A 119901-nucleotide genomic window follows, 5' to 3' on the forward strand; every position below is an offset into this window, starting at 1 on the left:
CCTAATGAACCGTGGACGTATGCCCACCCCTGAACCAGTTGAACCAAATGGGGGACGTGGTGGCCACAACTGTGGCCATGGCCATGGGCATGGACATGGAGGGATATCCTTCCACCTGGAGAATACTCCGCCGCCTGAGGAGAACATTCCACCACCACCACCACCGAACCTAGCAGAAGTGATGGCACAACAGACCCAGCTTCTTGCAGCTCTTGTTGAAGGAGCGAACCATCGCCAGGGAGGTTAGTAGAATGACTTCCAAAGGAAGCTAGAAGGATTTCTGAAGCTAAGGCCACCTACCTATGATGGCACCGACCCTGACCCACTTGTAGCTAATGACTGGCTCAAGGAGATGGAGAAGAAGCTTGATCTCACTACTTTCACTGATGATGAGTGTGTTGGAGCAGCCACACACTAGCTCATGGGTGCAGCACGCGCCTGGTGGGACAGTTTTAGTGATTCCCATGAGGACCTTGCCTACATCTCGTGGGATGAGTTCGCTGAAGCATTCACTGAGTACCACATTCTCAAGGGTATCATGGAGGCCAAAGCTGAGGAGTTCCGCAACATCAAGATGGGAAAGGACAGGGTGACTGAGTACACTACCTATTTCACTAACCTTCTACGCTATGCGCCTCCCTATGTTGTGAACTCGGAGAAAGAGAAGTTGTACTATTACCACAAGGGACTTAACCTGCACATCAAGCTAAGTTTGGTGGTATTGAGAGTAACACATTGCGTGCTCTAGTGGATCGCTGCATCCAGATTGAGAAGGACCATGCTGAAGCTAGAGAAGAGTATAGGGAGAGGAAGCGTAAGCCTGAGGAGTCCTTCCATGGATGTGATCACAAGAGGTTCCGTAGAGATGCACCCTCCAGGGAGCACTCTCGCCACAACAGGGATGACAACCCTAGATCGAGTAGGGGTAGTGGAGGCTACAATGCCAAATACTCCCACCCTGCTCAGGATTGTTACACCCAGGACCGTTATACGTAGGACCGCAACACTCAGGACCATTTCAACCATCCTCACTTAGCGAATGAATGCCCAGCACAGAACTGCTCCGCACCAAGCATTGGAAACTGGAAGGCACCTGCACCAACCCCTACAGGTGGTACACCTTTCACCTGCTTTGCTTGTGGCCAACCAGGTCACAAAGCCGCTGAGTGCCCTCAGAACTCAACTGCTCAGAAGTCTCAACTCAAGGGATCTGCTACTCGTGGACGTCTCAACCATCTGGACACCGAGGAAGCACAAGCTGCCCCTGACATGGTGTACAGTATGTTTTTAGTTAATGGCAACACTGCATCAGTTCTATTTGACTCTAGAGCAACTTATTCATACATATCATCCAAGTTTGCATGAGAGCATGACCTGCCTGTAACCCTATGTGAAAAGCCTATCATCACCAGTTCACCGTTAGGAGACCTAAAATGCACCCACATCTGTAAGGGAGTGAGTCTTACCATTGAGGGTCTTATCTTTAAAGCCGACCCTAACCCTTTTACCTTCCACTAGCTTAGATGTCATCCTAGGTATGGATTGGTTAACCATTCACCAAGGTATCATATCATGTTCACCTAGATACGTCCAAGTGACCCACCCATCAGGCCAAGTCATTAGATGTGAACCCTAGTCTAGAAAGTCCACCTCTATCCTATGTGCCCTTAAAGCAAGTTCAGAATCACAAAAAGAGGAGAAGACAGTTCATGATGTGCCAGTAGTCAGAGACTATCCTGATGTATTCCCTAAAGAATTATTGGGTATGCCACCAGACCGTGATGTAGAGTTCATCATTGATCTATTGTCGGGAACGGGACCCATTGCCAAGAGACCCTATCGCATGTCAGTTGATGAACTAGCTGAGCTCAAGAAACAGCTTGATGAGCTCATCTTAAAGGGATATATCAGACCTAGTGCTTCACCCTGGGGATCCCCTGTTCTGTAAGAAGGACGGCTCAATGAGAATGTGCATTGATTACCGGAACTTAAACGCAGTCACCATCAAGAACAAGTACCCCCTACCAAGAATTGATGATCTGCTTGATCAGCTTCAAGGTGCCAAGTATTTCTCCAAGATTGATCTCAGATCTAGCTATCATCAGATGAAGATTCGAGAGAGTGACATCCCGAAGACAGCTTTTGTGACAAGGTATGGACAGTTTGAGTTCACTGTGGTATCCTTCGGACTCACGAATGCGCCCACATACTTCATGAACATGATGAATAAGGTTTTCATGGATGAACTGGATAAGTTTGTGGTGGTATTCATTAATGACATCCTTGTCTATTCACCCACCACTGAAGAACATGAACATCATATAAGAACTGTGCTTGAGAAATTAGCCCAACATCAGCTCTACGCAAAGTTCAGTAAATGTGAGTTTTGGCTATAGGAAGTTGCCTTCCTAGGCCATGTACTATCAGCTGAAGGTGTCGCAGTTGACCCAGCCAAGATTGAAGCTGTGAAAGAGTGGGATCAACCTCGTAATATGACAGAAGTCAGAAGTTTCTTAGGATTGGCTGGATATTATCGCCGATTCATCGAAAACTTCTCCAAAATAGCCCATCTAATGACCAATCTTTTGAAGAAGACTAAGGAGTTTGAATGGATGCCCAAGTGTGAACAAAGCTTCCAGGAATTGAAATAGAAGCTTACCACAACTCCTATGCTAGCATTGCCTGATATTGGCAAAAATTTCATAGTCTATTGTGATGCATCCCGTCAAGGACTTGGTTATGTATTGATGCAAGATGGAAGAGTGATAGCATACGTGTCTTGATAGTTGAAAGAACACGAGAACCGTTACCCTACTCATGATCTTAAGTTAGCAATAGTTGTGCATGCCCTGAAGATCTGGAGACACTACTTGATAGGCAACAAGTGTGATATCTATACGGATCACAAGAGCTTGAAGTACTTTTTCACTCAAGAAGATTTGAACATGAGGCAACGCTGTTAGCTAGAGTTGATCAAGGACTATGACCTAGAAATTCACTATCATTCGGGAAAAGCTAATGTAGTCGCAGATGCTCTTAGTCGCAAGACCTACTATCACACTTTGATCACTGAATCCGTACCACCTGAGCTTAAGGAAGAGATTGATGATTTCCAACTTGAGATACTACCGCATGACTTGTTGAATGAGCTTTGCATACAGTATGATCTCACAGAACGCATCCGTCAAGCTTAGAAAGATTATGAAGAAATCAAATATCTCTGTGGTCTGATGAAACTAGGCTATAAGACCAACCACCATGAAGATGAACAAGGAACCATCTGGTTCAAGAACATAATCTATGTTCCATCTGACCTAGTGCTACGAGAGGAAATTCTGTCAGAAGCTCATGATTCTAAGTACTGTATCCACCCTAGAGGTTCAAAAATGTATCAAGATTTGAAGAAACACTTTTGGTGGAAAGGCATGAAGACAGACATTGTAGGACATGTGGCACGATGTGACACCTGTAATAGGGTCAAGGCTGAACATCAAAGGCCTGTAGGTTTGCTAAAGCCTCTTGACGTTCCCGAGTGGAAATGGGAGAGCATATCCATAGATTTCATAGTTGGATTGCCCCGTTCACAGAAAGGCAATGATTCCATCTAGGTAATTGTTGATCGCTTGACCAAAGTTGCTCACTTTGTACCAGTTAAGACCAAGACCAATACCAAAAAACTAGAAGATCTATACATTGAACATATTCTCAGACTGCATGGAGCTCCCTCTAGTATTGTATCTGATTGTGGCCCTCAGTTTGTGTCTCGATTTTGGGAAGCCCTACACAAGTCCATTGGAACCAAACTTGACTTCAATACCGCTTATCATCCATAGACAGATGGATAGACTAAACCAGTAAATCAGATCTTAGAAGACATGCTTCACGCTAGTGTACTGAATTATGGCTCTGATTGGGAGAGATGCTTACCCTATGCAGAATTTTCTTACAACAACAGCTACCAAGCCAGTATCAAGATGTCGCTGTTTGAAGCTCTGTATGGCAGACCTTGTAAGACACCTTTGATGTGGTCCCAACTAGGAGAAAGATTGTTCTTTGACTCTGCTAAGATTCAAGATGCCGAAGAAGGAGTTGCTCAAGTAAGAGAGAATTTGAGAATTGCTCAAAGTCGATACAAGAGCTATGCTGGCAAAAGGAGAAGAGAACTTGAGTTTAATATGGGGGACTTCGTCTATCTCAAGGTATCCCTGCTATGTGGGACTGTCAGATTCCATGTGAAAGGAAAGCTTGCCCCTAGATTTGTTGGCCCATACAATATTTGCAAAAAGATTGGAAAGCTCACCTACAAACTCGAGCTACCTGAGGAATTGGTGGGTGTACATCCCATATTTCATGTCTCACAGCTACGCAAGTGTTTGAGGGTGCCCGATGAAGTAGTCCCAACTGATACACTTGACATTCAAGATACACTTGAGTATAGAGAACATCCTATCAGAATTCTAGATAGAGATACCAAAGAGATCCGAAGCAAGACTATTCCTATGTGCAAGATCCAATGGAGTAATCATACTGAGAGAGAAGCAACATGGGAGAAAGAGTCGGACCTTCGGCTACGATATCCTTACCTCTTTGAAGAGTATGTTACACTTTAATCTCGAGGACGAGATTCTGTTAAGGGGGTAGGACTGTAACAACCCAAAAATCCATACACCAAAAATACCAACTACAAAATTTTTTCTTGGAACTCCCATGTAGTGATAAGTGTCATGTATAGAAAGCCAACATGAGGGCTGCATTAGGCATAACCCCAACCCAAGTCATCACATAAGCATAGCATGACATTTGCTGATTATGTTATTTAATTTCTAACAAATAAAGGGTTGCATACATTGTTAACTCAAATTATGAGTTGGATCTTCATTTGTTTTATGTAATGCCTAACAACTCCTTTAAAAGTAATAAACCATCAAATCAAATCAAAGAATAAGGATTTGTTACACTTACTTTTGTTATACAAAATGGCTAAATAAATTCCTAATATATATATAAGAATGTTGTGGGTCACATATCTAAAACTCTAATGAATTTGGTGCACCAATTTTTGAATTCAAAAACCAAAACCAAATTTGAATTCAAACAAATGGAAGAGAACTGAAAATAGAAAAAAGAAAAGAAGAAGTGGGCCTCGCAGCCAGCACCATCGCGGCTACCCCCCCCCCCCCAGCGTGCGTGGCCCAGCAACGCCTGCGCGCTCCCCGCCTTTGCTCGCTGCCGCTGCTGCTGGACCCCGCATGTCAGCCCTACTGTGCTTCTTCTCCAAGCCCACGCTGATTCTCCCCTCTGATAGAACCCCGACAGCAATGGTAGGGTGGGCCAAGGGGTCACGCCCTAGGCATGGCCTTAGCCCCCCTTGCACCGCACCCATGCAACCACGCACGGCCGTCGGATGGGATGCACGCCTCTGATTCCCCTCAACCTCTAGCCGCCGAACGCCGGGCTCCATGGCCGAGCTTGGCTATAAAAGCCCTAGCCCCGGAGCCCTAGCGCTCGTCCCGTCGCCCCACCGCCACCTTGGTGGCCATCCACAGCCCACCCAAGCCAATAGGGAGAAGAGGAAGAAGAGGGGGAAACGCCGAAACCGCTGTGGGGGAGGAGACCGCTAGAGCCGAGAGCGACGCTGTCGTCTACATCACCGACATGGTTTGGCATGGCACTACATGGCTATCGGAGCTACACGGCCTTGAATCGACACGGCACCACCATCCATTCTTCCACGCCACCCACGGTGAGCCCCCCCCCTTCCGGTCTCTCTCTGCCACCGAACCTCACCGTCGTCCATGGCGCTCCACACCTAGAGCGCGTAGGCCAGCGCCTTGTCTCCAGCCACTAGGAACACACGCACCCACACACACCCCGTGACCATGCCATGACCACCCCGTGGGAGCCCCCTTGATCAACCGTGCGCATCGCAGTCGTCACCATGTCACCATGGCCGCTGGAGCCCCCACCAGCCATTGGGAAACCAAAACCCCGCCTCGAGCTCGGGACACCCTCGCCGCGTCCACACGAAGCCGTAGAAGCCTCATCTACCTAGCACTAGCCACTAGAGGGCCTACATGCACGGCCTTGCCACCGGCGAGCACTGCCGAGCCACCGGCCGCTGTGGCCAATGCACTGGAGGACCTCGACCACCACTTAGACCTTAGGATCATGATCGCCGTGGCCCAGGGAAGCTTTCCCCCTCCCCAATCGGACACCAGCACTGCCACGGAGGCTCACCGAGCACTTGCCGCAGATGGGAGCACCGCCACAGAAGAAAACAAGGGAACACCCCCTCGCCGGCCACCCATGCTTGAGCTCGGTGCACGTGAGCCGAGCCAAGGAGAAGAGACAGTGGACTTGATCCACCATGCGCCCTGCCGTAAGTCCATGGACCATGAGCGCTGGTCCACCATGAGCCACATGGTGTGAGCCATGCTGTGGATGAAGCCCAATAAGAGCCCACGGCCATGACGTGGCAGCGTCACAGCGTGCCACGTGTCTGGCCTGGCCCGGCCCAACCCGAAGCCCAACCGGCCTAGTTCGGACTCGGCCCGTATTGACCGTTGATTGGTCAATGTTGACCATTGACCTGGCCCCACAGGTCAGCGACACAGTGTTGCTGGACCCCCACGTCAGACAATGACGTCATGCTAGCGCCGTAATGACGTCACACGGGACCCACATGTCAGTAGTAACACAGCCGAGGTGACGTCATGCTGACATCAGCTGCTGACGTCAGCAGCCCTGGACCCACACATTAGTGACCCTAACTGTTGACCGAAGACCGTTGACCATTGACTCACCATTGACTTTGACCGGGCCCACCTGTCAGTGACCCAATGGTCTCTGGCCCCACCTATCGGTGTGGATGACGTTGATGACGTCATGCTGACGTCAGCTAGGCCCCACCTATCAGCTCGAAATCATGATGCCAACGTCATGCTGATGTCAGCAAGTCACGTGGACCAACCACAACATGACACGTGTCAGCCCAGGATTAATTCAGCCTTTTCCATTTTCAGAAATGATTTAAACTTCAGAAATTCATAACTAATTCATATGACCTCAGAAAAATATGAAACTAGGACCAAAATTCATCTAAAATCAAGCTCTATGCAATGAACCCATGTTTGAGTGCATTTGGCTCTTTTGAATTTTCATTGCTTCTATGTGCTATTCTATAGATGTCGCTAACGCGACTATAATACGATCATTTGCAGACTCGAAGGAGAACCTAACGGACAAGGATCGTGAGTACTGTGAGGAGTACGGAGACGACTACACTGAAGGTGCCACATCCCACCCAATCTCGTAGCACCTATTACGCATGGCTAATGTAGAACTGTTATTGCTTTACTTTACTATTATAATCATACTATGATAGGACTTGCATGGTAGTATGCTTTCTTAATGGCCTTTACCTTGACGCAACCTTACCCCTGCATACCCTGCTATTAGGTTAGACACACGCTTACTGCTATATTTTATTTGCTTATACTTCTACTACGCTTATACTACATTAATGCATGGTGTATTCTGGACTACGGGGAGAGTGCTACATGTGTGACTTGGGTGTGTGGAGGGTGAGGGTTGTGTCGACCAAGTTGGAGTATACGACGAGCCTGGGGCAAGTCATGTCGTGTGGTGCTACCTAGGCACCCTTAGAATGGATACCTATGGTGGGTAAATGGTATATGAGGTGGTCCTGGGTGTGAACCTGTGATTGGAGGAGCCCAGGATGGAGGTGCTGTGGTGGCACAATAAATGGAAACTCAGATGAAGACATTTTAGCTTGGTCACCCCTAAGGACTTACTAGTACTCAGAATCACCGGGAAGCCTTACGTACCACTCACCCTATATGGTGCGGGATGGCCGGACTACTTGGTAGGATATTGCCACCACTGCTAGGTTGATAGCGGACAATGTAAGGAGGTACGGGGCGCGGAGGATTTCCCCCACACCCTTCTGAGACTTCATGGAGACCTTGTGGACCTGGCTCATGACTCATAGTTTCAGCCACCCCAGATTAGACTTGGGGTGTACCAGGGCTGAATGGTAGAGTGGCATTATCCTAGGCTAGCAAGCAGCCGGAATCAGCCCAGTTGACGACGGTCAGCGAGGAAGGCGGATCTTGTGGTTATGTAAAACCTCTATAGAGTGTATGGTTGATCGATCGATACATGTGCCAACTTATCGGCTATGGACCTTTTCTGGGTTTCGCTTAAACTAGATAGTGAGATGAGTCCTTCTTTTCTCCCCCTATGAGTGAGTATTTGGTCGTAGCCAGGGGCTACGGGCCTTGAGACAGTGCCGAGAGGGAGTTGGCCTGTCGACTGAGCGATGGTATGATTATGGTATGGTGATGGTGTGGAGATGGTGGTATATCGATCCCAGGATCGAAACCTAGCTCTGGAATGGGAATGGGTGGAATAGGTGTGGGAATGGTGTTAAAACTTGACTATACTGTTATATACTTGATATGCTAAAATACATGAGAAACCCTAGCCTTATAGGTTCCTTTTGACTATATCCAACTTGCATCCAATCTCCACAAAGCAATGCTCATAGGGTTGGGAGTGGCCAGTACAAATCGTACTGATAAATTTTGGCATACAGGTTCTGCTGAGGAGTATAGCTCCGAGGAGTTTGATGGTTGAGGGGTTCGTGCCTACGCTCGAGTTTGGCGATCTTATCATCAAGCTGTTCTAAATGAATGCTACTTTTGATTCCGCCAATGCGGTGATGTAATAATTTATATAATTCCATGCTATTTGTACTCTGATATTATCATTGTATGGATGTGATATTCGACTGGAATTTGGGTAATATGATCTACCACGGTCTTATTACACTTCAACTCTATGGATTTCCCTTCGTAGAAATTAGGGTTGTTTCAACGACCGGACGCAGCAGCTCAAAGTGACCAGATGCTGAACCCTAGTGTCCGGTTATTTCCACTAAGCATCCAGAGATGACTTTTCACGACCGAATGCGTCCAGTCAAGCTCGACCGAACACACCCAGGGTCTGGTCACTCGGCGACTCCTCTGTCCACTGCCACGTTAGCAGGACCGGACGCACCTGGTCAGTGTCCGATCATTGAGTGACCCAGTGTCTGGTTATAGATCAATGCAGTGTGCCCTTAGCTGCCACTAACTGGACACGCCGGTCCAACCAAGACCAGCGTCTGGTCACTCACATTGACCTCCATCTTTTCTATATAGGGCACCAGTGGCACCGTCGGACTGTTTGCACTCTACGGGCGAACACTCTGTCGGTGAAGTTCCTAACCCTTGCTCAAATGTGCCAACCACCAAGTGTATCACCTTCTGCACATGTGTTAGTATATTTTCACAAACATTTTTCAAGGGTGTTAGCACTCCACTAGATCCTAAATGCATATGCAATGAGTTAGAGCATCTAGTGGCACTTTGATAACCGCATTTCGATACAAGTTTCACCCCTCTTAATAGTACGGCTATCGAACCTAAATGTGATCACACTCACTAAGTGTCTTGATCACCAAAACAAAATGGCTCCTACAATTTATACCTTTGCCTTGAGCCTTTTATTTTTCTCTTTCTTCTTTTCAAGTCCAAGCACTTGATCATCACCATGGCATTACCACCATTATGTCATGATCTTCATTTGCTTCATCACTTGGAGTGTGCTACCTATCTCATGATCACTTGATAAACTAGGTTGACACTTAGGGTTTCATCAATTCACCAAAACCAAACTAGAGCTTTCAATCTCCTCCTTTTTGGTAATTGATGACAACCCTTTCACAAAGATATGAGTTGAAATTCAATTGAATCCATGTTGCTTACCAAAGCATATTTACCATGTGTAAAAGGATATTGACAAGTTTCATTAACCCTAAATGGTTGCAATTGCTCCCCCTACATATGTGCTAAGAGTTTGGATTGTAGCTTGCATATATGCTTAGATAGGAAATATAGGAGACAATGTCTACCAAATGATGCTAAGGTATAAAAGATGGATCTTTGAAGCGTGATACCAATCGGAGTGCACCAATATACCATCCTTAGCACCATGGTTAGCTTGATACCACTTGAAAACACTTGGAAATGAAATCACTAGATAAACTTATGCATGCTAGATTTTCATTTCATCATTCAAACCTATAACTAGCATACACCACACAAGCATGAATATTAAAATTTAAAACTTATGCCATGCAAGCAAACATATGAAATGCACATTCAAATACATCATACAAGTTCATGATCTTGCTCCCCCTACTTGTGTGCTCAAAATTTTAATTGATCCCTTTCCTTTGTCATATCTCTTGCCATATGTCTCCCCCTATGTCAAGTTCTCCCCTATCACTTATATCTTTATTTCTTTCCTCCTTTGTTGTCTTTTCACCATCTTAGTACATTAATATCTTTGTTTTTCTCCCTATGTATGAATATCACTAATATCTTTATTTTTCTCCCCCTTTGTCATCAATGACCACAAAGGTTCAAAAAATAGATAGGTTGAGATTATCAATGTCAATCAATGGGGTGAGGATTATTTTCCAAATTTGGTCCAATCTAGATCATTTGCCAAAGATATTTAACTCGGTTTAATCTAAGGATAAGCTTCTTCATGCCTCCAAATAAGGGTTATCTTATACCATGTTGAGTTAAACACTTATAGCTCATCTTCTAGACTAAACACTAGGTTTACAAGCCCATGAACATGTCATATACTACCACTAGATCAAAATAAGCATAGAAGCAATAGTGATACCATATAATCATCAAATTCATTTGATTTTCATGAATGAGCCTATTAAATATGAAAGATGTCTAGATGCAGTAAATATGTTCTTAGTAAGGATGTATGTCATGCCAATCAACTTTTATCTTGGATTGCTCGAAGAAGAGGCATGTCATATGAGTGGGGGTGCATCAACACATATTTGAGAAATCCAATATGTTCAACTCATTCCTTAGCTTGCAAAACCTTTTCTCATCCAATGGCTCGGTGAATATACAGACAAGTTGATCTTCGGTACCTACACTCTCAATGCAAATGTCCCATTTTTGTTGGTGATCTCTTTTGAAATGGTGACGGACATCAATGTGCTTTGTTCTTACATGTTGAAACCGAATTGTTTATCAACTTGATTGCACTCTCATTGTCACATAGCAATGGCACTTTCTTGAACTTGATTCCAAAGTCACTCAAAGTGGCCTTCATCCAAAGTATTTGTGCACAACAACTACCAATGGATATATATTCGGCTTTGGCAAATGATAATGCAACACTATTTTGCTTCTTTGATGACCATGAAACAAGTGATCTTCCCAATAATTGACATATGCCTGAGGTGCTTTTTCTTTCAACTTTGCATCCCACATAATTCGAGTCGGAGTATCCAACTAGCTTAAACTTTGCTCCTTTGGGATACCACAAACCAATATTTTGTGTATGCTTCAAGTACCTAAATATTCTCTTTGTAGCCTTCAAATGACTTTCTCTTGGTGAGGCTTGAAATCTTGCACACATACATACACTAAACATGACATCTGGCCTTAATGCGGTCACATAGAGTAGGCTTCCAATCATAGACCAATATAATTTTTGATCCACCATATTCCCACTTACATCACTATCCAAGTTGCCATTTGTTCCCATTGGTGTTCTAATGGTTTTACTATCATTCATGCCAAACTTCTTGATCATATCCTTGATATACTTGTCTTGACTCACAAATATACCATTCTTCAATTGTTTGATTTGAAGACCAAGAAAGTAACTCAACTCTCCAATCATGGATATCTCAAACTCATTAGCCATCATCTTTCCAAACTCATCACAAAAGTCTTGATTTGTTGAAACAAATATAATGTCATCAATATAGATTTGCAACATAAATAAATCTTTTCCAATCTTCTTGATGAAAAGAGTGGTGTCAACCTTGCCCATCATGAACCCTTTAGAAAGTAGAAAGTCCCTCAATCTCTCATACCATGCTCTAGGTGCTTGCTTCAAGCCATACAATGCCTTCTTCCACTTGTACACATGGTTGGGCTTCTTGTCATCTTCAAAATCGGAAGGTTGCTCAACATATACTTCTTCATTGATGTAACCATTGAGAAATGCACTCTTAACATCCATTTGATAGAGCTTGATATTGTGGGCACAAGCATAGGCTAGCAAGATCCTAATTGCTTCCAATCTAGCAACCGGAGCATATATTTCTCCAAAGTCAAGACCTTCAACTTGTGTATAGCCTTGTGCTACCAATCTTACTTTATTCCTTACTACTATCCCATCTTGATCTTGCTTGTTTCTAAAGATCCATTTGGTTCCAATCACATTTTATCCTTTTGGTCTCTCTACTAATTCCCATACTTGATTTCTTGTGAAGTTATTCAATTCTTCATGCATAGCATTCACCCAATCAACATCCTTCAATGCTTCATCTATCTTCTTTGGTTCAATGGATGACATAAATGAGAAATGCTCATAAAATGAAGCCAATCTTGATCTAGTTTGCACACCTCTTGAAATATCACCAATGATAGTGTCCAATGGATGACCCCTTGCAATATTGGTTGGTTGGAGGATTGGAACTTGATTGCTTGCACTTGCTTGATCATTGGGTTGAGATGATGTACTAGCCACTTGATCTTATTCATTATCATGAGAGCTACTTGTACTAACTTGATTTGTATCATCTTACACATTTGAGTTAGAGAGCACTTACACTTGATCATCTTTATCATCATTCACTTGCCTAGACCTCAATTCACCAACATCCATGTTCTTCATGGCATTTGAAAGTTGAATGCCTCTAACATCTTCCAAGTTCTCATTCTCTACTTGTGAACCCTTGGTTTCATAAAATTCAACATTATGAACTTCCCCAAGAGTACCACTATCCAAATTCTAAACTCTATATGCTTTCCTTGTAGGGGAATAACCAAGTAGGAATCCTTTATCACATTTCTTGTCAAACTTACCCAATCTAGTGCCTTTCTTCAAGATATAGCATTTACAACCAAAGTCCTGAAAATATGCAATGTTGGGCTTTCTACCATTCAAGAGCTCATATGGTGTCTTCTCTTTCAATGGGTGACAATAGAGGCAGTTGCTACAATAGCAAGCTATGTTGATAGCTTTGGCCCAAAAAGATTGACTAACATTATACTCACTAAGCATAGACCTTGTCATATCAATGAGTGTTCTATTTTAGCTCTCAACAAGGCCATTTGATTGTGGAGTGTACTTGGACGAGAATTGATGTCTAATTCCAAATTCATCACACAACTCATTAATTCTAGTGTTCTTGAACTCACTATCATTGGTACTTCTAACTCTCTTGATGGTTGTTTTAAACTCATTGTGAATGCCCTTGATAAATGATTTGAATGTTGCAAACATATCACGTTTGTCCACTAGAAAGAATACCCATGTGTATCTAGTATAATCATCCACTATCACAAAACTATATTTGTTACCACCGATGCTAGTGTATTGTGTTGGCCCAAACAAATCCATGTGCAATAACTCAAATGCTTTACTAGTGCTCATCATACTTTTCTGAGGATGAGTGTTTCCAACTTGTTTTCCAGCTTGACAAGAGCTACAAAGTTTATCCTTTTTAAACACAACATCTTTTAAGCCTCTAACCAAATCATGCTTAACCAATTTATTCAATTGTTTCATTCCAACATGACCAAGCCTTCTATGCCATAACCAACCCATACTAGACTTAGTGAACAAGCATATAGATAATCTAGCTTCACTAGCATTGAAATCAACCAAGTATAGATTCTCATATCTAAAGCCTTTGAAGATCAAGTTAGATCCATCTACACTTATGATCTCTACATCATCTACCCCAAATATGCATTTGAATCTAAGATCACACAATTGAGACATGGATAGCAAATTGAAGTTTAAGCTCTCTACTAGCAACACATTGGATATGCTCATGTCATTGGATATTGCAATCTTACCAAGCCTTTTGACCTTGTCTTTACCATTATCACCAAATATAATACTATCATAACCATCATTGCCATTGGTGTTGATTGAGTTGAACATTCTTGCATCACCGGTCATGTGTTGAGTGCACCCGCTATCAAGAACCCAATGCCTTCCTCTGGCTTTGTAATTGACCTACAAAAGAAGATCAATTCTTTTTAGGTACCCAAACTTGCTTGGGTCCTTGAAGGTTAGTTACTAAGCTCTTTGGTACCCAAATGGCTTTCTTATTTGAGCCCATCCATGGTTTACCAATAAACTTAGCCTTCACACCATTTGTACCCTTAGTAAGCACATAGAAAGAATTAATCTTAATGGAGGATACATTAGTATTTTTGCTCTTGTTTTTGCATTCATGCTCTTTATGACCAACTTGCTTGTAATTAGTGCAAAACCGACCATTGTTCTTCACAAAACTAGTCTTGTGAGGAGCAAAAGCCGCCTTGCCTTTCTTAGGGGTATAGCCCAATCCCTCTTTATAGAGAGAAGCTCTTTAGCTACCCAAGCACATAAGCAAGATGTCCTCACCACCATAGGCCTTAGCCAAGGTGTGAGTGACCTTATTGACCTCCTTCTTGAGGTTATCATTCTCAACCGTTAGTGAGTCATCACAAGTGAGACCATCACTACTAGATGAGGTAGAAGTAGAAGTACTACAAGAAGGGTTAGTGGGAGCAATAATGATAGGCATAGATAATGATTCATCAATTATATCATAAGTTAAACCTACATCACAAGTCTCAACATGCTTCTTTTTATCTTACTCATTAAGCAAAGAGAAATGAGCCTTTTCAAGCTTTTTGTGAGCCTTGCCAAGCTTCTCATGGACTTCCTCTAGCCTCTCATGAGTTGCTTTGAGCTCATCAAGGGCTTGCTTAAGGGCTTTTACCTCCTTATTCAAGCTCTTGCATTCCCTTCTCTTAGTGCCAAAGTGTTCTTTGGCATCTTCTAGCATGTCAAATAATTCATCTTTAGTAGGTTCATCATCATCACTATCACTGTCATTTTTATTATCATGTTCATCATCACTTCCTCATCATCACAAGTTTATACCTTAGTAGCCTTAGCCATGAAGTATGATGGAGTGTTGAAGAGAGAAGGCTTCTCATTGATAGCAATGCTTGCAAGTGCCTTCTTCTTGGTGGTCTTGTCATCATCACTATTATCATCATCACTTGAGGAGGCATCACTATCCCAAGTGACTACATATGAACCACCCTTCTTCTTCTTGAAGGTCATCTTGTCCTTCTTCTCTTTCTTTTCCTTCTTGTCCTTCTTCTTGTTCTTCTTATTGTCATCACCATTGTCGCTATTGTATAGACATTGAGCAACAAGATGATCTTTGCTTCCACATTTGAAGCATCTTCTTGACTCTTCCTTGTTCTTGTATGAAGATTTCTTTCTTCTAGCATGGTACCCTTTCTTCATCATGAACTTGCCAAATTTCTTGATGAAGAGAGCCATCTTCTCATCATCGTCATCATCCCATGAGCCATCATCTTCACTTGATGTTTCTTGCTTAGCCTTGCCCTTGGATGATGTGGCCTTGAATGCCACACTCTTCTTCTTCTTATCTTTCATCTCATCTTTCTTCTCCTTCTTTTCTTCCTTCTCATCATCATCTCTATATGTATCATCGGTCATTATATCTCCCAACACTTGGTTTGGTATCATGGTGTCCAAACCACTTCTCATTAGAATAGTGACCAATGTGCCAAATCTTGAAGGTAAACATCTCAAGAACTTGTGGGAGAAGTCCTTGTCCTTCACCTCTTCTCCAAATGCTTTGAGATCATTGACAAGCACTTCAAGCCTATGGAACATCTCTGGCACACTCTCATCCACCTTCATCTTGAAGCTTGCAAACTGAGAATGTATGCCTTTGCACCCTTCACAGCTTGAGTGCCTTCAAATGATTCATCCAACTTCTTCCAAGCCTCATGAGCCATCTCAATATTCTTGATTTGCTCAAATATTCTCTCATCAATTGTATCATGAATGGCACTTAGAGCAATATCATTGTTTTGGAGAAGCACTTCTTCGGCTGTGGTGGGATTCTCCGGATCACCAATCTCAATTTTAGTTTCTACCACCTTCCATACTTTTCTATTTATTGACTTGATATATGTGGTCATCTTTGATTTCCAATATGGATAATGTGTGCCATTAAATTGGGGTGGCTTCTTTATGTTGTTGATTTGAGCTATTTTTACACCGAAGGTTGTTAAGCCTCAAATCACGGTGACCTCGGCTCTGATACCACTTGAAAGGTCCTAATGGCTAGAGGGGGTGAATAGCCTATTAAAAATTTCTACAACAACACTTAACAAACCGGTTAGACAATTATGAGGCGCATCAAGTGTTGCGCTAGTGAAAGGTCCTTGTTTGGTTTTGGTAATTGAGTGACAACTTAGGTGGACTAATTGTGTTTATGTGAGATACATAGGTGATTAGTCCATAGGTACATGTGTGTGAGCAACATATGTCATGAAGGTGAAAATGGCTTGGAAATGTTGCAAAGCTCACATATGTGATGATGAAGGAGCTTAAATGCACATGAGACATGACATTGAGTCATGTGATCAAGGTGGAGAAGATTAAGACAAGACTTGGCTTGATGGACTGGTTGCAAGCGTGAAGGGCAAGTCGAAGGCTTTGGAGTGATGGACCGCGTGGCGGTGAAGCTTGAGCAAGACTTAGCGCCGATGGACGATGGCAACGGTGAAGAGCAAGTAGAGTCAAGATCGATGAACCAATATGATCATGTGATGATATAAAGTGGATCATATCATTGTTGATCGTGTTGGTGCATGTGTTGCATCGACATTGAAGAAGATGGAATGGAATGCGCAAGGCAAAGGTATAACCTAGGGCATTTCATTTCACCGGTCATAGGTGTGTAGAGAAGTTTATGACCGGGTTTAGGATAGATGGCCGTACTATCAAGAGGGGCAAACTTGTTTGCATATCGGTCATCTAGTGCCACTCAAGTGATCTAACTTTGCATCATCGCTAGGATCGAGTGGCGTGGCAAGTTGAGTGGCTAACATCCTTTGGGAAATGATTGTGAAAATGCTAACACACATACAGATGGTGGTGTACACTTGGTGGTGTTGGCATATTTACAAAAGAGGTGGTGTTTGTAGGGATGAGATGGGTTTGGGTCCCTCTCGGCGCTTTCGGGAAAATGGAATGCCTATTTTCTATTACGCCGGATGCAAATTCTTGTGGTTGGCACATTGGAGCAAGGGTGAAGAAGTTAGAAGTGAAAATGAGTTGATCGCGAAGATGCTGGCGTCGGTCAACTGACCAGACACTGGATCTGAATGCACCGGACGCTAGCAGGCTACGTCCAGTCAGGCTGACGTACGATGACGCAGAAGCTAGAGTGTGACCGGACGCTGGCTGCATCCAATCAAGTGTGATCGAACACGTCTGGTCGAGGTCAGTACCTTACTGGAAATGACCGGACGCTGAGGGTTCAGCGTCCAGTCAGTTAAAGCTGCTACGTCCGGTCAGGACAAGTGACCGTTGGAGTTGGGACACATGGCCGTCTACGGGTGATCGGACGCTGAGGTCTAGCGTCCGGTCAACTCGACCGGAGCGTCCGGTCAGCCCGACTTTTGCCCAGTGAAGGGGTAACGGCTAGTTTAGCCCTTGGGGATATAAATAGAAGTGGCCTTCGGCCATGGCTGGAGCAGAGCACCTAAGGGGACTTAGGGGGTGTTTGGGACTGCTCCACAAACTCTGCTCCATAAACTCCACTGTGGAGCAGCTCCACAAAAAACTGGAGTTTGTGGAGTACCCCTTTAGGTGCTCTCACAACTCCACCATTTTTCCTGGAGCAGAGTACGTGGAGCTAAAACCGTTTGGCTAAAAAACGTGGAGCGGAGCTGAAAAACGTGGAGCGGAGCAGTCCCAAACACGCCCTTAGTGTCCATGCTTGTGAGTGCTTGGGACCCCTCCATCACACATATATTTGATAGTGATCATTCGATTGTGTGAGTGAGCGATTCTAGTACGATTGCATCGTAAGGTTGCATCGAGTGGCACTAGGTAATTGAGATGCAAGCCAGTGGTGCTTATTACTCTTGGAGGTTGCCACCTCCTAGACGGCTTGGTGGTGGTCTCCGTCGAAGCGCGCAAGAAGCTTGTGTGGCGCTCTAGAGAAGTGCTTGTGAGGGGCATTGTGCTCGCCCCGCGGGAGCCGCGAAGAGCAACTCTAGTAAAGCGTGTCATTGAGCTACCCTCACTCAAGGGGTAGGTTCTTGCGGCACCCAACGTGCGGGCTTAGCGGGTGATGCTAATTAGCCGCCGAACCACCAAGTGAGCGGTCGACACAACGGGGACTAGCGTGTTGGCAAACATGTGAACCTCGGGAGAAAAATCATTGTGTCAACCTTGTTCTTCCCGTTGGTTTGCATCCCCATTACACAAGCTTGCAATTACTTTTATACATATTAAGCTTGTGTAGTTGCTCTTGTAATTAGATAGCTTGTGTAGCTTGCTAATTACCTTCTTGCTTGTGTAGCATAGAAGTAGCTTCTTTGCGTGGCTAATTTGGTTTGTGTAACTTTGTTAGTCACATTACTTAGTTTGTGTAGCTAAGTATTTGCGCTCTCTAATTTGGCATTGGTTGCCTTGTTATTAAGTATTGCTAGTGAGCTTAGCTGGCTTTGTGCTTTTGCTTACTAGCATGTGTAGGAGCTCCCTTATTGCTTAAAGAACTAGTGGCATAGGTTTGTGTAACCGTGCCCCTAGAATTGTTTAGGAGAGCTCTAACTAGCCCGGCACCTTTGTTGCATAATTATTATCTTTGCAAGGTGCTAGTGAACATATATAGTGGGGTATAGTCTTGGCTAGACCGATAGTTTTAATTCCGTATTTGTATCGGTTAGCCGACACGTTTAAGTTTTAGAAAAAACTATTCACCCCTCCTCTAGTCGCCATCTCGACCCTTCAGCTAGCCTACTAAAAATACAAGCCACCTACCATAATTCTAATTTATATAGTTTCTATCCACACAATAGCTATGACACAACACTAAGTTAGTGTGCTCTCAAAAGCTAACTAAAGAGCCACACTAACCAAACTAACAAGCTCTCACAACTAGCTATACTAAAGAACTTGACAACTAGTTTACGGTAATGTAAAGAGAGTGAGCAATTTGTTTATACCACCATATCGAGGAAGGAGCCAATCAATCACAAGAATGAATACCAATGAAGACCAATCACCTCAGAATCAAATGATGAACATAATGATTTTTTATCGAGGTTCACTTGCTTGCCGGCAAACTACTCCTCGTTGTGGCGATTCACTCACTTGGAGGTTCACGAGCTAATTGGCATCACACACCAAACCCTCAATAGGGTGCCGCACAACCACCACAAGATGAGGATCACACAAGCCATGAGCAATCCACTACAGTACCTTTTGGCTCTCCGACGGGAAAAGGTCAAGAACCCCTCACAATCACCACGATCGAAGCCAGAGACAATCACCACCCTCTGCTCGACGATCATCGCTGCTCCAAGCCATCTAGGTGGCGGCAACCACCAAGAGTAACAAGCGAATCCCACAGCGAAACACGAAAACCAAGTACCTCTAGATGCAAACACTCAAGCAATGCACTTGGATTCTCTCCCAATCTCACAAAGATGATGAGTCAATGATGGAGATGAGTGGGAGGGCTTTGGCTAAGCTCATAAGGTTGCTATGTCAATGTAAATGGCCAAGAGAGTGAGCTTGAACTGGCTATGGGGCTTAAATAGAAGCTCCCTTAAAATAAAGTCGTTGTACCCCTTCACTAGGCACAACACGGGGTGACCGGATGCTCCGGTCATATCGACCAGACACTGGACCTCAGCGTTCGGTCACGCGATGCATGCCACATGTCCCCTCTCTTCAAATGTTGATCACCCGATCTCAACGGTCAAGTCATGACCGGATGCAGCAGCTCAAAGTGACCGGATGCTGAACCCTAGCGTCCGGTCGTTTCCACTAAGCATCCAGAGATGACTTTTTATGACCGGACGCATCCGGTCAAGCTCGACCGGACACACCCAGCGTTCAGGCACTCAGCGACTCCTCTGTCCACTACCACGTTAGTAGGACCGGACGCACCTAGTCAGCGTCCAGTCACTGAGTGACCCAGCATCTGGTCAGAGATCGACACAGCGCGCCCTCTGTTGCCACTGACTAGATGCGTCGGTCCAACCGAGACTAGCGTCTGGTCACTCACAGTGACCTCCATGTTTTCTGTATAGGGCGTCGATGGCACTATCGGACTGTTCGCACTCTATGGACGGATACTCCGCCGGTGAAGTTCCTAACCCTTGCTCAAATGTGCTAACCACCAAGTGTATCACCTTGTGCACATGTGTTAGCATATTTTCACAAACATTTTTTAAGGATGTTAGCACTCCACTAGATTCTAAATGCATATGCAATGAGTTAGAGCATCTAGTGGCACTTTGATAACCGTATTTCGATACGAGTTTTACCCCTCTTAATAGTATGGCTATCGATCCTAAATGTGATCACACTCACTAAGTGTCTCGATCACCAAAACAAAATGACTCCTACAATTTATACCTTTGCCTTGAGCTTTTTATTTTTCTCTTTTTTCTTTTCAAGTTCAAGCACTTGATCATCACCATGGCATTACCATCATCATGTCATGATCTTTATTTGCTTCACCACTTGGAGTGTGCTACCTATCTCATGATCACTTGATAAACTAGGTTAGCACTTAGGGTTTTATTAATTCACCAAAACCAAACTAGAGCTTTCACCCATGCCGCCTGCTCTCACCGCCCTTTAATAGACGTCATCATCACGCCAGGCCTGACGCCGATTGTTGATAATGCTGTGAGTGTCTCAGTTTGGCCTAAGTCATTCACGCATAGGTAGTCGGTGTGGAGTGGGCGCTGGGTCAGGCCGTGGTGTAGCTGCATCCTCCTGTTCCATGCCCAGTGACTGTAGTGGTGAGCAGATGGAGCGGTTTGACTGGTGTGCCCCCATTCCTCCAGTGGGGAGAGAGGCCGTGAGTCGGTGTCGCGACGCGGAGCTCTCCGCCTATTGAACGATGGTGGTTTCCACCAGTGCCCGAAGGTTTCGCTGGAGTTTCCCACACTCCCATCTTCGAGCCATCCCAGGCCTTCCTCTTCGAAAGCCAGGACTTCGTCGCCAACCGGTTCAGTAGTTTCCACTCCCAACAGGTGGGAGTGTGGGAAACTCCAGCGAGCTGAAGCAAGTCATGTCGCTTGAGCCTGTCATGCCAAAGATGGCGGAAAGGTGGGCCATCCAATGACCAAAAGCATGAATGTAAGGCGTCTTTCCCATGGACGGCGCCAACCGTCGGTGCGAAAAGTGACCAACAAGTAAATATTTATCATTTTACCGTACGTTGTGATCGGATGTGGCCTAGCACTCAATGACACAGCTACGTCTAGTTTGAGTTAGTCGATTACTTTATTCACGAGCCCAGGTGCTCGAAGTTTGCTGTGGGGTTACAAATAAGTGGTAATAAGATAGGGATGATAGAGGTCTGGTCGAACTCTAGACCGAAGGGCCGAGAGTGACGAGAGCTCCTACGTGCGCCAAGTACTGGGATGTACGCTCTGTGTAGCTTTAGAGTTCTAGAGCAGTGAAGTTGTTCTAGTGCTCAGAATGTCTACAGCTAGCAGAGAGAGAGTCAGAATTTAACCATTTTAATCGATCCTCCTTTTGGAAGAGAGCGCATCCCCTTTTATAGGTGAAGGGGATTGCCTTACAAGTGAGAGAGAGTGAGGGAAACAGAGTGTGTGTGCTATTTCGTCATGTTGCTCACGCCATTGGGTACAAGACGATTTGTCGGCGCCCACAATACTGTTGACACCCAGATGCATGTGGTAGGCTCAATCGTGCTCTTCTGGTATGGCAAATGTCGGCGCCTACCATACTGTAGGACAAATATCGGTGCTCACAACACTGTTCGTGTTCTGACATGTCTAGAAAGTTGTAGAGCACCCTTCTGACATGGTCTGGTGATACTGTCCTGCAGGTGTGTAGGATACGGTTCTCGGTATTACGGTTGACTTTAAGCGTCTTGCCGTATCTGCTCCACCTGATTCTTGGGTCCTTACCGAGCGGGTGTCCCCGTTCGGTCGTCCCCAGTCGGCTCCGACCGCGCCAGTCGGAGAAAGAGCTGTAAGCAGAGGTTCGGTGTACTTTCGGTCGGAGAAGCGGGTCGGAGTCGGAAGCGAACGTTGTCCCCTACTTGGCCAGGCCTTCTGGTCGGAGAAGCGGGTCGAAGTCGGAAGCGAGCGTCGTCTCCTCCTTGGCCAGGCCTTCCGACCGGAGAAGCCGGTCGGAGTTGGAGGCCTTCCGGTCGGAGACTGGATCACTCTTCCGGCCTGTTGTTAGGTATCTGGGCCGGTCCAGGAGTTGCGCATCGTCTATAATGCCGTATGCCGGGCCGAACGTTTGCTGGGAAGCAGGTCCATTAGAGACCCCGGGTTTATGAACCCGACAAGTACATTATAATCATCGCTCCATCAGATTCAGAATCAGGCACGACAATTTATTAATACCTGACTGGCATGCATGTGGATGACCTATCAAGAACAAAAAATTTAGAGTGAAAAAAAAATCCACTTTAGTTTTATGGATGGTGTAGCCTAGCCTATTATGTTTTTTCGATAGCCGGTTGGTTTCTAGGCTAATAAATCCAGCTAATAATGTTTTATTGTGAGAAAAAAATAATATACCATAGCTGATAAACCTTGACTAAAATTAACAAACAAATATAGTGTTTGTCTATAACTAGCAAATATGTCCGTACATCGTGAAGAAACATGTAACTTGTTGCATGGTTAACAGTGTGACTTGTGGCTCGAAGATTTTTATGCAATGATCGCGTCGTCCAGGTCCATCCATCAGCCGGGGCGGAGTGGGCGACGGTCCGGGGGGCCTCCAAATATTAATTAACAACTAGGTCGTGTTAATCCAACTCCAGAAACGCAGGCACGCAGCGCACGACAGGTTGAGGCTCAATAAAAAAATAGGTAGCTAACCCATCAAGTACATTTGCATGTGTCTGTCCATTCATCTTCTATTCAAATGATTGAAGTTAACTATTTTATGACCTTATTCTACATTTCGTCCAGGGGCCTCATATTCCTAGGGATAGCCTGGCGTTGTCTATTAGGCCACGTTTAGTTTTAAAAAGTTTTTCTAAAAAGTGTTACAGTAGCTATCACATCGAATCTTGCGATACGTGCATAGAGCATTAAATATAGACGAAAACAAACTAATTGCACAGTTTGGGTGGAAATCACGAGACGAACGTTTTGAGCCTAATTAGTTCATGATTGAATATTGATTGCTAAATAAAAACAAAAGTGCTACCGTAGCCAAATTTCTAAATTTTCGCGAACTAAACACGGCCTTAGACTCTGTGCTGTGGCTGAAGTGAGTTGATCCGACCCGTAAGAACATGAATCGTGACTTATCTGTTTCAATATGTCTTGGAGTCAAACTCTATAACTTGGCTACGAGCACGCTATTCTAATTCGTTCACGAGTGGTGAGTCTGTTGTCACGAAGTTCATGAGTCGTGAGTCTGTTGTCACGAAGTAGGCAGAGATGTGCTGGGGCATTGTGAATGAAAAGTAAAAATAAGATGGACAAAAGAAACCACTCTAACTTCAATATAGATAGATCTGTGGAAAATATCATGCACTGCATGCAACAGTTAAATATTTTCTTAAAGAAAATCATATGGCCATAAGGAGGTTGTCATGCACAATATATAAAACCACGGATGAACGATGGGCAGAGGCACGGAGAAAACCAGACACAGAGTCAGGGATGCAAGAGGTGGGACGGTTTGGGAATGGCTATTTTATTCCCTACCTTATGGCCTCACATTGTGTGGCAAGTGAAATAACTATAGCGCAATTCGACACATGGCCCATGTATAGACCACTTGGTCAACATACATTGCTCTTGCCCTTATGCAGGTGGCTTCGAATTTTCTTGCCACTTTTTGCACACTTTCATTGTCTAAAGTTAATTGTAGTGAATTATATCCGGGAACCGTACAACCCCTATAGCCCTATATATATTGTTCATATGTGTGGAAGTATCATAAATCTCTACCACCGATAATGTATCGGTTGTGAACTTTTCTAAAGCCAGTCATGAACTGTCCTAGGTACACATGAAAAAAAAACACCTAAAACCAGCCCACCTTTCAAACGAAAACGAATGGACGAGATCCGGTCTGACCTCTCGTTTCTCTCACTCACTCGTCGCTCGGACCAAACTTCATCGCTCATCCCACCCCGCGCCCACCTCCCTCCCCCGTCCGCCTCTCGCGTGACTCACTCTTTCCCTCGACGCCGCCTCTCCCACACGCGCGTAGTGGCCTAGATCCCCGACCCCTCCCCTTCTCATCCTCCTCCCCCGCCCGCCTGCCGACCACGACGGCTGTTCTCGCCGCCGCAGCCCGCCCGGCCGCGGTTCTCAGCGCGCAGGCCGGCTACGGCGCCCGGCTGCGGGCTCTTCACACTGCACCGGCAAGTCTCGGGCTCTTGTCGATCCGTGCCTGTAGCTAACCCTAACCGTGAGCATCGAGGGATTCGTGGTCGAGACGGAGAGGTGGAGGCCTGGAGGCGCAGATCGAGTGCCGGCACGGGCGTAGCATCAGCAACCGGCATCGGCATCACCGCGTCGAGGGGGAGGCACCACCAGGCACAGCCGTCGGGCACTAGGCGCGGCCACCGGCCACCAGGGCTAGGCGCTTCTTCCCCTCCTCCGTGTCTGGTGGCGCTTCTTCCCCTCCTCCATGAACGGCCGCCACAATCTGAAGTCGGCCCAACTCCCTCGCTCCCGCACGGGCAGTTTGGGTGTCGCTCCAAACCCTAGCAGCCGTCATATCCCCTCTGCCTTGATGTGTCTACACCAGATGAGGTCCTCTTCATATTTTTTCTGAATTTTATTTGAATGAACTCTGATCCGAATTTAGGGTATGTACGCATATGATTCATGAATCCTTAAGCAAGGCAACAATAATTTCTGCAGTTTTTATGGTAACAATACCAATTTTATTTAATTTCTATAGATTAGAGCCACCGACCCCGTGAGCTTCCCTTCCCGTGCCTCCTTGCTGACTGAGGCTTTTATCAGATTCATTGATAATCAAGGTGTCGCTCTAATTTGCGTTATGTGCCGCTCTTCTGCAGGTCTTGGTTGTGGCGAGCAATTACAGCGTGGTGAGTACCTGTTGCTTGTCCTCAATCACCTGGTATCAAGTCTGATGCCTCTCCTGCAGTAGGGCTCCTCTCTTCCTGGCTGTGAAGGTGAGTCACGTTCTCTCTTCTCACCGGACTGAAAATAGACTCTAATTTTTGTATACTGAAATAGACTAATTTCACTGTGTTAATTTTTTATGACGCTTTAATATTTGTGAACAGGTATACATGGCAATGGTGCAGGCACATGAAGGAAACAAGACCATGCCCATCTGCGGGAGCTTGGCCTCAAAGCCAATTGAGGTGACAATGCAAATATCGACCTAGGTTAATGCTAAATAAGATAGCCTTTCCTTGGCAGTCACTTGTCAGCTGTGATGGTTTTATTTCCTTTCTAGAAAATTTGCTTGCAACTGAGGGCTTGCTACCTAAAGAAAAGGTTGTAAGAATGCCTCTTCTTCTTGCTCTAAGTTCTCTCTTGCATGGTATGATTTTTACCATTACCTTATCAGCTTGTATCATTTTCAAGATCCCCACTATGAAATCTTGTCACAACTCTAGAATCAGTGTCCATTGCAAGTATTATCCATTTACTGTAGTAAATTTCAGGGGTTCTATTGAGATTTTTTGAGTATGTGAACCCTTATACAGTACATGGCTTATAAGTTCAAATATCAAGCGGGGTCCTCAGAGTTAAGAATTAATTTCAATTATTTTAGAGCCATTCTCATCTTTAGTGTTGTCCTACATTTCTTTTGCACTGACAGTCCTTCATACTTCTCTGCAAGTTCTTTTGATTTATGGTCGTAGTCAAGGGTAACAACTCTCTGTGGAAGCTATTCCTGCATTCCTGTCTAGAACTTCTGGAGTATTTCATTTTCTACTGCACTATTTTCTGTCTTGAACTATTTTATGTTATACTGCATCCTGTAGGCATATGCCTGTCTTGAAGCACACACACAGGACCAAGGGAAAATATATGTGAAGATATTGTCATTGTCAGGGAGAATCTTAACATATTCGGGATGTCTTCCTATGAGCCGCCATGATGGTGTTTCTGTCTTGCTGCTTCAGTAGCAAAGTTAGAAGAATGATATGGTAACATTGAACAAATGTAAGCATGCACTTTATTAATGAATCAGTAAGTTTGATCGACCCAAATGTTTGGGTGGTACATATTTCACAATTTCACAATATTACTTGGTGTTTAAGAATATCTGGTAGGGTGGGGAAGGCATTAAAATTAATTGCAGGGTTTACTTTTGTTAGAGAATCTTCCATAATATAAATTGCAATAACAGAACAACTTTTTCCCATATCCGAGAGCCTTGTATACTGATTTCATGCAAATATAGCCATATTTGTAGCCTTTTTCTTTTAAAGCGACCACCAGAGCTGGTAATTTAGAAAAGAATAATTATAAACCTATAAATGATTGGATGCTTCTTAGAATGTTTTATTAAGTTCTTGATTTGGAATAATTTAGGAAGAAGAGAGGATAAAGGATGAAGGTTGGCACTTGGCAAATCATCGGCAAGAAAAAGCACCATAGAAGACCACAAACTTAAGTGCAAGAGGCTTTAAGTGTTGTGATCTAATCATTTGTTTGTGCACGACATTTCCACATGGGAATTTCATTAAGCACAAATAATGCTTTGCAATAAATAGACTGAATTAAATTAATAATGAAGGTATTCTTGGTGGGGTTTTTATCATGGATTTTTCGGTACCATGGTAAGAATAATACAATATGCGATTAGATGAGTTTTTTGTTATGCTTTTTGTTAGCTGAGTTATTATGTTTCTTAGCTTCATCTCACTTTCAACAGTATGCTTATTATTTTGTTAACTAAGTTATTATGCTTTTTGTTGGTTCACTCACTTTCTAGTTAATACCGTAGCGTTAGCATGGGCAATATAGTAAGGCAAATATTTGACAGGAAAGACAGAGTGCTCATCTCGCCATTCTTCTGATGGGATACTCTGCCATGCTTGCCTGAAAATACGGTGAAGGTAAGCAGACTTGCTTAGTTGCTCAATGCAAAAATGGCTTTGTTCTTGGTGGATTTTATGGGCCTACTTACTAAACTTTGAGATATGGTAGCAGAGATGGAAGAGGTGAGGAAGAACAAGAACTGGCTGTGCCCTCACTGCCTTGAGGAGAAGGGTATCAAGAAATTCTGGATATGCAACAGGTGAGTGCTTTCTCAACCTCCCTCTCTATTTTTTTTTTCTTTCTAGCCGTTATTCAAGCAAAGAAGAATCTTTCACCAATTTCCAAGGGGAAGGTCAGCAATCTGGTTTGCACAACACCACAGGTTCTTTCTTGCATGTTGGGTAAATGCATAATTTCTTCACCTCCAGAGATAATGTAAAGGTTCACAGCAATTTTTGTAAGTAAGAAACACCCAAATTTAATTTCTATAGTTTCTTGGTTTAGTTTTGTCAAAACTCAATAAACTTAATTGTGTGATTTGAAAAAAAAAGTATTTTTCCTTTTTGTATGGCGTCATATTTCCCTTGAAACTCAATACATTTGTTGTGTTTGTCCTTTGAGTAGTGCATAGATTTATCAAATGGTTTTGCCTTGGTTCATTTATAAGTTTAGTGTGCAACGGTATGATTAGAGTTTAGGTCAAAACTTTTGACCAAGGATTTTTCCCTGAACCACCTTGTACAGGAAGGCTAGCATATACAATGGATCGCCCTTACCAATTACTTAAGTTCTCATGCTGCAAATCAGGTTTCTCATCAGGAAAAATAGGAATGCTCGCTATGGATGGTCAGCACCACAGATTCATTGTTTTGTATTTTTACTGAAAATGGAGGTTGTTCTGCTGCTGAGCAACTTGAGACAGTCTTCACTGCAAGGTTGTCATTATCAACACCTGTTCGGCTGGGGCTGAAACGATCGTATACGATCGCGGATTATTACTGCTGGCTGGTTTGGTGTGAGAGAAAATACTGTTCTGGCTGGAAATTTACGATCGTTTACGACCAAGCGAACAGGCTGCAAGTTTCATCAACAGTGGCAAGGCGCTCATGACATCTTCATTGTCAGATTCAGAATTGGAGGAAGCGTAGAGCTGTGCATATGATTATAATGTGTATATATAAAGTTTGAATTAATGTGTATAAATAAATTTCAAGTTTCATCAATAATGCCAAGCCTGACTTTTTGATTAATGTGTACATATACAATTCAAGTTTTTATGTGCATCCCTGAAATGACGTCGTGGTGTTAGCACGAACACCATACTAATATAATGGGTGCTTTAAATTTACGATTGAATTTACATTGCACTCGATCGATCTACTCTGAGCATCCGTATACTCTCTCTGTCCCAACGCTAAGGTATTCGTGCCGGTCAAGCTTTCTTTTTTAGAAAATACTAATAACATATGTATCTTCAAATAAGTTTATTATAAAAATAAATTTAATGATCTATCTAATGATATTAATTATGTATCTAATGATACTAATTATGTATTATAAATATTAATAGTTTCTTGTTCTATTTTATCAAAGTTTAAAAGTTTTGACTCCTCGAAAAACGAGAATAACACATACTCTCTCTGTCCATAAAAGAATGCAACTACGGGTTAAGTGTCAGCAAGAGTGGTTTATGACCAATTTTTAGTGAATACTGTTCACATTTATGGCTCTAAAATAAATTATTTTGAAAATACATTTCATAATTAATCTAATGATATTTATTTGATATTGTAAATATTGATTTTTTATCTATAATTGATCGAACTTAAGAGGTGTTTAAATCTAGGGGCTAAAGTTTAGGGGTGTCACATCGGATGTCACATTAGGGTGTCACATCGAGTGTTCGGATAGTAATAATAAAATAAATTACAAAAGTCCTCAGTAATCCACGTGACAAATTTGTTAAGCCTAATTAATCTGTCATTAGCACATGTTTACTGTAGCACCATATTGTCAAATCATAGACTAATTAGTCTTAAAAAAACTCATCTTGCAAATTAGTCTCAATCAGTGCATTTAGTTTCGTAATCAGTCTATATTTAATACAACATGCATGTGTCCAAACATTTGATGTGACACGGGCTAAAGTTTAGGGGTGAAAACAAACAGTCAGTTAGTATACTAAACCGTGAGACTGTTGTAGAATTGCATTCTTTCTTGAACGCAGGAAGTACTTCAGAATGGAGGGATGTATTTAGGCCAGTCTTAGTGGGAGGTTTCATTCACAGTTACCAATACTCCCTCCCGTCTTGAAAACAATGAGATGAAATCTTCCACTGAAACTAACCTTACCAGCACAGATGGGTACTGCTAAGTACTGTGGTTCATGCGACGCATGTAGATGTAGCTTTAGAGCGTAATTATGATGTCTGTTAGTGACGAAGACAACACTGTTTGGACCTGAGTCAGTTGTTAAATGACTCGTGTTTCATGCGCGCATGTAGGCGTCTTGCACTGTTAAACACCTATTAGCAAGCTTGATGGTGTTCGTCCTCGTCATGGTGTCTTTTCTCCATTTCTTTTAAGTTTATTAGAGGTGATGTGACGGTGTGTCGTGTACATTCATGCAAGTGGACTCAACTCAAATAGTCTTCAATTCAACTGTTTTTTTTTTTTTTCAGGCAGAACCGTGCACACAGAAACACGAAGAACTAGTGTTGGCTTGGGCTTGCAGGATTCATGCTGCTCTACTGCGCCGGCCCACGATGCTCTACGCGGCAAATGTACTTTCCAGCTGACATGTCGCCCCAACAAAAGGGAAGGCACATGATGCTGGACACCAATACAGCATTTTTAACCATTCTGCTACGCACAATGCATAACTTAAGCAATGCCACTCTGGAGTCACAAGTATCAACCGACAAAAAAACAGATCATAGTGTTCGGCTGATGGTTTATACGGTTGATAAGCCGGTTGAAGCTGATTTGTTGTGAGAAAAAAACACTCTACCATGGCTAATAAAACATGCTAATAAGAAGACCTGCAATGACACGGTTTACTGACAATGGTGGTTCAGTGCTAGCAGCAGATTTTGACAATGGATGGATGAAACTCAACACAACATCAACAGGTTCCCAACTACAGAAACTCTAGGTCTGATTCCTGATGTTCCAGGACGATCGTGGCCAGCGCTCGTCGGTACGCAGCCGATCTTGCATTCCTGACAAGGACGCAGATCTCCCGGCTCTGCAAGTTTTCATGCGCCCATTGCTGTCGCCTCGATACTGCCAGAAGCTTTGCCTCGCAGAATGCGACAGCGACCGCGTCTTGCCCATTACTGCGATAAGTGAAACAAAGTGTACTCCCAAGTTACTACTACTAGATGACAGTATGGTACCGCTCGACGTGTATAGATGGGAAGGGAGATGGAATAGCTAGTAGTACCTTCCGTGGATGAAACCACTGGTGACAAAGCCTATAGGCCACCTGAACGCCTCCCGTGCGGCAGCATCTGTAGGCAACTGAAGGCTGCTGGTGCTAGGATCATCAAACCAGGAGAAATAGGAACTAACATGGGACTGAGGGAGCTGGAGTTCCCATTTTTCTACGCATTCTTCCTCTTCTTCCTTTGATCTATTCCATGCATGAAATGAGATTATTAGTTTCTTCAAATATTTTTTGTTTCCTATTACCTCCTTGGAAAGTATACTGCAGGAAACAGATTACAGAAGGAGGTGTATTTTAACAAATGCTCAAAGCAAGCACGTGTTGTGTCAAAATACCAAGGTGTCCTCAAGATTACTAAGTACACATCAAACAGGAATAAAGTACATATTGTTTCTGTAATATACATGAACTAAAATAGCATGTATGCTCTCTTGATATCAACCAAGAAAAAAAGAATAGCATTCCTCAGACAATATACTGTACTAAAAGGACAGGTGGGATATTGACCTGATTTTCCAAGCTGAAAGATCTGAAGGAAATGGGGCACAAACGACAGCACCCTCTTCGAAAGAACCTACCTTGAAAGCTCGGATCAGAACCCTTGTAAGGCATAATTCACTCGAGAATCGTGCCATTTTGACAGTGTCATTATAAGCTAAGTTGGGTTGATCAGAATCCACTTTCATGTCAGATGATGAACTCAGATATTTCAAATCAAAATCTTCCACATATTGTCTCAACATTTGGGTGGTTCTTGGCACATGAAGTTGCAAGGATGCAACATTTGCTTGCGATGCTTCTGCATCTCCAGATTTGGAATGTACAGACGAGTTTTTAGGTGATGCCATATTAGCCCGCACTAAGTCGTCTACTTCGAGAACACCCAATATGCCATCATCTTTATGAAAACAAGTCATGATACAGTGCCATAAAGGAGGCACAGGAACGCTTGGAGGTCTCTTGGCAACAGGGCAGCGCTCAGCTACTTTATCAAAACCAGCAGCTTCTTTGGATGCATATGATGCATACGCTTTGCTGTCTGGATAATCATAAGGAAAGCATGGCATTCTGAACTGCATAATGGATATATCAGTGCATTAGTAGTGTTTAAGATAATAAAAAAAAAGGTGCTAGTAAACCTGCTGTGTGCTCCTTGATGGACAAATTTGACATTTACTGACTCTGCCAACAAAAGGTAAGATCTCACCACTGTTCATTCTCATTGTATTTCATATATGGATAGCTTTGTTGCTAAGTTGAACAATTGCAATAACAGTTTGATAAATTTAAGGCTTCATCAATAGTTGTCCATTCAAGAAAAAACCAGCAATAATTGGAAGGACGCTACTGGCTGATAATTAGCTTTTCGTTGTATTACACATGCAAATACCTTTGCTGCAATCCACCGTCTCTCTCTTAAGCCAATTGCATGGGCACCATGAGATACTAAAAAGAGCCAGAAAGGTTTCACCCAACTCAAAGGTAGAATGATGGACCACCTGTATATTCATTCAATGTGGACAATAAGACAAACTCATTAGCAGTCTTACATGATGATAATATATAGTATATAAATCACAACTTTTCATCATTTGAAAGGTTACCGCACCAACTCACTAGGGAAACCGTAATAGCACATTATATAGGAATTCAAGACATAAAATAGAGTTCAAAAATCAAAACTCATGATAACTGATCTAGATTATATTTCTCGACATGAGGGGGTATGACTGCCCCCACAGCATTCCAATAAGAAGACCTTCTCACCAGGCCGAGAAAAACCCCCGAACCCCCACGGGCCGCCCCAACCTTACACAGCGGAATCCGTTGCCCAAGTGAGAATTGGGCCGGGCCTTAGACCTATGCTTTGGTTTATAGGGAGGACGAGGGGATTTTTTTTACCTCAGCCTGAAATTCGCTCCCACGGGGAATCGAACCCAGGACCTGAGGTATGCTACTCAACATCCTAACCACTAGGCTAGGCGCCCTTTCGCATCTAGATTATATTTCTTCTAAGAAGCAAAACCAAAAATAACTTAAATCTGAAACGAACATGAGATACATAGACTCAGGTGTCATGATAGAAGGGGAAAACTCATAATTAGGAAGCAACATGGGGCAACCATGCAAATGCCCCTTTCCTTTATATAATGGGACAATATGTAGGATAGCATAGAAGTCAACAATTTCTTCATATGCTCTTGCAAGCAGGACATCTAATGAAGTATGTGACATCTTCAAGGACAAAAGATAGGCCTTACCCTAGAGCAGGCATTCCCTCTCCGGCATGTTTCAAAAGAATAACCGGGCAGGATCGAATGAAGTTATCCTTCTCTTGGGTTGTTCGCCCTTTATCATTTCCTGAATCCAAGCAGAAAAACTTCATACGTTCACAGTGCTTCTCCTTACAAAGAACCTCATCTGACACAGGAGGATTTATGCTTTGCCTGGAGTCCCACAGTTCCCTACAGTCAGAAAGGAATATATCATGCTTCCCAGGGTGCATCCACATCAATGGCAATATATTTGCAACCTCTGATGACGCCTCATTAGCATTTGGGGCTACATCTTCCTCCAAAACTTTGCTCTGCTTGTCAAGGGAGGCTAATTTAGAAGAATCTGTTCCCTTGACTGAAACTTCTCTGGGGTCATGAACTACCATGGATAGTATAGCACCAGGCTGAAGAATGTCAGCATTATCAATGACGGATGCTTTCGAAAGATGAGGGACGGTAAGGGAATCTAGGGGAGTATCAGTTGATGCAGAGATATCACTTGTATCTGATACCATGTTGATATTACTTGAACTGCATTGTTAATAAAAAAGACATAAATTAGCATGCCTTGGCACCTTTGTTTTCTCACTGGTAACAGTAACTTAGTTCCCAAAAAGAAGAAGAGACTTACTTGGTTGGATGCAAAATCTTCTTAAGAGATTGCATAGCCTTGCATCCATTGACTTCCAATCTTGCAATTTTTCCCTCTAATGAGCAACATTTGACAACACCAGCGGAATCTTGAATCTGTAGTACAGGGTAGGATATTATATGGTGAGATGAAAGCAGGAACCCTAGTATTACAAGGAGGAAACTTGCTTCTAGTAACTGTTACGCAGTAGTAAGGATTACATTGCACAAGGTAAATTATGCTCACCAAATAGCATCTTAATTCCTACATTCAGATCATAAAAGCAGCAATTTCTAAAGTGCTTACTGCTTAGGTACTGAGCAGGTGGATGTTTCTCATTAGGATATAAAAACTGGTGAATGATACCTTCAACCATGAAAATGATAAAATGACTAGTATTTTCTGGTCAACAGCTCAAAACACAACACTCAACTCATCTATTTGTTTAGCGAAGCTAACCAACAAAAAAAAAGGCACGGGGTTTTCTTTTTGGCATTCCTCCTATTAAACACAAATTGCGGTGCATCCTGTATTTTCTGTGAGTAGTTTGCACTTTAATCTGAATAGGAAGTGCAAATACAGTTTTACTTGGAGTCATGTATTTGTGCTGGTTAAAAATAAAAAAGAGTGACAAAAAAGTATTCTACATAACTTGCATCTCCCTTGCATATCCACACACTCACACTAAAAGTATAAGAAGTTCTCTACAAATCAGTGAAACTACCAATTCAAGGAGCGAACTACTTAAAAAACTATTTTCAAATTTTAGCGTACTGAAATAAGTTTCTCCTTTGCCCTCCAAACAAACCTGAAAACTGCAAGTTAAAGCCTTAGATAAGAAATTGAGGAAGCACCTGTCTCTCACATGCAAATCTTATTACACTAATCCCTTCATCGAGTGCAGCGGGATGAATCCATATCCACAACTGGCGTCGTGAGGAATTGCCGCTTTCGTTGTGAATGCTGTGAGAAGTGCATGGATCTCCTTCAATCTCAGATTTGTCATCTGCTCTTGAGAATGGACGCCACATATACGTTACTGGTCCAACAATTTGAGAATGCAGACTCCTAACATCCCAAAGCTGGAAAGAACAATTAAGTCAGAGTTGTCACTTTAAATACTTGTACCCCATACTGTCTGTGGTGAACATGTAAATACCATAGCATTCTCATAGCAAACACCTCGCATAACTTGATCTTGTAGATGCTTCAAATCGGGTGTGTTTTCTACAGGAGATGGGCGCAGAACCATTCTGAGAATGGATAACAGGGCGTCCTGGAGTGAGCGGCACACTCAGTAAGATTGTTGAACCATCAGAAGAGAAGCCACTCATAACAGCTAGGATGGGGAAAAATTACAAGCAAGCAAGGGAAAGAGAACAGGAGCGTGTACCTCTGGACCATCTAGCTCAATTGGAATGAAGTAGCCAGCATCATGGATAGTCGTGCCATTTTTCAGACGCTTGAGAACACACCTTGAGCCCCTCGCCCTGGAATGTATAATAACCATGTTAGGGCTACAAAGTTTCAATTACACCAGGAGCATCTACATATCACAGTATACAAATCAGGTAATAGTTGATCAGAAAGAATTCCCTCCTCTCCTATTAACAGATGCTGCAGACAAGGAAAGGCACCAGATTGGCCATCTTACAACATCTGCATTTCAGATTGGTCAAGCATCCTCTACCAGGACTGCCATTTGTATACTAGCTAAAGATTGAAGCCAGCATTAAAACAACAAAATACTCTTTCGTGGTGCGGTAGGGTTACAAAATAAATATCTTTTTTCCTGCACGGGCGGCACTACTGCCAATTTACTGAGGAGCAAACAACCTAAAAATACTGCTTTCTTTACGATCGTAGCCAACTGAAGCCGAAAAAAAAAACACCGCCGTTGCTCAACTGAAGCCTTAAAAAAAAACACGGCCATTGCTCACCTCCCCTGGGCGCCGTCGGGCAAGATGAATCCCCACCGCCTCTCCATGAAGAACCTTTTCGCATACCACAGGTGCGTGCGCAGCCGCCGCGCGCCGTCGCCGGCGACCGAGAACCCCTCCGCGGGGTTGCCAGCGAGCTCCCGCCGCCGCCTCACCGCCCTGGACTGTTTCCGCGCCGGGAGGCCGCCGTCGTCCCCGGGACCCACCTCTCCGGCTCCCCGGCGGCGGCGCGTGTTGGGGAGGTGCCCTGTGGTGCGGCGGCGCGCGGAACGGGGCTGTTGCGGGCCGCCGGCGTCGTCGAGTCTGGACGACACGGCTGCGTAGAGGGAGCGGAGCTCGCCGGCGCGGGCGGCCGCGAAGCGCCGCACTTCGAGCTGCCGCGGCGGCGGCGGCACACCGGCCATCGAGGGGGAGGGTTTTGCGGAGAAAATGGTGATTTTGCCATTAAGGTGGGCTTAGCTTCTTTGCCATTATTAAACCCAACACAGCCGCTAGAATGTCATTTAACTGATTTATTATCAAATTTAATTATTATTTTATTCTCTCCCTGCTTTAATTCTTGTTTTACCCCTCCTCCTTTCTTCCTCGTTCACGCAGAGAGACCGCCGCCCGTCGAAAAAAACCGCTGTCGTCGTTTCTTAGATGCCGCCGGACCACTGCTGATGCTACTCCAGGAGGACGGTGCGGCCGCCTCGACGTCCGACCGCCGTTGCGGCCGGCCGCGAAGCTTGGCTGGCAGCCGGCGATGATCGAGGAGGTGGGCTGCTGGCGACGGCCACGGCAGATGAGCCTTTCCCTCTCCTCACGTCCTGTCTCCGTCTCATCTCTCTCGTTCTTTTTTTCGACTTCTCATCTCTCTCGTTTGTGCTCTCCGTGAAACAAGGGACAAAAGAAAGGAAGGGCTTTCATGCTCTCGTCAGTGAGGAAGAAATGAAGGGATAAGAACAGGGGTAAATCGGGAACTAAAGGATTGAGAGAATAAAAGAATGATTAAATTTGGCAATAAATCAGTAAAAGGGCATTCTAACGGTTGTGTCCGGTTTGATAATGACAAAACAACGAATACTTTTACAGGATGATAAAACAGCGAAACCCACGTTTCATAACGGCGAAATCACCATTTTCTCGGTTTTGCGAGGGCTTCTTCTGCGACTTGTTTGGTCGACGGCGGCAACTCGATTTTTCTTTTTCTTTTTTTTCTTTTTTTTTTGTTCTTTTTTGAGCAGAGAAACTGATTTTTCTTTTTTTTAGTGATAGCGCGATTGGAGATGAGACGTTCTGATGAAGGCCCGGCCCAATGCATTCGGCTTCCTGCAATCCAGCTGGCTGCTGCTCTCCTCCGGCCCAGACCACTGCACGGCACACCTGATGTGTTTCTAGCTTGTCCAGATTCCAAACTAGAAACATATGTTTTTGGACAAAGGAGTATGATTTATGCCAGAAATGACGCTATATTATTATTAGTAGACGCAAATACACCCCATCAAAAGTTTAAAAATAGTGAACATAATCAAAATTCACTATGTATATACTCCCTCCGTCCAAGAAAAAATACAACTATGGGTTGCGTGACGATTAAAGTGATTCACATTTAACCAAGCTTATAGTGACTAGTATTCACATTTATGGCTCCAAATATATTTATTATGAAAAATACATTTTATAACTAATCTAATGATATGTATTTGATATCATAAGTATTGATATTTTTTTTTATAATTAGTCAACTTAAGATGCTAAAACATGACACTGTACTAGAATTCATTTTTTTCTTAGACAGGAGAGTACCTATATAGCACAAGTCTACACAACAAGGCAAGTGCCTTCCATATGATTTGCTTTAGGTCCGCTAGACTACTACTGAATTAAGCAATATGTACTAGACAATGTTAACTAGTTTAGTCCAAAGGGATATGTTATTGCCGATTATTTGTTGATTATATAATCACAAAATGCACTTTCGGAACGGAGGCAATATATTACAGATTATTATTCAGAATCTAGAGAGACTATAGTGCCCGTTTAGCTGACAGAATTTTGGTTGAAACTGGCTGAAAAACACTGTTCTGGCTGAATTATTGTGAGAGAAAAACACTGTTCCGACTAAAAAAAAAAGCCGAATGGGGCCTATAAATGTGGATTAATTATGGTAAATCACCATCCGAACATTTAATGCACTGCACTGCACTAGGTATATATTGAGATTATATTTTTTTTTTCAAAATATAAATTGGAGCAATTAGGAAATATAAAATGGTGCATATCAAACGGCCGGGCAGCTCGTCTTACCAAGCACGATAATTGATAATCGTCTGCAAGGTTAATGATACATCTAGTGCGCGTGCGATGATGATGGTCACGAGCTATATGGATCTCTCAAATCCGGGCATGGTGCTCCCTGATGAGCCGGCTTTTTTATGTACTAGTATTATTGATTGATCTATATATCCTATTCCTCGTCCTCCTCGTAGCCCTCGAGATTGAGTGTCTGCCCATGGTTGAGTCTGGAAACTGGATAAACTACTCTATTATCACCTCATACACAATTGACAATGTCTCCCCTAGGGTTACCTTAGCTGAGCCGCCGTGAACACCGCCCAAGTACCGCTTACTTCCTCCGTCCAAGAAAAAAAATGCAATTCTAGTATAATATCATGTTTTAGTATCTTATAAGTTTGATCAATTATAGATAAAAATGTATTAATATTTATGACATCAAATAAATATTATTAGATTAATTAAGAAATATATTCTCATATAATATATTAATCTGGAGCCATAAATGTGAATACTCATTTGTTAGAAACTTGGTCAGACGTGGACCGCTTTGATTGGCACACAACACATAGTTGTATTCTTCTTGGGTCGAAGGAAGTACTTTCATTAGCAACAGCAAGACACTTGAATCTGTGGGTAGAATCTTCTTTAATTCCATCCTCTCGCTCATAAAAAAAAGAAAATCTGTGGCTAAATAATAAAATCTGGATACACATTGCCAGATGGAGATGAACACCTTTGGACTTCATCAAACTTATTAGTAAACCACCCCCTCTCACTCTGTGTTTGGAATGGTGTAATCACTGGTCCTTAATTTTGGCTCGAGGTGCCATCTAGATTCTCAAACTATATCACAATGCACATCCAAGTTTTTAAACTTATTAAGCGTGTCATATGAAGTCTAACCGAGCTAATCGATCGGCCTAGCTCATACTCTCTCTAATCTAGCAACGAGACCATATGTGATATTTCTATGCCAAGTTGTGACTTGTTCTTTGGTTTCAAAATGAGGTTATCAGTATTTGGTAAGGCTCCACTCTCCATAGTCTTTGCCCTTTGTGGAAGTCAAGCGCAATGAGATCAGACTGACTCCAACAATGAGACTCAAATACAACACTTAATACTTGGTTTGGGTCCGGCACAGGGAAAAAAGTCACCATCCAAAAGCGAGTCTCTCCAACACACCGCAAACGCAAAAAGCCCCCAAATCCGCCGGCAAGCTCCTCCTCCTGGCCGCCGAGCCGGAGGTCGCCGCCTCCGCGTCCGCCACCTCGGCACGCACCAACCCCACGCCGCTCACCACCACCGTCGTCACCGTCCTCCGCCTCGGCCCGCACCAGATCCGCCGCCCCGTGGCCCTCTCCGCCGCCGAGCCGGAGGTCGCCGCCTCGTCCGTCCAAGACCACGCCAAGGACATCCTCGTCGTCGTCTCCGGCCTCCTCTTCGGCCTCGGCTGCGGAGCCCTCACTACCGCGTCCATGTACCTTGTCTGGTCGCTCCTCGCCTCCACGCGTGCTCCTCCTCCAACACCGGCGGCGCGCGCGGGAGAGCTCCGCCCCGGCGCGGAGGACCTCGGATCCCTGCTCCCCGACGACCGCGCCCCGCTCCCCGCCTCGCCGCGCGCTCCTCCTCCAACACCGGCGGCGGGCGTGGGCGAGCTCCGCCCCGTCGCGGGCGCGAACGAGCTCGGCCCCGGCCGCCGCGGGCGCGAGCGAGCTCGGCCCCGGCCGCCGCGGGCGCGCGCTGGCGAGCTTGGCCCCGGCCGGGCGCCGCGGGCGAGCTCGGCGATTTGCGTAGCGAGGAGAGAGGCGACGCTTTTTTGCCTAGCGTTTAGGCGAGCAGGCAAAATATGTCGGGTGTATGGGTCTGCTGTTGGACGATATTTTCGGGAAGACAAAGAACTGTACGGGACACAGAAATGGGTCTAGGTCTCCTTGGAGACGGTCTGAGGCAGCCATGAGCGCGTCCACTCCTTTTTACACACAACAATACTATATATTATATATACAAAAGCCAAATTCAAAGATGGATACACTGCTCAAGAATCGTGAATTTTTGGTCCAGTACTATCGTGCAGTTTCAAACGTAAATGCACTGTACGGATGAAGAGGGTAAAAAAATAGAGAATTTAGGGCGTGTTTAGTTTCTAAAATTTTTTGCCTACTACAATAAAAGAGTATGTTTGGACACATATATGAAGTACTAAATGTAGACGAAAAAAAACTAATTGCACGGTTCTCGACAAAATCACGAGACGGATCTTTTAAACCTAATTAGTCTATGAAAAGCCTTAAATGCTACCGTACCCACATGTGCTAATGGCCGGTTAATTAGTATCATTAGATTCGTCTCGCAGTTTCCTGATGGGTTCTGTAATTTGTTTTTTTATTAGTATCCAAAAATCCCTCCCGACATCCTTACGACACATCCGATGTGATACCCAAAAATTTTTACTTCCCCAACTAAACACACCCTTAGTACGTTCCCCAACTAAACACACCCTTAGTACGAGTGATCTACTAAAGGTTGCGACGGGAGTTGTGATTGGCAGGGAGCGTGTCTGCCAGCGAGCGTATGCTTCGCCATTTCTTTACTCGCCTTTTGCTAGTCTTTGCATGGAAAATAAAAGGAGAAAGAAAAGCAGCCTGAGGGCTGAGGGGCATGTGCAACCATGCAACACTGCACAAAAAACTGCGGTGGATACGATCCAAGAGCTGCTAATACTCTCTCAGTCCTAAAAATGAAAGCCATCTAGGATTTTTTAAGTTTATAAAAAAATATTAGCAATATTTATATCTCTAAATAAGGTTATTGTAAAAATGCATTCAATAATTAATTTAACTATACTTATTATGCACCATAAATATTAATAATCTCTTGTATATGTTGGTGAAAGTTGAAAATATTTGATTTCTCAAAAAATAAGAATGACACTGGTTGTGGAACAGATGAAGTATTATAATTAACTTAAAAAGTTTTTCGGTTCTTGTACATTAGTTGACCGTGTAGACTTACAACCAAGTTTTCTTCTCTCTCCTCCACCTCAGTATAAGTGTTCAGCCAGTAGCTTATTCCACTGTAGTTTGGTTGATTTTGGATGATTCAATAGTGTTCTGTGAGAGAGAATAAACTGAAACAAGCTAAAACAATCCAAGACCAGATCAGCCGAACACCCCCTATGGCCTTGCTGGTAGCTGATGTGGCAAAAACCAATGTTGGTAGCTGATGTGGCAAAAATCAATGTTCGAATAAAACCAATGTTGAGCCTTGAAGGGACAATAAAATATGACCATGCTGGTAGCTGATGTGGCAAAAACCAATGTTGAGCCTTGAAGGGACAATCGGCCTGTTCGCTGGTTGGTTTCTGGGTTGATTTAGGCTGACTGATGCTGATTTATTATGAGAGAAAAATACTATTAACTAACTGATTTAGGCTGAATAAATCCAAAGCGCATCGAAGCTGAAGGCTAATGAAGCCGCAGGTAGCTAATGGCTATAACAGCACACACGAGCGAGCATGGTACCTATAGTCATGTTGCATCATTGTACTGTCTCTATTTTTTTTTACAACATGCGAATGCATCATTGTACTATCTGAAATAGATAGAAAATGTAACTCTGGAGGGAGACCCCTACATACGGTACGCAGCTGAAAGACTCGAGCTAGCTTTCACAGAAGTTGGGGGGGGGAGGAGGAGAATGGTAGGCTTTATTCTTGGGCGCATGCATATGGCTTTGGCATCACATAAGTACGTTGATGAGCAGCAGGAGACACGAGCCCATGCCCATGCCCATGGATGCCTGCGGACCCTTGTTAAGCTTGGATTGTGTATTTCTTTGGAACAGAGGTACCTCGTAATATACGAGTAAAACCAAGCCAAACAAAAAATGTATGGTCACTACCAGCAATTCAACTTAATCCAGGCAGAAATTGCACTGCTGAGTGCTGACTAGCTAGGAGTGTATATATATAAAAGGTTGATGCTTCCAATTTGTTTCGGGGTCGACCAGATTTGGCTGTCCCCCTGATTATCGAGTGAGTGCTTAATTTAAACAAGTTGACAGCCAAGGAACGAAGGAACTGCCCTGCCCCTGTGACTGACACTGACTGCGAGTGACACCGAGACAGTGATGGCGTGCTGCCACCTGCGACTGCGACTGTCTCGGCCACCGGACCCCGATGCTTGCATTGCACAGCTGCTGGCTGGCACCTGGCAGCCTTGCAGTTGCCAGTTGCTGTGTGCTCTGGCTCCTACAGTAACGTTCACCATCATCATCATCATGCTGCTGTGCTGCTTTCATCTTTATCCAACTGCATTTCTAGCACTGTAGTACGTAGATTATTGGATCAAACACAAGCACGGCTACAGTAGTAGCAGCTAGCGATGGCATCATGCATGTGTTTTCGTTTGCTTTTGCAGCACGGACCTGAATAATAATAATAATAATAATGGCGTTGAGTATACGTACTCCTACAGTAGTAGTACTACTCGCAAACTGAGCTGCTGTAAGTAACATCGGCTAACTGCCTGTGGCCATGTTCCGCCGACAGTGTTTTACTCTCACGATCAATCAGCATAAACTAAATTCCAGCGAAACGCCGATTAGAGAGTGGTAGCAGCTGCTCATTGTCGTCATTGGCACCGTTAGACTTGTGCGTACCACCTATGGTGACCGCTCGCAATCGCATGCAGCAGCCCTGCATCTCGATCATGCTTCAAGCAAGCATGGGGCTGGCTGGTTGCTTCCACTTCCATCCGAGATGGATACACAAGTGTCAAGTGTGGGTGGCGCCATAAGGGCATAATAAGGCCACTGGCTTGGCCCAACCCAAAGGCCCAAGGGACAGGTCAATAATAGGAGTTACTGTACTCCGGCCATCTGCTGCTTCTCATCAAGCTAGGAGAGCCTTTGCCTTGTGCAGCTGTAGCTGCAGGTGCAGGTGCAGGTGCCACTGCATGCTCCAATATAAATCGCTACAGCAGCCTCCAGGACACGAGTACGTAGGAGAGCCTTTCCAATGGGCAATGGGCCACCCAAGTTTCGCTCTTCTCGTCGATCAAAAAAAAAAAAAGTTTCGCTCTTCTCTGAATTTGTCATTGTCGAGGGAGCGAGCCAGGCTTGGGTTGTGTTACATCGCGAAATTTAGAAATTTGGTTACTATAGTATTTTTGTTTTTATTTAGCAATTAGTGTTCAATCATGGACTAATTAGGTTTAAAACGTTCGTCTCGCGATTTCCAACCAAACTGTGCAATTAGTTTTTTTTCGTCTACATTTAATGCTCTATGCACGTATCGTAAGATTCGATGTAATGGCTACCGTAGCACTTTTTGAGAAACTTTTTGAAAACTAAACACAACCTTTCGAGAATTCGAGCAGGAGCAGCCCCAGCCAGGCAGCCTTGAGGTCTTGACAGGCACCAGCGGCCCTTCACTTCAGTGGGATCACGATCTTCTCGTACCATGTCCCACTCTGTCTCTCGCTTTCTTGCAAAATATCTGCACCAACACAGTTGTGTGAACCCATCACTCCATCAGTCCAACACAATGGTTACTATTTAATGTCCCTAACTAATAAAAATCAACTACTGGTATTAAGTTGTATGTTTTTCTGTTTTATTCATTTTATAATATAATATAGGCACAATTATAAAACTAAGCTATATATGTTGTCACTATCCGGTTGTGGTGATCTGTATGGAGTTTTATCTATATCCATAGTTTTTCTTTCACATGACACGCTTGTGTATCTTGATTATGCATTTGATCAGAAACATTAATTGGGTCAAACTATTGTAGCTTTTGTTGCGGCCCATAACTTATGTGGTCATGAATCTAAAATTTCAATTTCCAAATTTTTAATATTATAGATTTGATACAGATCTATAATTATATTTGTGATGATGATTAGCGTCTACAAAATTAAAGACCATATGTCTATGACAATTGCGAGAATTTCTAGGATTTATATCTTCCCCTAGCGAGTCTGTTGTGCCTAGGGATAACTTTGGTTGAAAGATGCAATGATTACCATCATTAGCAGATAAGCTTGGCCCCAAATTTTGCTTACAAGAGAGGATTAATCATCTTTCTTAGTGCATCTGTTTAGCCTCTCATTGGGCCAGCGCGGCAACTAGTACCATGTGTGATTCTTCACTCTAAAGGTGATGCTGTTTCATACAACGGGAACCGATGAATTAATAAATTCAGAAATCACAATAGATCTATGTATCTATCTACCTGTCGGTGTTTCGAGTTGCCATCGACTATTAAATTTCTAATATTACGCGTCTGGCTCGGATGGTGTGCTAAGATGACACGAGGTTTATATTGGTTCGGGCATAATGTTCCTACGTCCAGTTCGCTGCTGCTGCTCGTGTTACTAGCACTGAAAGTTTGTAGTAGGGGTTACAAACGGTCGAGAGAGGGACATGTTCTAAGTCTCTGGTGAGAGGAGCTAACGGGTGCCGAGAGCTCGGTCGCTTCTCGACTGTGTGCTTATGTGTTCTTGTCGGTTCGGGATTCGATGGATTCGAGTCCCAATTGATGCGAAGTGTTCCGATACCCCTTATGGGACGCTATGCTTTCCCTTTTATAGGCCAAGGGAAAGCACGGATTACAGTGGAGGGCAAAGAGAAGAAGGAGATGGAGAAGTCCTCCAGGATCGCCGGGTCCTTTTTCTTCACGCGGGTCCCGTCGACCCTATAGACTTCAACAAGGACAGCTCCACATCGTGGCCCTGTCCGTCATTGGCGCCATGCGCAGGCGTCGTCTCCTGGTCGGGGCGCTCCACTCCGTCTAGGCGGACGTCGTGGTGAACTGACGCGCCTGTTAGTGCTCGTACGAGGGTTAGGCAGAACAGCATCGGTACGCCCGACGATGTTCCTAATGTGAATCCCTAGGTATGGCCCGTCACTGCCACGGGTTATATCGGGGCGTACCGGTTACCTCCCTGGTGTCAGAGCTTTGACCCAGGCCTATTCGTTTGGACATGGAGTGGTTGGTGGCGGTATAGATCTTCGTCGGGCGAGACGGATCCCCCGGCCTCGGGATCGGTCGAGGCGGAGTCCCCCCCAGAGGCCGGGCGAGGCAGAGCCCGCCCCCAGAGGTCGGGCGAGGCGGAACCCGAGGCCTCGGTGTCGGGCGAGGCGGAGCCCGCCCTCAGAGATCGAGCGAGGCAGAGCCCACGACCTCGGTGTCGGGAGAGGCGGAGCCCGCCCCCACAGGCCGGGCGAGGCGGAGCTTGCGCACCTGGGGGTCGGTTGGAGCTGTAGTCGCGCTCTTCACTGCTCAGATGAACCAATGTTAATGGTTATTAGCTCATACTCTTCGGATACCCTAGTATTGGTTCCGACACTACCTATATATGCTGCCGGCGAAAAGGATACGGATATTCCGCGACTACATGTAATGACACCGAGGGAGCTCAGTCTGATGCTCCTTCATTATTATCACTTGTTAAGGGCCTTTTTTCCGTGATAATGTTGGAGACAGCACATTATTCAGTGTCATATATATTTCCGTTAGCATATTATATATAGATCTTTAGCCAGGTGTCTTATTTAAGTTATTTGCTAATGAAACATAAGGAATGTTCATGTTTGTGGTAGTGGTACAAATTTATTCCCTGTCGGGTCAATTTCATTGCTACTGCATAATCATGCATTGTCATGAAAATGCTCCTCCTCCTTTACATAAATGATACTAATCCCTTTTTGCTTATTTTTTCTTAGGGAATCCGGGCTGCTTCATTTTTTGGTCACAATATGCTATGCTATTCTATAATTGAAAGGCATAAAAGAGAAGAAAAAGGGCGGGGTGAGAAAAAGAAGATTCGGTAAACGAGCACATTTGATTTCTTGGTGGGGAAAAGGTAAAAAAAAAACCCGAGCTTTTCTTGCATCATGGCAGTTTTGACAGCGCCCATTCTGAGAGATGAAAAAGACAGGCATTAGAGAGTACGTGCCTGCTCCTTTGGCTGCAAGACTACAGGAGTAGTAGCATGGGACGTCAGCTCAATCGCAAGCATCCTTGACCCACAGGCCACACGAGCTCAGCATCACTGCGTCTGCCAGCAGCCTCCATCTGTTATCGGTGGCCGCCTTCTCTATCTCTGTCCAACCGCAAAAGCTGCTGGTTTCTAAAGACTAGCACTGTCCCTGAAGATCATGCGCCCTTCTGTTCATGGAACAAGGGCAAGTGGGAAATCTACCATGGTTTGACACTGCTTTTGGATTATTTTCTCTGGACCGATGAACCCAACGTGCCTATCCCTCTGGTTGCGTGTGTATGGATCCCATGCGATTGCCGAAGTCTCTTGATAAGTGTTCTAGCCCACTTGTAGCGAGCTACAACTCATCCTTCCATTATATGTGAGTGGAGACGTCCTATCACATTCATTTCATTTCATTGGTGATAGCCGGTAGATTTATGGCCGGGTGTTTGTTTCTTTAGTCGCTTCTAAAATTCATATCACATCGAATCTTTAGATATTAATAAAGAACATTAAATATAGATTAATTATAAAACCAATTACATAGATAGAGGCTAATTTGCGAGACGATTTTTAAGCCTAATTAATCTATCATTAGCACATGATTACTGTAGCACAACATTGTTAAATCATGGACTAATTAGATTTAAAATATTCGTCTCGCAAATTAGTCATAAGTTGTGTAATCAATTTTGTAATTAGTCTATATTTAATACTCCATACATGTGTCTAAACATTCAATGTGACAGGAATTTTAGGAGGACATGTAGAAACCAAACACCCCCTTAATTAATGTATACATTAGATCTATAATTGTTTTCCTCTGGATATTAGCCTCATACCTCCTTCATTTCACCATCTCAAAGAAACATGTCGACGAAATCTAGTCGGCAATCTACCGAGTGGTATACCCACGGTAGTAGATGATTGGTGGAGGTGCGCGTAATAGGAACATGATGGTGACACGGCGCATAGACAGCGATTTAGACAGGTTCAAGCCGTCTGATCGACGTAATAACCTACGTCATGTGTCTTTGGTGGATTGTATTAAATATGAGCTGCATTCGAGGGGGGTTCCTGCCCGCCTTATATAGTCTGGAAGGTAGGGTTACAGGTCGGTTTAGGTCTAGATCTATTTAGCTATATGATAAGTATTTACAAGGAATACAATATCTATCATATCCGAACAGATCTTTCTTCATCGCCAAGATATCTTCTGATGGCCTTGCGGTGCACGCCGACCAGAGCCGAGCACCATAGGCCTTGATCCTATAGGATGGACCTCCCCTGGTGGTGCGGCACATGTCCATTGCCGTGGGTACCTAGGGTTATACCCCCCACATCTAGTCCCCGAGCGCCTTGTGTCGGTGCAGAATATGACCAACTAATGAATATTTATAGTTTTATTGTACGTTGTGATCGAAGGTGGCCTAGCACTCAATGATACAGGATTTATACTGGTTCGGGCAACGTGCCCTACGTTCAGTCGGGGTCGGTCAGTGACTTTATTCCTGAGCCTAGGTGCTCAAAGTTTGCAGTGGGGTTACAAACGAGAAGGAGAAAGATGTGGTGTACAAGAGGTCCGATCAGCTCCGATCGGAAGGGCCGAGAGTGACAGGAACTTCGCTATGAGCTAAGTGTTCAAGCGGATGCTTGAGGCCCGAACCTAGCGGTTCTGTGGTTGAGAGCTATCGATCTAAGGAACTCTGATCAAACTAGAATCGGCCTCCCTTTGTTGGAGGAAGCGCACCCCCTTTTATAGATGAAGGGGACGACTTTACAAGTAAGAGGGAAAGGGTGCGTATGCTACCGAGCCTTATTGTCCATGCCTACCGAGCCTTGTTGCCCACACCGGCGGGTACAAGATAGTGGTAGGCACCTACAACACTGTTGTTGTCACTGTAGAATGTTAGATGCACACGGGAGGTCGTGCTGCATTTTTCAGGGATGGTGGACGTCGGTACCTGCAAATACTATTTGATGCTTAGAGTCATGTGAGGAGTCTCGCTATGTTCACCCGATACGGTAAATTCGGGTGCTCATACCGCTATTGATGTCCAGAGACACGCGGGGGCCTTACCGTATGGGAGTTTTAGCGGCCCCTACAATACTGTAGAGGGAGATGTCGACACCTATAATACTATTTGTGTCAGGTGGCTGTAGAGTACTATTCCGTGCAGGGTATAGTCCTTGGTATAGTAGTTTTGACTTGTGAGCCTTGCCTTGCCTTTCTTCGCACGTCTTCTAGTCCCTACCGAACGGGCATCCCCGATCGGATGGCTCTAGTCGGCTCTGAGTGCACCGATCGGAGAAGAGAGGTGAGCAGGGTTCCTATGAGCCCCGATCAAAGGGACGCGGGGTTGAAGTCGAAAGTAGCACTTTGGGCTAGGCCTTTCGATCGGAGAGGGTGTCTAGAGGCGGCTAGAGGCCGAAGCGAGTGCTTCGATCAGAGTGGTGGGCCCAAGGAATCGACAAGTGGGTGCCGGTCCTTTCGGTCTAGACCTTCTGGTCAGCGACTGGGCCATCCTTCCGCCCTGTTGTATTTAGACTTTTGGGCCGAGCCTTGGTGCGGAAGTCGGTCCCCGAGGGACCCTGGGTTTATGAACCCGACAGAAGCCCCTGAGCCCCTAGGCGATTTGGGTCGAATCGTTCGGGGGATTTTTGTCTTGCCGATAAGTGCACGCGAGCGCACCCGTGGGTGTAGCCCCCGAGCCTCCGGGCGGTTTGGGTAGAACCGTCTGGGGGTGTTGTTCTAGTGGGCGTGTGTGCGTGTTTTTAGTCTGAGATGGAATTTTGTCGCCCGAGGCATTGTTTGTGCAGCCGATGCAGTTTTTTAGTTTATTTTGAGAGATTGGGTGAGAGGGAGCTTGTGGATCCCAGCGTCGGTGCACGTCGTGGGATCGGGTGAGGGAGTTAGTCAAGGGTTTTGGACGAGATAGAGCTCACTGATCCTAGCGTCGATGCGCGCCGTGGGATTGGGTGAGGCAGTTAGTTTTGGACGAAACAGAGCTCACTGATTCTGACGTCGATGCGCGTCGTGGGATCGGGTGAGGCAGTTAGTTTTGGACGAGATAGAGCTCACTGATCCTAGCATCGATGCGCACTGTGGGATCAGGCGAGGCAGTTAGTTTCGGATAAGACAGAGCTCACTGGTCCTGGCATTGATGCACACCGTGGGATCGAGTGAGGGAGTTAGTTCGGCCGTGAGAGGGCTCACTGATCCTAGCGTCGATGCGCGCCATGGGATCGGGTGAGGGAGTTAGTTTGGATAAACCCTGGCGTCGATGCGTGCCATGAGATCGGGCTTGCTTGATTTGTTTACCAACCTTGCCTTGCTCACTTGGCCTCTCTTAGCCTTACAAAGCTAGGCAAGCTATTTTGGCTCTGCTGTGCTAGCAAGAAAAACCTTGTCCGCACAAGGCCGAGGAAATCTAGTTGGAGATCCAAAATGCCTTCGAACTCCTTGTCCTGAATGGACCATAGGAGCATTTTTAGCTTTGTATCCCTCCTTACCTACGATGGTTCTTGGCCCATCGACTGGGCAAATTGTCATTCGGTGTGTCTTTCGAGGGCACGGTCAGAGATAGCGTGGCACGATCTTCAGAGGGAGATGATGTGACATGGCATAGTGGGAGTGTGAACCTAGGCGGATAGTTCATCTTCTCGCCCCGCTCTGTCCTATAAATAGCGGCCTCCCTCTTCAAGTTTCTACACACCAAAACCATAGCCTTACCTTCTCCGTTTCTCCACCACTGCCGTTCGAATCTGCCATGCTTGCTAATCTGCCGTCGGAGCCCTAGATCTATAGCTTTAGCTTCTCTACCGACACCTCCATCCTCCATGGATTCGTGGTGCCGCTCTGATGTTACCCATACGTGCATGGAGGGCCTCGTCGAGCGTGGTCTTCTCCATGGGGCTGGCGGGCGCCGCGCCAGTGGTGAGCGTGAGTGGCGTTGGGGCAGACACAACGTCGATCGGGGAGGCACAGCTAATGGCTACATCCACGGGAGAGTAGGTAGAGGAGGGCACGTCCGGGGCACCCGTGGTGGGTGCAGCGCGGTCGGTCGTGTCCTCGACGTCGTAGACGAAGGCGACATGGCCAGAGCCGTCATCCGTGTAGGTGGCCATGTCCGTGGTGGGGTGGACGAAAAGGGGTGCACCCACCCCTCTATCGCTAGAGGAGCCGCTCTAGAGGAGCTACCATCGCAAGAGAGGTCGGTGCCGCTTGAGGTCGTCATGGGGATGTCCCGGTCTCTAGTCCGGGTGGCTGCCCTTGATGACACAGTAGAGGAGAGGGAATGGGGGAGCGTCCACACAGAGGTTGGGGACACGATTCGCACCCTGACCACCATGCTGAACTCGATGCGTGACATTGTCGCCCCGTTTGGCCAGGTATTATATGACCATACTTTTGCCCCTTATGTTCTCTTTCCGTGCCTCTAAGTCTTGTCTTCTTCATAGATCCTTATGGCCTATAGCCAGGAGAAGTCCTAGTTCCTTGCTGAGGAGATGCAGCAGAGTGAGGGGCTGGCCGCACAGCTCGCTGTCGCCCGTTAGGAGGTGGTTGAGCTTGCCCTACCTTTCGGGAGACATTAGTAGGACAAGGGAGGGTCAAACTTTGTGATCCTTTGTATGTGGAGTGGAATAGGTCACAAAATTTGACTCTCATATTACATAGACTAAGCTCCCCCTAAATATATGCATACAAATGATAGAGAATGTAGTTTATGCATAGTTGGTAAATTAATGCTCAAGGGAGTTTAATCTATATAATGCATGGAGAAAGCATATAAATGCCAAAGTGAAATCAATATGATGATATCAATTTAGAAATACCATATGTGAAAACCAATTTAATTTATATCACTTGCAATAGGTGGTGGATATTTGAAGTATGATGCTTAACTTCGGGGACTCCATTTTCCTTGCAATGAGACTACTACACTCATGATAAGCTTGAAAAAGTGTTAGTCTCAAAGCATCTAACTTGCAGAGTAACCTCTCCATAAATTTGTGCACACAAGTATAGAATACTTGTAGGAGACATGCACATTGATTTTAGAATAAAAAATACCACTTGAAAGATGACATCACATGAATGTGAGAATCATTTTCGAAAGTGATATTCAGGAGAAATTATCTACAATTTAGAGTTTGGCACATATTAGATGAACAATTGTAAAACAAGCTATATGTCGTGCTCTTAAACAATTTAAACCATGTAGGTTTGCTCCAATGGTTAAGAGTGAAATCGAGCAAGCCTACCATAAGATATACCTAGTGTATGCAAGACAAAAGATTAAACATGCAAATGCAAACATAGGTATGAAAAGAAACTAGATGCTAATTGAAATTATAAGAAATTAAATCTAGTTACCTAACATGGGAAGGGGAATTTTGGTCCATAGTATTCACTAACCCACTTGGCAATTACCTTGTCCATAATAATGCACCCCATGAAATGCACCCATACTTTGTCAAGTCTCAAAATTCCCCGAAGTCTATCAGACTTCTCACTTCCCTTTTAGGATCCAAACCTTCTTGGTGCTCTTCATATTGGAAATTATCTCCTTTGGCACCCAAATGTGTTTGGCCCCATTGTTGGCTTGCTTGTTCACCTTGATGGCCACCACCTTGTTATTTTTCTTCTTTTTCAAGAGATAAGGTGTGGAGGCCTTTTTGTCCACCTTGTTGGTGTAGGTGTTGGAGAGCTTGCTTGTTTCTTTTTTGTTTTTCTCTTCTTCTTAGCTCCTCCCCCATTCTTCACCTTGCACTCATAGGACTTATGGCCATACTTGTGGCACACGTAGCAAACCACGGTTTGTCCTTCATCAAGCTTCTTCACTCCCTTGACGATGTTATCTTGATGAAGTTGGACTTGTTCCATCTTGTCTTTCACTTGAGTCAAGTCCTTGGTGAGGCGAGCCACTTCTTACTTGAGTTGCTTATTCTCCATTACGACCACATGTGTGCATATTTCTATAACAACTTTCTCAACACAAACTTGGTTGTACAAAGGTGAGTCTGAACATAAATCATTGTAAGAAGTAGAAGCATAATTTTTAGGCATGTCAAAGATAGAACTTTTCTTTTTCAGTGCCTTGGTGAGGGTTTTACTGACGGCTTTAAGATTAGCAACTTTATTAGTTAGCTCATCATAATGTTTACGCGTGGTTTCCATTTTAGCAAGCAAACTTTTATAAGCATCTTGTGAGCTAGCTAACTTTTCTTTAATTTTTCATTTTTCTTTACAAGTTGCTCGTCATTGATTGTGCATGCATTTGTTGTTGCACTAGCCTTAAGTTGCTCAATTTTAGTAGATAGTTCAATATTGAGATTAGCAAATGTCTCATATTGTTCAAGCAATGTTTTATATGCTTCTTGTGAACTATCTAGCTTTTCTTACAATAATTTTAACTTTTTTTGTTGGCTAGTGCAAGTCTTAGCATATTTAAGATTTTCTTGCACAAGTTCATTAAGAGAAGGTATTTCATCATCACTATCACTCTCACTAGAGGATGAGCTTTTGTCAACTCGTGCCATAAGGCACACACGAGAAGAGCTTGATGATGAGTGCTTGTGGCCTCGCCTCTTATGATGGTCTTCTTCACTTGAAGAATCATCCTATGACCTTATTGATGTGAAGGCTTTGTCCTTGCATGCCTTCTTCTTTGTCTTGGGTGTTGGCTTGTTTGGACAAACTTCCACAAAGTGCCCTAACTCACCGCATCCATAGCATCCTTTCTTTTTTTGCTCATTTCTTTGATGGGTGAAGATGAAATCTTGAATTTAGATGGACACACCCTTGACATTGAGCCTTTAGATCATCTTCTCCACCTTGTTGATAAGTATGATTGATTCTTCATCAAGGTCGGAGGTGGAGGAGGAAGATTGATCATCATCATCATCATCATTCTCATCTTCTTCTTCATCTTCACTTGAGGAGCTTGAGCTTAAGCTTGTCTCAACTTGCTTGCTCTTCATCTTCTTTTTCTCACTACATGCGAGAGCTTTGACTTTGCTTGATGACGAGGCTTCTTCTTGACCCATCTTCTCTGACATTTCAAATGCCACTATCTTACCAATGACTATGGTCGGGGTCATGGTGCTAAAGTCCTCCATGTTGTGAATGATGGTGATGATGCTTGCGTATTTCTTTTATGGTAGCACAGAGATGATCTTTCTCACGATGTCCGCATCATCTAGCTTCATTAATCCTATCGAATGGAGCTCATTGATAATTAGATTCAAACGTGAATACAGATCACGAACAAGCTCATCATCATTTATTTTAAAGAATCATAATTTTGTTTAGCTAGATAATGTTTTTGCTCACGGACAATAGTTGTGTCATCATGGAGCTCTTGGAGTTTAAACTAAATTTCATGTGCCGTATTTAAAGTGAACACTTGGTTAAACATATCCATGCTAAAAGATTCAAACAAGTAATTTTTAGCTCTAGCATTGAAATGAATTTCTTTTTCTTCACTCTTTATGGGTTTATCGGGATTCTTAATGGATTTCATTCCATCACGAGTGACTCGCCAAACACCCAAATCTACCGTCTCAAGGTGACAAACCATTCTAGCTTTATAGTAGGGGAAGTTAGTGCCATCAAAGTGCAGAGGCCTAAAGGTATCCATCCCAACCACTCTAAATAGTGTCAACTCAACGGTTGTGAAGCCAAAGGTCCAAATTGAGCTAACTTGGCTCTGATACCACTTGTAAGGGACCGTGACGCCTAAGAGGGGGGGTGAATTAGGCAACTTAAAATTCTACTTCTAACTAGGGCTTCTAATTACACCTAGTCAAAACCTATGCAATAAAGTAATCTCTCTGAATATACAACTACGGTTTTGCTAATGTGTTGCTATCTCTACCATAAAAGGAGTTATGCAATCAATGTAAATGTGGAAGCTAAAGAGTAAGGTAGAGATATGCAAACTCTCGATAACTCTGGTATTTTTACCAAGGTATCGAGAAGCGCGCAAGCTTTCCCTAGTCCTCGTTGGAGCCTCTCGCAAGGAATCCCTCGCAAGGGCCAAGTTCTCGATTGGGTAACTTTGTGAATAGCCCCGGGCCATCCCCACACGCAAGTGGGTCTCTGGTGTGCCTTCCGACAAGCCTCTCCCGGACCGCTCCCCGTCATCTTCACTATCAAGCTTTCGGCCAAACCGTCGTGTGCCTTGTTCCCTTCGGTACACGGTGGCGGCCACACCACAAACACGGTTGGTGTGATGTTGTAAGACTACAAGCCCCTCTGATGTACAACAATGGTGCGCGTACGCACCGAGTGGCATGTTTTCTCAGCTCTCCACATCTCAAATGACCGGTTGGGGGTCTATTTATAAGCCCCATAGAGAAAGTAGCCGTTGGAGGCGAAACCCAGCTTTCTGCTACTGACCGGACGCTGCTTTCGTCCTGACCGGACGCGTTCAGTCGTCCCGCCCGTTGGAGCGCGCGTGTTGATCAAACTTTGGGCCGAGTCCGGTCACACTCGATCAGACACGTCCGATCACGCTGGCACTGCTCTAGAACCTCTCTAGACTCGATCAAACGCTGCACTTTGTGTGTCCGATCGTCCAGTGCCGTCGCGTCCGGTCATGCTAAAAACATTGCCGTGATGATGAACAGTATCATCGATGTGTCCGGTCATGTCTCTTCTTCAGTGTTCGGTCACCTGCTGACGTTTGCCGCTGTCTCGGACTACCCATTGGACACGTCCAATCCTTACGAAGGGCACGTCTGGTCACCTCTGCCAAGCGTGTTTCTTCGCGGTCTTGCGTCCGACTTGGTTCCCATCTTCGTGCTTAGACTTTGCTTTATATCTTGGGTCTTCTCTTGTGCTTCTAGGGTCTTGCTTATGGTGTTGATCGTTGGATTATCATGTCGCCTTCGTACAAGTCATGTCTTACACCCTATTAAACTATAAAACAATTACTTGTAAATTTATTAGTCCAATTTGGTTGTCTTGGTCATCAAACATCAAAATCAAAAGTAAATGACCCTAGGGTCCATTTTCCTTATAGGGGCAGAATTATCCTGCGTTGCCTCCATGATCTCTCTGTTGTCATCGGTGTTGATAATCCAGGTTATGGATCCAATCATGAACGACTTGCCTGGCTCAGGGAAGATCATGGATCTCGGGAATTTGACCATCTGGTTGGCCATGGAATCAGCACGCACACCCCTATCTAGCGCGCCACTATCGATAAAATCTAGTCGGTAGTCTATCGAGGGGTATACCCACGGTAGTAGAGATTGATGGAGGTGCGCGTAATAGGAACCGGATGGTGACACGGGCGCAGAGACAACGATCTAGACAGGTTCAGGCCATCTGATCGACGTAATACCCTACGTCATATGTCTTTGGTGGATTATATTGAATATGAGCTGCATTCGAGGGGGTCCCTACCCGCCTTATATAGTCTGGAGGGTAGGGTTATAGGTCGGTTTAGGTCTAGATCTATTCGACTATATGGTAAGTATTTACAAGGAATACGATATCTATCATATCTGAACAGATCTTTCTTCATCGCCAAGATGTCTTCTGATGGCCTTGCGGTGCATGTCGACTAGAGCCGAGCACCGTAGGCCTTGATCCTATGGCTGGACCTCCCCTGATGGTGCGGCCCATGTCCATTGTCGTGGGTACCTGGGGTTATACCCCCACAAAACCTCATGGCACTAATTGTGTATCGAGTTTTTTTTTCTAACCATATACTTGAACATTCACTATAGTTTTCTTAGAGCCCGTTTGGCATGGCTCCTAGGGGCTCCGCTCTATCTACACTTGCCCTGTTTAGGGCTTATTTGCTTGAGTTATTGCAGTTACAGCGCCATTTCTAATAGAGAACTACCCCTTCTGGTATCTCCTATATCGCTAGGGCGGACTATATATATAAAGCGAAGGGGTTATTTTTCCTTCACGGCAATAAAAGTTGATTCCCGCATTTTTTAGCCATTTTGGCTTAAAAGCTGGCTTCCGGCTTCTCAGCACACCAAAAGCCAAAAAAAAAAGTTGATTCCCGCAGTTTTTAGCCATTATAGAACTGACTATGTATCGAAGCACTTAATAACTGTTTTTTAGCCATTTTGGCTTAAAACCTCATGGCACTAACTATGTATCGAGTTCCAAATGCACACAATATACTTCAACATTAACTATGGCTATAGTTTTTGGCTACTTTGGCGTGGCTACCAGGGGCATCGTCTCCATCTGCGCTTGTATTGTTTGGCATTATTTAGGGTTTTTTTGAGCTATAATTTTTGGCTTTTGGCCCAAAAGCTATATTTCTGGGTGTTTTTTTTTTCTATTAGCAATTGTAATATTTTTTTGTAGCTTCTCAGCCCACCAAAAACCATAAAAGCTCATCAGAACCTATCTTTCGGCTTTTTGGTTCATTTACTCCGAACCAACTTTTCAGCTTTTCAAAAGCTAGCTCATCAGCTAGACTATTTGTTTTCAGCGCCCTGACCTAGACATACAAACATGAACTATGGAATGGAGGAGCCGAAAGAGCTTGTTGTTGGGAGACTTCATCTACTCCTGCTACAACAGTGTTACAATAGAGGGAGCCCTAAACCTTTTTCCGTTTGGTAAGATTTAAAGAGAGATGGTAAAGGTTTTTTTTTTTAAAAAAAACTCTGCAAATCAAACCTTCCTCGTCCCTTTCAACCGGAAGCGGCTTGAGAAAGTGATTAACCGAACAAAACCTTTTCAGCTTTGCGGTCCCCATCAAAAAAACAAGGAAACAGAAAAAATCTGGAGCAGAAAACCCCAAATGACTTCTTTTGTGCATTAATGAGCTCCCTCGAGTGGGCCACCAATGCATAGCGCATCAGTTGTAAACCGAATCTTCACAGGAGTTGAGATGTGTTCGTATCTGAGTCCGGATATCCAATATCTGATATCGTATCCGTATTCGAATACTCAAATCGCATATTTATGATGTCGATATCCAATCGTATCCTATCCGACATAGTTGACAGTATCCGTATTCGAATCCAAATCCGGACAGAAATATAAAAACAAATATAATATCGATGATATATGTTCGTATTCGATCCGTTTTCATCCCTAGCTGTACTGTCACTTCACTTGTGCTGGGCTGCTGTTCATCTCCCTCCTTTCCTCTCTCACAAAAGAAAGCAAAGCCGAAAATAAATAAAAATGCAGCAAAGCCTGGAGCATCGGCCTTGCAAAAAGGCAGGCACTCGCACTCCCTCCCTCTTCTGGTTTCGATGCTCCATTTCACCTTCACCTTCACCTTCACCTTCCTGCCTGTGGCTGTGTTTGGCTTGGCTCTCCTCTCTCCCACTCCCAGTCGGCCAGTCCAGTCCCAGTCCCAGTCTCCTCCCTCCTCTTGGTGGCTCTGGCCGGCGGCCTCTGCTTCCTTCCCTTCCTCTTCACTCCCTTCCCATTTTGGACCCTCCTCACCCTCTTGCGGCTGTGGCAATCCTAAAATTAAGGCTCCCATCTGCCCCTCTTGTCTGATTGACACATCGATCTGGTCCCTCCTCTTCCTCTTCCTCTTCCTCTTCCTCTTCCTCCCCTTGCTTGCTGCACAACCCTCCCTTTGTCGTCATATGCTCCCAAAGATTTTGTTTCCAGTGCCGCCCCGCCGGTCGAGCAAAGCACCTGCTGTTCTTGCCATTTCCGATCTCTGCGTGCGCGCCCGCCCTCCCCACTGCGCCGCCGCTGCGCATTGATTTCTTTGCAGGTGCAGCCGTGCAGGTGACTAGGTGAGGTGATCGCACGTGGGCGCGCGTGGATGGGAGTTCAGACAATGTCGTCCCACTCCCACGGCGACGACGGACGCCGCCGCCTCCCGCGGCAGGGCTCCGTCTACGGCCTCACGCTCACCGAGGTGGAGACGCAGCTGGGCGAGCCGCTGCGGACCATGAACCTGGACGACCTCCTGCGCACCGTGCTCCCGGCCGCACCCGCCGCGGGCCCGCCCCCGCCCCCGGCGGCCAAGAAGACGGTGGACGAGGTGTGGCGCGACATCCAGAGCGCTGCCGGCGGCGTCGGCGCCCGGCAGCCCTCCATGGGCGAGATGACGCTCGAGGACTTCCTCTCCCGCGCCGGCGTCGCCGTCGACGCCGCCCCGCATTGGATGCACCAGTACCCGCCGCAGCAGTACGCGCTGCCGCGGCCCCTGCCGCTCGGCGCTGCCGCCCCCGGCCCGGCTCTGGACGCCGCGTACCGCGGTGACCGGGCCGGGGTTTTCCTCTCGCACTCGCAGGTGGCCGGCCGGAAGCGCGGCGCCGCGGCGACCGTGGCCGAGGACGGCGTCGTGGAGAGGACGGTGGAGCGGCGGCAGAAGCGCATGATCAAGAACCGCGAGTCCGCGGCGAGGTCCCGGGCCAGGAAGCAGGTGGGGTTCCATTTCCACTTCCACCATTCCACATCCAATAGAGTAGAGAATGTTTGTTCCTCCACAGTCCAGTCCAGTCCCTATTCCCTACACAAGATTTTCAAGCTCCATCTCCATGGATTTCCTTCTCTAAGCTGCTAAAGTGACCTCTGCAGGCGTACACCCACGAGCTGGAGAACAAGATCGCCCGGCTGGAGGAGGAGAACGAGCGTCTCAGGAAGCTCAGGGTAAACATCATTCTCTCTAAGTGAAGTGGTCCCAAACTTGTCTCTGCCTCCATGTTTTCATTCAGTTCTTTTGAGCTTCAGCGGAGCTCTTTCTTGGTGGATTCATGCCTGCAAAAACTCTCCCTGTCTTTCTCTCTCTGAAACTGAAAGCGAGTCATTTTCTAGTCTAGACAAAAGTGGTAGGAAGATACCGCACCTTGTTTGAGTGTTTGTTTACACAAGACAGGATGTAGGCTTAAACTTGCTATGGATGTTTAGTGGAGGGGGCTAAAAATGGAGCATAGCAATAATAGATATTGCCTCACCGATTTGGCCAAACCTTCCCTATGTTCCTAGCCTAGAAAGATGAGCTAAACTTGTAGTACCAGCTGTGGACCATTTTGGCTTGCCTTTAAATTTATATTTATATAAACGGGGATTGTGGACGATCACGTAGTCCTATATATATTCTAGCATCTTGTTGCAAATCAAATATGCATTTGCAGTGTACGGACCTGCCTAATGCGCTCTTATAGGGCAGGCAATGGCAGTTGTGGTTTTTTTTTAAAAGTTTAAGCTGTCACAACATTCCAAATTTCAGCCTGATGAGACCAAAAAAAAAAATGGAGCCCAATGAAGAGCATGTGCATTCCTTGGATAGCACCATCCATCCACAGTTCCATTCCAAGAGTTTGTCACCTACTTATAATGCTGTACATTGAGTTCCATACCATGCTGATTGTCAGTGACATGGTGCATCCTTGGTTGTATCATGGATGGAGGGGGTAAGATAAGAAAGAAAGAGAGGCCTCTGTAGATGCTGGCAGCTAACAATGTGCTTGGTTTGGGTGTGGTGCAGATGCTGGAACCACTGGAGCCGCCACCGGAGCAGGACGAGAGGCTGCCATTGCCGCAACCCGAGAGGAAGCAGCAGCAACACCACCACCACCTCCGGCGAACGAATTCCGCCAGTTTCTGATGAGGAGACCATGGGCCGGGCGGCCATATATGTTCATAGTGAAGCTTTCTAGGGCGTCTAATTAACGGGGTTCGCGGTCTGTACTTGGATGCTTTGAAATGTGAATGAACAAACCATGCTCTGCTCTGCTCTGTCTGCAGTAGTTGCCCGCCCCTCTCGCCGTTGCTGGCTGCAGACTGTGGTCTGCGGATGGGTGTTGTTGTTGCAGTGAAAGCTATTGCTTTGCATTCGTGCTGCGCTCTGTTGCTCCGTTCCATGCCTGTGCTAACCGTACACTTGTGCTAGGTTGGATGGAGATCATCATCATCTACTCATCTGGGTTGCTTTGCAGTTTGCAGCAGCAACGACCAGCGAAAGAAGATCTTAACTTGAGATAAAATCATTCGGCGAGGAGGCCAGGCAAACCCTGTCTGTGAGCTATGCATGCAGAACAGAAGCTGAATCGCCAGAGCACATGGTGGCTGAAAAGCCCAAAATCGTTCTTCCTCTTGTATGGTCTGGTCAATATTAGCTCAAAAGCTCAACCTCCCAATGATCAATCAAAACATATAACAAGCATAAGAATCAAACACTGGTGGTCTGCCATGATTGGGCCGGACAACATAAGGACTGACAGAAAGCATACCCAAGTGATTGGTGATCTATGCTATCAGGAACTTATGTAAAAAGCGCTGTAGAAGAGTATTCGACGATAAAAGGCAAACGCCAGCATAGGTAGCAAGGCTAATCCAACGAGACATCTTGCTATGTGATAGTATGGCGCATGAACATGTTCTTGTAAATAACTGACGTATAGGTAGAACCACACCGTTGACTGCAGCTGGTGTGCAGTGTTTTTCTTTTCTTTTCATTTCTGTTTTTTGGGTTTCTTCCTGGAACTCTAAAGTCCAATCCGTTTAATTTGCTGTATGTTTTCACCTTCTGCTTAATGCAAAGGCAGAGCACCTGCCGTTTTCATACTGAAGAAAAACGACCAGCGAATGTGGAATGTACAACGGCCGGCTACTGAGTTCCGTAAGCACGAACCGATTCATTCAGAAAGAAAATATAGAATTGGACTGAAAATCGTCCCATTCCTAGTTAGCATCCCAAAGTCGGCAAAACAGGGTGAGGAGTACTGACGGCCAAGAAGCATGATGGATTGTTGGTGCAGCCCACAGCCCACAGGTCGACGTCGTCAAGCCCCGCTAGGCCGATGCATTGCCATACTTCGCTGCTAACTGCGCAGTCAAACAACACATGATTCGTGTAGAATTTTAGGAGTAGAATTGGATGGTCACGGGCCACAGCACAAATGGTTGATGGTCGACCTGGCCAAACAGCAGGTCTCTTTTACTTGAGAGTTGAGACCCACGAGTACAAATCTGTTATATGCTAAAAACGAATGATACAGGCCGAGGGCGCGTGACAATCGCGATGATCAAGATACTACGACCAGAAGAGAAGTCCATCGCAAGCTTCTTCTGAAACGGAAAACTGCAGCATAGCAATATCAAAGCGCAGAAAAATTCACAAGAAATATATCCAGAGAACTGTAAGGCGCCGAACAATAAAATAAGGGGTTCTTTAGATTAAGATAATCTAGAGTGGAGGTTTACAATTGGCACATACAGACTTGTACAGAATGCCACAGTGCCACCAGTGTTCTAGATAGAATAATTCACTTACTGTACAAAAGCATATGGTGAAAAGTCAGGACTGTTTACTGATTTGTCGTGAAAGAAAAACACTATTCATTCGCTGAAACAGTACGGCTCGTAAGAAAGCGAACAGGGCCAAAGCCACGGATCGACGGCAATGCAACAACATTACGGCCCCGTTTGGCCAGGCTCCCATAAGAAAAACGAGCTTCTCCGGCTCCAGTGGTGTCAGTAAGAGAGGAAAGGAGGAGAGAGAAAAACGGCACCGGTGAACAGTAACCGGGTGTCGGCCGCCCAGCAGCCGAGAGGCGGGAGCCAGAGTCCGGCCAAACGGGGCCTACCTAAGGCAATAATCACCCTATTCAAACGGTATTGGGAGGGGAAAAAAGAAAACCATCTCCAAGAGTTTCTAATAAATTGCTTTTAAAAAATCTAATTTGGGACGAATTTGATGAAGCATCCAATCAACCACGTCACGAACATCTGACATCTCATCTCAATCCATCCAGCTCGCCTCAATCGCCGGCCTGGCCAGCCGGCAGCCATGTCCACCACGGAAGAAGGCGCTGGTGGCTACGGCTACGACCGCTTGAGCAAGCTGAAGGCGTTCGACGACACCAAGGTCGGCGGCAAGGGCCTCGTGGACGCCGGCGTCACGACCATCCCCGCCATATTCCGCCACCACCGCCAAGACGGGCCACAGGTATCGCCCTCTAGCAGCAGCGGTAGCACTATTAGCGTTATCCCGGTCATCGACCTCTCGGTGGCGGACGCAGCCGCGCGGGCGGAGGTGGTCGCGTAGGTGAAGGCCGCGGCCGAGACGGTGGGGTTCTTCCAGCCGGTGAACCACGGCGCGGGAGAAGGATCCGCGCGACTCAAGAGCCACGTAAAGTTACGCGGAACTGGCTCAATTTTCCCAAGTGGCTAAATATTAGGAGGATGGATTATGAACTGTTGGAGAGAGATTTTTTCTGATTTTTTTAAAAACCAAGTATTAAGAAAGGCGGATAGGGAACTCTTCGAGATGCTCTAAAGCTAAAGCTAGAACTTAGCAACCATGTTCCCTTCCGGGAAGAGGAACTTGGAACGGAAACAACTTGAGGCGATATTTTGTATAATGTAAAAACGTAAATATCGCCGAATCGGAAACATGGAGGTTCCCGGCATAAGAAACGTGACCATATATTCCATTGCTGCCAAGAGTCGGACATGTCTCCTAAAAAAAAGAAAGTCAGGAATTAAGGAAAGGTAGCCCCCAGCCCAGGTAACGTAACATAGAAGGCCTACTAGTCCATGTGTGGTTGTGGTTGGGGGATTGAGGCCCAAACGAGGGGTCGGCTCAGCCTTTCGGGTGCCCTGTGGAACTGGAACAGCGCAGGCCCATCCATTGACTGCCAATGCCAAAGCCGTCGGCAGCCGCAGCGGGAGAGGAAGCAACCGGCTGGCGTTCAATTCAATCACGGGGACGGGGAGTTGACATGCATCCAAATGCAACGCAAATAATTTTTTTTTGAGATGGAAAACATAGGCCCAAACGAGGGGTCGCCGCAGCATGATGCATGCAAGCGCCTCTCCTTCTTCGCCGTGCTGCAGCATGCTGCAGATGTATGTACATGCACATCAGATCGATCAGTCCATACCAACATACAAAGTGCATGCGCTACTGCTGCCAACACTGTACATACATACATACACAACTACACATCGATCGGCCAAAGGAAAAAGAAAAGAAAGAAACACAAGCAGGATCGTCGATCGGAGGAGAAGCAAGTTTCATTCTCTAGAACGCACCACCAACTTGCGTAACTATATATACGTTCCTACAGTACATACGTGCAGTCCATGACGAGCCGACGTCCGATCCGCCCATCATATGGAGCTAGGCACGGCCACGAGTCATCACGACGGCCAGAGCCACCTGCTGCTGCTGTGCACGCACGCCATCAACAGCATCATGTCCGAGTCCTCCTCCACCGCCTCCTCATCGCCCTCCTCCTCGAAGTCGTCGTCGTGGTACCCCGCCACTTCCCACGGCGGCGACGCCAGGAGCCGTCCGCGGCAGAGCGGGCACGTCGCCGCCACCGGCCGCGCGCGGACCCAGCGGTCCAGGCAGGCGCGGTGGAAGAGGTGCCGGCACCGGAGCTCCCTCACCTCCGACCCCTCCTCGATGCCGCTCAGGCAGAACACGCACTCCTCCTCCTCATGTTCCTCCTCGCCGACGACGCAGCGCCGGCGCGTCGTCCTCCGGGAATAAAGCGCCACCGGCAGCTGGCCGCCGCCGCCGCCCTTGATGTCCTCCACGGACGACGAGGAGACCAGGTACGGAAACGACGGCCCGCCGGACGGGAGGCACGCCAACTGGGACCGCGCCAGCGCCCTCAGCTTGCGCGCCATCACGCGACACAGACACCGCGCCGCCATGGCCACCACGACGGAGAACGGAGGGAGAAGCAGCAGCGCTGCTCGCAGGCTCGTCATCTCGTCTGCCGACTGCCGGTCCACGATATGGAAGCAAGGGCCACCGCCCAGCTAGCAAACATTATATTATACGGAGTACACTTGTAGCTGCCGCTGGGCGCTAGCTACTCGCTCCTTCCAAAAATATAAACAAAATCTTGTTTTTCGACAAGCCAATCAATCAAAAAATTAATTAAATATATACAAAAACAATACAAATATTTAAGATGTAGTATAGGTATTAGTACTAGATTAATTATGAATATATTTTTTGTAAAAATCTTTTGAGAGAACTATGATACTGACAAACATAAAAATTCTGTCTTCTCAACGAAGCAAGACTTTTTAATAATTCCTATTATTTTTTTATTATTTCATATGCTCCCAAATAGAGGGTGTAATTTTCAAAGTGACCTTTCTTTCTCAAGAGATCTTTGAATTCGCTACGTTTTCCTGTTCTCGGTCAGAGGCAAAGAATTAAAGCTGAAAGCAAAGTCGATCGCTTAGCTAAAATGGCCTAATAAATAAATAATAAAAAAGCCTCTGCAGGACATGCATGCTTGCGGTAGTTTGCAAATTCAAGTGCCTTTTTTTTTCCTGTTGTGCGTAAACAGGCTGCAACGGAAAACAAGTAAAGCTGAAATAAATATAATAGATAGTTTCGCGACAGCAAAATAAATAATTCTCATCCGATCCAATCATCCAACGACTCAACTTTTTTTTAAAAAAAAGAGAGAACATACTAATAAAATTTATAAGAGCCACCAATTAAAACACGCCCTTAATTAAATTCCAGCGCTGTGCTGTGCACACACTGCCGACAAATTTTGTCACGATATATACTCCAACCGATATCTTTGTTTAAGGTGTAATCGCATGTGTCAGTTAATGGAATCAAAGCATTCTCTGCAAAATCAACGGACGACTCGATGCGTATGCTGCATGGGTCCATCCGTGGAACCAAACACGCTAGCCGTCCCCAAAAAAAAAATTGTAGGAAAGGGAAACGCTGCGCTTGGGGTTTCTGATGATCCAAATGTTCTAGCAATTATTTGCTGCTATGTTAGTTAACACGGTCCGTTATTGAACCATGGATTTAAATGACCAAATCCATCATTATTGTATTGTATATACTCTTCAGAGGAGAGAACAAGACAGGATAACGAGCGTTAACCTCGCTTGGCAGGGTAGCTGTGTGGGCAACTGCTTGCTTGGTCCTTGCGAGTTGTATGGAGAGAACATAGCCTTTTGGTTTGGAACAAGTACGAAAAACCGCTAGAATATGTGAATTTGAGCCAATTCCATTAATTAGCCTGAAATGAGGAGCGGATCAGATCGACTCTTGTTCGTTTTCAACTGCTCCCATGCTTATCCCCTTGCCTTCCCACATATTTATTGTGACGATCGAGCAAACTTTAATAAGCGCGTGTTTAGTTGGCACCTTAAAATCCAAAAAAAAATGCTACAGTACCCATCACATCGAATCTTGCGATACGTGTATGGAGCATTAAATGTAGACGAAAAAAAAACTAATTACACAGTTTGATTGGAAATTGCGAGACGAACATTTTGAGCCTAATTAGTCCATGATTAAACACTATTTACCAAATAAAAACGAAAGTGCTACAGTAGCCTAAATTCCAATTTTCACCCAACTAAACACACCCTAACTATAGCATTTCGCCAGAAATAGGCATTTTTTTTTTGTACCTAGACCTCGAAAGTTTACTACTATAGCAAGAAACTCCTTTTCTCTCTCCATAAGAAAATGAACTACCAAATGCAATGCAAGGAGTCGGTGAAGCCGATAAATAGCTCTGGCTCCTTCTTAATAGAGTAGAGCCGGATGCCGTGAAAGCTCCACCATAACATACCCAAGTTTTTCTAGCACTAGCATCCTCTTCTTTCCTTATGCAGGCTATCATTGTCAGTCAACTTGGATTACCACTTTGGAGTTGGTAATTCATCACTATTTGATTTTCCACGGACATGGCAGGTACAATCCACCAGCTAAAAATTGAAAAACAAGGCAAACTTGGATCAAAACTCATGGATGTAATAAGAACTTAAAAAAAAAAACATCCAACGGTACAAAAAGTGTAGATATATTCTGGGCATCCATCCCCATCCTTCCACATCACAAAAAATGAATAGAGACGTACAATAAATTTTTGACCCAGCCGTGCGTCTAGTCTATCCCAATTAGTTATATTAATAAACTATTATATATAAATGCACATCAGGATAGCGGTGGATGCAGACGACACGGTTGAATTTGCAGCTGCACCACGTGTGCCTGTCCTGTGCCCAACTAGACTATGTATGCCACTGTCAGAGACTCACGCTTGACTTTGGGATGCATGCAACTAGGCTATATAAATGCATGGCTAGCTTCGCCTTCAGTCTCTCTCACTCTCTCCACTAAACATATTGAGCATGTTCGTTTAGTAGTAAACGATCGTAAATTTTCAGCTAGGATAGTATTTTTTTCTCACATCAAACCAGACAGCAGTAATAATCCACGATCGTATACGACCGTTTCAGCCCCAGCCGAATAGGCTGATTACTTCCAGCACAACGACATGATTCATGACACCAGACATGCATAATTGCAGGAAAACTCCGATCGGTCCACGTGATTATTTATGCAGTTGAATGCTTTTCAGAGAAAAAAAAAGGATGCCACAGTTATCAATGGCACTGTTTATTTGCACTGACCCAGTAACTGAAGAAGAAAAACTAAACAGGGTTGTAGTTGGCACTCCAGAATCTCCAGAGAAAAAAAAACAGCCTCTCAAAGTCACTGAAAAGTTAATTAGGTTCGTTAATTCCAGCTTGCATCTGAAATGGACAGCTCATATTAATGTAAGCAGCCGGTTACTGAGGGCGTGTACAACCCGTACCCGATGGGCTCTCAAGGAAAGAGAATAATAAAATAATAACTATATAAAAGCCTTGATCTTGCATTGGGGAAAAGCTAACCTTACATGCTAATCTACTCGTCCAATAAGACGCTCGGAGATGCGGGCATCTTCTGTAGCTAATGCTAGCTCTGCCAGATATGCATACCTCCTTGTATATAAATAAAATAAAATCAAAGCAATAAATACGATGACAGTGAAGGTCTACAGAGACCACATGTGACGCATTCAGCGGTGTCCTTGTCTAGAAATAAATCAAAGAGATGGAACAGGCCGGGGAAAAAAAAGCTTAGCTTATGCTGTCACACCAGACAGAAACAGAATACAATGTGTCGTTCGTAACACGTAGTGGATCTATCGGCAACTTCCAATACATATATGCATCTTAATCTTCCAGCCGTTGATGCGAAAATTCCTTCATCCATATGCTTAATGCTCCCAATTCCCAAAGCCAGAAAAAGTGACATCAGTCATGGAGGAGATTGAGAAAAATGGTGCCTGCTGAATCCGTCATGGTTCAGAACATCAGAGCAAGCTATAATAACAAGCCAAGAAATGTGTTTGCCTTGTGCAACAACTTGAATTTTCATCCAACGACTCACTGGCAAAGTGAGCAGGGAGAAATGGAGAAACATAAGACAAAATCTTATAGCCACATAGTAACAGGGAACATCTACTCTTTAGCACATCCAAATTTATGCATGTTTACAAATGGCGTAAACCGGGCAGTGAGTTGCAAAACAAGCCACTATGGTGTACTGGATGAAGAAACTGTAGGAAGCGTATGAACGGCCACTATTCACAAGCATCTCTCTGTCTTTGGTAAAAAAAAACGCACGTCGTATCTAAAAGTCTCAGTTATAACACGAACTTCATCTGTGACACAGCAGCCGTCTTCAGGCCATGTCGAACTCCCTCATCGACCTTGGGCTGCAGATGATGTCGAACGGCTTGTTGATGCTGTCCTGCAATATCGTGATCTGCCCCTCCTTGACAAGTATGTCTTCGTCCAGGGCTTCGATCTTCTTCTTCAGCGACACAACCTCGTTCTGCATTATGCTGATGTTTCTTCTCAGCTGCTTTGCTTCCTGCCACGACAGGTCCCTCTCCTCGGTCACTGTTTTCAGTGTTCCACGGAGAGCAGCCAGCTCCTTTGCAGATTCCTGGAAATCCTGTTGGATTTCATTGATTGACTCATCCTTCTTCGATACCTGTTAAGTACAGCAAACCAACAAATATGTAACAACACAGCAGGAGTACTTGAGTCAAATACCACAAACAAAGCTATTTTCTAGCATATATAAACATCATCTGCCATTCTGATATGAAATAACATTTACCAACGGACAAGTTACTATACCACCAGTCTGAAGAAGCATGCCATTTCGGCTGGTACCATAACAATCACATCATTATTGATTGGTCTTTAAAACAACACAGTATTGATTGACAGCCCACTGATGTCTCTAAAAGCAAATGGATTTGCACATAGTATATTCTGGACTTCTGGTGAAGTTGTATGCCCTACTTCGTGTACAAAAACATGACAGTGTAACACTTCTTTATGTCGTTCTCTTGGTGTTTTTTATATGACCACCAAGATGACTCCTGGAATGAATGTTTGCTGACCGTAAGCCTCTACAACAACAATATGTTATTTTATATGCTACCTCACATTATCTCAACTTTAGAACTGGTTCCAGAAACATTCAAAAGAATATCTAACTGAAAACTTGCATAGTAGACCTAATGTCTACTTGGGCAAATTTTATCCTAGATTATTGGCAAGATTGCAGCCAACGAGCCTCTAGTCCATCTGGTTAGAGCTCCTCAGCGGCACTCCACAGGCCTGGGTTCGACTCCCGTGGGAGCGAATTTCAGGCTGTGGTTAAAAAAAATCCCCTCGTCTGTCCCATGGCCAAAGCAATGGTCAAAAGGCCCGGCCCGGTTCTCATAGGGCCACGGTGCCCCTGTGTCAGGGTGGGGCAGGGGTTCAGGGGTTTTTTCGGCCTGTGTGAGAAGGTCTTCTTCTATCACAACAATGCCGGGGGTGGTCTTACCCCTTGCAGGTCGAGTTTTTTTTTTTGGCAAGATGCAAAAACTTGAAAAATAATGACTAGCTAAAGATAAACAAGCAGCAAATAACTTGATTCAAACACTAAAATGAATTTCTAATAATTTTATAGATCAAGGAGATGGGAGTGACATTTGTTGTCGGTAACCAAGTCACTCAGCAAAAAGACCTACCTACTTATAAGTACTTTGAGATATACTGCAACTTGACCACTATAATTGGCTAACACCAGGCAGGTTAAGAGTAATTCATTATGAAAGGGAAATCATTATCAAAATCTACTTTGATCAGAGAAAAACAATGAACTGCAGGTTTATTGGGGAATAAAGATGTGAATTATGCAATTAACTCATGATACCTGAAGCTCCAACTGCTTAGCTTTGTGGGTTATGCAAGAAAGTTCATCCTGAACTCTCTGGATCTCGTTTCTCATAACATCTTGGATGCGAAGTGAAGATGCCAGATCAGATTGCAATTGTTCAATGTCAAGTTCCTTTGACAAGACTGCCTCCTTCAGTACTCGGTTCAGCATAGCCTCTTCTTTCAGCTTGAGTCCAAAATCATCCTACATAAGAATGGAAGTTATTTGGTGATGATAAATATATGCTCAAGGACCCAAACTTCTTGAAACATTTCTTTTCATAATAGTCAAGTCACTATTAATTCGACTATATTCACAAAGCATCAGATATAAACTCTTACCCTAGAACTTTCATGAAAACACATTCCCAAGCACATGTAACTATCCAAAAACATACTTCTAGAGAATCTTTACTGTGAACATTTTTTTAACCGGACAACCACATGGCAAAGTAAACTTCAAATGACAAAGGTTGTTTTGTACCAGAAGTAACTCACCGTTTCATCTTTGGAAGGACTGCCTTCAGCTGCAATTTCACCAGATTTTTCTTTAGCATTTTGCTTTTCACTTAGTATAGAATTGATTGCCTTCAAACTTCGCTTCAGACCTTCGATTCCTCCTTTGATGCTCTGGTACTCAAAAGTGTAATCACTGAATGTTAATGCATCATTGCCAATCAAATATTCATTTTCATGTCTCTTGTGTTTCATCAGATCCAGCAATTTAGCACAAAGTTGGCTAATCTTATCAAGCAGTGACAAGCCTTGCATTTGCAGGTTATCCACTCTAGCCTGAAGCTCCTGGTCAAGGCGAATCGAGGAGAAGCTTGCTCCATTTCCAGCACCTTGTAAACGATTTAAGAGTGCAATATTCTCTTGTCTGAGGGATTCTACTTCAAGATCACAAGATCGAATTTCACCTCTCAACTTTTGCTCCACCCCTGTCAGTCTAATAAGTTCCATTTGTAGTTTCCTTGTTTTATCACTGGTGGTGCACTCAACAAATTTCCTATCTAATTCATCTATGCATCCTTGTCTCAGGCCTGTAATTGTCCTTTCCTGCTCATTACATGCTGTTTGTAGTCTTGCAATCACTTTGTGCAATGCTTTATTCTCTACCTCCTTGGCCTTCAAATATTCCCGGATGTGGTCCCTTTCCTCTACAATCTCAGCAAAACGAGCCTGCAAATCTACCGAGGAACTATGGAGTTTCTCATGCTCATTTCTGAGTTTCTCTAGATCGTCATTTAGTTTGCTGTTTTGCATTTCCAAACTTGCAACTTTCATTGAAGCTTCAGCCTTATTTGCTTCAAGAAAAGTAACTTCTCTCTGAAATGACACATTCTGCTCTGCAAGTTCTCTCACCCGTTCATGTAGTCTCTCTTCTTCAGATTGAAATCTTGATAGCCTGATAGACCAATCGTCTGACCTTCTGTCCATCTCTCTCTCCAGTGTAGTTTGTACTTCACTCTTCTCCTTCTCCAGCCTCCTAGTTCTGGTTTCCAATTCTTTATTTGTTTGTTTGTATTGCTCTTTGGCAGCAAACCTTTCTGTAACACGTGCCTTGATCTCTGAAGACAATTCATGTGCTAATTGTTTCCTATCTTCAGTCAGTTGCTGGATTAACTCAAACATGTCATTTGAGGTCAATGGTTTATCCCTGAGCATGCTGAATTCATATTCATCTCCACAAGGAATAATAAACCTTGACTCAACTTCTTTAGCTCTTTGAAGCAGCATGTCATCGGTTTCATCTTCCGCTGATGCCAAAAAAAAAAAATCATCATAAAAATATTGAGAAGCATCACAAAAGCATGACCCTACAATGATAGGAGCAACGTGAAGTCATACCTAAAGTAGGACAAGTGGAGGGGCAGACAACATTTGGAAGTCTCACATCTTGCAAATCTTCATAAATATCTTCAACAGATGTTGAACTTTCTCTTTCAGAAGCTTCTGACATGCTTATGTGGCGTCTAAATGCACTGCACATAGTTGCCATCCTGTGGGTATCTCCTGTGCCCTCTTGAGCAAGTCGCCAAAGGAAGCCGTCTTTTAAGTCCACATCTGGGTAGCTCTCTGTTGTCTCTTTCATTGATTTTGGAATGGATGGTACTGTAGACTGGGGTCGAGGTGGCCTTCCCAAATTAGAAACCATAGATGTGACAGGGGCGCTCTGCTTCTGTTTCTCATTTACCATTGCATCTTCATGCCCTCTATCAATGTACCGATCTAGTACTTCATTCTTGTTTAATAAATTGCTAAGTCTTGTTGATCTGCATTGTATAGCAATAGGAGAGCTAACAGGAGAGTGCCCTGCTGAGCATGAACAGCATTTTGAACGAGGAGAATCATTTTCCATGGCAGAATGAGGTTTTGGGGTCTTTATTGCAAATTCTCTCAAGAACGGATTCCCTTCTGGCGACCACATATCGGGACTGCAAGTTAAGATATACTGTTAATCATTTTTCAGATGACATGCTGAAAAAATTAGCTACTATACATATGGACTTAAAACCAAAAAAAAAAAAAGAGTCTGGCCACAGAAACACTAGTAGTAAAGAGGAACTAAACAAGGGTGGATCCAAACTGAAGAACTACTTGTGTAATCTCCATTGCATCATGGTGTCATCTATCTAACGAAAAATATAAAGCATCTATTTTCTATAAACATTGGTGTCACAGGACACCATGGAACCTACTTGAACCACCTTTGAACTCAATCACAAGAATACATAACTTGTATGCAATCAAACCCAGTATAGATCATTCGTAGATGCCAGAGAAAGTCTGCATGTGCACTGAAACTGAACAATCATAAAGACGGCCTCCTTTGCAGAAAAAGATAAATAAGCATTCAGAATAATAGCTAAAACGAGTAGAGTTTGCAGATTCACATATCACGGTGTATTTGCTGAGAGCTGTCTCACCGAGTCACCAGGTCGCGGGTTGGCAGATTTTGCGGGGGGAAGGCTTGCCTCGTTTTTCCCTTCCCCAGACCCCACTCATGTGGGAGCCTCCGACACTGGGTCTGCCCTTTATTTTTAGACGCATTTCTCTTTTCTCTAGATTTTTTTTAAACATGAATCAAATGGCAAATAGGCAACAGGGGCTAATAGCCAATACTCTACTATCATTTCAATCAAAGGTAAACATCTTGTATTGTAAGTAGTACGGACAGTAATTATCAGGTAGGATGACCACTTACACGACATCTTTGGCATGGTGGGGTGCATCAGATTCATCATACAAAGAGCATGGAACATCACCCGAGAAGCTAAAGCATCGCTCATCCACACAACTGTTTCTGGCCGGGGATGAGAACGACATGGACCTCCTGAGTTGCTTGGGATTGGCTGGTTCCTCCTTGCTCCGCTTCTGACGACGGCTTCTGGATCTCGAGAATCTTGTGCTGCAGGAACCTGAACTGTCCTTTCCCTCATCTGTATTTTTATGTCTACTAGTCCTATTATCACTGATCGGTTGCTCATTTCCCTCACCAGGGTTTGCAGCAGGGGACCCAAAGAAAAAGAATCTTCTCATGTTTCAGAAGTGTCGAGGATTCACAGGTTCTGGATTCGGGATTCCCCCACAAACTAGTCCCTGCATGGGTTGCATATTGTAGTCAGCAAAGAGAACTAACCATGAGACACATTAGATCGTAATTTGCATAGCTGAATAACAAGGCAAGACAACAAATCCTTTGTTCCGAAAAGTAAACAAAAATATTAACAGGGGCATAGTTCCCCGTATCCTTGGCAAGGAATTGAACTCCCAACCGAAGCGCGTATGTCTACTTCTCAGTAGGTCTATCTAATAGGAAATAAGTCAAACAGGCTACACGCAAGGCCACAGGACACCAGAAAAGGCAACCATACTTGGATCCTCGATCCCAGGGGCACCGAACCGCCCAAAGGCCCAACCCCTCTCAATCTATAACCAGGAGCCCCAACGGAAATTCGCTTCGCAAAACCACTCCCCGCCGATCCTCGATCCCGGAGCCACCGCCGACCCACGGACGCCCTTCCGATCCTGCACGCCCCAGCGCATCGATCGCCCAAAACCCGACGGGGGATTTCGAACCACTCCGCAGCAACTCGTACCGAAACTAAACCCCAACGATAATTGGATTGCTGGATCGAGTAGAGGAGGGGGGGGGGGGGGGGGGGGGGGGGGGGGGGGGCAAACCTGCGAGAATCTCAGGCGAGGCGAATCGAGTGGAGTGGAGCCGGCGAAGGCGAGTGGAGTCGGCGGCCGCGGCAGGGCGGCGGTGTGGAATATGGCTGTGGGGCTAGCAACGGTCGGGAGGGCAGAGGAGCATTTGATTCGCGCGCACTAATTGCGATTAACAGCTGCCCCTCTGCTGGTTTGGTTTGTTAAGGAAAATGGTCACCACCAGCGGAGCCGGAGCGCATGCGCAACACGGGAAAGAGAACGAGAGGTCCATTTTGAAATGGGAGCGGCGAAAGCGGGGTTGGTGGGCCCGTGGGGAGCGGGTTCAGGCGGGCCCTTGGCCCTCGTCTTTTCCAATGGGCCGAGCCGTTTCCACTCGAATGGGCCTCTCAAATGCGATCTGCCTCTACATCACGTCACTCCGACGGAGGGGCCCACCGGGAGGATAGGCCCCCGTGCCACGCACAGCCACGTCTGACGTCTGCACTTTACTCCGCCATGGCCGATTGATTTCATGGAGAGGGACGCGGACGGGTCGCCGTCGGCGCTTTGCTGTCTCCGTAGCCCACGGCAATGGCGTGGCGCCTTCCCTGCCCTCGCACTCCGCGCGTGGCGGTGGTGCCACCTTTCCACTTCCGCGTCCCCTGCTTTGCCTGTGCGAGCCGAGCGGCGCGTCCTTTCGCCTCTCACAGGGGCGGCGGCTGCGGTGAGCAGTCGATCGGGAACGGAGACGACGGCACGGCCCCGTGCGCCCGTGGGGATTTGGCGCCCTTCGCGCTCCAAGAGTCCAAGTCGCTGTCGAAACAAGGTGATTTTTAATTTATCTCCGAAAAATTGTTTTGGGTGAACTGCGTGTACTTACACTACTGGCCGTCTGGCCGTCGATTTGATCATGAGTGATGTGATGTGCATCTTCTCTCCAGGCAAACGACAACTACAGGTCTACACCTCGTGGAGAGTAAGCTTGGTCGAATTTGGTACCCGGCAATGTAATTATGTAAATGATCTGCTTTTCTTTTCAATAGAACTGGCAATAGATTTGGTACAGAATTCCATCAACCACCCTAGGCACCTATAGGCTATTGCTATAGCCATGTTATCATGCACATAGAGGATGTTAAATGATGCAAGTTTTTTTTGGTTGTATTACATCTATCGAACCTTGACAAAACAAAACAAATTTCTTAAAGGAAACCTTTTTTCACCACCGACTATGCCCATTTTCAATCGGACAGTTTGCTATACAACAACTTAAATGTGGACAGCTAACTTTATGTATGATATTCTTTTATAGGAAGATGGTTTCCGGTTTTGTGCCTTTGCTGTAAAAATTATGAAAAGTAGTTACTGGATGCAACTATAGTAAAATGGAAAGGATTGGTTAAGGTGAAGTGATCGGCTTGGGGTGAATGCTTTTTTGTTTCTTCTTATCTTATTAAGAAGAAAACCAGATCGTTATAAATTTAGATATGGTCTAACTGGGAAGATTCCAAACTATTTCAGTCTTGCAGCATCAGAGACAGAAAGTCACATCACACAGACACTATCACTTGCAAATCGTTCGTTGATGGCCTCAAATTGGCATGTCCAAGTATTGTTCGTGAAGCTCTAAGTGCTGTTGCTCTTCAAAAATGGGGGTGGCACCTTCTAAGTTTGAAGATGACAAGGTCCTTGTGCTATGCCAGGAGAGGAAGCATTTTGTTAGAGAAGCGTTAGATGGAAGATGTGCACTTGCAGCTTCTCACCGCGCTTATATTCTGTCGCTGAGAGAAACCGCTTCTCTTCTGAGGAAATGTTTTGAACCTGAAGTGCTGAAAGAGTCAATCCCAAATGTTTCGCCACCTCTTTTGCCTGTCAATCATATGAGTGCTGGGAGGAACTCCATGACAGCACCTGCAAAAGTAACCGCTCAATCTTCATTCCCTGCTGCTAGAGAGGTCAGTCAGAATTTTGAAAATGCTGATGGTTTAAGGAGCCTCCGAGAGGAAGGGATCCCTGAGCACAGTGAGGGAGATGATGATTTTGCAGAGCTAGAAGATAACTTTGACAATCCATCCACTGAAACTAGGGCGCCCATGTTCAAGAACTGGAATGATGTGCTTGTTGATAATACTCACTCACCTGCACAACACGCTTCAGAAAATATTGCTTCACAAAGTACTAATTCTTGTAGTGACAACTCCAAAAATAAGAGGACAGTGATTGGGATGTCGAAGAAACCTTCCACTGACTTAGGTAACGTGGTAAAAGATTTAAATACATGCATGAAAGAGATTGAGATATTATTCTTTTGGGCATGCAATTCTGGAAAAGAAGTCCCAAGAATTCTTGAGGAAGATAAAATCCAGTTCCGCCCTCTACTACCTGAAGAAATAGGTTAGCTATCAAGTGAATAGCTTTCTGGTTATACCGTTTTCCAAGTTTCTCTTACCCTCTGTGATAGAATTAATATTAAACTAAAAAGTAAATTTCTGCAGCACATGGATCAAAGCCAACAAGTTTGCTGGCAACACTGTTTGCTTGCTGCAGAGAGGATGTCACTGTTCCTTGAATGTAAGTTAATTTTGCCTGAAACTATTAGTTTGACTCCCCCCCCCACCCCCCCCCCCCCCCCCCCCCCCCCCCCCTCAACGAAGGCTTTTGCTATTCCTGTGTTACAAATATAAATGCAAAAGGTTTCTTTTAGGGAGTAATTGTAATGTGATATTATTCGACATTTATTACAGCTATTAGCATTTTGGTTTCTACTATTGAATAGAATACTTGGCCTTCCAACTGTACAAATAATGTGATGCACCATGGTTTAATGCAGCGCCTCCTCAAGCCGAGATAAAGTACCTTACCTGGCATAGATGAGTGTCTTCACAATTGTCACCATCTAGAAATTCTCTTGGGATTAATGCTGGTAGCCATATCTCCACACTTGATAGGTTGTATGCATGGAGAGCAAACTTTATGAAGAAGTTAAGGTAGCAGCTCCTTTCTGGATGTTGTACAGTATTAATCAATTTTATATGTGTTCCAGAATCAGAGTTTGAGATTCCTAGAAGTAATCTGTCTTGTTCTGCTTTCAGGCTAGCAGCGCAGTCTGCAGGAGGTACGATGAGAGATGCAAGAAACTGAGACACCAGGAATCAAGAGGGGGAAATCAAATTGATATTGATTTTACCCGTGCTTCTGTGAAGGACTTGCATTCCAGAGTTCTAGTGGCTGTTCACAAAATAGGCTTCATTTCTAAGAAAATACAAGACGTAAGGGATAAATATCTTCAACCACAGCTGGATGAACTAATTGGATGGTATGTCTCTGTCTGTATCATTGTCTACCGGTGTATGCAAAAACATGCTGTTCCTGTGCATTATAACATGACATATAGATGTGTTAGTCGTCATAACTAGATATGTTTCACATTATCTTAAAAGAATGTGCACTATCGCAATAGGCAATGTGCATTTATTTATATGTTTATATACTGACTGATTGCTGTGCTCATCTGATAGAGAATCTCTTCTCCCTGCAGTTTCACTAGGATGTGGGGTACAATGCTTGAGTGCCATCAGTGCCAATGTGCGATAATCAAGTTAGCATCCAGAAGCTGCGGCCTGAAAATATCATTTCAGTCAGAATCTCAACACCAGGCTGGGTTTCTCCTCTCGGTTGAGCTGAGAAAACTATGTTCCAACTTCCAGAACTGGATGGCATCCCAAAAGGCGTACCTCTGCAGCCTAAACATGTGGTTACACAAATGCATGAAACCCCTGATGAGGAGGAAGGTTTCCAGGATCCGGAACACCGTTGATGCTTCGCTAACGGAGACTGCTATCACGCCAATCTTCACAACCTGCGAAATGTGGATAAAGCTTCTCGATGATTTACCAACCACGGACTTAGAAGAAGCCATCGAAGGTCTCATTGCAGACATAAGCCGCTCCATTCCTCACAAAGAGAAGGTGCCAAATGACGAAGCAGGGGGAGCAAGTCATGGCCCGACTGATCTGCACCCGAGTCTGTTGAGATTCATGGAGAAGCTCAAAGCCTTCTCAGAAACCTCAGTTGAGAAGTATATCGATCTGCAGGAAAACGTCAGGGCCGCAAAGGAGAGGATTTGGATAAGAAAATAATGAATACAAGTAGCTCTTATTAGTGAAGTGAACTTTGGACAGTACTTCAGTATCCGTATAGAGTTGGCTAAGTAAATGTTCCTAGTGTAAATTCAGACTACTGCTATGTTAGTACCGATTTGTGTCAAGAGGAATTGCAGACAGCAGACAGGATGTGAGGACAGGTGGGCTAAAGTGGTGACGTAAATAAATATAGTTTATGTAGGAGTAATAAGCTGTGCTGATATATGTTCGCTCTTCGCTGCAGTCAAATTCCAGAAGCGATTCAGTGAGAAGTATGATTGTATATGCACTGGAAATAAAGCTGTGTCCCAATCTTCCGGCTTGACTTTTTGGTGGCACTCTTGAATCTTTTTGACATGATTGCTATATACGAGTTGACGCTACGACTCTTCTCTCTCTCGCTCTCTCTCTCTCTGTGCGTGTGTGATGAGATGTTGCCGTTGAGACTTGGTTGGTCAACAAACAGTAGTAGTAAATGTCGTCTGCTGATTCTTCGTTTGAGACGGGAAAAAGGTAGAAATTCAAAGGTGTACGAGTAGAAATTCTACTCGCTGACATTTGGGGGGTGTCCGTGGCAACCAAAATGACAGAGCATACTAGACGCTGAAACCTTCAAGCAACCAGTTGACAGAGGAGGAAAGCTATACGTGGCCAAAGAAAGCAGTTGTGGTTCTGGCAGTTTTAAATGGACGGAATCAACGGGCGCATCGATCTGATCTGACCTCCGGGAAACGGACAGGCAGGTCCGCCAGAACCAGAACCAGATTCCTGCCTGCCGATAGCAACAAGCTCAAGCTCTGCGCCCCCAAAGTCAAAAGCCATTGCACGCACCATGATGCTGATGCCACCTCCTTTGCTTCTCGTGCCGCCTGTTTGTCGCCTCGCCTCGGCGGCCTCAATGGTCAATGCTGCAGGCAACAGGCAGCCATCAACTCTTCATGTTTGGATCAAACCCCAAAGAAAGAAGAAGAGTTCAAAACTTTCGTCTTTTTTCAGCACAGATCGCTAGGCGATGCTGCCAAGCCGATGTGCAATGCTGTGATCTATTATAGTACTATTATAATGCATGGGAGAGCATGATGTCTGAAATCTAAATTAAGGCCTTGTTTAAATCTAGGGTATAAAGTTTAGAGGTGTGTGTCACATGGAATGTTCGGATGCTAATAAAAAATAAATTATAGAATCCATCATTAATCTACGGGACAAATTTATTAAACATAATTAATTCGTCATTAGCACACAGTGTTACTGTAGCACCATGGTGTCAAATCGTGAACTAGTTAGGCTTAAAATATTCGTCTCGCTAATTAGTCGCAAACTGTGCAATTAATTATTTTTTAAGTCTATATTTAATACTGGGCCCGATGCCATGCAGAAAACAAAAACAGTAAAGCTCTGGTTGTAGGGCAGAATCTGAAATTCAGAAACCGTGTAGCCGGACCTCTCTCTGATATTCTGACTGCACTACAGTGAGGAGGACATGGGCCAGCCGCCAGCGCAAGGCATTGACCTACTATGTAGATAGATAGGATAGGATAGGGATGTTCCCGGTACATCCATGCAGTATTACAATTGGTCAAAGGGAAGAAGGAAGAGACAAGTAATAAGGAGATGGTCCAAGCTCAAACACTTGTTTACTAATCGTCGTCCCAGGGGCCACGGCATCCTTTTCATTTCTGGCGGCGTGGTTCGGTAATGCTAGGCACACACTTATTTTGTAGTACTACTACTTAAGTATGTAGGAGTATTGTATTGTGTCCACCTATAGAAATAGAAATGTATATATACATATACTTGTATATATTCTGAAGAAGTGCAGCGCTAGCCAGCTTCTTGCTAGGATGAGGATGATATTCTGAAACTTGTTTAAGATGAGAGTATCAGAGAATGATATATATATATATATATATATATATATATATATATATATATATATATATATATATATATATATATATATATATATATATATATATATATATATATATATATATATATATATATATATATATATATATATATATAGACACACACACACTAGTGGGTGAGTATGAAAATGAACTAGTGGGTCAGGGAGCAGGTGTAGCAACCAGCAAGTCAAACAGGCGTAGTATCACATGAAGAAGTAGCAGTTTTATATGGGGGGATGGGATGGGAGCATCTCTATGTGGACTCTAGCTCCCCTAATAATAATAAAATAAATAAATGAACAGCGGATGGCTACCACAACAGGCTGATGCCATCATGCCCTCACAGCCTCGTCACTTCTGAAGCTACTGTAGCTGCCTACGAAAGGGTCAAGAGCTGATCAGTTTTCAGCAGACAACGTTGAAACGGTTTCAAGCCGAAGCCAGCAGCGGAACTAGCCAGTCGCTGTGTGCTATTGCTATGCTAGGAGGCTGCTAACCATCTCCATTTCCCCATGTCAAAGATGCATTCTCTGGGGGTATACCCACTCGAATACTCGATGATATAGCAGATAATAACTAAGCCAAAACAATGTTCTGACTGATTTGTTGTGAGAGAAAAACACTATTCCGGCTAAAAAAACAAGCTGAAAAAGACGGATTATAAGAGAAGCGAACAGAGCCATAATAACTTCTCTTCGCTTCAGAGAGGTTAATATCAGGGGGTGTTTGGTTCCTCCTCCTAAACTTTAGTCGTTGTCCCATCGGATGTTTGGATATATGCATGGAGTATTAAATATAGATTAATTACGAAACTAATTGTACAGTTTGCGACTAATTTACGAGACGAATCTTTTAAGCCTAATTAGTCCATGATTTGACAATATGGTGCTACCGTAAACATGCGCTAATGACGGATTAATTATGCTTAATAAATTCGTCTAGTGGAGTACCGACGGATTCCGTAATTTTTTTTTATTAGTATCCGAACACCACATGCGACATCCTCGTGTGACATCTCCTAAATTTTAGGCACTGGATCTAAACACCCCCTTACTACTGCATTCTAGATGATAGGTGACTGAAGAGATTAATACTTTTTGGGATCATGTCAAACAACCTAGGCTTCAGCTTTGCAGCTGACACTGACATTGACCTCTGTTGGCATTGGCGATGCAAGAATTCCAACACAACACCCATCCATCTATCTGACCAGCAATTAAGACGGTGGAATTTATACATCTAGTGGTAAGCGATGAGTATATATAATGGAGTCGTTGACGGACCAGCAAGCAAAAATGGCACGCAAAAGTCTTCCAGGGCACTCAATCACAAGGGAATGCCGAATGCCTCGGCCTTCATGGGATGTTCTGGATCGATTACTGTAAACTAATCCAAGGACCATGCATGCATGCGATGCAATAATCCTGCAATGCCAAGCTCTTCGTTCTCGGCCAGTGGACTTGAAACTGCAAGTATATAATATTTATATATATACGCTCCCAACGCAACTAGGCGTACGTACTAGTGTATAATATATGTCGGTATTGACCACCGCTAGGTGGTGGTTCCAGTAGTTTAATACTAGGCCGAGTTTGACACAGTTCAGTTTCACTGAGCCTGTTTGCTGGTTGGTTTCTGGGCTGATAAATTCGGTCGATACTGGTTTATTACGAGAGAGAAACACTGTTGACTGGCTGATAAGCCCTGGCTGAAACTAACAAGTGAACAAGCTGACTATATAAGCTGTTTTTTTTTTGCAAAATAGCTTCATGAGCAACTTTTTTTTGTTGAGGCTAAGTTGTTTTTGAAACAAGTGTCTGGTAAAATAGCTTCACATGGTGGAACAATGAATAGAATGACTATAATATGGAAGATGAAGTTGAAATAAGCTACTTTTTTCACCTTCCTTCCGACTCATGTTTTTTAAGAGGAAGAATAATTATTTTAGAAATAAGTGTTTGACAAAATAAACAGCTCATGAAGTTGTTGTGTGCCAAACATATCCTCCTCCTACTACTACTAACCGGAGTGGTTGGCTGACGCTGAATTGCTGGTGGCCTGGTGGGTTTTCAACGCCGACAAACGTCGGAACGCGTCAAACTTGTCTGTGTCGTCGTGCAGAGTGATGCGCAAGCGTCCATCAGGATGATCAGGGCATCAGGCCATCATGCATGTGCTCCTAGCTTGTCCCTGTGCGCTGCCACGCTGTGGCGCTTTGCTTTGCTGCCGCAGACGCGTTGCTGGTCCTCTACATGTAGTACCACCTGTACACGTCTGCGGCTTGAGAGTTCAGACTGCTGGTTTTGCTTGCGGTGTGCTTGTGTGTGTGGGTGGGTTCAGAAACATGCAGCAGCGCGTGGATGCTGAGCAGGCGCCGTGGAAGATCCGTCGCCGTGCTTTGCATTGAACGCATGTTTGGACTTGTGTGCTCCAGGGTCAGGTCAACCGTACAGCGTCAACTCTGGGCCGGGTTATTACGCAATGCGTGACACTCCTAAGTTTGAGCGGCGTCACCTCCCATCGTCGGCGATGCATGACTTTGACCTCGCCCATCACATTCATTTCGCAGCAACAAGGCCGGCAAGGGTGATCCGATTCATCTCTCTCATAGTCGTCCTACGTGTTAAGAAAACTCGTCCGCACGTGTTCCGAAATGCTCGGGCACGCCATCCCAACAAGCAAATCTGCTCTGCATCTGCTCTGCATCCTCCCTTGGTAGGAGTAGGTGATATACGTATGGTGTCAAGCGGAGGAACCGAGCATATCCTATAGGATGTCACCCTGTTCGTTTGACTGTGGCTTATCGTAAATGATCGTAAATTTTCAACTGGAACAGTATTTTTCTCTCACACAAACCAGCCAGCAGTACTTCTTCACAAACCAGCAACGATACGAACTAGCCAACCGAACAGTCTGTGTGGTCGGTGATCTACCGGATATTGATCCGCCAACGGCCAAGATCGATGACCTGAATCCACTGCCAGGCAGTTAACTACCTTAGGCTGATGGTATAACCAAATACCCCCGCCCCACCCCCATTTTTTTTATTGTTAACACTTCTGTAAACTAATTTTAAATCTGACACTGTTTTATTTTTTCCCCAAATCTAACACTTTTGCCCGTGTCTATTTCCCTGGCGCGGCAAAACACCTGTGTCACGCTATGCATGGTGGCGTGGCGAGAGGGATGACGTGGCGACGACCGAGGTACTGACCGGTGACGTGGCAGAGTCTGCCACGCCACCGATCTTGGCGCGGCAGTGACGCGCCAGGGCGCATGGCGCGGCAAGGAGGTGATAATTTGACGGGTGGCAATAATGTTGCTTCTATTACCACCAGCACTAGCACTAGCACTAGGGAGCCAGCCAAGCCAGATCACTTTTTGCAGAAGTAGTCAAAGAGCAACACATTGGAAGCAAATGTGTCTCTGATAAATGCCTTTTCTCTAGACGTGTGACATCTATCCTACCACTACATAGAGACAAAAAAAATTGACGTGACCTTGATATGACCCTACAAGAAAAAGCTGCATACTTAAACCTTAGGTTGGGAAACACAGTAGCTTGAATGCATCTAAGGGGGTGTTTGAATCTGGAAACTAAAATTTAGGAGGTGTTACGTGAGGGTGTCGTATAGGGTGTTCGGATACTAATAAAAAAAATAAATTAAAGAATCCGTCGATACTCTACGAGACGAATTTATTAAGCCTAATTAATCCGTCATTAGCATATGTTTACTGTAGCACCACATTGTCAAATCATGGACTAATTAGGCTTAAAAGATTCGTCTCGCAAATTAGTCGCAAACTATGCAATTAGTTTCGTAATTAGTCTACATTTAATACTCCATGCATGTGTCAAAATATCCGATGGGACAACGACTAAAGTTTAGGAGGAGCAACCAAACACTCCCTAATCCTACGTGGATGATAACTTTTATGTGAGGCAGTCAATACTGTATGCCTCCATTACGCTTGCCCTAATGGATCAACGGATCACAGTGCTTGAGTGCTATGGAGTACACAAGTGATTGAGGAGGTGTACACACGCAAAGAAGAGATTGATGGGCTCTCCAGTAGGCTTGTCACAGTAGCCTAGCCCGGCAAACCCGACCAAGCCCGAAAATACCAAACCCAATGGCCCATGCATCTTTTTTGGACTTTGGACCGGGCCGGGCTGAGCTGAAAAAAAGAGAGTTGTTTTCGGCCTAGAAAAATCCTGTCCACGACCATCCTACGGATAAAGTTGGTTAGGCTCAGACTGTCCACACATTTTCTACAGCGGAAAAACTATACTATAGCGAATGGGCATATGGTCTAGTGGTAGGATAGTCTAGTGGGATGCTACCCACCACGGTTTAAACCCAGGTGTTCGTACCTCTTTTTCAAAAAAATTCTAAAAAAATTAGGGTACACGCACGCGTGCGCGTTCGGTGATATTGCGCGTTTTCCGCGCACTAGAGGCTGGAGAGCCCTCAATCTCTTCTTTGCGTGTGTACACCCCCTCAGTACTCCGTAGCACTCAAGCATTGTGATCCGTTGATCCATAGGGCAAGCGCAATGAAGGCATACAGTATTGACTGCCTCACATAAAAGTTATCATCCACGTAGGATTAGATGCACTCAAGTTATTGTGTTTACCAAACCAAGATTTAAGTATGCAGCTTTTTCTTGTAGGATCATATTAAGGCCACGTCAATTTTTTTTTGTCTTGGTAGGATAGACTGTCACACGCCTAGAGAAAAGGCATTTATCAGAGACATATTTGCTTCCAACGCGTTGCTCTTTGGCTTGCTTCTACAAAAAGTCACATCAGTCCTAGGCGGCTCCCTAGTGATAGTGCTAGTGCTGGTGGTAATAGAAGCATTATTATTGCGACCCGTCAAATCATCCCCTCCTTGCCGCGCCATGCGCCGTGGCGCGTCACTGCCGCGCCAAGATCGGTGGCGCGGCAGACCTTGCCACGTCACCGGTCAGCACCCCGGTCGTCGTCACGTCATCCCTATCGCCGCGCCACCATGCATGGCGCGGCACAGGCGTTTCGCCGCATCAGAGAAATAGGCGCGGGCAAAAGTGTTAGATTTGGGAAAAAAATAAAAATGTTAGATTTAAAATTAGTTTATAAAAAATGTTAAAATAAAAAAAATCCCCCCCCCCCCCCCCCTCTTTCAATAGGCGTCGTTTCCGTTCATTGAGGAGTCAACGCTTTCAACTTTGACTAAATATATACAAGAAAATATTAATATCTCCAATACATAACTATTATTGTTAGATAAATCGTTGAATCTATTTTCATAATAAACTTATTTGGAGAAACAAATGTTGCTAATATTTTTCATAAATCTAATCAAACTTTAAAAAAAAGTTTGATGGGTACAAATATCATAGCAGCCCTTATTTAGGGATGGAGGGAGTAAGCTGGTAGTCTATATAAAGGAAAGAAAGTTTGTTTCCCCGTTTGCCAAGATGGATAGGTGTGGATTCACATTAACCTTCCCTGTCCAGCAAATTCTTGTCTTCATCAAGCAAGGGGCAGACCGACCGGTGGATTGATGCCGGGGGCTCTAGGCTAGGTAGCTTAACTCGTGAGCAATCGTCTTAATCCTGTCTTATGCTAGGGAGGCCAGCGCTCATTGTAAAACAACACCCCATCCCTAGTGCACCGCGACCGCCAGTGAATCCAGATAGTTGGGCCGTCGTTATCGCTGGGTTAAAGTGGAAAATCTCGCATTGCTTGGAGCGAGTAGAGTAACCCATTGATTCACTGGCGTCTGGCGGTGGAAAAGGCTAGGCTCGTGGACGCAGCATCTCCTCCTCCGTCGCCGTCGGCGAAGGCGGGAGCGACGGGAACAAACTAGAGAGAGAGGAGAGGAGAGGAGAGGAGAGACCCGGGCGGGGCGGGCCTGCGTGGTGAAAAGTTGCCTGCGCACCGCAGCGCAACCAGAGAAGAGGATGGCGACGATGACGACGGCCGCGCCCAGATTCTGGGTGAACAAAGGCCACGGATCCGATCGGCCATGTTATTAAGAAAAAAAGAAAAAGATTGATGTCTGGTTTCTGATTCTCTGATGATTGTGAACGGAATGGGAATTGTTCTAGTTTCTAGAAGAAATCCGATAAATAGATGTATATATGGATGGTGAGTCGGTTCCAGAAGTAGCAAATGGAGTACAGCATCTGCACTGCACCCGAGAGGGAGGAGAGTGCTAGGACATCAAATCAAATCTAGTGAGCGAGGTGGGGAGGAGAGGCGATGTGATTCCTGCCTGGGCTTTTGTTACCAAATTGAGGTGCGCAGGAGATCTGTCGTCGGCAGAGGAGATCCCCGGCGAGAGCGACGCCCAGCCCACCTCCCCGATATTCCCGGCGACCGCTGGCCGGTTGCATTGGAGTGGGATTGGATTTGATTCACCTGCACCTGCGCGAACTGACCGTACAGCGTGTGCAGACGCGTCGTCCAAGCTCGGCGGCATCAGCCGACACCCCGGTCAGAATTCCCGGGGAGAGTCGTACGTACCGTACGTGGAAAATACACCCAGTGCCCGTGCCCGTACGAGAGTGGCACCACGGGTGCGCATGGCAACTTTGCCGTCGGTCGGTCGGTTGGCAGACCAGTCAACCTCCCCGCGTGCCTCGCCGCCGAAAAGCGTCGCACGGCATGCACATGCTTGGCCAATGGCCATTGCGTGGCGCGCCGCGCGGGGTGGCTCACCACGCCACAGTCCACACACACCGCACGCCGCCTGACGCCGTGCGCGGCCGCGCCGAGCAGGCTGCGGTGCAGTCGTTGACGCCTAGGCTCCGTCGCGGGGCGGTGGCGGTGGCCTCCGACACCCAGACAAAACCAACCAAAGCGCGAGGCGGGGCCTCACGCACGCCGACGGCCCCCACGCGGTTTCCCCCCCGTCCCCATCGTCATCCCTCGGCTCCCCCTATAAAGTCAGCTCCACTCCACCACTCGCCTCCCCCCTCCACTTCTACTCGATCGCCGCCTCCACATACCCCCGGCGCCATTCCCTCCCTCCCCCCCGTCCCGTCGCTGTACTGCACTCACACTAGCAACTGGCTTTCGTTTTCAGCTCAGCTCAGCTCCACCAATCAAACCAAGGTCCATCCAATCGTCAGAAAACACTAACAACCAACATGGACGCCATCTCCTGCCTGGCGCCGCCGCCGGCCGCGCTGCTGGCGACCTCCTACACGGACGCCGCCATCGCGCGGGCGCTCCACTTCTCCACCACCACCACCATGTCGCCCGACTCCTCCGCCTCCGCCTCCTCCTCTTCCTCCTCCCTCTCCCACCACCACCACTCGCCCCTGCTCAGCGCCCTCACCGACCTCCCGTCGCCCTACTACGTTCCGCCTCCGGTGCCACCGCACGCCGTCGCCGCCACCTGCTGCGACTCCGTGCTGGTGTCCGACTCGCCGCGCCGCCGCTCCTCGCCGCCGGCGGGAGCGCGCGCGGGGAAGCGCCGGTCGCGGGCGTCCAAGCGCGCGCCCACCACCTACATCAGCACCGACCCCGCCAACTTCCGCCTCGTGGTGCAGCAGATCACCGGCGTGCAGGCGGACGCGTCGTCGGCCGGCGATGACGTGTCCGGAGTGGAGGTGATGATGCTCCAGATGCAGGCGACCGCGACGCTCGACGCGGCCGCGCTGCTGGGCGCCGCCGCCGCCGGGAACCCGCAGCTGCTGCCGGCGGGCGACGAGGCGTCGGCGCTTCGTCAGCACCAGCTCCAGCAGCAGCAGCCGTGCTTCCCCACGCTGGACTCGTGGAACGTCATGTACGAGACCAACAGCGCGGAGATGCTGTGACTGCGAGGGAGCCGGCGGACCAGAGCGCGGCGGCGGCTGGCGTCGACCGGGGGATTTATTTATATTACTCTCATGCGTGCATGGCAGCATGAGCATGCATTGCCGGCCGGCGGCGGCCACCAACGTAGATGCATGGGCGGATCGACTGCTGATCTAGCTAGTACGACTTGCGTACAAGGAAGATGGATCGAGGAGAAGGAAGGAACAAGCTACAAGCCTAGTATAGATAGCGTATCAGCTGTTGTACAGCATGCATCCATCCACGCACCTGTCTGCAGTGTCGGATTACCTGATTTTGAATACAGTTCCAACAACAGCTAAGGATTTCTCTGGCCCAAGCCACGTAGGTTATTCAGCCTGTTCGCTTGTTGGGCTTATCAGTTAGCCAACAGTGTTTTTCTCTCACAACAAACCAGCACCAGCCGGGCTTATCAGCCCAGAAACCAACCAGCGAACAGACCGATTGTTTGTAGAGATTGACATGAAAACTATTTTTTACTTTACGACTTATTTAATTTGGCAGCACCCTTGACTCACCCATATATATGCACATGCACATGGTCATGAAATGATCGATGAAGGCAGATTAAAATGTAGTCAAACAAGTCCTTATTCTCTTGCGATATATGTAGATTGTTTTTTTTCCCTTCCAAATTTGAATAAATTCCTGAACAAAATATATAACGTTGATTCCCAAACGAAGAAGAAGTCGCATTCTGCCGGAGGAGACAACGATCGTGGGGCGGCGCCGGCGGGGACTGAGAGCTGCTCCATCTGTCAACCTGTGTACAGTGTACAGTCAGGACTACGTGGTCCAGTCCATCCCGCCCGTTGTAATCTGTTTCTACCGGGCCTTGATGAAGAGCTTTCCGGCCCAACGGGCTATACAGCCATATCATGGGAAGGCCTTCCGGTCCAGAGCCATCCATACGTACTGTATGACTGAGATGGATCATTCCGAGCAGTCAGCTGTGCATTTTTTCGCTCTGATAAACCGTTGATATTGATTTGTTGTGATTGGATCTCGCTGAAACCAACACTGTTCCTCTCTCGAAAAAGGTATTCTGACAGTCTTCTGATGCTCGCCAGAAATTGAAGGCAGCAAGAGCACAATCGTGCTTGTCATGTCAGCAGCACCACCTCCTGCTTCCCGATTCCCGTCCCACAGAAAATGGAAATTTCTTTTTTTTTTTAAGAAGAAGCTCACTGCCGTGTTATATCATAAATTTTTAGTTGAAATAGTATTTTTCTCTCACACAAATTAATTAGTAATATTTCTTTATAAACCGCAACCATACGAACCAGCCCACCGAACATGCGGTCAGATCGGCCCCGCGCCGACGGGTCCCATGCGACAGACAGACAGTACTCAGCAAGGCCACGCGAGCACGTTGTCGCCTTTCTCGTCCGGTCCCACTCCCACCCACGCGGACGGCGAACGAAGGCCAGGCAAGCCACACCTCCCCCACCACGGGCACGCACTCACCTGGCTGGTTGGCTTCCCCCTCCGTCTCTCTCTCTCTCTCTCCTCCCAACCCAACACTCCCATGCCGTCGCCCCCGCGGCCGCTACGGCCGCCGCCGGCGAGCGTGCGGGGCTTCCTGGACGCGCACTTCGCCTCCCCCGACGACCTCGCGGCCGCGCCGGCGCTCGCGGAGCTCCTGCGCCGCGAGTGCGCCGGGCTCGACGCCTCGCTCCGCCGCGCCGAGGCGCGCCTCGCTGCCGCGGCCGCGTCCTGGCTCGCGCGCTCCGCCGAGGCCCGCGCCGACATCCGCCGCGTCCGGTCACGAGGTTCGTTCGCGCATTCGCTCCCGTCAACAGTAGTGAACCCTAGCTGCTGGTTGGGGTTTTAGTCCAGGTGCCGCGGGGGCGCTGAGGCTGCCCGTCCCCTCCACACTCCAGACTCCACTGCTGATCCGGCTCGGTTTCCTCTTTGTTTCCTAGGGGTGCGCGTCGGCGCGGAGGACGAGGGCGCCGAGCCGGCGAGGACGGTGGGGCTGCCGGCGCTCGTGCGGGAGATCCAACGGATCGACACCATCCGGCTCTACGCGGGTCAGCATCTCTTCCTCCTATTGATGTGGACGTTTACATGGTGGCATGGGCAAATACAATGTGACTGGTCGTAGATTACACACGAAATTGGTTTGCTAACTGATGGTTACGGAGCTAGGTCATATGAGTGTGTTCTGGAGATGGTTACGGAGCTACGCCATATGAGTGTGTTCTGGAGCCTGCGTTATAGTTACATTGTTGCTGCGCGATGTAGCTTTTGGTAACTTAATACGTGATTTGTTTTCTGCAACAGTATAATCTGGTGTTCCTTTTTTGTGTCAGTGGTTTATCAGCGCTGAAAATATCCATATCACTGACCTTCTACAGCGCTGCGAAATGTAGTCCTCATGATTGCGCTGAATGTAGAAGCTTCTGTGTTGGTTTCAGTACCAGTCTATGAACTACGATACCCATGAAGGTTCGGGCCACATAAACAAGTATATCATAAGTTTGTAACCAAGTCCATTGACATTATCTGAATAATAAATGTCTTCTGCGCAGTTTCAAACTTGCTGTACCAATTCATAGTTCAATTTTGATTTCATTTCCCCTCTGCATCAAAATCTGCTCACCTTTGCTATTTGCCACGAGATGAGTTCTGTTGGCTGCTATTGTTTGTTACTATATCTTCTTTGAGACCTCTAGCTCTGTATGGTGTAGGAATGTTTTGCTTTCTGTAACTTTGCTATGCTGACATTCCAGAAGCTACTCTACAGTTGGAAGCTTTGGTTGGCAACCTGGAAGATGTGGCATTTTCCATCGTTAGGCAGGCCCCGAAGTTCAACCTATCATCCATACTTCGAAAATCAAATGTGAGACCCTTTGTCTTTCTTTCACTTCATCTGTTGCTGCAGATGCAGCTGATAAAATGTCATTCAGCAATTAGTTTGCAAACTAAGGATGCCATCCTTATTCTCTGTCAAAATGTAGGAAACAAAATGGAAGCAAGGGAAGCTGCTCCATGCTGTCGATGCTGTGAGGGATATTGAGCGAGAATTAGTACGGATCAGCACTAGTAGGCCACAGTGGACCAACCTTGTCATGGCTGTTGATTCTAGAGTGGACAAAACTCTTTCCATTTTGAGGCCTCAAGCCCTCACGGATTATCGGGCTCTACTAGCATCATTGGGCTGGCCACCTTCATTGTCTTCACAAGACACAGAGAACCAAATTCCGAATCCTCTAGTCTTGATGAACAAGGAAAATAAAGAGAGATACTCTCAAAGCTTCCAAGCACTATGTGCTCTCCAACATGTGCAGGGAAACCGTGAATTACGCCTGTGTCAAACAGCAGAAGTGACTCCTGCCCTGGCAGATCTGAAGTACTTCAATAGAACTGCTTGCTTTGACAATGGGCTTTGGGCGATCGATGAATTAGTTCACCCTATTGCTTCAAGGATGGAATATCATTTTGCTAAATGGTCTGAACAGCCAGAGTTCATTTTTACCCTTGTTTACAAGATAACAAAGGATTTCATGGATGGGGTGGATGATGTACTGCAGCCTTTGATTGATCAAGCAAGACTAGTGGGATTAAGTGCCAAGGAATCTTGGGTAACTGGAATGGTGAAAATGCTTGTAGGATACCTTGAGCGGCAGATTTTCCCAGCACTTGTCTGCTCTTATCAGGATCATGCTACTGTTGGCAAACCTGAAGTAGATTCCTCTTGGATGCACTTAAATGACGTAATGATTTCTTTTGATAAAAGAATGCAGCTTCTAGCGGATTCAGGAATCCAGAAAATTGCATCTCTTTCTGAAGGTCTGTCTAGGTCCTTGTCTGCCTTTTCAATATATACTGAGCACCCTGATTGGCTTCAGATATGGGCTGATGTTGAGCTTAGTTCAGCACAGGATAAGCTGAAATCTGAAATGGAAGATGAGACAAATTGGTCATGTAGTGGTCAGCATGACCAGCTTGGTCACATGGAAAATTCAATGAAGTTTCTTCTCTCTACAAGAGAAGACTACAAAGCTCCTCCGGTGTGTGAATTTGTTATCAAAACTGCTTTGTCAATGGTTGAAAGAGGCCGTGCTCTGCCAAACAGGGGAATGCAGATCCAGTATAACAGATCCTCTTCAGTTAGGTTCCTGAATGACTTTTTTCTTGTCTTGCGTGAACGATGCGAAGCATTGCAATTGTCGAATACGGCATTAGAAGATCAGTCTTTGTCAAAAACTTCGTGTGCAATCAACGCCGCTCGTTACTGCGAGAATGTGCTTCGGGAATGGGATGAAGATACTACCTTTTTGGATATGGGTCCTCAAGGATCTCTGTTTACAGATGAAATCAGCTTTTTAGTTAAATTAGGGACCAATTACCTGGAACAGATACTATCTTCGGTTCTGCTTGAGTTTGAAGATCTGTCCTGGGAATATGTCCAGAACATTGGATCATGGAGTGGACAGACCATCTTAGATGATCAGACCCTGGATGAAGAAAATGCAGGAGTATCTCCTGGTTTTGTTGCCAGTCTAGATGTTCTGACAGACAGGACCACTAAGTTGAAGCGATATCTTAATTCCAAGGATTTCCTTGATCTTTGGAGGAGTATAGCGGAAGGCCTCGACTACTTCATCTACAGCAGCATACGATGGGGTGAAGTAAGTTTCTCTGATCCTGGAGCCATCCAGCTAAGAGTTGATACAAAAGCCCTTCTCCACATCTTTAGGCCCTTCTGTTCAAGACCTGAAGCTTTTCTCCCTTTTCTAAGTGAATCCCTGAAGTTGTTGACCATGAAAAAGTCAGATGCACAGTTCTTGCTGGAAATGCTAATGGATGACACGAAGAGTGACAATTGCCTAAAGCATCAAGGATTGCACCATGTAAATGCTAGCCAGGCTGCAAAGATCTTAAGCAGCAGGAAGTTTTGTGGATAATCTTGTTTGTACAAAGTGTAGCTGAGAATGACCTTCAGCGAAGCTTGATGTGAAAACTTTATACTTGGAGATTAACAATTCCAGGCCACAACAAAGACAGGTGCACTAACCAAGGTCCAAGGAGCCGTCGGTATTGGCGTATATGGCACGCAACAGTGCTTTCCAAGGTTGACAGGATTTGACCACTGCTGCTTACTTGGCTACTTCCTGTAATTCTTCAGGCGATAATTAGGAGAGGGCAGTTCACCGAGTTTTACTTCATCTGCAAGCACGAAGCTGCCATGTAATCAGTTTAAATTGTTTGATTAACTTAGTCTAGTCGCCCTTGTGCAGAATGATTCAGCTGCCTCGTGCTTTCTAATTAATCCACACGATCTATTTCAGAGCTGGATCTCGTAGAGAAAGATTTCCCCGCATGGTTGCATTTCATAGCTTACTCAAGCTATTTAGTCTATCGAGATGCCACGTGACTTTTTGGGGGAGAAGTGCTTGTTTCTTTTGTTTCTTATCTCACCTCCAATAAAACCAACCCCGTTCTACCAATTCTACCACGAAGCAGCTTCACTGTAGAGTTAGTCTTCCTCTATGGAGGAGATGCGTATATTTGTCATGTAACTTTGCTCAAGCTCTGGTATTTATAGGTTTTAGGGGAATAGCCATTTATACCCTTGGGATATTGTATGACAGCTATTTTGATATATTTAGAGATGGAAAGGAAAATTCTGATATGCTAGGCCGAAGTCGCATGCAATAGTGAAACCTGACTCATTACAGCAAGGCCACTAATAAAGCCAATTACTTGACTATAAGTCAAGTTGTACAATAGTTATCTTCTATTTGTCTATAATTTATTATTATTATTATTATTATGTGGTATTATGTCTTACATTCTTTTCTTATACATCCTCACATACACTTCTATCTGGACCCACCAATGCATATGCTTTTGTGTCCAATTTGTTGCTTACATAAGAGCCGATCTCTTTTCTCTCTTCCATATCATCAAAACATTGATTAATTTGGCTATAAGCCAATTGTTTTACTTGCTCTTAGTTCTCTTTTGCATCCTAGCCTAACTCCACGCCCGGCCACTTTCCCTAGTCCAATGGATCCAGGTGATCCATGTGGGCTATCACATGGTAGATTAGCTAGGGCATTAAAAGACGCAATGGAAAAAAAAACAAAGTTAGAGGTGACCATGCCTCGTTCCTCCAACCCATCCCTGTGTTCACCACTGAATCCAGTTGGAAGGTCAAGAGTGTATAAGCCCACACAGTGGGCGAATGGGCCCGTGGTTCAGTGGTAGGGCTGTCCTGGGACGTTACCCACCAAAGTTGATCGTACCTTTTTCTGAAAAATTTCCAGAAATTTTAGATATACGCACGCGTGTTTCCTGTGCACAGGAGGCGGCGTGCCTCCCAATCTCTTCTTTGCTTCTTTGCATGTGTAGTGACGCGCACACATGTGTGTGCGTGTGGTGTGAGTGTGTAGTGTGTGAGTTGTGTGCGTCTAAATTGTACTCGATAAAAAAAAAGTACATACAACGGGACTAAAGAATTAATTAATATAGCAAAAATTAGAAGAAACGAAACATAGAGGATGAAGGCTTCTTTCTCATCGTGTTAGATCGGCGCCAGGCCAGTTTCCCTCTCTGTTCTTTTACGTGTCACATTAGCGCCGAACATTGTTATCTTTGATTACCCATTAAAAAAATATAGTTTCACTACATATGAATTATATATTATGAAAATATTTCTCGTAGTAAATATAAAAACATCTTATATCATAAACTTATTTTTTTTAATGATGATCAAATACACAAATGTCCGACTTAAAACAAAACAAATACGACATGTAAAAAAACAAACAGAGGACCAAGTGTGCATAAGAATTGGCACCCATGGACCGACATGGATAAGGTGCTCCACAGTAATGTCTACCTTGCTTGTTTGGAATTGATAAAAAAACTGGTTGCAAATTCCAATCTAGCCTATGATCTTGTTTAGAATTCTTAGCCCTTGACTTTTACTTGGTCGACCAATGCACGTGTGAGCCGCACGAGAGCCATAATATAATCTCCAACTCCAAATATCAATTGTTTGACGGACCTCGCCTCATGATATGAACACTCTCAACGGAGTTAGTGTCTACGTAATATTTAGATGAATGCGGATTCGTAAGCATCAGTCAGATGTTCTCCGCGCTGTGCATTACTGAACAGCTAGCGGTGTTGCAACATCTTATATTCACCATATGCGCTCAATTTGTCAAATTTGTTGTCTCCCATGCTCTAAATTACTCGTGATAGAAAGGATACAGTCGCCGTAAGTTTCTCATCCATCAGCTTGAAAGCGCCAACAGCACTTTATGACAGTTTCCATGCTACCCCAATCTGACCACGCACACTCTTGCGGCTCACTGTATGCAATTTTTATTTATGTCCTTTCTAGTACTAGCTCATTGCGCTCAAAAATACTAGCTGAAGACCGAATCAGACGTGTTGTGTTTGTCCTTTCAAAGGTGTTTCCATCAGAGAAACGACCCCTCCCTCCCTAGTCCCTAGTTTGCTACTGCGAAAGTTGAAGCTAGCTGTCAAAAGCTTCCTTTCCATGGGCTTGTTTATGGTGGTTAATTGATGAGATAACGAAGAAATATCTGGTGTGTCGTTTAACTTCTGGCTCTGGGAGAAGTATCTTGGAAGCTGTAAGTAAGCAAGTAGTGGCAGGGAATTAGCCTTTGTGTGCTTGCTTTGCTTGACTGACAAGCCGGATGGGAGGCCTCCATGGATCAGTCCATGTCCATGCAATGCAGATGCAAATCAGGTCAGTCAACGGACCCACCGTCAGCATCTCCCTCCCTCCCTTGACTGGACTTTCATGCACCTCACCTGCCTGCCTTTCACATCCTATACAACTTTAAGTGCTCCATTTGGAGTTCATTACATCAGCTGCTTCTGGTCGTTTCGTTGATCTAAGAGGAGCACTGACAAGTATAGAAAGGAGGAAATTGTAGCAGCTAGTGGTATCATCATCAGGATATAATGGGGAACTGCTGCACAGGCTCTGCAAAGTGCGCCAGTGCTTCCACTCCATTTGAATCAAGTAAGACGCAAACAATTTCTTCGCTTTCCTTTCTCTAATTAATTCAATTCTCCATCCTCTGAATCGATCGACCGATTTCATTTTCATTCAGAGGTCACAAGCAGGAGCACCGCGTCCAATAACAGTAACTCGACGACGACCGCAAATAAGCTAGCGTCGCGCCGCTGCATCGGCAGCTCGTCGGCCTTGTCCGGGCAGCTAGCGGGCTCCGACGTGCAGGTGCAGGCGGCGAGCGCCGGGACCGGGGCCGGGGCCGGGCTCAAGTCGTTCAGCATGAGCGAGCTCCGCGCGGCGACCAAGAACTTCGGGTCCACGTCGTACCTGGGCGAGGGCGGGTTCGGGTGCGTGTACAAGGGGTGGATCGACGAGGCGACGCTGGCGCCGACGAGACCCGGCGTCGGCCGGATGGTGGCCATCAAGAAGCTCAAGGAGGAGAGCTTCCAGGGCCACCGGGAGTGGCTGGCCGAGGTCACCTACCTGGGCCAGCTCCACCACGCCAACCTCGTCACCCTCGTCGGCTACTGCTCCGACTCCGGCGCCAACAAGCTGCTGGTGTACGAGTACATGCTCCGTGGCAGCCTGGAGAACCACCTCTTCCGCCGCGCCACGCAGCCGCTGTCGTGGCCCATGCGCGTCTCCATCGCCATCGACGTCGCGCGCGGCCTGGCGTTCCTGCACTCCCGCGACGACAGCCCCGTCATCTTCCGCGACCTCAAGTCCTCCAACGTCCTCCTCGACTCCGACTACCGGGCCAAGCTGTCGGACTTCGGGCTGGCCAGGAACGGGCCGACGGGGGACAAGAGCCACGTCTCCACGCGCGTCGTGGGGACCCGGGGCTACGCCGCGCCGGAGTACATCGTCACGGGCCACCTGTCGACCAAGAGCGACGTGTACAGCTTCGGCGTCGTGCTGCTGGAGCTCATGACGGGGCGGCGCGCCGTGGACGACGCCCGTGGCGGGTCGGCGGCGACGCTGGTGGACTGGGCGTACCCGCAGCTCGGGGATCGCCGGAAGGTGATCCGGATCATGGACACCAGGCTAGGCGGGCAGTACCCCAAGAAGCAGGCGCAGGAGGTGGCCGCGCTCGCGCTGCGCTGCCTCCAGAACGACCCCAAGAACCGCCCCGCCATGGCCGACGCCGTCCTGCCGGAGCTCGAGCAGCTGCAGCAGCACAACAGCCACAAGTCCTCCTCCTACACCTCGTCGACGCCAGCGCCGGTGCACGGACAACCAGGACGCCGCCACTCCAAGTCCAAGAGCTAGCTGAGCTAGATTTTGTTGCACTTTATGCTGCCTTTGTTTCATGTATTCAATGTAGATGATACAGATTGTATGTAGCTAAGGATCATAGATAGAGGTTTGTTTTCTCTTTTCTGTGCAGATTGAGATTGTTCGTTGTCAGCCCGTTCGCGTGGTCGTAACGATCGTAAATTTTCGGCGAGAACAATATTTTTCTCCCATATCAAACCAGTTAGCAGTAATAATCCACGATCGTTTCAGCCCCAGCCGGCTTTCTATTGCGTTCAAAAAGATTGAGATTGCTGTGAATTGATCATCTGTTGTTTTCCGTACACACAGGTAGCACTGTCAGCAGCGACGACCTTTTGCTATACGACTATTCACATTGTAGCAGCGACCATCGCTTTCTATACGACTGTCATGATTTAGAGGTCGGCCCTGTCCCGCTTAAAAGTACTGTTTACTTGATTTGTTGGAAGAAAAAAACGATATATCGTCAGACTAATAAGTTATTATTCTTAATCGCATTATATGCAGCCGAAACAGGAGGGCAGAAGACACTATGGATACACGTGGGTGAATTAGGAGGGTTTAACTTTGGTCTGTCCGATGACTCGATTGGATAGAACTGACCGAAATAAACAATGCAGAGCAGCTTTTGTTCAGTCAGCGATCCAGCACCCGGACGTGCACGCAAACTCTTCTATTTTTCCTATTCCTTGTTGACGAGACTACTTTACCTGAGAGTTTATCTACTGAATAACTATGTGTTTTATATAATTCTGACACAATAAGATTAAGATCCAGCAGCCTCCACTTTCTTCTACCTCTAGCTTTTTTTTCTACCTCCAAATAATCACAAAATCATAAATCTACATATCATAGATCACGTATCACATAAAACAACATTTTTTTAATAAAAGAATAAATTACAGCCTCCACCGTTTCCGGGTCGTCACATCGTGTTCCCTGACCGGCCACGATTCTCCATGCGGACAGCTGGCGCTGCGCCCTGCTCGACACACCGCGTGTTATGTGCTAAAAAAATTCATATGTTTTTTTTTATGTTAAAATATAAGTGTGTTGTATAGCATTTCTACCTGAACATGATTTTATATATTTTTGTTGTTGTTGCATCAAAGCATGTAATTAAAAAATGGTTGGAATTGGAAGGAGAAACGAGATTTAAATTTTTATTGCATCAGGGCTGACTTTCTTTTCCTCTTCCTTTTAGAAAAAAAGAACCGCGTTTATACTATACACGTTTTAGCTATGACCAGTTGATCAATTTGTTGCGGTAATGAACAACACTGGCTGCTTTACTAAATTATCTGTTTGGGTGATGTAGTTTTCGAGAACTATATAACTGTAGTGTCATAAATTAAAGAGATTAAAAATAATTTAGAAAAAACAGTTCTGAGGACAGTTGTTAGAACCTAAGAAAGATTGCACTTTTGGCAAAATTATGGTTTTAGAAACTATAAAAATTATTGAATCAGAGATCCGGCAGATTTTAATAAAAATCAAAGTATTTCTCTAATACTCAAATAATATTTTGCATCTAATCTAAACAGGAGCATCTCCACAAGTTTTATAAAAAAATCCGTATTTTGATTTTTTAGAATAAAAAGGTACCCCAACAGTTCGGTAAAAAGGCTCCTTAATTAAAAATAAAAAGTTGTCAAACACTTCAACTCGTAAGTAGACGTATGAGTAAATTAATAAAATAAATTGTTCCAGATGAGAAAGTAGCAAGAGATAAAGAAATTAAAAGAGTGTAGTTAGTTAGAAATAGTTTTGGGTTCCTAACACAAAATCTTATAGAACATTATTATAGCATACTGTTGAACAAGAACATAACTTAAAGTTGTTATTTTTTCTGTTAATTTGCTAGATCTGTTAGTTTAGTAAGTAAACTATATCAAACTTTTGGAGGTGTGACCAGGAGACCAGTGGCGCCGATCTTGCCGGGAGGCCGATCTGGCGGGAGGAGTGACGGGGGATCGAGCCCCCGTACTCCTGGCCTTCGTCCTTGAGAAAATTTTGTATTTGGCCCTAAAAATAATACTCCTTTCTTATTTGACATCGAAACTGAAAATCTTTCTTATATATCCTGAACTCGAGTTTTTCTTTCCTATTTGACACTTCCGTCAGTTTGGGTTCTTAACGGTGTCAAGTCCTATATGAAAAGTCCGTTTTACCCCTAGAGTTTTTTACTAGTCCTGGCATTCCATAGTTAATATTGCTATCTTTTATGAATGTTTTTATCTTAAACTGCAATGTTTCATAAAAGATAGCAATATTAACCATGGAATGCCAGGACTAGTAAAAAACTCTAGGGGTAAAACAGATTTTTCACATAGGACTTGACACCGTTAACAACCCAAACTGACGAAAGTGTCAAATAGAAAAGAAAAACTCGAGTTCAGGATATATAGGAAAGATTTTCAGTTTCGATGCCAAATAAGAAAGGAGTATTATTTTTAGGGCCAAATACAAAATTTTCTCAAGGACGAAGGCCAGGAGTACGGGGGCTATCTATCACCCACTTTCACTTCCGTCAGTTTGGGTTACCAATCATGTGTCGCCTGCCCATATAGCCACTCTATCACCCACTTTCGCTCCTCGCTCCCGAGACCGTCCATGCCACACAACTGGCGCCATCCGCCAAAGACTCGGCCACACACCCTAGATCGGGTGACTTGGGTTATTGTCATCGCTCCGAGCTATAGCCCTATCTCCACCACGCTTGAGTTCGCTGATGAGGCCTCCCCATGTTACCCTGCGCAACCACACCGATGCTCCGCCCACGGCTACCCAAAGACAAAAGACGTCATGTCAGTTGGGGTAGAGTCCATTCTCTCATTTTTGCTGGAACATACTCGCTTTGAATCTTCATCGAATATTCCAACTAATGGTATCGACCCGTTCTACTCCATCCATGGCCAAGCACTGGGTGGAAGGAGGGTCTCCCTATCCTATCCTTGTTTGTCCTTAGAATTAAATAGTCACCCATCCTGTTCATGCGAGGGGTTGTTTGGTTGGCCTGTAGGCAACCTTGTTTATTAAGAGCTACAACCCAGACATCTGTTTGTTTAGAGGCCTCCCAGACAACTTTTAGTCCATGCAACAATTTTCCTATTGCGAGACAACTTGGCCAGACATCTATCCCAACTTGAAGCCTCCAAAATTCAACAATCAAGGGGTGGTTTGGTTGAAGCCCTATTGCGAGACAACTTGGCCAGACATCTATCCCAACTTGAAGCCTCCAAAATTCAACGCATGCTCCAACCAAACACGTCCTAAGGGGCTATTTAGTCTCTGATCTAGGAACCTTGCCTAGGCCAAACATGGCTCCAAGACGTTCGATTTCGAGCGACTGTGGGATGAATGCACCTGTCTGGGCGAGAGACCCCATGTTAGGACGTCATCCAAACATGCTTTTGACTGCGTGGGATTTATGCCTAGGTCAGCCAGACAGCTCTGTCCTACCCGAGCTTAAATCAAACATGCTAATTTCAACTAGCTAGGACCATGAGGGCAAGTATTGACGCTGCCTTCGTACACTGCCAAGTAATTTAAGACAACTTAATTGACATACGTAGAATGATTGTCTTTTAAGTTGTTCCACGGTAACTCATAATTTCTTAATTTATGTATAGAATAAAAATAAAGTTGTGAATTACATGACAACAACTAATATAATGATACAACAGTTGTTTCACATTGTCTTAAATTTTAGCTCATGAGACTGTTGTTTCGCGAAACCACGACCTTTTTGTTCTCCCCTCCCTCTTTCCTCCGTATCAAATTCTACGTGATGGCCTTTGCTCCCTGTTCTGTTTGGATCCTCAGGATTTTAAGAATCCGGATCGAAAAAATCCCACGTCCTAGATTCTCATCCAAACGATTTATATTTTAGGGTTAATTAGATATACGCCATAACAATTCTGTTGTTTTTAAAACACGCTATTACTATTTACGAACTGTGCCAGTGCCATTATAGTTCTTGTGAAAGCTAAAACATGCCATTTTATACGTTTGCGATGTATTTGGGCCCACGTGCAGGCGTATGGACAATTTTGTATTTTCTTATGAACCAAAATACCCCTCCCACTCTATTGAATAGTAAAACGAAAAGGACGAACTAGAAGGGGATTTCCGCAAAATGGCTTTCTTCTTCCTTAGATCGGTCATGGCTGTCGTGAGGCCTCCTATGCAGGGGCTAGCTAGGGCTGCTCCGACCAGCTGAGTAGCCAGTCGCGATGGCACGGTGGGCACCCAAGGCAGCCACGGCAAAAGGGTCGGTGCTCGCATGGGGCGACGGTGCGCTGCCGGCAGGCGATGTGGCGGCAGCGGCTCTACAGCGTGCAGGCGGAGGCGGCTGGCGATGTGCTGTGGGGCCGCGAGGTGAGGTGCAGGCGGCGGTGTGGCCGCGCGTGGCTCTAGGGTAGGGCAGCACGTGGGTGGCGTAGAACCGAGCCACGACGGCGGCATCGGGCCTCGCGCGGGCTGCCCAGGAAAGCGGCGGCGACGGCACAACAGCCCCCACGCAACTGGCCGGCTGCTCAACGAAGGCCTGTGTGCGTAAGACTGTCTTCAACAACCGCGACCTAAAATACAAGACCTATTTGTCCTTTGGGTAACACTACATGCAAGGTGTTCAATAACTATTTTTGGTCTTCTCCAACAACAAGACCAAAAGACAACCCTTATTGTAAATGGGTCTACAGGAGAGAGAATACTCAGATTTGGGTTATGCCTCTTCTAACACCCAAAATGAGTCTTTCATATATGTACTCTGTTGGAGGCTATATATATTATGTTGGAGACCCATTTTGGGTTTGGATTCTGCAATGGGTCTCCTGTTGAAGACAGCCTAAGGGGATGACACATTGGGCCTGCCTGTAAGTGAGATAGAGTGAGAGAGGGTATTTTGGTCTATACGAAATACAAAATCATCCGTACACTTGCACATGGGCTCAAAGACGTTGTATACGTATATAATGCCATATTTCAGCTTTAACGAGAATTGTAATGTCAGCGATTTAGTCTTTGAACAGTAATGGTGTGTTTTAGAAATGGTAAACTTATAATGGCACATATCCAATTAGCACTAAATTTTATAGGGATTCTCACATATTTTTTAGAATCTTGAAATCTAAAAAAAACTGTTGGGATTTTTTATATGGATGCACAAAACCACTTGCAATCCAAACGTCACCTAACTCAAAACCACTTGCAATCAAATAAAACTGTTGGGATTCTTTTTAGGGTTAATTGAAACCATACCATTACAACTTTCACGGATTGAAAAGACACCATTACTATTCGTCATATTGGAACGGTGCCATTACTATTTGTAGTTCATTTGAAATACGCCACTTTATATACTCTGAACACCGTTGGGTCCACGCACAAGCATCTGTATTTTCATGTGGCCCAAAAGGCCCCTGCTGCTGCCCCTGTCTCTAGCTCAATGACACGCGGGGTCCACACGTCATCTCCTTCCTCCATCTCCTGCAGCTAACCTCCACAGGCCAACGGACGGGTTGCACGCGGGCAGGCGAGCTTTACCCTGGCGTGCAGACGGGCGAGCTTGGCCTAGCTGCAGCCACAGGACCTCCGCCCCGGTACGCGGGCGAGCGAGCTCGGCCCCACCGTGGGGCTAACAGGGTGGCCGGAGCTGAGGACGGCGGTGGATGTGGTGGCTGCGGCCGGTGCGGTCTCCTGGGCGACGAAGGCGACAACCTCATAGGAGGCGGCGTCCCTGACGACGACGAAGGTGCCCACACCGACGCCGCTGGACATGGGGTGCCCGACCCCGAGGCAGAGCACAGCCGTGAAAGCGGCGTCCACCGCGTGGCCCACCCGCGTGCAGCGTCGCGACGCCCACCTCCAAGCACCACGCGTGGTACGCCGCCGCCGCGCGTACACCGGACTCCAGCTCGTGCGGGCTCACCGGACTCCACCCCCGATGCACCGTGATGGCCTGTGCTGCGCTGCCACTGCTCCACTGAGCGCTACTTCTCCTCGCCATTACACAAGTATTGGGAAGGAGAGAAGATAGCAGCACCAGACCAAGTAGCAATCAAGATGAACACGAAAATCTAGATCCCCTCCTTACCCACGCAACACAGGACATTAGGACGGAAGGGGAAGAGCAGCTAGATGAACACGGGACAAGAATCAGGATGGACTCGACGCTAACACCGGTGGTGAGCACGCCGTCCTCCTCCTGTCGAGCATGCCGTGGCGCGCCGCGGAGGGAGCCTTCGTCGCCGTCCATGTTGTCGTGCACAGAGCGGTCGCTTGGACCGTCGCCTATTCACGAAGAGCAGGAGCTGCACAGCGTCGGCGCGTGGGCTGCTGCTCGGGCTTGGGCATGGGGCTGACTACGAGCGGCGGCGGGCTACGGCGCGGGCCTAGGGCCGGCTACGCGCGATGGTGTTCAACGCGAAGGAGGAAGAAGATGACACATAGGGTCCACATGTCTGTGATATGGAGTAAGAGGAATATATATGGGCATGCTGGGCAATATGAAAATACATTGACCTGCAAATGGACCCAACTGCATCCAAAGCGTACGTAATGGCATATTTCATGGAACCGAAGAATTATAATGGTACATCTCCAAATAGATGAATAGTAATGGTATATCTTACAATTTTAAAAATTATAATGGTATGGTTCCAATTGACCCATTCTTTTTATCCGCAATATACGCCTTAGGATCCAAATGGCAGGTCGATTTGAACTGTGCCTAGGGCTAGGGTTGCTTGCCGCACGCTATAGTCACTCACACGCAGGCTATGGAGGAGGCATCAGCGAGGGAGCGGAAGAGGCCGCGCGAGGGCGATGCGAGCGAGGGCGACGCGAGGAAGCGTGAGGTATGGAAGAGGCTGCTCGAGGCGGTGGCCTAGGAGCCTCAGTACACGTACCTGCCTATCGTCGACACCCTCAAGGTTCCCGGCGTCCGGGTCTGCCTCTTCGCCGTCGTCGCTGAGATCGGCGCCGCCGTCCACAGCCATGGCACGAGTGAGCCTCACTCTCAACCCCTCCCCTCCTCTCCTTCCGCGCCGCGCACCCGCCGTTGGCCTCATCTTAGGGTTTAGTCCGAATTTTAGCAGGATTAGAGTTGGCAGTTTGTGCATAAGCTGTTGCAGGCTGTATGCTTCCTTCTTCAGTCTGATTCACCTAGGGTTTGTTATCAGTTGCAAATGCTGCAGAGGCAGGGAAATTTGTGGGTTCCGTTGTGATTTTTGCTGTGAAATTAGATAAGTATATATTTGGAAAGATTTGTTGAATAGTGATGATTAGGATTAGTTCTCTGCTCAAATACTGCTTGCTTATTGCGCTCGCTCACTTTTGATCCTCAAATCAATGCTAGAACCCTTGATCATGGCTATAGTTTTTGCAGATTTCATTGTTACGTTGAGGATTGTGGATGAATCACGCAAGGCTGGAATATCTGCAACATTTTTTGCTAACAACACTGCCCTATTGCCCTGTGTCAAGTCAAGTGGAGATGTGATCAGTCTCCACGACGTCGTGGTACAACATAAAACTCTATTTAATTATGCCATTTGTCACTGGGTATTTCTCAGAGTTATAAAATTTCCACATACCTTTTTATATGTGTTGTTATTTAAGCCTATTTTCTTTTCTCGTCATTTTTGAAATTTTAGTGACACATTCTGCAGCACCTAGTTCATGCCTGCTTTGATCTGCAGATACAACATCATGGGAAGTTCTGTGTTACATTTAACAAAAAGTTTTCTTCATTTGCACTGTTTGAAAGCAAAGTATCTGCTGAGTGTAGCCCATATCAGACTTCTATGAAATATCATGGCGGGAAACATGACAAAGAACTGTTAACCCAGATGAGAACGTGGCTACCCAATAATTCTCTAGGTGACTCCTAATCGATAATTATATGTAGGATCAAATAGTATAGTGTAGCCATTCTATTTATGAACTCTTCTTAACCAAAGGAGTTACGTATTTTATAAATTATGAGTGCAACAGAACTTGCATTATCTCATTTTAGCCCTTAGTTAAGGTCGGTCTCTGCTTTTGATCTAGTATGCAAGGTTAGTTCTTTATTCAATTATATTGAAACTCAAGACTTATTTTGGTACAGGGAGTGCTCCAAAAATTCTCTCTGCCTTCTTGTAGGTTTTGCATGTCTGTGAAAATAGCGGCAAATGGATATTTTATGTTTGGGATGGAACTGATACCCCTGCAGCTGAGTTTCAGGTAATGTAGGTTTGCCTATGTTTATTTATTGTTTCTAATTTTTCAGCAATAACATAGAAAAAATCTATGCAATAAGGATGGTGCTCTAGTGTTTTTGAAATATTGTTGCAGCTTTTAATCTTTATTTGATTTTTCTTATATGGTGCACTGAACTTAAGCATAGTCAATGAAAAGAAAATTAGTTTTATCTTCGAAAAACATTTGCTGACGTCAGTCACGTCATTATTTTCACTTAATTGACCTGTTTTTTTTGTGTGTGCCTTTCTGCTATTGATTGGTGAACGTATAGTTCGGATGCTGAGGTAGTTGAATCACCCCTTCTGCTTGAAGGACTACCTCTACCTAGGGAGGTTTCATGCACAATGCCATGTGTCAGAACTGCTCTGAGGATTTTTTTTTCAGATAGGTCTGTTAATAAAGTATTACACATGCAAAAGGGTATTCATTGGGCCAGGTTCTGCAACATTACTTGCAGTTGCAAGCAAGAGTTTGGCATTTGGAAAGGCGTTTTCTTGTACTCTAGTAGAGTTCGCCTTTTATCTCATGAAGATGGTAGCGTTGTTGATCGTCTGAAGTAATCTTCTTTTCTGATGAATTTTACTATTCTTTGAACATCGTATAAGTAAACTTTACCAATTACATGAACACCTCCAGGATGTATGACAGCCGCAACGCCAACAAAGTTCACCGCCAGCCGATGGCAAGCTTCACCTCTAATGTTGCTGGTATAGAGCCTAGTAGTCTGATAGTTTGCATTGCTCCTCTGAATCACTGATAAACATATTCTGTTTCATCGTTTAGATCATGAATTTAGCTTCAGATTCAGCATGTAACTGATTAATTAAAATAGCAATATTTAAGTCTATTCATTAGGCCTTATCTTCATTGTTACCTGAATAAGTGTATACTATAGCATTCATCCGTTCTATTTGCATATGAAGGTTGTTGTGCATAAAAACAAACCTCAATATTTTTCTCGTGTGGTATGCGCGTATAGTGATCTAAATGAAGCACATGATGATCTTGTCAAAGTGCTTGTTTACATGTGTTGTATTGATGAACCGCTGCATATAGTTGTAATGCATTTTTGCTACCATCTGTTGCCCACAAAGGCTTGCCTCATGACAATTTGTTATCAATTCTGTCAGATGTAGAATATGAGAAAGCAGGTTACTCAACGTTAATGCAGTCTTTAACTCATCATGAGGTATTACTTCTTTCCCATTTTTCTCCAGTTATTTATTAGTTTTTTCTGTTTTTGATTTGGTCTAATATTATCCAACACCCCTTGAAAGTGCATCTAGCCCTTTAGTAGGTTTTGGATGACTGAATGACAACGTGATTAAAGTACTAACCCATTTGCTAAGTGTGGATAGGTAACAGGTTATCTCACAGGTACTTAATGAAAGCCAAAATGATGTGTTGTTGTATAAACAATCTAGTTCAAGCACAAGACAACAATGCAAATGGAATTCATGTGAATGCTTATTTATTGTGGGATTTCCATGTACTATGTGAAAGCAAGCTCGTGATTATTGGTTAATGAGACATGAGGGATTGTATATGGAATGGTCTCATATTTGAAGCTTGCTAAATTAAAATGAAAAAGATAACAATACATATGAATGGATGATTCAACACAAGATGTGACTTGATGGCTTGAGATGGTGAAGATAGCAAGGAAAGGCTTCAAGGTACTAAGCAAGGGTGAAGGGCAAGCGATGGCTTAGCGGTCGAAGAACTTAGCTATGGTGAAGAAGAAAGTACTTGCATTTAGTTGAGGTACTAATCAAGCTAAGATGGTTATATTGATGTGAAGGATCAAATCTATAATGTAGTATTTGATGGAAGTGACTTGATATATTTGGGATTATTCAAATTTGATGAATAGAATCAAGTCACATGCTCAAGATGACTATGCTCAAGCGAAAAGATCAACACCAACTTGTTAGCACCCTTACTTGATGAAGATTGGAAGGGACGACATCAATTCAAAAGAAATCAACTCAAGTGGTATAAATTCATTTTTTCTTTGATCTTGAGTTTAATAGGTATGCTGTACTATTAAGAGGGATGCATCATATTGATAGATAATGTTTCATAAGTGCTCAAGCCAACCCATATGAGTTTTGAGTATTTGAGCAATAAAAGAGCTAACTGATTTCTTGCTAGTCTGGCAATATCGGACGTGTCCGGTATTCATACCGGACGTGTCCGGTATTTGTCCAGCAGCTATAAAATTGTTGTTCTCGGGTTGGTTCGTCGAGAGTTCCGACGTAGGTCGGGAGTCCCGGCATGGGTCGAGAGTTCCAACGTCTCGCACTTCAACTAACTTGGAGGGTTCACTGTCTTGGTCATACCGGACGTGTTCGGTATTCATACCGGACGACCAGAGGCCAACGGCTAGTTTTCAAAAGTCTTGAGGGTCGGGAGTTCCGACGGTCGGGAGTTCCGGCCTACGTCGGGAGTTCCGACACCTCACTAACTTCAACTCAGTTACATGGTTTTCAAAATTGCTGAGGGTCAGGAGTTCCGGTATTCATCGGGAGTTCCGACATCTCACAACTTCACTGTAACTTAGTTACCATTGGGATAGTGTAAGTCATACCGGACGTGTCCGGTATTGCAACGGCTATGAAACAGCTAGTTTTCCAAGAGGGCTATAAATACCCCCAAGCCTCCACCTTTGGAGGCTGCTGATTCTGCTGAGATAGATACATGTTTTTGAGCCTTGCCAACTCTCCTAAACCCTCTCTTAGTGAGTGTGTGATCCAAATTGCAAAATCAATTTGTGGGTTAAGAGAGAATTTGAAAAAGAGAGCAAGCCACCACTTGAGCACTTGTGCATATTGTCAATCTCGTGATTTGCATTTGTTACTCTTGGACTCTTCGGTCCTAGATGGCTAGGCGTCACCAGAGAGCAACCGAGAGATTGTGGTTGCTTCGAAAAGTTTGTAACGGTTGATTCCGCCGCCTCGGAATTATTTAGTGGAAGGAGGAAAAGGAGTTGAAAAAGACTCTGGCTAGAGTGACCTTTGTGGTACCCCTCTAGGGCTAACCTTTGCTGGGTCGCCCGTAGCCCCCTCAACGGAGAGTAGAACTCGAACGAGTCCAAACTTCGGTAAAACAAATATCGTGTCTCAATTTACATTTCATTCGATATTTGTGTTGCTCTAGCTCTTATGCAGGTTCTCTATGCATATTGATATCTCTAGTAGGTACCTGTAGCCAGGTTTGAAGATAGAAATCGAAAGAAGCAAGTTCGGGGCCATTCTGCAGAAACCGTTCATACCGGACATGTCCGGTATTCATACCGGACACGTCCGGTATTAGAGCTCTGTGCTAAAAATATTTATTTTTAGTTCTAACTTTGTGTTGCAGGGTTATAGCTTTTAGATACATTATTTATACCTTGTATACTCTATGGCTAACTTGTGAGAGGTGGTATTACTCTTATTTGGAGTTTCTAATTTGGAAACTCCCTTTACTAATTATTTCCGCATTTAAAGGTGTTAATTTTCAGAAACGCTTATTCACCCCCTCTAGATGGCATCCTAGGTTCTTTCAATTGGTATCAGAGTGAGGTTCTCACCTAAAGCTTCACCGCCGTGAGAAAAGGATGTCAACGCCTATCGAGTTGGAGCCGGTGCTTCTCCAAAATGATAGTTCAAACTTTCTAACTTGGTCAATACATGTACTCAATGCTTTTAGAGATATTAGTCCTCTTGTTGAGCATATTATGGATGCAAGCATACCTCTTTCTATAGTTGATTGGAGCAACTACAAAAATTTATCAAAAGAGGAAGAGATATACGTGCAACTCAATGCTCAAGCTATTAATATTATTTTGAGTACGTTGAGTGTAGAGGTTCAAGATGAAGCAATCTTCAATGGACAACCATCTCTGGAGAGTGCTCATCTCATTTGGACTAGACTTTTGATTCATATGGAAAATCCAAATGTAATGATGCACTTGAGATCGAGTCAATAGAAAGTATGTCCATTATGTCATCATGCAGCGAAGAAGCCTCACAAGACCTCAAGAGTGCCGAGCCAGAGCAAGAAGTGCAAGCAGCACATGACTTACTGTCTGCCTGCACATACCGAACGTGTCCGGTATGTCCGAGGCAGAAGAGCAGCAAGCAGCTGTTTGCAGCGATGCTCAAGCTCGGTGGCGACCAAGTGATGAGTCAATCTCAGTATCTCATGATACTCATCACTTATGTCTCATGGCCAAGAAAAGCAAGAAGAAGAGTAACAAGAAAGATCAAGAAAAGGAGAAGGCTCAAGTGGATGATCAAGAAGAGAGTGATGTTGAAGTTGAAGACAACTACAACCTTGATCATCTCAACCATAAAGACAAGTTCATCATCATGAAGATAGTTGAAAAGAATGATGAGTTTGAAGAAGAGATAGAGAAGCAAGAGAAATCGCTTCAAAATCAAGAAAAGTTTCTCATCTCCAAATTGCAAGAGCTAAAGGCAATAAATGAGAGGTATGAAAAATTATCAATTGAGCATGCTTTAGTTACTAACTCCTCTTCTAGTGTTTCACAACTAGAGAAGGAAAACTTCGAGCTCAAGGCAAGGCTAGATGAACTATCAAGCAAGTATAATATGCTACAAGCAAATTATGTTCATCTAAAGTGCTCTCATGAGGAAGTAGTAGAATCAAGCATCATGCTTGAGGTGGCTCATGAGGTTGTGATTACATCAGTAAAATTTTCTCAACCTCTCACACATCCGCTCACTAGTACACCATCTCAATTAAATATTTCTTGTACTAATGAATGTGCTCCTCAAGCAAGCCAATCTTTGATTGAGCTAAATCTTATAGAAAACATAGAGCTCAAAGAAGAAGTGCAAAGATTAAAGAAAGATATGATTCGGTTGAAGGGTAAGGAGAAAGCACAACCTTCTCAAGATAACCGTGATAACATGGTGAAAAAGCTTGAGAAGGGTTCAAACCTTGCTTCCTCCAAAGCCCAACAAAAGAATCACATCTCAAGCAAGGCCAACACAACCAAGAGCAAGAAACATGGAAAAAGGATGTGCTATGGTTGTGGATTGTATGGACATGAGTGGGCTATGTGTCCACACAAGAGTTGGGCCGACAAGGTTGAAGCCACCAATCAAAAGGCTTCTACCAAGGAGGCCAAGCAAATGAAGAGTCATGGACAAAGTGGTTGTCTCATGAGCAAAAAATTGGGGCATCCTACCAAGAAATGCCCAATGTACAAAGAGGCAAGAAAGGAAGCCCAAGTTGCAACTAGAAGATGCTATGGGTGCAATGAGATGGGCCACAAGGTTGATAGATGTCCATACAAGTAAAGCAAGCATAGAGCACACAAAGGCCGCATATGCTATGCTTGTAGAAGAAAGGGGCACCTAAGCTATGAATGCCCAAATGGTAAAACTCCTAAGCCAAATATATTTATTTGTAATGATATGCTTAGGAAGACCACAAATGGAGTTAGCGCTAGTAAGGTGATATGTTCACCACAAACTAGTGCTAAAGCCATTTGGGTGCCTAAGCACTTGTTGACTAACTCAAAAGGACCCAACAAGAGTTGGGTACCAAAGTGTGCTTAGGTTAATGATGTAGGTACTTGGTGATGAGATGAAGGTCTCGGGGTGGTTGAGCAAGCAATTTGACAATATTCACTCAATCTATCAACTAATTCTTATCATAATCCCTTATATGGTTGACCCCGAAGATAATTCAATAAACATATCATATATTTCATCCTCACCATTGGTAACAAGTACCTAAACCTTGTAGGATAGCCACTTTGTTCGTTTCGTGTTCTATAGTTCACTAATAGGTACATTTGTGAAATAATGAAAGTGGCTAATAAGATTCAATTAAAAAGAATTTTACTTTGCCATAAGATGCTTTTAACGGCTCTCTAGTAAAGCAATTCATTTGTTGAGATGCAAGTATACAATAAATAATAGAGCCAAACAAAGAATCACAAGCAGCGAATTAATTGGTTCTGTCCTACAGCTATCGGACATGTCCGGTATTACTATCGAACATGTCCGGTATGGTTAGGGACAGAAAGTAAGTGTTTCTGTTATGGGTATTCTGGACGTGTCTGGTATTGTAGCAACCAGAACACATTTTGAATTACAGCTAAGTCTTTGATTTGTATATTTTCATATATCCTTAACTTACTCAGAAGCTTGTGATTCATCAATTCCTAAGTGGTTTGTGACTATGTCTCATCGAAATCTAAATATGGCAAATTATTTGATTATGGTCAAAATAGAAAATTGGCTCCAAATTTCTTAATAGAATAAAAGTGCTTATAGAAAGTCATTCAAATTACTTGAAGTACTTATTTAGGGGGAGATAAATTTCTATTTTGCACCATTGTGGACTAACAAATTTATCTAGCATTCTCTATAGTTCTTTGGATGAAAATGTATCTAGCATGATTATTTGGTAATTGAGGTCGACATAAAGATCATCATGCTATTTATCTTCTTAGTGGTATTCTTGTGGGCTCACGGCAAAGGTATGTGTTTACATACATACATTGTAAGTGCATCTAAGACCCTTTATATGTTAGAATGTGCATTTGTGTGACATAGGAGAGATATTTTTCAAAACCCATAACTAGCATGTGTAGGTGGTGTGAATTTGAAAAACTATTTGAATCTTGGTCTTTGTGACCTAGCCTTGCCATGTGATGATTATAGCTCTCCTTGATTGTTTGATTGGCTAATCACACATGACATGGCTTTCTTAAGTCCACAATCTACTATCTCTCACTCTCTCTCTCTCTTTCTCAAATAAGCAAAATCTTGTATATGCCAAATATTTGGAAAAGAGAAAATCATTTTACGGCATTGGATAAGGAAAGTGATGATACTCGGTTTGGATCAAGATTATATACCTTTTGGACTAAGAAATAACAGAAAAGGGGATTGGAAGAGAGAAAACACATTTTGGAATAAATTGGGTCAGCCCGTGTATACCGGACGTGTCCGGTATGAGCTAGACTATAAAAACAGAGCATACCCCTTCGGCCCAAACAGACTTGTCTCCTCCAAACCAACCAGCCGACGCCCTTCTTCCTACCTGGGGCGACCAAGGATTTCACCAAGGAAAAGGAGAGAAGGAGATCGCATTGGAGAAGGCTTGCATCAAGATTGAAGACCCAGGGATTTGGATTTCTCATCGCCTTCTCATCTCTTCTCTCAAGGTACCCTAATCACAGACCTCATTCGATCTACATGGTCAATACATGATTTTGAAATTCCTTCGATCAATATGCTGCATTGGTGATGTAGAAGCAATGCCCAAAGTTTGGTATTAATCCGTGTTGGTTTGAATCAAGGAACCCTGGTTAGGGTTGCTGATCGCCCATACCGGACGTGTCTGGTATGCTACCGGACGTGTCCGGTATGGCCTAGCAGAGCAGGCTCTCTGCTTCCTTTGATTCAATCCTATCCTAGAATTGTATATTAGGCATAGTTTCTTCTGTATCTATGTTTTGCAAATCTTGTGACAATGGTGTATCGAGGTGATTGTAAAACCTTGGATAAAAGAATCTATGTCTAATTACAATTCAAGAATAAGCTATGGGCATGTATCTAAAATTCTATGAAAATATTTGGATACAGGACAATAGCCATGAGTGGACGACAGGAGCCGAGGTCCAAGTACAGGCATGATCCAGCACTTGAGAAGTACAAGAAGGCGAGACAGGATATGCATCCTGGATTCAAGCCAACTAGTAGGAGGTCTATCAGGGCTGCCTCTAGTGTAGCAGCTCAGTATGTAGAGGGGTCTAGGAGCTCTTCTTCTGATACAGACACTGATGAGTTTAGAGTGGAGTCTAGAGAAGAAAGAAAGAGGAAGAGCACTGATAGAGGATCAGATGGAGATAGCTTAGATGAGGAGCAGGAGATTGAGGAGGAGGAGTCAGTTCCTCCAGCTCAGCACTAGCCTGGTCAGGGGATGCATTATGGTCTTCTTGAGACACATCTGCCCAATGTGCCCTCCTATGTTCCTAGGGTTGACTACAGGGGAAAGGGTATGACCAGGAGAGCTAGAGATGAGCGAAGGGTTGATCCAAGAGGCTTACCTAAGGTTTAGTATGATCACCGCTTCTAGACAGCCTTTCACCTAGATTTCTACTCCAGTGTGATTCTCACCAGGAACCCAGTGATTGCCAGGTCTCAGTAGATTGACTGGCAATATATTAGAGAGTTGCAGAAGGCCTCAGTTGATCATACCATTACCATCTGCCAGAGCACAGGAGTTTATGAGATCATAGAGTTCCAGCATGACTGGAACATAGAGGTAGTAGCTCAGTTCTATGCTACTCTATTTGTTGAGGAGGATGAGAGGCAGATGCACTGGATGCTTGAGGGCTAGTGGTACAGTGTTGACTATGATGTTTTTGCCGCCCACCTTGGCTTCTCAGAGGATGATCTCTAGAGGGATAGGATCCACACCGAGCAGGTGTTACCTCCTGAGCAGCTCGCATATATGTATCCTCCTGGTGGTGAGAGAGGAGCAGTGGGGAAGGTTCTAGGTCTTCACCCTACCTACAGATACCTGAATAGGATGTTTAGGAAGACTATTGATTGTATGGGTGGAGACAAGGGCAACATTATTGATTACTCCAGGAACCTACTCCACAGGATAGCACCTGATGCTTGGCCCTTCAGCATGTTTGATTTTATTTGGTCCGAGATCAGGAGTGTTGGAGAGAGGCCCCTCAAGGGCTATGGTTTTGCTCCTTATATCATGCATATGATTGAGCAGGTGACAGGGCACACATTCGAGTATGATAAGATTTACAAGGCCCTAAAGATTATTGCAGATCTGCCTGAGATAGGGTTACCTCTAGCAGGACCAGGAGGAGCAGCAGCACCAGAGGCTGATGCACCTAGGAGTGGTGCACCAGCAGGAGCTTCACCTTCACCACGTGCTCCTTCACGCTCTACTTCATGCCATGGCAGTCCTCCCTCGCCTATCCATAGGCTTTTCAGCTCTATATTTGAGATGTGTCGAGACATCCAGACCAGGTAGCAGAAGGAGAGGGAGGCTAGAAGAAAGGATACTCAAACCTTGAAGCAAATTGCTTCTAGGCTTGAGCTTGATCCTCCTAGGTCTCCACTGTCAGATGAGGCAGCTAGTGAGCAGGAGACTAAGGAGCAGCAGCAGGCCAAATATGACAGAGAGTATGCTGAGTTCCTTCAGAGGCAGCAGCAGCAGGCACCTGAGCACCCTGACACTCTACCACTTTAGGCTCGTGTGCCTACTCACTCTCAGCCACATCCTAGCATTGCAGACGACTATGCTACAGATTGGTGGAGTGACCTGACAGGTGGTGGTGGCTACTACGGCTTTGGTGGCTACGACCCATTTGGTGCTGGTGGTTCTCGTCTAGCTAGTGTTACTCGCTCTGATGATGAAGATGCTGGGAGAGACGAATATGATGATGATGAGTGATGCCAGAGATTAGTGACAGCTTGTAGCTCCTTTGTCCTTAGTATGTCATTATTGGACCTTTGTGGTGATAGATGACAAAGGGGGAGAGAGACTGATTAAAGCTTTAGGATAGTTTCATTTGCTTATCTTTGTACCTAAAGATATGTACTATAGGCTGTAGTTTCTTGTTTATGAACTTTATTGATGTATCATGGATTTGAGATAGACATGTATCATGTGAGAGATGAGACTTATGCTTTATCTATGTATCTCTTGAGACATGATCTTTATCTACATATCAGTGGTTTCTGGACTTGAGAAAATTTATAATGAGTGCTATGTGTGAATTACATGTGTCATATTTATTTTCATAAGGATTATGCATGCTAGAATGAAAATATTTAATGTGATGCCTTTATATTTATTCTTGTGTGATATATCTTGTCATATGCATCACAATTTCTCTTTGTCACACACACATGCACCCCATGGATACAATGATTTAGGGGGAGTCTCCTATATGTTTTAATATGTGCAATTGACATTTGAGGTCATTTTATGAATTATAATCATAAGCACATATTAAGGGGGAGCCTCTCATAAATCATTGAACCCAAAAGTTTAAATGTTTATATCATTTTGTAAGCTTTAATTAAGTTGTCATCAATTACCAAAAAGGGGAGATTGAAAGTGCATCTAACCCTTTAGTAGGTTTTGAATGACTGAATGACAACGTAATTAAAGGACTAACCCGTTTGCTAAGTGTGGACAGGTAATAGGTTATCTCACAGGTACTTAATGAAAGCCAAAATGATGTGTTGTTGTATAAATAATCTAGTTCAAGCACAAGACAACGATACAAATGGAATTCATGTGAATGCTTATTTATTATGGGATTTCCATGTACTATGTGAAAGCAAGCTCGTGATTATTGGTTAATGAGACATGAGGGATTGTATATAGAATGGTCTCATATTTGAAGCTTGCTAAATTAAAATGAAAAAGATAACAATACATATGAATGGATGATTCAACACAAGATGTGACTTGATGGCTTGAGATGGTGAAGATAGCAAGGAAAGGCTTCAAGGTACTAAGCAATGGTGAAGGGCAAGCGACGGCTTGGTGGCCGAAGAACTTAGCTAGGGTGAAGAAGAAAGTACTTGCATTTAGTTGAGGTACTAATCAAGCTAAGATGGTCATATTGATGTGAAGGATCAAATCTATAATGTAGTATTTGATGGAAGTGACTTGATATATTTGGGATTATTCAAATTTGATGAATGGAATCAAGTCACATGCTCAAGATGACTATGCTCAAGTGAAAAGATCAACATCAACTTGTTAGCACCCTTACTTGATGAAGATTGGAAGGGACGGCATCAATTCAAAAAAAATCAACTCAAGTGGTATAAATTCATTTTTCCTTTGATCTTGAGTTTAATAGGTATGCCGTACTATTAAGAGAGATGCATCATATTGACAGATAATGTTTCATAAGTGCTCAAGCCAACCCATGTGAGTTTTGAGTATTTGAGCGACAAAAGAGCTAACTGATTTCTTGCTGGTCTGGCAATACCGAACGTGTCTGGTATTTGTTCAGCAGCTGTAAAATTGTTGTTCTCGGGTTGGTTCGTCGGGAGTTTCGATGGTCAGGAGTCCCAGCATGGGTTGGGAGTTCCGACGTCTCGCACTTCAACTGACTTGGAGGGTTCACTGTCCTGGTCATACCGGACATGTCCGGTATTCATACCGAACGACCAGAGGCCAACGGCTAGTTTTCAAAAGTCTTGAGGGTCAGGAGTTCCGGCCTACGTCGGGAGTTTTGACACCTCACTAACTTCAACTCAGTTACATGGTTTTCAAAATTGCTGAAGGTCGAGAGTTCCGGCATTCATTGGGAGTTCCGACACCTCACAACTTCACTGTAACTTAGTTACCGTTGGGATAGTGTAAGTCATACCGGACGTGTCCGGTATTACAACGGCTATAAAACGGCTAGTTTTCTAAGGGGGCGATAAATACCCCCAAGCCTCCACCTTTGGAGGCTGCTGATTCTGCTGAGATAGACACACGTTTTTGAGCCTTGCCAACTCTTCTAAACCCTCTCTTAGTGAGTGTTTGATCCAAATTGCAAAATCAATTTGTGGGTTAAGAGAGAATTTGAAAAAGAGAGCAAGCCACCACTTGAGCACTTGTGCATATTGTCAATCTCGTGATTCGCATTTGTTACTCTTGGACTCTTTGGTCCTAGACGGCTAGGCGTCGCCGAAGAGCAACTGGGAGATTGTGGTTGCTTCGGAAAGTTTGTAACGGTTGATTCCACCGCCTCGGAATCGTTTAGTGGAAGGAGGAAAAGGAGTTGGAAAAGACTTCGGCTAGAGTGACCTTCGTGGTACCCTCTAGGGCTGACCTTTGCTGGGTCGCCCGCAGCCCCCTCAACGGAGAGTAGTACTCGAACGAGTCTGAACTTCGGTAAAACAAATATCGTGTCTCAATTTGCATTTCATTCGATATTTGTGTTGCTCTAGCTCTTGTGCAGGTTCTCTGTGTATATTGATATCTCTAGTAGGTACCTGCAGTCAGGTTTGAAGATAGAAATCAAAAGGAGCAAGTTCGGGGCCGTTCTGCAGAAACCATGCATACCGGACACGTCCGGTATTAGAGCTCTGTGCTGAAAATATTTATTTTCAGTTCTAACTTTGTGTTGCAGGGTTATAGCTTCTAGATACATTATTTATACCTTGTATACTCTATGGCTAACTTGTGAGGGGATGGTATTACTCTTATTTGAAGTTTCCAATTTGGAAACTCCCTTTACCAATTATTTTCGCATTTAAGGGTGTTAATTTTTAGAAACGCCTATTCACCTCCCCTCTAGGCGGCATCTTAGGTCCTTTCACCCCTAAGAACATGCGAGCATGTTTACTTTCAGTTGTATCCTAGTGATTTATCTCTCCCTTTTCATGAGAAAACTATATATTTTTGCTTCCTTAGTAACACAGAACCATGAGCGTTCTGAACTCAGACTCTAAAGCTAACCAGCTTCAATATCTCCTTTTTCTTTTGTGGTAGGTGACGCACAAATTGAAAACTTTGGTCCGTGTTGTGGCAGCATATCCCTGTCGAGCTAGTGAACTCCGTTTGCTTTCGACTCATAAATATTGTATTTGGTTGACTCTTGAGGATCCTACAGCGAGAATTGATGCGTATGTCCATAAGGATAATGTGGTAATATGTTACTAAATAACCCTTATGCTTATTTCCTTGCCTAGACCATCCCAGGTGTCCACATTCATCACTAGTGAAAAAAAATCAGTGTTGGTGGTAACATAGTTATGGATGCTTAAAAGTCTTGCTGAATTAGGTGATCATGTCTTCATCTAAATCCTTGGCAGGTCAAATTCTTCAGTGGTTTTATGACAGAAGAAGTGGTCATAAAAAGATGAACAAGCTACTGGGAGTCCCAGAACCAGAGGACAGCGAGGAAGTTGCCCCCTTGACCAGGAATCCACCTTGGATATGGTGTTGCTGGATATGGTTTTTTCTCTCACAACAAATCAGCGAATAGTACTTTCAGTCGTGACTTTTCAGCGAAACGAACAGGGCCATATGCTTTTGTAAACACTGGTGGCACTGTGGCATTCTGTACAAGTCTGTATGTGCCAATTGTAAACCTGCACTCTAGATTATCTTAATATAAAGAACCCCTTATTTTATTGTGCTAATTATTGTATGCTTTATATCTATACTTTTCTATACTTAATTGAAATAATTCATAGCTGCAGCTAAGCCTGGGCGTTCGGGTTACCCGATTTTTTCGGGTCGGGTAATTCGGGTAATTCAAAATTCGGGTAATGAAAATTGCTACCCGATATTACCTCCGAAAAAACACTACCCGCAAATTCGGGTACCCGATAATTCGGGTTCGGGTTCGGGTATTACCCGATATACCCAAATTTACAGAAAACAACAAACTACACTAAATTTCAATAGCGATCTATACATAATTTCAGCAGCAATTTGTATAGAATTTCAATAGCAATTTATAGAGAATAATATATTACAGTCACTGATTCAAATAGAGAGAATTATATTCTAATAAAGTGATAAGTTAAATGGTTCAGCTAACAATACATGATAAATACAAAGACAAAAACAAATCTTTGGGTAGTTCGGGTAGTTTGGGTACCGAGGGATATTACCCGAATTACCCAAACTAATTTCGGGTAATCAAAATCGCTATCCGAATTTGGGATTGGGTACCTCGGGTTCGGGTAATTCGGGTCCGGGTTCGGGTAATTCGGGTACGGGTAATGGGTATCGGGTATTTTGCCCAGGCTTAGCTGCAGCTTCTATGGTCCAATTATGGTGAAATTTTTATGGTGTGCTAATTATTATATGCTTGAACTGTAGTACAAATTTCATACTCATTGGATCATGTATAACTTGGTTATAGATTTATTTAGGTTTGTGCTTACTAAATCTATGCTTTATCTATAACTAATTATACATGATCCAATGAGTATGAAATTTTTACTATAATTCAAGCATACAATAATTAACCCACTATAAAAATTTTACCACAATTGGACCATAAAAGCTGTAGCTATGAATTATTTTATTTAATTATTGAAAAGCATAGATCTAAAGCTACAATAAAAATTTTATACTAAAGAATATCATATTATATGTTCAATGTATAGATCTACTCACGTGGAGTCTAACAAAATTAGATTTTTCTATTTTATAATTTTTCTATGATTTACTATGATTTTTCAAAGATTCATCGAAAACAAATAAATAAAAAAAGTAAAACCATCATCACTGTATCAAAGTCACCGTACAAAACCGCTTGGGGGTGGGTGGGGTGGGGGGTTGACCGGTTTTAGAAAGTTTAGGGGGTAAAAAATTCGGTTTTATAGTTTTAGAGGTGAAGTAGTCCACCATAAATAGTTGGGGGTTATGTTGACTTTTTCCCCTGCTGTTGGGCCAAGTGACCATCAACCATCTATGCGGTAGCCCGTGACCATCCAATTATGTTCTTAAAATCTATCAAATTCTATAGGAAATATATGAACCCAATAAGTCTATCTGGCCCGGAGGAGGCTGGTGGCGTTGGTGCGGCCGCTGGGAGCTCCTAGCCAAGCATGGGAGGAAGAGAGAGAGGAAGCCGCCCGCGGCTCTGTAAGTCGCCGCAGCCGCGCAAGGCCGGTTGGCGCCGCAACGCCACACCGGCGTCGATGGTGTGGCAGAGGGTGCCACGTCATCGGTTAGCGCTTACCACGGTGGCAGGCCAGCCACATCACCATACATGGCGCGTCAGCGTGGTTTAGCCGCGTATGGGCATTAGACGTGGCCAAACAGGTTAGATTTAAAAAAAACCGTATTATTCTTAAAAAGTGTATTGCGAAAAGGTTAAAAATAAAAAAGAAAAAAAATTAGTTTCATAGCATCCAAAGATCACGACATTCGAAAAATACCATTAAAAGACGCCGTCACGTAAAATACCACAAAAAGAACGAATTGTTACCTTCAAATAGCATTCTGTCACGGTGGCTGCTGTTGCCGTGAATTCATTCGTCGAGACACCTTTCTTCTTCAACCCAGCTGCCTAGTTGGGCATAGACACGCTGATAGGCAGCGACACATGCCCTACGCTGCATGGCGACCTCGCACGGCCTAGCCGTGCCGGGTCCGCACGGCGGCGGCCACAGCTGCCTCATGCTCTCACCTCCGTAGACACTGTCAGGAGACCAGTGCCCTGTGTGTGACTGTGCGTACGTGCATGGATCATCTGTCAATGAGCTCACAGCGTATGCAAGAGCAATCGAATTTGCGTGCATGCATATAGGAATACTCGCGATGGCTGGGACCTATGACGACGGCTGCCTGTGCCTGGTCCACTCGCCTGTGCCTTTGTCTGGACGTCAAGCTCGGAGCCGCCGATCTGCTCTCAGCTCTCACCACCACCGTTCCCCACTATTGGAACCACCATACCACTGCCGAGCCGTGTGCCCCACCATCTCCGTCAGCATGTTCTCACCCCTGTGCATGATAGCAAACAACTTCGGGCCAGAGCCACGCCATGTCGCCAAAACTGCTGCTGTCCGCCACCATGGCCGGCTCTCGG

General features: G+C 44.9%; 9 protein-coding genes, 1 long non-coding RNA gene and 1 pseudogene across 20 annotated transcripts; 8 read left to right on the forward strand and 3 right to left on the reverse strand.

Moving 5' to 3' along the window:
- Window positions 1-24825: 24825 nt before the first annotated feature.
- LOC136547576 (uncharacterized) lies at window positions 24826-26361 on the forward strand. The gene is made up of 3 exons (XR_010781591.1): window positions 24826-25024; window positions 25120-25357; window positions 25472-26361. It is a non-coding gene; the product is annotated as an uncharacterized lncRNA (long non-coding RNA).
- Window positions 26362-29965: 3604 nt separating this feature from the next.
- Window positions 29966-36362, reverse strand: LOC136547577 (ribonucleases P/MRP protein subunit POP1-like). 2 transcript variants are annotated; one of them, XM_066539529.1, is made up of 10 exons: window positions 35481-36359; window positions 34934-35030; window positions 34700-34816; window positions 34395-34622; window positions 33541-33656; window positions 32895-33440; window positions 32024-32132; window positions 31141-31706; window positions 30631-30819; window positions 29966-30523 (listed from the first exon to the last, which is right to left on the reverse strand). In XM_066539529.1, exons 1-10 carry the CDS (start codon window positions 35882-35884, stop codon window positions 30325-30327), a joined length of 2571 nt encoding a protein of 856 aa, XP_066395626.1. In that variant the 5' UTR covers window positions 35885-36359; the 3' UTR covers window positions 29966-30324. The 2 variants fall into 2 exon arrangements, 1 of the variants encoding a protein (XP_066395626.1); XR_010781592.1 differs by having other exon boundaries at window positions 30388-30523; window positions 31212-31706; window positions 35481-36362.
- Window positions 36363-57022: 20660 nt separating this feature from the next.
- On the forward strand, window positions 57023-59433 carry LOC136547578 (ABSCISIC ACID-INSENSITIVE 5-like protein 3). 2 transcript variants are annotated; one of them, XM_066539531.1, is made up of 4 exons: window positions 57023-58131; window positions 58287-58378; window positions 58948-59039; window positions 59197-59433. In XM_066539531.1, exons 1-4 carry the CDS (start codon window positions 57526-57528, stop codon window positions 59379-59381), a joined length of 975 nt encoding a protein of 324 aa, XP_066395628.1. In that variant the 5' UTR covers window positions 57023-57525; the 3' UTR covers window positions 59382-59433. The 2 variants fall into 2 exon arrangements, with proteins under 2 accessions (XP_066395628.1, XP_066395627.1); XM_066539530.1 differs by lacking the exon at window positions 58948-59039 and having other exon boundaries at window positions 58287-58358.
- Window positions 59434-62445: 3012 nt separating this feature from the next.
- Window positions 62446-63495, reverse strand: LOC136547579 (E3 ubiquitin-protein ligase EL5-like). The gene has a single exon (XM_066539533.1). It carries the CDS (start codon window positions 63432-63434, stop codon window positions 62856-62858), a length of 579 nt encoding a protein of 192 aa, XP_066395630.1. The 5' UTR covers window positions 63435-63495; the 3' UTR covers window positions 62446-62855.
- Window positions 63496-66958: 3463 nt separating this feature from the next.
- LOC136547580 (uncharacterized) lies at window positions 66959-73112 on the reverse strand. 2 transcript variants are annotated; one of them, XM_066539534.1, is made up of 6 exons: window positions 72957-73112; window positions 71977-72371; window positions 70620-71206; window positions 69267-70528; window positions 68767-68973; window positions 66959-67545 (listed from the first exon to the last, which is right to left on the reverse strand). In XM_066539534.1, exons 2-6 carry the CDS (start codon window positions 72309-72311, stop codon window positions 67231-67233), a joined length of 2706 nt encoding a protein of 901 aa, XP_066395631.1. In that variant the 5' UTR covers window positions 72312-72371; window positions 72957-73112; the 3' UTR covers window positions 66959-67230. The 2 variants fall into 2 exon arrangements, with proteins under 2 accessions (XP_066395631.1, XP_066395632.1); XM_066539535.1 differs by lacking the exon at window positions 72957-73112 and adding an exon at window positions 72647-72820.
- Window positions 73113-73433: 321 nt separating this feature from the next.
- Window positions 73434-78132, forward strand: LOC136547581 (protein ROLLING AND ERECT LEAF 2-like). 7 transcript variants are annotated; one of them, XM_066539542.1, is made up of 8 exons: window positions 73434-73749; window positions 73865-73930; window positions 74236-74327; window positions 74445-75317; window positions 75419-75494; window positions 75754-75910; window positions 76016-76239; window positions 76462-78132. In XM_066539542.1, exons 6-8 carry the CDS (start codon window positions 75881-75883, stop codon window positions 77060-77062), a joined length of 855 nt encoding a protein of 284 aa, XP_066395639.1. In that variant the 5' UTR covers window positions 73434-73749; window positions 73865-73930; window positions 74236-74327; window positions 74445-75317; window positions 75419-75494; window positions 75754-75880; the 3' UTR covers window positions 77063-78132. The 7 variants fall into 7 exon arrangements, with proteins under 7 accessions (XP_066395639.1, XP_066395634.1, XP_066395635.1 ...); XM_066539537.1 differs by having other exon boundaries at window positions 73865-74327; XM_066539538.1 differs by having other exon boundaries at window positions 73865-73938; window positions 74236-75317.
- Window positions 74573-75322, forward strand: LOC136544716 (uncharacterized). The gene has a single exon (XM_066536780.1). It carries the CDS (start codon window positions 74573-74575, stop codon window positions 75320-75322), a length of 750 nt encoding a protein of 249 aa, XP_066392877.1.
- A 7871-nt stretch (window positions 78133-86003) lies between the features above and the next one.
- Window positions 86004-87378, forward strand: LOC136547582 (calmodulin-binding protein 25-like). The gene has a single exon (XM_066539544.1). The coding sequence runs from the start codon at window positions 86116-86118 to the stop codon at window positions 86785-86787; it is 672 nt and encodes a 223-aa protein (XP_066395641.1). The 5' UTR covers window positions 86004-86115; the 3' UTR covers window positions 86788-87378.
- Window positions 87379-88272: 894 nt separating this feature from the next.
- Window positions 88273-92257, forward strand: LOC136547583 (RINT1-like protein MAG2L). Of its 2 annotated transcripts, XM_066539545.1 has the most exons (4): window positions 88273-88578; window positions 88732-88839; window positions 89542-89651; window positions 89770-92257. In XM_066539545.1, the coding sequence occupies exons 1-4, from the start codon at window positions 88335-88337 to the stop codon at window positions 91717-91719; spliced, it is 2412 nt and encodes an 803-aa protein (XP_066395642.1). In that variant the 5' UTR covers window positions 88273-88334; the 3' UTR covers window positions 91720-92257. The 2 variants fall into 2 exon arrangements, with proteins under 2 accessions (XP_066395642.1, XP_066395643.1); XM_066539546.1 differs by lacking the exons at window positions 88273-88578; window positions 88732-88839 and adding an exon at window positions 88871-89257 and having other exon boundaries at window positions 89556-89651; window positions 89770-92253.
- Window positions 92258-94690: 2433 nt separating this feature from the next.
- Window positions 94691-96299, forward strand: LOC136547584 (probable serine/threonine-protein kinase PBL18). Its single transcript, XM_066539547.1, has 2 exons — window positions 94691-94820; window positions 94912-96299. Exons 1-2 carry the CDS (start codon window positions 94760-94762, stop codon window positions 96081-96083), a joined length of 1233 nt encoding a protein of 410 aa, XP_066395644.1. The 5' UTR covers window positions 94691-94759; the 3' UTR covers window positions 96084-96299.
- A 6572-nt stretch (window positions 96300-102871) lies between these two features.
- Window positions 102872-117339, forward strand: LOC136544717 (protection of telomeres protein 1b-like; annotated as a pseudogene).
- The last annotated feature ends 2562 nt before the right edge of the window (window positions 117340-119901 follow it).

The sequence above is a fragment of the Miscanthus floridulus genome, chromosome 3 (genome assembly GCF_019320115.1).
Source record: "Miscanthus floridulus cultivar M001 chromosome 3, ASM1932011v1, whole genome shotgun sequence".
In the NCBI taxonomy this organism is placed as follows: Eukaryota; Viridiplantae; Streptophyta; class Magnoliopsida; order Poales; family Poaceae; genus Miscanthus; species Miscanthus floridulus.

Bases quoted from the DNA above. Each gene is read 5' to 3' on its own strand.
- LOC136547577 (XM_066539529.1), bottom strand. From the start codon at position 35,884: ATGGCCGGTGTGCCGCCGCCGCCGCGGCAGCTCGAAGTGCGGCGCTTC. The intron at 34,623-34,699 runs GTATTTACATGT...TGTTCTTTCCAG, and splicing joins TTTGCTATGAGAATGCTATG to CTTTGGGATGTTAGGAGTCT. The intron at 31,707-32,023 runs GTATTTGCATGT...TCCATTATGCAG, and splicing joins GACGGTGGATTGCAGCAAAG to TTCAGAATGCCATGCTTTCC.
- LOC136547578 (XM_066539531.1), top strand. From the start codon at position 57,526: ATGGGAGTTCAGACAATGTCGTCCCACTCCCACGGCGACGACGGACGC. The intron at 58,379-58,947 runs GTGAAGTGGTCC...CAGCCTGATGAG, and splicing joins GTAAACATCATTCTCTCTAA to ACCAAAAAAAAAAATGGAGC. The intron at 59,040-59,196 runs CTTATAATGCTG...GGTGTGGTGCAG, and splicing joins TTCCAAGAGTTTGTCACCTA to ATGCTGGAACCACTGGAGCC.
- LOC136547579 (XM_066539533.1), bottom strand. From the start codon at position 63,434: ATGACGAGCCTGCGAGCAGCGCTGCTGCTTCTCCCTCCGTTCTCCGTC.
- LOC136547580 (XM_066539534.1), bottom strand. From the start codon at position 72,311: ATGAGAAGATTCTTTTTCTTTGGGTCCCCTGCTGCAAACCCTGGTGAG. The intron at 70,529-70,619 runs GTATGACTTCAC...TTTTGGCATCAG, and splicing joins CTCCACTTGTCCTACTTTAG to CGGAAGATGAAACCGATGAC. The intron at 68,974-69,266 runs GTGAGTTACTTC...ATTCTTATGTAG, and splicing joins GTCCTTCCAAAGATGAAACG to GATGATTTTGGACTCAAGCT.
- LOC136544716 (XM_066536780.1), top strand. From the start codon at position 74,573: ATGGGGGTGGCACCTTCTAAGTTTGAAGATGACAAGGTCCTTGTGCTA.
- LOC136547581 (XM_066539536.1), top strand. From the start codon at position 75,881: ATGGAGAGCAAACTTTATGAAGAAGTTAAG. The intron at 75,911-76,015 runs GTAGCAGCTCCT...TTCTGCTTTCAG, and splicing joins AACTTTATGAAGAAGTTAAG to GCTAGCAGCGCAGTCTGCAG. The intron at 76,240-76,461 runs GTATGTCTCTGT...TTCTCCCTGCAG, and splicing joins CTGGATGAACTAATTGGATG to TTTCACTAGGATGTGGGGTA.
- LOC136547582 (XM_066539544.1), top strand. From the start codon at position 86,116: ATGGACGCCATCTCCTGCCTGGCGCCGCCGCCGGCCGCGCTGCTGGCG.
- LOC136547583 (XM_066539545.1), top strand. From the start codon at position 88,335: ATGCCGTCGCCCCCGCGGCCGCTACGGCCGCCGCCGGCGAGCGTGCGG. The intron at 88,840-89,541 runs GTCAGCATCTCT...CTGACATTCCAG, and splicing joins CACCATCCGGCTCTACGCGG to AAGCTACTCTACAGTTGGAA. The intron at 89,652-89,769 runs GTGAGACCCTTT...GTCAAAATGTAG, and splicing joins CCATACTTCGAAAATCAAAT to GAAACAAAATGGAAGCAAGG.
- LOC136547584 (XM_066539547.1), top strand. From the start codon at position 94,760: ATGGGGAACTGCTGCACAGGCTCTGCAAAGTGCGCCAGTGCTTCCACT. The intron at 94,821-94,911 runs GTAAGACGCAAA...ATTTTCATTCAG, and splicing joins TTCCACTCCATTTGAATCAA to AGGTCACAAGCAGGAGCACC.